Source organism: Aplidium turbinatum, chromosome 13, assembly GCF_918807975.1.
Source record: "Aplidium turbinatum chromosome 13, kaAplTurb1.1, whole genome shotgun sequence".
NCBI classification, from domain to species: domain Eukaryota; kingdom Metazoa; phylum Chordata; class Ascidiacea; order Aplousobranchia; family Polyclinidae; genus Aplidium; species Aplidium turbinatum.
In genome coordinates this window covers 16,077,912-16,222,090 of record NC_137484.1, presented here as the reverse complement: position 1 = coordinate 16,222,090, position 144,179 = coordinate 16,077,912, and the positions used below count along the sequence as shown (strand labels likewise).

Sequence of the window (144,179 nt, the reverse complement as noted above, 5' to 3'; positions counted from 1 at the left end):
GCTTGCCTTCAACAAAATACCTTAAATTGATTAAAAACCAACACTACTCTAATATGACCTATAAAAGCACGGTATTTTGTAAATCTGAAAAAAACGTAGCCTACATCTTCTACTGTAGTGTGACGGATAAGCCAAAAGCGGATGCAGTTTAGCATTCGTATGATCTAAAATTCCTACATACAGAGGTGAGCAGTAGCGCGCTATCTTTTATAGTACCTCTACTTTTTTGGAAGCGGTAGGAGTAGTGCCGATTTATAACGTTTCTTTATTAAATACAACACCCCACATTCCTTCCAGTGCTGCGGTGGAGAGGTTTGTTTCCATTAGAAAGAAAACTCTGAAGCCAAGCGGGAAGAACTTAGCAACTTGCATTTTTAAATGCTCGTATTTTTTAAAGATGCATAACAATAAATTTCACTTAGAACGTGTTGTCTATAACGACGTTTAAATGGCGGTGGAAAAAATGATGTCATTCGTTTTCAAGTTCATTTTGATGCCACAAAGTGCTTCCTGTGTCAGTTTAAGTTAAGACAAAAGTAGCGAGAGTAGTAGCGATAGCACGCGCTACTATAACCCGAGAAGCCATAGTGGGTAGCGCTCTACTTTTATCACTTGGTGGCGGTAGCATGCGCTACTTTAGCGCGAGTAGCGGCAGCGGGTAGCGCGCTACTTTTAAAGTAGCCGATGCCCACCACTGCCTTCATGCAACTTTTGTCCCTAATTGTATATTTGCATGGAATCAATTTCTTGCACAAATATACTCACATATAACCGCAATCAAATGTATTGCGAAAGTAATCGTTAGCACTGATTACTTCAGAATGAATTACAGTCAAACTTCGATACTATGCCACCGTTTGGGACCGAGAGAAAGTGGCATAGTAGCGAGAGTTTGTAAAAACAGCCTTGTGACGTGACATTGTAATGTCATGTTGTGTTGTACGATTATTGTACGAGGAAATCCAATCTGAGCCAGACGATGTTAATATGCTCGAGATCTGGAAACCGCTGCCTGCCGAGGAAAAGATGCACGAAAACGAAGAGATCGAGCTGTCTGACTTTCTTGAAGCTGATGAGCGGCTCGAGACTGGTGGGTATTTCACACTGGATGAGATTGCGAAGGAGATGTTGTGCAGCGAGGAGCCGATTGAAAGCGAAGATGATGAGATAACTGTTGAGGAGGAAATCGTTTCGTTCGAGGAAGCTCAGCGGCACGGAACACTGTCCGGAAGTTCATGCAGCAGAGAAGCGGGAAGCCCAGTGTGATGCAAGCATGCGATCGGCTAGACAACATGGTGCACGAAATCCGCCGAAAGAACATGCGCCAGCTAACGATTCCTCAGAGTTTTGGGCTGAGCTACAGCAGATAACTTGAAAGAACACATCACTAGGTACCCTTAAAATTAAATGGAGAGCAGTTCTTAAATGGGTTGCTCAAGCGCACACACTGAGAGCCGAACCAGCGTTGCTTATCTTGTTTGTTTCTTTATGCACAAAACCAGGTGTTTAATCAATTGAGCAACCGGATGGACAAACATACAAAACGACAAAGAGACGCGATTTTTTATTCAACTCAAGCGGAATCAGCACTGCCACGGAGAGAGACCTGAAAATATTATCCATTCACGTTAAGATTGCAAAGTTGATGCTTGATAAAGACTAACGTATACGGTGAAATGACGACTCTAACGAAGATGCTTTGGCAAGTCAAGCTTGAAGTGTAGACACTCTTTTACAAAAAAGACATTTTTCTAATTCTGAAGTTGAAAAAAGAAGCACGCACAAAAAAATTATCAATTTTGACAAGAGAACAGTTAGCTTATAACATCACCGAAAGAAAACCGAGTTTCAGTTGCTACACAAAAACTGTGCAACAGGTTCAGTTGTTGTCTCTTTACTGTTTACAGCAGGGGTGACGAACCTTTTTGCGGTTATGGGCCACTTTGTCAATTACACATGAGTTATCGGGCCACACAACTTTTTAATCGTAACCTACTATGAAATGTTTTAGAAGCGACTCAAGATATTATTCATGAAAAGTAACAAACGGCAGATGAAAGTAATAAAACCCACGCAGTTGAAGTTATCTTACGCAGAATCGAAACATACAACAGTAAAAAATATATAAAAATAAGTAAAAAGTAAAAACAAATCAACTTGAGCAAAAAGGATAGAGCAACAGTATATATTTGCACTGATAATGAAGACAGTTTAATTTTCGAAGCGTTTGCTTTCATATGAGTAGATTTCTTCTTAGTATGATTTCTTCATATAGTATGATTTCTTCTTTTTTTGGCTCTATCCTTTTTGCTCAAGTTGACTAAATGTTTCGACCATTGTGCTCCGAAACAACAAATCAGTTAATGAAATTTCTTTTTCAAACAACAAACAAAAGCCCATGTGAATCATACAGCTGAAGTTATCTAATGCAGCATTGAAGCATAAAATATTCAAAAATAACATTGAAGAATAGAATTTTTTTGCTTAGTGGGATTTTTGGGAATTTTTTTCTTGACTAAGCGTTCAATATTAGGTCGAACAGACGATGTGGCAACTCTCAACTGCATACTAAGATTTTCATCTATCAGCCTCGACCTGTAACAATTTTTTGTAAAGTGCATTTTAGAAAAGATCTGTTCGCATAGGTATGTGCTGCCTTTGAGCTTTGAGACGTCTTTTGTTATTAATGCATGAGCTATTGTCAAATTGTTTTGCGGGCCGCACAAAATTCTTGTACGGGCCGCAGGTTCGTCATCTCTGGTTTACAAGGATTCAAAATGATTTCTATCGGTTTTTAACCAGCAGTTGCTCAACTTTCTGCTAGCAATTTGTTTCAATAGTGATATAAATCTTGCGCGGAAATGTAGGCTACCTAATTTTCGCGATTGATATAAAAAATCAAATGTTTAATAATGCTTTGCTTCGTAAAAGCAGGAATCGACAAGATGTGTTATAAGTAGGGTCATTTTTATTTTGACCTAAAAAATTTTTTTTCGTTTTATTTTTTATCAAATTTTGACTTTATTTTGACCTAACAAAATTGCCTATTTGTAGAGGGCACAGTTCTTCCTTGAATTGTTACCAGTTACCCAAACATAATATTTTGTCGATTTCTGACCGAAACGTAATATTTTGTTGAAAAGTCAAGTTGTTCCATGGATTATAAAAAGTGCATCGTGTTTTTTGGCGATAGGAAAATTTCGACAAATCTATATCTAACTTTTGCTGAAGACGATTTTGCTTTGGCATTTTTGTATTGCAGAATGTCAGTAGGCTATTCCTAAAATCCAAACTGTTGATCTTCGAAAAGACCACATTTGTGAAAGAAGTGTTTCATAAAAATTATTTAGATACGTAACAATGAATGAACAATGGACAATTTGCGATAAAAGTTACTGCTGATCCAGTTTGGGCATTGCGACATATTTCCTGCTTTTATGGGTTAATATGGTTTAATTGTGTCTCAGATCCTGATTTACAATGCTTCCACGAGGATTTTGACAAAAATTATTCTGAAGAAACACAAAAAGTTTGTCAAAAGCCATAATTTGAGAAATTTTGACTTTATTGTCAATTTTGACTTTATTCTTACCTATAAATTTCTTAAAAACAGTTTCGAGGTGCTGAAAACAACTTTACTTTTTGATTCGTGGATAAACGAGGTCCTTAAAAAATTTTGACTTTATTGACTTTTGCGGACCCTAGTTATAAGAGATTGAAAAAAGCAAAACATAGTACTTGTCCAACACAAAAACATTTTTCTAAACTCAGCCAACAGCGACTTACGTCAGAACATGATTGGAAGATTTTCCGTCAGAAAATTACTGACATCGATCAAAGTCAGAAGTATCCAAATACAAGTTTTTAAGTGTCAATTGAAATAATAAATGCTTTGCATTAACAGATCTGTACAATGTGTTAAAAACTGAAAATTTCCAATAATGTTATTTATCAAGTCATTTAATTGTCCGGTATATTTCTGAAATTTTTCTAAGCATACAATTTATGCAACAGAAAGTGATGGAATTAAAGAGGCAAGTATAAGCTATGCTACAAATGATATGATTAATTATCAAACGTTTAGATATTTGTTAAACATTTGTAATATTAATTGAACATTAATGTTTTACAAAGTTTTTTTTGCTAGATTTTCGTGTAATAAACAGAGCTGTGGAGTCGGCGAAAAATATAGGGCGAAAAATAAATCCGACTCCAGTTTAAGTGTTGCCAGGTTTTTAAGAGTTGCTAGATTTTTCTACATTATTTGCTCTTTTCTTTAAAAGTTAATTTCGCTCAAGTTGTGATCAAAATTCAAACGGCGACTTTCATAACATCTGACAAAAGCAAACACTTTTATTTCCTGAAAAAAAAAAAAATAAGAGCGCAATATAGGTAGAACAAGAAATAATATTTTGAAAAAGATTGCAAACAAAAATTTTATTTTTCATCGTTTTGTATCAAGCCTTTTTTTTAACAACTCCGACTCCGCACACGGCAAAATCCCTCCGACTCCTCGACTCCGACTCCACAGCCCTAGTAAGCTAATAAATGCACAATGTGCATGGAATAGTGTACCTACAAGCTGCTGGTCAATGGTCAATCTGTTCCACCAAAAATTTAAAGTTTGAGTATGATTTCATTGCCACTCCTCACATTTAATTGTTACATGCCGTAAATATCCCAACTCTTTTTTACGATACAATGGCACAATGAAAAATAGCAGGCCTACAGTATCAGTCATTGCTTATCTTTGTTGCTTCGAAAAACTGAAATTAAATAATTTTCTAAGAATTGTGTTTGAACAATTGTTTACAAATTTACATCAATGAGCGCTAAACACGAGCAATTACTGTAATTGCAAAAAATAAAACAGCAAATCATTAAGACCTCAAATAATAATTGATCTACCAAGACACGCATAAATGTATCCCAAAATCCTTCCGTGAAGAAAGAATTGATATTCAATACGCTAAGGCCAATCCGAGTAAAATGGTGTACAGTACACCTGCAGGGAAACGATACTCCACAGAAAGTAATCTTCGTCTGCTTCTTGTTGTCACTCTTCTACAAACATCAAATATTAATATACTGAAGTTCCCCATCGGCTGATTTAAAAAGTGGCCCGGTGCTAGAAATTGGATGTTTTACTAGGCGAAAGCTTTATTTGATTATGAATTTGTGAGGCCTTTTATGGATATTTAAAAAAAAATCCAACCTAAAAAATTAATAAAAACTTATTTGAAAGAAGTAGGTTGTAAATTGGGAATTGGCGAAACATTAACCTGCAAAGAAAGGTCAGTGGTGCGAAAACTGAAAGGAGGGCAATTTGCTGTAGGTGCAAGCTTCCGCAATACCAAGACTAATTGGCATCTATTTGTGGTTCAAAGATAGGTGACCTTTCCTAAAAATAAAAATTGACAGCGCAAACGAGAACAGCGATGGAAATTGCGTGTAACTTGTAATCTATATTTAGTACCGTACCATTTACTTGTAACGGTGAAGGTTTCTACCAAGTTGGCACTTTGTAAAAAACTGCGATTTGCTAAAAAAAATCAAAAATTTATTAAATTTTGGTTTTTCCAAATATAGTCAGCAATTACCATCTACAATAAATTATCTCGATTTTCTTTTTGTAAGTATTTATTTCCTAATTTGGTACACAATTTTAATTAAACATTTTACCGATGCAGGCAAGTTCAAGTAGAACTGACGTCATCGTATGAAGATTGGATTGCGGTTCGAGAATGCTTTGTTCAAGCCTTTCATTGCTATCCATTATACGAGTACATAGTGCCCGATGAATCAAAGAGGGAAGCTTTTCTTCGAGGATACCTGGAAGCTAATTATGAAGTAACAGTGGGAAGCGGAAAAGGCGTTTTACTTGCTGTAAAAACTGCAGCAGAAGAAGAAAACCTTACCGAAGTCAAAGTGATTGGAGGGATAGTTTGTGTACTGCCTTCTACTGTGAGCGGTGGTTGGGCAATAGAAGGAGAAGCATTATTTTGGAAAGCATACAAAAAGCATGGACTCGATGGGATATCCAGAGAAGGGCTAAATCGAGTCTTCAGGTACGAGCTATTCAGCTATATTACCCATTTGATTAGTCTGGCAAAGTAACACTTACGGAATAACACAGTTACAGCATGCAGAGTGAACTTGCATGCTTAAGCTTGGCTTACGAGTTTGTTTTCCTTCACATCTTTAGCTTGACCATAAAAGCTCCATCCAAATCTGCGTGTTTTTGTGCTTGTCTATTACGTAATTCCATTATGTAACTTCAACAATTACTTACGTGACTGGCATTTGGCAGTTAACCGGTGACATAGCATTGTTGTCGTTTGCTTCAAATTTGCAATATTAATTTTGTCTTCCAACAATGCCACACAAGTGGTGGTGAATCCAAGGGGAGCGGTTAAGACGATCGCTCCCCAAACAAACAGAAGGGTAACTTTATTCATAATGTATTTGCAAGGATGGACCTACACGTCATCGCGTTTTGTTAAAATCGCCCCCCTCAGGCTATTGGATACGCTCCTGCACACAGCCATTGAGAAAACTATAGCCTACATGGCCTACTAAATAAGGTACCCTTCCCTAATAAGGCCCGCCTTTTTGATTTTGTCGCAAATTCATCATAAACTGGAAAAAGCGGGTACCAATGTGTGTTTTATTGTGTTTTAGCATCTTTAAAGCACCTCTTTAGAATAATTTTAATAACATATTGACCACGGTTTTAAAATTATAGTTGATTTGCTAATTACTTCTGAGTGGGCCTTAAAAGGGCACCATTGCCTTAATAAGGCCAGCCATCTAAACTCAATTTTTTGAACCATAAAGTGCGGAAAAAAAACAATACGCAAGATCAAAACCGCGAAAAATCCCAAAAACAATTTCGTTACCATAGTTTATTACAAAAAGAAATGTTAAACTTCACGTAATGAGTTCAAGTAAGTTCTTTTCCAATCAATCGTAAGTTCGTGCAAACAAGGTTTTTTTCAATCACAAGTTCAAATAAATTTCTTCAAAGAAATTCTTTTTTAACAATAAAACATTTACATATCACAATCAGGGCATGCAAATTCATCATCATCTTTTGTTAAACCAACGCAGTCTTCATGGTTGCCTACCACATTTTGCAACTTTCACGTTGCCTCATGTCGGAGACTGTATTTTCTAAACATACTGGGCAACACCAATTTCCTACACTTGGACGTCTTTTCATAATTACTGTTTTCCCCTTTCGTTTTGCCTTTTCTCTCCCTTTTCCATACGTGTCAAACAGAGACTTCGATACAGTTGTTGCGCGATAATTAATGCTCCTTTTTCTTTGCCCCCGCTTCTTGCTTAGAGTATTTTCTGACGGTGTAGCCATAATGCTATGACATGGTGTTGATATGGGGGGCTGTGTTGAGATCCCATGACTTGTTGATGGTTGAGGAGAGATCCCATGACTTGTTTATATTTGTGGAGACATCTCATGACTTGTTAATGGTTGTTGAGACATCTTATTACTTGTTGATATTTGTGGAGACATCTCATGACTTGTTAACGATTGTGGAGACATCCCATACCTTGTTGATATTTGTGGAGACAACTCATGACTTGTTGACGGTTGGGGAGACATCCCACAACTTGTTGGTGGCTATGAAAACTTTTCATGATTCGGTGATGGCAGCTGAGATTGGTCACCGACTGTATGGTCAATGTTGGTGACATCACTTGGAGCAAAGACATGGTCAGCAGTAGCCTTGTTAGCAAATGGAAAAATTCCAAATCCTAATAAAAGCGAAACCCAATTTTCGCAAAACTGGAAACAGGTAAGTTATTTTGTGCCCTAACCACATGGTGGTGGTGTTTTGATCTGAGGTTGTACTTGTTAGCTGCCAGTAAGGGAGTATCAACTGCACTGTCTTTCTCCTAACAGCCCTTACAAGCCCACAATTGAATGCCAGGGGTACCTACCCTAATAAGGCCCATGGCTGATTTGGATGGGCCTTGTTAGGGCAAGTCTTCACAATCAGTTTAACATGAACTACCTAAATACACTATCCAAGAAGGGTCAATATGTCAATACATGTTGAAACTTTAGACCCTTTAGAGTATCCTGAAACTCTAACAAAGGTAGAAAACAAACACCCCTTACGAAAAACGCCGATAGATTAAGAACTGAACAAAATTTTACTCCTGCAAGATAGCTTTCAGAAATTTACAACTAACTCTGCTGGCATGTGGTTTCTTCTAGGAAACCAAATTACTTTTCTGTTCATTCACATGATTATCGCAGCCAATTAGATTACAACAGATGTTCCGTGCTTGCTTTGGTTTTCCAGATATGAAAGGGTGGGCTTTATTTAGGCTCGGGCCTTATTTGGGCAGGGTACCATAAGTCAACAAAACTACTGAATTTCCTTATATTTGTAGCCTACTGTGTAGGCTATGTTATAGGTTACCAATAAGCAGCAAGATTTAATTTACGGTTTTTGTTTTCATAGATATGAAGAATGGGAAGACCAAAATGTTGGGAAAAAAGTTGTTACCGGTACAGCTGGAATTCCTGCATGGAGCGGTTTATTCTGTGGTATGCTCCCTGCTTATTCTTCGCAAGGCTTTGGTACAGCGGTCTACAAAGAAAGTATTCGAATTTTACAAAACGATTGGTTCAACAAGCATCACTTTGTCATACCCAACGGCATTGAAACTCCACCTAAAGCGAATGTAAGCAAGAAAACTTCGAACATTAAGAAAACTTGCTTGCATTCCTGTTTTGATCAACAGCCATTGAGTGACAAAAACAACTATACTGAAAGAAATGTTTGTGAATGCAAACCAGCAAAGTTTTGTAACTTTTCAAAAGATTCCGAAATGTTTTTAAATCGCAGTGAACCAGCTTTGCTTCGAAGTTTATCTTTTCACTCAAAGTTACCTGTTGTGGTAGCTATTAGCCACAGCGAAAAAGCTGCTCGTTTTCACCAATCAAACGGCTTTTTCCTCGTTTCGCGCATACCTTTCCATGATCACAAGCAGAAAGGCAACCAATTTTTTGTGTATGTATTAATATTTGATCCCTTTCAGTCAACAAGATATGAACAATTTACAATTGGACTGATGCAACATTACATGCACGAAAGGGAATTTTTTGTGTGATAATTCATCAACATCATAATTATGTCTCTGACTCGCGGGCAGAAGCGGAACTAGAAATCAAATTTTGGAGAAGGCACCAAGGTTCCAACAAAGCGAAATTTGTAAGACAAAATGAGCAATATAAAAGTTGAGAACCAAAAAAGAAAATAGTTTGGTAGGTGGTTGAGGAACTTAACTCCTGGAAATCTTTGACAAATTTAACTTTGCTTCAGCTAGTTTTGTGCATTGTTGACCCAATAATGATTTTTGACCAAATGCACCAAACTAAGCTCAGATTACGCAGAATTTTGACTTACATGTTCTTGTTTAATATTGAAACTAACTTTATATAGCCTACTTAGTAAAATTTCAAAATCTGTCAGATATGTCTCAATCTTTCATAATAACATAGTAGGCTTAAGCTATATGGGCTACAAGGCACATTTCATCTCAGACCTGTAACGTGTATTAATACAGAATAAGGTCAATTTAATTGTTAACTAGTGAAATGATCAATTATTTTACTTCGAAATATTGCATTATGTTCTAAGTTTTTGAAGAAAATGTAAAACTTTCTACCCTCATATCACTGTTGAAACCTTGTGTGGCCAATGCTATCGGTCAGGTTAATAAAATGAGATTGAGCGAGCAAACCAAACAAAAGAAAAATCAAAAAGTAACCATATATTTTTTTGATTTGTTTTTTCGGAGGGGATTGGGCATGTGACCAAGTGCCCCCTTTTGGATCAGCTGCCGCTCTCGGATTCTGTAAAGTTCCATGTGCAGAACCATTGCGAGAAGTCATTTTTCTCCAAGCTTTACCACCGCCGGCAGGTTTCTAAGCTTTGTTCATAATGGTGATGTAAACAGATACAAGATCTTCAGTATCTGTGGCAATCCACCAGGATGGCGAAACATTTAGCTTTCGTTTTCACCGCGCTTCAATTCAATTCAATTTATTTTTCTTTGTCGGAAAACAACAGCAATGATAAAGTTACAAATAGTGAACGGGAACAAAACCAACAAAAGGAAAAGGTGGCAAAACTACAAAAGTTTAAAACGTGCATGCGATGCAAATTTAAAGGTTACGTACACGAAAGTAAATTAAGCACGGCCACCAAACCTAACAGTTTAAAGTAGATGAATTAGTTGGAAGAACCAGTTGGCTCCACATACCTAAAGCAACTGGAGGTGTGCCAGTTGATGGATTGAATTCCTTCGGATTGGCTTCCTTCGGATTGAATTCAAAGACGGCATGCGTGTGGCGCAAAAAGGTTAATCACACATGGCATGAGACATGACCAAGCCAACGTATGCTCGTGATAATTAGAGGCTTGGAATTTATTTTGATAAACACTGTTGTATAACTTGTATTCTACGGTATTTATAATTAAGCATCAACACGATTCGTTTTGTGATGTAGGAAATAAAATGTTGTGAAAATGGCAAAGACATAATTGTTGTGATATGATTGTTTGGTCGTGGTTGACGCACTTTGTAAATCTTTTCCGAGAGACATGGCCTAATATTTTATTGATTTTTACCAAATTTGTTCTTTGTCTTTCAAGATTTTCAATTTACTCATTGTTGGTAAAGCTAGTAACATTTTCTTCGAGATAATGTGTGCACATGACATTATGGTAAAACACCATGGGGTTTTCATAACTTGCATTGTCAATGCATAAAGCTTTTGTCTTCTAATTATGGTCAAATATAGCAATAGCAGCAATTGCAGCCACTTATCAAGCCTCGTATGTAATTTCATGAACCGTCTTTTACTACGGTAAGCTTTGTATGTTAGCACCAATAAACCGAAATGCAATGATCGAATTCGACATTGGGTGACAAAGTCAAGGTTTTAGCTACTTGAGGAAGACTGGAGGTGTAATTGCATCTAAAAAACTTATATGTTTAAGAGTTACAACTTATTGTGATAGGACGCTACATTTTTTGTCTCTTCAAAATATTTGCCCTTTAGAAATTGCTTTTGCTTTCTTAAAGTTGTAGACCTGTGTCATGTGTGACTATACGTGATTGGTAGAAATGCCAAAATCTTGATTTTCAATATTAGTTCAAGCTGCAAGTCGGCCAAGACTTTTTCGGAATATAGATTTGAATCATTCAAAGCTTTTTGCAGTTATCTTGCTCATTCTGTGCTACGTTAATTTCTAAAGTTTCTGCTTATTTTAAAACCCAAAGCAGGTGTGGTGGCTTATAGGTTAAGTATCAGGGTACACACCACCATCAATTATCAACCAGTAGTAAATACGTTTCACCCATCTTGATCAGCTCGATCCTCACATAGAGCAAGCTGTGCTCAGAGCGTGGTAGGTGATGCAGTTGCTGTGATTATATTTTGTGCTTTTCAACACCACACTGACATCGCAATAAAATATCAAACCATGTTTTGTAAGTAATAGGCCTAGTATAAATCCTATAATTATGATATTCCAATGTGACTAAGAAGTAGGTTATCCAAACCTCAAAACTGTTTTGGCATAGGAATTCAAATGGAATGAGAACTTGCTGGATTGCGCACATGCATTGCAATAATTCTTTTTTTGCATGCAAATTGTTAGGATATGATTATTATCCAAGAAGCAAGGCACGATGGTAGATCATGTTCTTACATCTCTATGCCATGACCTTTCATTCACACAACATGTGCAAAAGCTTTTATGTGTTTTCATGAAGTATGAGTCCCATATTAATCTTTTCACTGTACGTGCTCTTAATCAAACACTTTTGATTTATCGGTATCAAACACTATATTTAGATTAAAACCACTGGCACATGCGAAACGAGGCATGTTTTGTCTTCAAATGGTAAATTATACCAATAAAACTTATTTGATTGACACCCTAATCAGTGCCGGTCTTTGGGGTGTGCAAACCGTGCGATCGCACAGGGCCCGCAAATTAGGGGGCCCGCAATTTACTCAGAAAATGCAGTAATTTTTGTCATTTCTAATGGAAAAAATTTAATTCGATTCACAAGCAAGTACCGGTATCCTTGAAGTCAGTTGCGGCTTTAGGGTGAGGCAAGTACTGAGATTGTCGCGTCGGGCCACCTTTACAAGCTTACATGCTTTTAGGCCACCCACGACATTTCACCATGTGCCAAATAGTTAACATTGCATTGTGACAACAGAATTTCATTTTGTGGCAATCACGTTTAAATAGAATACATGTTACTTTCAATACAAAACCATTGCTATTATGCCATATATAATTATATATGTAGTTTTAAAACTAAACATTTAAAGGGCCCGGATTTTTTAAACGCCATGTATCAAATTGCTTAATATTCTATCAATTCAGGAAACTTCACTCTTGTGAAAATTTAAATGCATGTTACTTCCAGTATTAAACTATCATTATTATGGGGTCTGCTACTATTCGGTGAGTCCGATTCGGTGAGTTCCTAACCTCTAACCCTAACCTCAAACAGCAATGATAATTAGGCTACAGTACCCAATAATTTAAAAAAAAAATTTAAAAAATCCCCCTTTAAGGGATCGGACTCACCGAATCGGACTCACCGAGTCGGACTCACCGAAACGGGCCATTCCGATTATTATGCCCATGGCCACCTAAAGATACGGCCTGATTTGTCACATTTTGCAGAAATTTCCAGGTTTTTCTAACTTTGGGCGAACGTTTAAATAAATTTTTCTAAAAATTAGATTTTTACGCTTTCTTTATTCTTTTCCCCAGATGACACAATAGGTTTTAACATTCTCACATGTTGAAAAACAAAGAAAATTTGATTTCGAAGATTTTAGTCAGACTGTTAATTTTCAATAACAGTCTGATTTTGCGTTTTTCAACTTACTTTTTCTCATTTTCTGCTTCTTCCCCAAGGCAACAAAAAAATTTTATGTCATTAGGAAACCGCAAAAGTAAAAATATCTCAAAAAATGTCAGTCAAGCACTGGCAGTAGCTGTAATCAAAATCTGCAAAATGTGACAAATCAGGCCGCATCTCCAGGTGGCCATGTTATGCCCTATGCATGTAATTTTTAAAATCTACTATTAAGGGGCCTAGTTTTTTTCAAAACGCCATGTACCAAATGTGTAACGTTGCTCAGTGACAACATAAACCAAAAATTTCAATCTTGTAGCAACTGTATTTAGACATATGTTACTTCCAGTACTGAAATGTCATTGTTATTCCATAGCTTCAAAAATAACATTTAAAGGGCCCGGATCTTTTCAAATTGTTTCAAGTTGATTACTCTGTAGTACCCAACCTAAACAATTTTTAAATCTTAATACACTTGTTATTGTACTTAGATACAGTTTGAACAGTAGGCTACATTTTACACTTATTCATTGTTTGGATTTTTTTCACTGAATAGTAGTATAATCCGTTGATTGATTGATGATATATCAATGTAATTTTTGTACCAGCAAAGGTTGTTGAGCTCAACAATAGAGTAATTTATCCATTAGCTATACCTAATCATTGTAAAAGTGGAGCAAAGAAAAAAAAAGATTTAAAATAAGAGTTGTTGAGCAATTATGCAAAGCATTCTTCAATTTCTAAGTTTTTAAAATATACTAGTTGCAGTAATGACACCAGTGAGTCTACTTGTTTGACAACATCTTAAATGATGTCACTACTGGTGGTAACAGATTAACTCTACTAAATTCTGAGGTCAGCTTTGCCTTATTCAAACTCCAGCTGCTTCTTATAATGATAAATCAATAGCAGAAATGCTTGATTTCCTCTAAGTGTGATGTGCTGGCTAATTTTTACCCAAATGACCTGAACGCCAAGTCTTTGCTCGAAGAGCTAGTGTGCTTACAAAATGTAACTTTAACTTATTGAGATATACATCTCAATGTACTTTTTCCTTGGATTGAGTAGCTGAATTTATTTTTCAATGTATAACATGAGGTATTTCACCGCAGAGTATTAAGATGCATGGTTTACGTACTTGATGCATGATGTCTTCAATAATAACACCTTCACTCGTCTTCAAAATTTCCCCTTGTTGCCTGTTGTGGCTTAGTTTCATGATATACGAATCCATTTCTAGCCTGCTTGGTTATGTTTTTAACTTGCATTTGCAGGAATGAGGCAAACAATTTAAATAAATGCTGCTCTGCCACTGTATTAAGTGTATTATATAGAAAATGACTCTGACAGAGAATATTGCCCATCTTCAGTTGCAGGGTTACTTTGAGTTTGACAGCCAGCAGTTGTAGTAAAAACTTTTTCTAAAGTGAACCTGCTGGACATTTTGCAAGCATTTTACAACTTCAATGTACCTACTTCTGAGTTCAGATAGATTCCGACAATTTAAGCATAATAAGGAGTCCTTGTTGCACAGGTACATTTGGTTGGGTTTGTTTCTTTTGCATTGTTATAGTTCATGCTTAAATATTCCCATAAGACAATATGCACACATTTCTTGGAAGTTTAGCATTGTGTTTTTGATGTATTTTCATGGCTGTGGCTATATTTACACTATATAGTGTAATAATAGCTTCAATAGTTTTGCCAGATAAGGAATTCTACCCTAATTTGAGAAAAGTTTAAAGCTGTTGAAAACAAAAACTTGTATTTTGGAATTTTTTTTAGTCCTGGGCAAAAATCTAAACCCTACTCTTATTCCTAACTCTAACCCTTACCTTAACCCTTCCTAACTTTAATCCTAACTCTGGTAACACCTGATTGTAACCATGGCATTAAGTGTGGAAAAATAGCCACTTCCTATTTTCATTCATGCTTTTGTTCCATACTTATGCAACCAAGTAAAAGTAAACCGATTTTCTTAAAACAAATTGGATTAGTACCGTAGCCAAGTGGGGGTTTGGGGGTTACAAAGTTTGCCTAATTTTAAACGAAAATACATTAAAAGAGGGAGTTTTGCCAATACCAAACATTTAAATATCTCAGCCAGGAATTAGCAACAAGAAAACATAGAGACTCAGCTTTATTTCTGAAAAATGCCAAAGAAAACATGATCTTATCCTTTTGCTATGCCACTGGACAGCACCATTTTACAGTAATATTCATACCCAAATTTTTGTGGAACATGCTCTCAGAAAGCATCAAAATCAAAGTAAGTTTTCAAAATTTTCTGGGGGAGATCCCCCCCCTCCGCTGGGTGTCGCCTTCGGCGAACACGCCGTCAGGCTTCGCCTGCCGGTTGTCAAAACCCCCTCTCCCCTTTCAAAATACCTATCTACGCTACTGAATTGGATCATTGTCATTGGGGCCCGCAAACCATATTCCGCACAGGGCCCGAAATACCCTAAGACCGGCACTGCCCTAATATTGTTGTCGTTTTTTGTGCCTAATTATCATTATACTGTAGGTGCAAAAACATAGTTAAAAAGTGTCAATGCAGCAGGGTATGCGGGGAATTGATCAGGGAAAGCACCTGTCTATGGTGTTCCAAGTGATGACGATTCGAAATTCATCCAGAACAGGATAAGTCTTGAGTTCTCTGACAAGACTCTTCATGGACTCCAAAATTATCTTTTCTGTCCAATACCTTCCTACTAACTTAATCTAAATAGCAAGCTTGGATATGTCAAGATAACACTGGTTAATTGCAAATTTTAAGAGATTCGATCAAGTGATCCTTGAAGGATTTTTGACGGTGCTTCCGAAAATGTCCTTATTTTTTTCCAGAACATCGTTTTTTGAGATATTTGAATTCTTGCTGTTTAAATTTAGACCAGCAGCAACGCAAATGCGACGCAATTTGACCTAATAGAGACAGTGATCTCAGGCTTGCACTAAACGGATTTCACAATGCATTGTCATTACCAGTTGCATTTTAGGAACGTATTTTTTATGATGAAATACGTAAAAATACCTAAAATATTAAAGTGCATATATTTTCATAACCTGATGTGCTAGAAAAAAAAACGAGCGCAGATTTGGAGTCAATGCAGAAAATTAGTCTACAAAGTTTTACTTGTAGCTCTGATTAAAAAACGTAGGTAAAATTTGTTGACTATAGTGGTAATAATAATAATTGATCTGCGACGTTGTGTGATTACAATAGGGCATTTTTGCTGCGTGACCGAGTGGTGCGAACCTACACGTGACGTTCAAAATGACGTCGGTTTGACGCCGCTTCTGAGCACGCGGCTGTGTCTACCTAAGACACTTGATAACACGCGAAACGAATGGGAGCAGCTGACTTGATGACTCTCTATGTACTTCGCTACTCTCTGTTGCATCTGCAATCGCAGTGCAGGCTACTGTATGTTGTTGCAATGAGCGCAAAATAAAACATGTTATTATTATAACAGAAATGGCGGAAAAGTATGGCAAAACATCGAAATTCACTTTATTCGTTGTAAAAATTCACTTTTTGGAAACGATTTGATTTAAAAGAAGACGAAAAAGGCATGCTTTAAAGCAGTATTCATCAGCACATAAGGCGATTTGTTTTGCAAAGCACAATCGCTCTGATAGAGACCAGTGATATATGTAAAAGACTCCTTTCGGCACAAGTTACATATTCTAATAATATTACTTTAAACATTGCAGATTTCTTATAGGTATAAATTGCAGTTTTAAAAAACAGAAGTTTATTATCCAAAAAAATTACATTGTACTGTATTGTCATTTGTCATATGCTTTTTAATTTATCATATAGGCTACGATTATAAATATAATTAGGCCTATAATTATTACTTTTTCATCATTTATTCAAAAAGAAAACATATGGTCTGTCATCACTGATCAGTTATTATCATTTAACATAGGCCTACCATACTTTCATCATCCAAAAAGAGAACATTTTTGGCAGCAAGTGAAGTCCTCCCAGATAGCTCAGTTGGTTAGCACTTGGCTTCGTGAACAAAGAAGCTTCAAAATCAAGCGACGCTGGTTCGACTCTCGGAGTGTGCACTTGAGCAACGCATTCCGACGGCTCTCCATTCAACGGCACCTTAATAGATGGATTAACTTCCCGACAACGACACTTCAACAATAGGAAACTTCACTCTGTCTATGTCGGTAACCGGCCCTACGTCAAAAACCTCTACAAACATGCGAAACTAACAGGAATGAATAACCTGTCAAGGCTTCATCAGTTCGAGAATAAAGATTCAAAACCAAACCAAAAGGTAGCGTTTAAAGACTGTTTTTATACCTTTTTTGGAGAACTAGGGACCTATGCAGCAAAAGCTACGGCTGAAAAACAAAAAACAAAACAAATTTATTCGACAGATTCAGCCCATGACGATTTTACAGTTTTTATCTTTGTTGTAATAAGGAATGCTCAGCTTCAACGAAATCATAAAATTACGACGATGTTACAACTCCACTCAATTAAAGGTTGTCCTTGTTCTGGCATCACTGTGACTGCATCAAGAACAAACAGCACAAATATATAGTAATTTTTCCGCAATAGGCGTGTATTTGTATTTCGCATCGCACATTATACTTTCGAGTAATCATAAATGGGTTTTCATTTTGATGGCATAGCTATGGTAGACTTATGCAGTAGGGTAATTTAAATTTGATCTTTAGGACAATTAAGCGAACATGAGTTTAAAAAAAAATAATTTTAAATAGTTTATAGAAAAAAAAACAACTTTTAAATAAGCTGGTTTAAACAACTAGCCTCAACAAGGTACACAATTTTTTTTTTAAATTTAGGAATCATCATCATTATGTTACATATTGGTAGCCCACAGCCAATTTTTGGAAATACTGAAAACACAAGCAATTGCCGAAAAGTCACATTAAAATGAAATTCAATTAAAAACATCAACAAGAAAATTCCAAATGCAAAAAAAGGAGGACATTTGACTATCTTTGACTATTTTCCTCGGAAGACACTTTATTTTTATTTTTTGAGAAAAGAGAATACATCCTTTTAAAAAAGGACATATGAGAATCCTTATTTAACATGACAATTGTCACACGCGATAAAATAATTATCTCTTTGTTTTGCACGATTTTGTAACTAAAATAACACGTTACGCTTTTAAGCCAGCAGGAATGTAGCAGCATGGCAATTTGACGTGACAAAGGACAATTCTGGCCCAAAATTTTAAGTCCTCAAGCATTAATTTTTCCTCATTTGATTGCACATGAATTATAGCATTCGTCTGCAAAATTCGTAAACAGCATGCATACGGATTACAGATTGTCAATACCATAATATTTGTTTTCAAAACGCATTGGCTACTAAGGCTGAGTAGGTTAAAAAAGTAACTACCAGGTAGAAACTGCAGCGTTGACAAGGGAGTTTGGGGGTACTTTAGAACCCAACCCAGGATGATTTTAGGGGCGCGTAACTTTTCCAGGTGGGATGGCGCAACGGATAAGGCGTTGGTTTTCCATCATGCAAACCTGGTTCGACTCCCGACTTCAACTGGTTGTTAAAAACACCGCTTACCCCTACCCAGGGTGTAATAAATTGGGTGAGCATAATTGCCGCAGGAAAGGCGGCCGAGAGAAAGGAACTGGCCACCCTACTCTCCTTAGTGCCGAAGGCTTAGTATAATGAGAACCTTATCTTTTCATACCCGACGCTTGAATCAAGTATAAGACCACCTTTACCTTTAATTTTTCCAAGGGGCCGAGAACTTGGAGAAACCACAGTATATTCTTTGGATATTGTTCTTTTTTTGGAAGTGTCTTGATTTGTACCCCAAGAATCTCATTGGTACCGGGCCCAAATTATCCCTTCAACAGCCCAGGCTAGAAATATAGCAGATTCTACTGAAGCTCTTTTGAATGCATGACATTGACATTCTCACCATGCATGCATTGCGTATGTTGCAACATTGCGTCTGAAAACGATATATTCAAACAAAATCTGCTTATAATCAAAGTGAGATACAATGCTGTTGATAACAATAAAAAAGATATTTTTAAACCGCTAGATGTCAGTAGAGATGAAGAAACTACGTTGTGTGTCTTTCAGCCAAAGAATGCTGGGTTACAGGGTTAGGAAAGAAATATCTATTTTTTCTACATTGTTAGCATTTTTCTTCATGTTAGCATACTAAAGCAAGTGCTTTAGTATGCTAACATGAAACTCCTTGTCTAGACTGATACTCTACACTCATTTATAACATCATTTTGTAGTTAAAATATACACTATAAAATAGGAATTGCGGCAACTTGATTATTGCATGCATCATGCTAACGAAAAACAATTTAATAGTTACAAAGGAAATGCTACCTATATTTTCTTCTAAAAATACAAAAAAAAAACTGCAATTTACTTCATCACTATAATAAGGAAGAAGAATAGTCACCTGCCTTCCTAAAGGTGGGTCTAGTTTTGTTTCAGTAAGCTAGGTGACTACAGTAACCTATGTTCAATCTGTACATAAACTCGGAACTGTAAAACGCGGTGCTATTTTATTCGTATTGTGTATACTTGTACCGTACTACTCTCGCAACAGACGGAATAAAAGTTTTCTCTCTCTGTGTGGCAAATTACAAGTCCTTTAAGTGCAATATAGATTTTTTTACAGTTAATAACATAAGCAAACAGGAATAGGTTACAAAAAAAAGAAATGATTTTAATCCAGTAGCCCACACATGATTTAACCTCCCTTTACAGGCATTTAGAAGACTGGTCTGTATTGCACTAAACAAGAAATGTTGAAGAATAAATTACGCCACAATACAAGTAAAGACAGAACATAACACATCACAATTTAAACGGAAGAACTCGCCAAGGGTAAGACTGTAGGACGTCACTTGGACATCTCTTCTTGAACATTTCCTGGTTTTCTGCAACGTAATTCAGTCTTTTCAATGCTTGAAGAGAGATAAATGATGTATGGTCGAAAATGTTGGAAGTTTTGTCTTTTGTAACGTGATGATTGCAGTGTTGTTGCATGACTTTGTTTACTGATATTTGAGCAAAGTGACCTCTCCAGCGAAGCGTTGTTTTATTGAAACACCATGATAGTGTTTTCGTCGATATGATTTTACAACAAGTTCAACCAGGGGCGGATTAGCAAACTGAACCGATGGGGAATTTAGAAACAAAAAAGGCCCACTTTATCAAACCAAATTTGGTAGATAATACAAGCTACAAACAATGCTCAATTGACAAACCATTCAGAAAAAACGTTTACAAGGGAATCATCATCATCATTCCTTCTCGTATTGAGGGTTGGAGGCAAATTGCCTTTGTTCACGATCATGAGCTTTTGTTACTGCACTGTCATAATCATAATTCAGTTTCGTCCAACTAGAAATGTTTGTTGTCCCAATCAATATAAGCAGTTTAGCCATATGGTGTGTCCTAAATATCAATGTTTTCTTCTTTTAACTACCGCATATGTAAGAGAATTTTGCTTGATTCCAATTTGGATAAAGTTTCATCGTTAATGATCTTTTGTTTTCATGAAGTTTTTTAACATTCGCTTGTAGCCTACGTCCTCAGATCGAAGGCATCAATCTGCTTTTCCATTTTTTGTGATATTGTCAAAATTTCAATATTGTATGAAAGGTTGTTTTTATTTTGTCGCAGGCATATCCAAGAGGCTTACGCCCGGTAGTTGAAAATTTAGATCAAATAGACGGAAAGGCAAGAAAGCTGTCTGTCTGTCAAGAAAACTGAATGTCCGTCAGGCGGACAGAACTTCACTAGACAGCCAATTAAAGACGTTGAATCAATGTAAAAATGACGGATTTTGCTTTCTGGGTAGTTGGTAGTCGATAACGCAAACAAAAAGGCGGCATGAGAAATAAACTATTCTGTTGTTCACATTTTAGTATAGTAGGCCTATAAATACGTAGCCATAGCCTATTGGCGTTATGGAGCATCAGGCAAAAACGTGTGCAACATGACCGAACAGTAACCTTCAGTGCAGCCAAATATGGCAAGAAATAAAACGTAATATGCTTGGAAACAACAATTTATAAACACAAAACGAAATTCCCTTTGCTAGAATCATCTGAGCAAATATCGAAAATGGGCATGTCGTTTATGTTTGCAAATGTAACATCGCATCGTATGATACAGGCTGTGTCATAATATGAAAGCAAAAATCAAACTGGCAATCGAAAGTGCCTCTGAGAACCACTGTGCCTCAAATAAAAGATGATATGATCATGAAAAATATTTACAAATATAATTGATTTTACAAGAAACGTATGAACGAAAAAGCTCATGTTTGTACAGGAAATTATTCCATGGTTTGAGTATTTCTCAAAAAGCAATGAAGGTAGTTTTTTTTTGAAGAGGATATTGACCCTACACGGTGTTTATGAAGTAGGCCAAACATAGGCTCCAAACGCAAGATAATTTAGTCTATTTCAAAAACCGACCTAAAAGCTTTGGTGCTTTTGGAGCCGAACAAATCCAAAGCAAGGACGTGAACGTTGAAAGGAGTTTCATCTTCTTCATCATCATGAAATAGAGTTTCCAAAACCGATTCAAAACCGTTATATTCATAAAAGTGAGAAGATTTTTTGCTATGACTTATTGCGACGACTATGGGAGAAGGTACCAAAAGTTGTTTCGTAACCTTTTCATTGTTCTTTATGTCCTTTATTTTAATTTTGTTTGAGCCAAACAAGTTTTCATTAGATTCTTGAGGAAATCGAACTACGTCAGCTTGGAGTGACATTACGTTTGGTGTCTTAGAACGTTTCATTGAAGCTTTTGCTTTCTTTTGAAGCTCTCTCGACTGCTGGCATAAAAACTCGATTCCTCGCTGATACACAGCTGATCCCAGGCCCATTGATGCATATTCGGGTAACACGGCGCAGAAAAGACCGTTCCACATCGGAATTCTGGTTTGTGATGCTTTTTGGGCCACCATCGAATTCTCCCAGGCTTCGTATCTAAAATTGAAAGTTTTATTTAAAAGACATCTTCATCTCCGAAACAACAGCACAATCTTGATCAAGCGTGTCCATGCGCTTAACATTTTAAAGCAAAACACACAAATGAATTTGCAGATATGGCATGCCTCATGATTCTTTCATGCAAAGAATGCGTTTTTTTTTTAGGGATCAGTTGCGCCACAAGCTCTGAAGGGTGGTAGGGTTCAATTACTTTAACGCAGGCGTGTGCAACCTTTAATACAGAAGGGCCAGATATTAATATCTGGGTGAAACCGCGGGCCGCACGTTTATTTAACATATGCTTTCTAGTAGTTGCAGGCACAAAAACTTAGTTTTTCTGTTATTCGTGGTATTCTTATGGCATTATTAGGGGACCTTATCTCTTTGAAGAAACAATAAGTTAAGACGCATAAATTTCTGAAGAAAACTGCTATTCAAATTTATTGTCACATTGACTTTAAACGGGTTCACTGAGAAATTTGCAGCTGGATTCTTTTCCGGACGACTTCTTCTGTTTTAGAAAAAAATTGTTCGCACAAATACGTTGAGCCAAAAAGAGCCATTTTTGAAGCCATGAATTTTTTCAAATATGGAATGTCATCTTGGTTGAGAAGTTTTCGGTAAGAATCGCCAAGATTCATTTTTAAATACTTTGCTTTCAAATCCGTTTTCTCTTGAAGATCAATCAGTTCGTTGGATATCAACTGGTGCTTTGTCAATGTCTGTGTTGAATGGCAAAGAGAATAAGATTTGAAGTCCTTGAAACGAGCCAAGAAATCATACAATAATTTTTCAAATTGGTCCGCAAGTTCAGTTTTCTCCTCAGGATGCATTCCATAGTCTCTCAAAGTTGGAAAGTGGAAAAGATTTCCTGTCTGTATATGGGCTTTCCAAAGTCGTAATTTGTTTATAAAGCCTTTTATGTGACCATACATTTGATTTGCATACACTGATTTTTTTTTCGCTGCAGTCTTGTATTGAGATCATTCAGGTGCGTAGTTATGTCAACTAAGAAAGCTAGATCGCATATCCACTTTTTGTCTTCCATTTCAGCTATTGGGTACCCTTTAAGTTTCAAAAAATTTACTACTTCTTTCCACAGTTTGTAAAATCGTCGCAGCATGCATCCCTTTCTTAACCAACGCAACTCGAAAAAGTACAGTAGCCTACATCTTTATGTGTCGTGTTGAGACCATGCAGAAACTTTTGAAACTGACGATGGTTGAGCTCTCGTGCTCGAATGAAATTACTGCCTTAACCGCGGGCTCAAGACGTGTTTGAACTTCAAGGATTTTGCGCACAATTTTTGCTGGTGAATAGTACAATGAAAAATAGCTATGTCATCATCGATTTTTCTCTCCTTCAAGGCAGACTTCAAGGGACCTATGAATCCAATGCCAGTTCCGGACATGGATCAAGCACCATTAGTTACGATTCCGCATAAGCTGGACAAGTCCAGTTCTAGCTTCTCAAAAGCATCAATTATTTCAGTAAAGATGTCAGCACCAGTTGTCGTACCCCTCATTGACTGTAGTGACAGAAGCTCTTCCGTTTCGTTCAAGTCTTTGAGCACTCCTTTTTACATACATGGCCATCTGTGTTGTGTCCTTCTGGTCCGTACTTTCATCGATCGCAAAACTCCATGAAACAAAGTTCTTCACCTTATCCCTGAGAGCGTCACTAATATCACAAGCAAGATCATCGATACGCCTCGCTATCGTCCACCGTGACAGACTTATTTTCTCGAACTCACTCTTCATTTTAGGGCACATTTCTTCTGCGACATCGATAAGACACTGCTTCACAAAATTACCGTCAGAATACGGTTTTATAGTTTGAGCTGTTCCCGGTGCAATTCTGTGCCTCTGATCTACTGACGTTCCAAATAATTAAATACAATCGGATTAGCGGTGGCTGGTGGGAGATTTCTAAAATGGTTAACAGAAGGTGCGAAATGTAACCTGCAATAATCCGCTCTAATGAATTGTTCGCAAGTAGACTACCAGACTAAACTAAATTATAAACACGTTTCGCGGGCCGCACACAATTCAAAATTGGCACATCTTCGCGGGCCGCACAAATTTTTTTCACGGGCCACATGTGGCTCGCGGGCCGCACGTTGCACACCCCTGCTTTAACGTTTCAGCAACAATCTTGTGAAAAGATTAAAATATGCTTTACGGTAATTTTAAAGCCAACAATTTTTAGTGTATGAGTAATTTTAACTCCATAAATACCTTGAAAGTCATAAAATACTGCATGAAATATTGAAAGTCATCTGTTGGCCTTTTTAACAATCAGTAATAAATATGTTGTTTTGCTATGTTTTAATAGCCTAAGCTATGGAACACATATCTTAATTTTTCCAATCAATTTGTGAAGTCAGTTTTGCAACTAATATTGAAAAAGGTGAAGTTAATTTGTGCATTACAAATCTCTACTTACACTGTCTATGTTATTTTTCGTTCATGTTTTTAAAAATCCCTCGTTCGATTGGTTTTAAGAATAATTGTCACATGCCGTCACCTTAACAAAGAGTGTCCGTTTTCTCTACCCTTTGAGTAAACAGATCTCTGACTAAAGGTACAATGCGTAAGCTAGCTACTGGAATTAAACTCTTTCAGACACATTTAAAAACTCATTTCAGCGTGACGAAAACAGTGAAAGACTTTAGAATGTGATTTAAAAACAACGCATACTATTTACTGAGATAGTGACGTAGATACTTGACGTATTTGTATAGATCCTTGACGTACTCTACTAAACGGCATTTTGCGCTTTCATTTTATTATGGCATAATTTCATAAACCGTATGAGTATTTATAATCTGCAAGTCACTGCAGCAACCGCGTGATATTGTGAGCGCTCTTCTCGAAACTTTCTGCTTTCAAGTAAATTAATTGAACATTTCAGGACATGCAGAGATTTGCATGGTTTGATCGGGAGTTGGGATGTAATCATTTTGATGACGTGGGACGTGGGTTCGATTCCCACCGGTGCCATTATTTCTTTTCTTTTTTAACTACCAAACAAAGTTCAAAGCAAGAATCAATTCTCTGTCTGAGTGCTAGAAGGGTCACAAGGACTGCAGTCAGCTGGTTTATAAGGAAAATTGTCGCATCTTTAAGGTGTCTACCGGTAAAAATGGGCTACTCCATTTGCTGCAGCAACCTGCAGATTACAAATATGCAAACTGTATTGCTGCAAAGTAACTAAAAGTGGCAAAACCACTTTGTGCTTTGATGTTGCCTCTGGTTGGTAGGATATTTACCCAGCTAGTGAAATTCGTCCATTTACATTGATTTAACGTCCGCTGACGATTAATAAATGCCAAAAGGATGATTTTGGCGAGATGGATATGGGTTACCTTGGCCAACACTCAACACAGGAAAAAGCTTTTCAAGCTTTTGTCGCTTTGTTGTGTCAATTGTCATCAGATAAAGTTTACAGCGTACATTAGCTGGTGTGGATATGTTAGAAATTATGCTGAGGGCAACGTTAACTTTTGTATTTTGTCGCTTCTACCTTTTCCAGACTTCTGCTGTGTTGAAATGCATTGTTTTTGCAATTACATAGTCAGAAAACTAAACAGTTAAACTGATGTATAACCTGGTTTCAATTTCAAAAAGGATTTTATCCCGCAGATGAATAGATAAATATCCTTTAGTAGGTTTACCTTAAAACTCGTTGAAATCCTTGCTCAGAGATTTCAGATAAGTTGTGAGCGTCATAAGCTTTCCAATATGGCTCGTCGTTGTCACACGACCATCCACTTCCTTTGGCAGATGGGGGAATTATCAAGATGCCTCCAATAATTTTCTTGGCCGTCGCTGTTTGACATCTGCAGTTATTGCTACTGTTTATATTGTCGTCAAACACCCACATCCCGAACAGTATGCCTTGTCCGCTTCCCACTGTTACTTCATAATTGGCTTCAAGATATGCCCGAAGAAAAGCCTCCCTCTTTGACTTATCCGGGACCATGTACTCGTATAGCGGGTAGCGATAAAACGATTTGACAAAGCATTCTCGAATCGCAATCCAGTCGTCGTAGGATGTTGTCACATCAAGTTTGCTTTTTCTGCCATTGAAATAAGAAGTGGTTGAAAAAAAGTAAAAATTTAGCGATAGCCAAACCGTAGGCCTAACATCAGGACGGGAACAATTTGCAAGTGTGAGGGAAACACTACAAACTGCAAGTAGAAACAAAGCACGAAAGTGGTGAAACAAAACCCATAGACAGCTTTGCGCACTCTTGTCTTCAAACTTGTTATTATTACTATCTAACAGAGTTTCATATAATTTATGGTCTTGTTTGTATCTATATCTGCATTCTTTTTGGAACAGGCACTTCGTTACAAAAGCACAAAAAAAATCGAAGAACAGCTTTTTGTTAAAAAAATACAATTGACATTAAACTCGTATAATGTAATTGTTGAAACTACTTTTGCGTAAATTCGAATGCAATCAATTCATTTGTTGCAAAATTGTTAGAAAAAAAAACTCAAATCATAAAAGTAGCTGCTCATATTATGATCGGAATATCATAAAATACGATGAATAGCACCACCACATCTTCCGAGACAGCAAGCCAGTCGCTTTTTACGTTGAATCAAGATTTGTAGACGTTGAATCAATGCAAAAAACGACTGATTTGCTGATTTGTCAATAAAAAAGATTTATCATCAGGTTTGTTTCATCGCGTCAGTGAAGATACTATAAGACACAAAAAATCCATTGTTTTTGCATTAATTCAACGTCTGCAGACGTTGAATCAATGTAAAAATGACGGATTTTGTTGTCTGGGCAATGACTTGCAAAACAAGAATTTACCCACCTGCTCATTCTTGAGATAAATGATGGAGTTTTCTACAAAGATATTAAATTCCGAAAAATATTATAAAGCGCAATTTGTAAGCAATATTACATACACAAGTAGACGATTTCTCATACAGGCAAAAATCATTTCAATAGCACGAGATCCTACTTTGCATCAGCTATTTAACACCTAATTATTTAAATAAAAGAAATTCAAAATGAATGTAGTAGATTTTTCTTATTGTGACTTCGGCTATGGTGACACTTCGCTTATCGTGACACTTTTACAGCAGTCCCTTCACATGTCACCATAGGCGAATTCTACTGTAACTGCTGTGTAACTGTATATTGACGAAAGCAGTGAAAAATAAATTTTAAACCTGATTTTTGTGAGAAAAAACTTTCGTCAGTAAAATAATTTCTGGCAACATGATTTTCTTTAAAACGGCAGCTTTGAAAAGTAGTGTTGCCAGATGGGAAATTTTGTCTTCAATTTGGAGAACTTCAAGATCGTCGCCCGACAAATATTTAGAATTGGGAAAATTTTTCTGGTTCTAGCAATTTGTTGCAAGTAGCGAGACCTGCATAGGATGTCAAGCAAGTCCAAATCAAGAAGTTAGTCAAGCAGAGTCTCAAAACGTGAGGACCTAATAGAACTCTTGGTCGGTTTGCTGTGAAAAAGGGATCTGGTGAAATGAAGATGCATTTGGAGAATTTGATTAGCAGCTGTGGAGATGTTTATTTTGGGGTTTCTGGAAACTTTGCTGAGAGATTATTTGGCAGTAGCTCTTACAAATTAATGAGACATCAGCTTCAAAGCATGAAACGTAATTTTAAGCTGAATTGAAGTAATTATTTTATGAAATAAATTTTTGAAACTGTTCTCTCGTCTATGGACCTAACTATTCTTTTTTATTTTTACTAACTACGGACCTAACTATTTTTACTCAAGTGTCTCTCAAAGGATTTCAACTAATACCTCGATACAAAATAGTTGAGTTGTATTTGAACCATGTCAAAGTTTTGGTTTTTTAACTTTTTTCCGGGGTTTTCCTCTTGTCCTAGTTGTTGCTTACTTCCGTCTTGGGAGTGCAAAAAGTGCCAAATTTCAGCCTTATAACTATTCATATAATCATCAACATTTTATAAATGTAGGCTATTTGAAATTATTACAAGAACATAATGAAGCTGTTGTTTTCGGTTCAAATTTTGTTGTGATGTAGTTAATTTCAGTGAAACGTCAAATACGATAGATCTAGCAAACACCATAAGCTTTTAAAAAGACAAAGCTAAGCTTTAAACAAGTAGGCTAATTGTAAATTTTATAGCCTATGAAATAAAAATCTTAATTTCGTTGCTTAGTGACTCCATGAAATAGTTTAGTAGCCTAATAATATGAACAAACGTGGATCCATAATACAGTATTTAAAAGATCTGCATTTACAGTAGAATGATAGTAAACAATAAAATATCCTAGCGTTATAGACTATGTTGCAGCCAAGAATCTTGTTACACAGATCTAGACTTACAACCTTCTCAACTTAATCAACCTTCTCATGGTTGATTTTATAGCTTGTATATTCTTTAGAATATTTTCAAATAAAAACTGGCCTGTTCTATCCTGAACAAAACTAACCCGATGCTTTTTCTTAACATTGCGTTTCTGTTTTCTTTCTATATGTTGTTTGTTTTTAAACTTATGATCCGTGCTTGGACTTCACCATTTGCGTAAAAAATATTGAAGTCTTCAGTTTAGAAATGAGATGATTTTCAATTCAAGCGGAAAACGAGAGCCACTTTAAATGCTTCTGCTTTGCCGTAAACGAAATCATAATCCCCTTTTCTGGGCATTTTTTCTTCAATGAGTGTCAGCAGCGAGCAGTTGCTCAAAGAAACAAAAGTTGTTTTTGGTGTCGTATTCAGTGATTGTGTTGTCAGAACACACACGTTTTCTCACTCAGTTTCTATTCAGAGTCACTGGAGCTCTAATTAAAAACAAATACATCAGTAATAGTTTACGTTGATTTTATGTTTTTTATCATCAAATGAAAACACGAAGAGAAAATATATATCTTCATGAAATAATTAAGTTACAATAAGTTATTGAATCAATCATTCTTTAAACTAAATGCCCTACAACAATCTAGTTTTACAAATCATTCTTTACCTGACCTAACTTACTTTATTTTCATGGAACCGAGTTGAACCTTGGTTGAACTAATTGCAAAGCTATTTTACCATGAAAACAACATCATTCTGTATATTTGTACGTGAGTAGGCTACTAAGTAGCCTACAAGCCAACTGTTTTTGACCTTCTCATAACTTTTGGTCAACAGTTTAGGAATTTTGCATCAAAAGATTGGAAATAAAGATTGCATTTAAAATAATTTGACAAAGACATATCTTCACATTTTAGGATGCTGGAACTATTGTGTCTGGCATGAACGCTAATTCTTGATGTCGCATATCTGCAGTCAGCCATTCAGAACGGTTATTATAGAGAAATGTGTCACCAGGCGCGGATCTAGAAGTTTTTTTTGGGGGGGGCCAGAAAATTTGAAAATGAATTAAAAAGTAAGAAAAAGATAAAACAGATAGCCTATGAACAATCAGTGGCGTAGCCAGGAATTTGGGGGGTTTTGACGGCGTGTTCGCCAAAGACGACACCCAGCGGCGGGGGGTCTGGGGGACCTCCCCCAGAAAATTTTGAAAAATTACTTTGAATTTGGTGCATTCTGAGAGCATTTTCAACAAAAATATGGGTATAAATATTCCTGTAAAATGGTGCTGTCCGGTGGCATAGCAAAAGGATAAGATCATGTTTTCTTCGGCATTTTTTCGGTAGTAAAGCTAAGCATCTATGTTTTCTTGTTGCTAATTCCTGGCTGAGATGTTTGAATGTTTGGTATTGGCAAAACTCGCTCTTGTAATGCAGTTTCGCTTAAAATTACGTACACTTTGTTTTAGAGACATGGAGACTGAAAGCATCATTCTCAATCTCGTGACGTCACACGCGTGCCAAAGGGGGGGTTGTAAGTCAGCTGTGGGACTAATATCAGCTGTTTAGAAGCATATCAAACCATTCAACAATTTCTCACAAAATTTCGGGGGGGGCCCGGGCCCCTTGGGCCCCCCCCATAAATCCGCGCCTGTGTGTCACACATGAAATTAAAAGCCGATAAGAATTTGCAGCAACACAGATCTTGAGCACACTGGGCAATACAGCCATACTCAGACACCAAAATTCGTCATTTTTACATTGATTCAACGTCTGCAGATGCTGGGCATGGCTTGTTTAGTTTGATTTGTTGAATAAGATTTTTAAAGTTTTTTTGACCTGTTTGAAACGCACTCATATTTTTTCAGCAAGCAAAAATTATCTTCCTTGCATCGTTTACTACGGTTGCTGACGTTGAAACGATATAGCATGGGTATTTTTTTCTGCTTGGGTTTGACGCAATAATCTATGTCAGTGTTTTTTAACCATTTTGGAGCCATCGAGCACTTTATGCGTTAAAATAACCTTGCGGAACACCAACAATTTTTTTATGATGATGCAAAAAAATAAACAACAATTTATTCATTTTCAGTTCTTCTCAGTGGGATCTCTCGGCCTGTTTGGATGAGCACAGAGTTGATATTCGGACACAAATTGCAGAAAAACAAACGCGAAGCTCTTGGGATTTTGATTATCGACAGGTGTTCCATGGGACACTAGTCAAACTAACAAACGTTTTGCGAAACACGTGACGATTTTTGGCGAAAGACTAGTGTTCCACACAACACCGGTTGAAAATCACAATCTATAAGTCACCAAAGGTCGAAGCGTGGACTTGCAACAAAGATTTTTTTTTTGCAACGCCGTGTTTTTGCCTAATGAGATGACATAACAAATTTAATCTATGCGATTTCTTAATGCTGTGTGCTTACTCTGCAGCTACAGGGGTTGTAGAGGCAAAGGATTAATATGGAATAGTTCAGATTAAGAACTTATTTTTCAATGTTTAATTATGTAAATTTTGAAGAGTTTTCAAGCACATAAGTGCAGACTCTGTCATTGAACTAGACAATTTAAAGAAAAAGCTAGAGCAACGGCAAAATATCTGTCAAAATTCCGTTTACCTAAATTGGCTAAATTTGTTTTGAAAGCACGTTTATTTTTAGCTTTTGACAAGATGTAAACCTAAATCTCTTGATACCATCAATTGTTTGTGGAGACAAGGAAAGAATCCAAAAACAAATTGTTGTTTCATTAAAACTTGGTTGTGGTAGACGCGGTTTGCTCTTTGGATAAGATAACAACGGATAGCCTACTCAAGGACAGGATTGGATGCACCCGGCATAGGAACTTTTAAACGGTCGATTAGATATATAATCAGTTGATTGCGCATCAGCTTGTCCGAAATTCATCAGTGGACCATCTTGTCGACGATTGCAATCAGAGGGCTTTGGTTGGTGCATAACAAAAAAGATTTTATTCGAAATAAGCTGCATAGTTGGTTGGTTTGCTTCATCGTTGGCTGATCCATTGTTGGTTAATCCAATTCCCTTGACATATCTTAATTTCCGATTATTACAATATAGGTGGCCATGTATCTTATCATTTGAAAAAACCTTAAAAATTTGGTTAAATGCTAAAATCTTATTGTTATTTTAATAAACTTTTACTCAACATATCAGATACAAATGCAATAACATTATCGCAAAAACTTATCAAATAATGGTGGCACCTGCTCGATGATATAGCCTATAATGACCCAAACAGACGTTGAATCAATGTAAAAATAAAGGATTTTGCTGTCTGGGAAAGAAGTTGGTTTGAATATACTACAAGCAGCAAGTTGCGCACAACCAATAACCTTGTAGTACAAATATTTTTCAAAGTTAGTTTCTTATTGCACCACACGCAGGGGCGCCGGAACGATTTTTGCCGGGGGGGAAGGTAGGATTATGAAAAAAGGGCACTTTTGTTGCTAAAAGGCCATTTTTTTAAATTTTACGATAAGATATAGATAACGATATTAAATAATGATACAAGTATCCGGTATACAAAGAAGAATGGCACGGTCGGGCATCATGTTAATTATGTTATAATGATGTAGCCTAACTTACTGTGATACAGAATTTTGTGTAGTGAAATCATTTTGAGGCAAAAATAAAATATTATAATTAGGCTAAAAGCGAATAGCAGAAATTGTTATATTTTCTGGCGCCGCTGACCACACCCGCATGGTTTACTTCTCAACGACTGAGCAAGCAGTTTTGTGCTGTCTCTTAGTTTCATAAGATGGAGTGGAAGAAGACAAAGTAGTCAACATGTTTTTGTTTTATATTTTCTTGGTTATATTATAACCACATCCGAATACGAAGGTTTGAAATGAGAAACTGATTGGAACTCACATGACCCTCTTACATAAACAATTTTTGTCTTTGTATTCACAAGTTGTGTAAATTGATGCGTATACCAATTAGGTGAACTCTCAAGCTAGCAAATCAGTCCATTTTTGCATTAAATCGACGTCAGAAACATTTGATTTTTGGGTGGGTCATAGTACACTTGTTAGCATTTGGTTTTTGTTTATAAGAATATTACCAGTGCTGTATTCGAGGGTATACGGCGGTATACGCAGTATACCCTCTGCTTTTTCGAGCAACTATAGTATACCCTCTGGATTTCCAAAAATAAACAATTTTGTACCTCTCGTCCAATTTTGATGTTGATAATTCATGTTATGGTAGAATAAAGATTAGTATTTCGCAAGTTGTGTATTATTTATCCTTTTAGCAAATCTGACAGTATACCCTGTGCTTTTTTTACAAATACAGCACTGAATATTACTTTTGGTCGTTGTTATATCTTAGAAAAGTGAATAGGATGGTTGTTGTTAAAAAAGCAGTGTTTTTTTTACTAACATTTGATCGGCAGACGCGCTATCACGTGTTCTTGTTGTTTGTCGTCAGAACGAATGACGTATCTTAGTGTTGTGATGATATTTCAAAACAAAATAATGTGTTTGTTATTTCGTACCCTACCCCCTTGTTGCATTGAAATGTACTCAACCAACAAAGTAAACATAGCAACACACGCGTAACTGAAAACATTTTCGGACAAATGTAGACAAATGGCTGATTTTGATTTCTGGTATTCCTTGACTTGACTGTATTCCTTGACTTGACTTGACGGTATTCGTTGACTGAGAGTTGTTATTTCTAACAAGGAACTTATAATGGAAAGCAATCTAGCCTACCCTGAACAAAGGTTATAAACACGAACCGAAAAAAAATGTAATTTCTCATTGAAAACACTAGCTTTTGCATATTCAACCTTGCTGGACAAATATTGACTAAGAGACGTTACTGACGTTATTGTATAGATATTGCAAAATAGACACGTATGTGCTGTCGCTGTGTAGACTTTTGCAAACCTACAGTATAAGCTATTACATGCCAGTTAGCTGTTGAACACCAAAACCATTGAAAGCAGCAAATGGTCGAAATAGCGATGCCATGATTGAAGAGTTTTCCATTCTTTGTAAGAGCCTTTCATCTATAAATAGATCGTTCGTTTAGGCCAGGGGCGTGCAACTGTTTATCGCAATGGGCCACAACGTCCAATTGTAATGATGCTGAGGGCCAGTCTATCGAATGACACATGAATTTATATGAAAAATTTATTTAATGGAAAAGTACACACAATCAATTTACACATTGAGTGAGTGATTAATGAGATGTCTGATATCTTCTCTGTCCAGAGATCTTGCCAATGTCAGCTTTGACGGAGGAAGTGGCAACTCGAAGTTGACTTGACAAGTGCTCATACTGCTCATCCGTAAGCTGATTCCTGCATTTCGTCTTGAACAGCTTCATTTTTGAAAAGAACTGCTTTCACAATGCAATGCTATTATGCTATAATAATTAGCAGAGTGTTTTGCACAGTAGCGTCGCTTGATATTGTACTCTTTCATTACCGCTGTAGTGTTTTGACAAATCAGGCAAACAACATCTTGATTGTGTTAAACAACGAATTAATTTATACACCACTCATTGTTGAACTTCCGCCTTTCATAATCAACCTTCCTTTTCTTACTTGTAGACATTTCTACTATGCTAAGCTTTTTATAGAATAAATATTAATATATTCACCACACTGCACCCATAAAGTAAGATTTATGTTACTGAATCATTGCCAGAAGAACAAGGCGGTTTTCTACAATGCGTACTAATGACGCAACAATAATGCTAATGATGTAATAATGCTAAAAGTCAATAAAGCTAATGATGATGTTACAACTAACAACATCCTCCGATCTAACAGCGAAAAGTATTTAAAAATAATGGACTACTTGATGAAGAATGTGCGGGCCACGTAAATGGGTACCGCGGGCCGTGCTCTGGCCCGCGGGCCGTATGTTGCACGCCTCTGGTTTAGGCCTACTTGCCAAACGAGCAAGGCAATGTTGTTTTGAAACCTCGTTGCAGGTGCAGACAATTCAAATGTTATTTGTTTATGAGATGAAGACATGTGTGAAAACCGACTCTCATGCAGATTTTGCAAGTTTAGCCGGAAAAATACAGGTTGATTTTAATTTCATCATCGAGACTATTTTTTAAATTTTTATAATTTTAAAATTAAAACATTTTCGTTTCAACTGTAGGCCTCCATTAAATACAAAGACACCATTATATAAACGTTAACCGAGTAGTTTCTGAAATAGGCTACTTGATCCTCTTTTACCGTCATCTTGCTTTTACAGTGTGTTACGGACTACGGTGCACACTCTACCGGAAGACCGAAACCAGCAGAAGGAGAAGGCGGAAATATTCTACATTTGGGCAATCACAATTAATTAGAACTATAACAAATAATGTACTTGTATATAAAGCGACATACATTGACGAAAGGGTTTGCTCAATCTGGAATCTGGGTTCCAGCCAGCTGTGCACAGTCTACACTTGAATGTTTAATAATACAATACAAACACTGATTGGGTATTAGGTTAGACTCAGCCCTGCAAAGACACTTGGAATGCAACATGCTGTGCCACCGACACCAGACTCCATGGTTTTATACCTCACCTAGTGACAATAAACAAACTGCTGAACCTGTAGTTCTTGAATGTCCCATTTACAAGGTGCCAAATGTCATGGCATAACAGAACTGGACAAAGCTACACCCACCCGGCTGTCTACCACCTGCCCTGAAGTCTGAACAATCCTGTATTCCTGTCTCACACGAAAGAAGAAGAAGAAGAAGAAGAAGCTAGAATCGATAATTGCAGCCCGCAGACCAAACTGCCTTTCTCAATGAAGTTCTTGAGCTCCACCAAGTGTATGTCATCATAAACGTAATGCTTCAACAATTCGTCAACAAGGCGAGAGAAATTCAACAACTATGTAAGGTCATTCAATGGAGCATTGTTTTTGAGTAGGCTATATGAAAATATGCTGAAGTTATACAATAAGCTAAATATTTATCTGTTTCTATACTTTCAAGAGTTTTACCCGAGATTTAGGACCGAAATAATCCACTAAGCCATGGCCACCTAAAGATACGGCCTGATTTGTCACATTTTGCAGAAATTTTCAGGTTTTTCTAACTTTGGGCAAACGTTTAAATAAACTTTTCTAAAAATTAGATTTTTACGCTTTCTTTATTCTTTTCCCCAGATGACACAATAGGTTTTAACATCCTCACATGTTGAAAAACAAAGAAAATTTGATTTCGTAGATTTTAGTCAGACTGTTAATTTTCAATAACAGTCTGATTTTGCGTTTTTCAACTTACTTTTTCTCATTTGCTACTGCTTCTCCAAGGCAACAAAAAAGTTTTTTGTCATTAGGAAACCGCAAAAAGTAAAAACATCTCAAAAAATGTCAGTCAAGCACAAGCAGTAGCTGTAATCAAAATCTACAAAATGTGACAAATCAGGCCGCATCTCCAGGTGGCCATGACTAAGCCTACATGATCCCCAGCACACGCGACTGGCAAAGTCTTTTCATGCGCCCCGAGAGATGATTCAACTAGACCAGGGGTTCTTAACCTTTTTTGTCTCATTTACCCCTTGCCGAATGAAAAAAGTAAAATTTACCCCCACCGTTTTGGTGGCCCCTTGTGATGTCATCGTGTCCAGTCAACCATGAGAAGAAATGAAAAAACCCTTTTTTGTCTGGATTTCCTTGGCAAATATCAAAAACAAGCTGTTTATTCGCCGAAGACACGATTGTTCTTGACGGGGTCATGTGAAAAAAATAATGTCTTGAAACAGTCGTTGAAAGAGCTACTCGCATGTCGTCTTTGAGAACTAAGCGAGATCGCTGTTTTGTTTCAATAGTCAACAATGAAGAGAACCCTGCTTCACATAGATAAGCAGTTGGAAAAGGTATAATAACTTCAAATGCACGCTTAGTCAGCGTAGGAAACTCTTCGACTAATCCACACCAAAACTTGGAAAAGTCACCATTGCACGATAAGAGTTTGGAACAAAGCGTTGTTGAACATTGAAGATCAATCAATTCATCTCTGCAAAGATCATCTTCAGCAATACTTTCTAACTTGGCTTCAAAGGGATGAGTTATCCAAAGAGCAGTAGCCTACTGTTAAAGCTTTCACCTTCGAAGTAACCGTCAAAGTTCTTTTTTAAGGCGGCATTAAGGTGCTGGCATATTTCGACTTCGAGGTCAGAAATCTTGTTGCGACTTCTACTGACTTTCCAATCATCAAATGTTGGAAAATTTGCGTAAATTCCTTTTTGAACTCTTCTATTCCACAGATCTAATTTTGTCTGAAAGCCTTAATTTATGATTCTGTAAATTTACCCCCTCGGTAGATGAAATTTACCCCCAGGGGGCAGGCGCGGATTTATGGGGGGCCCAGGGGGCCCGGCCCCCCCCGAAATTTTATGAAAAATTGTAGAAATTGTATGTTTTCGCATCATATGGTTTGATATGCTTCTAAACAGCTGATATTAGTCCCTCGGCATCACAATTGATGAAAATGGTCGTTTTAATGTCTATTTTATAGCGTATCGTATATGTCGTAGTATCATTGTTCATATCTGTTTAGCTTTTTCTTTCTTTTTAATTGATTTTCAAATTTTCTAGCCCCCCCCCCGAAAAAACTCTTAGATTCGCGCCTGCCAGGGGGTAAATTTACCCCCTCTTACCTCTTGGTTAAAAAACCCTGAACTAGGCCAATAGTTTTTCTTGTTGCAGCCGTTTTGTGCTGTTTTAATTGTGCATTTACCGGTTAGGCTACATAGTTTCTTGCTCACAAACTAAAACAAGGCAAAAAGTTTTGTTTAGCACATTTAGTTAAAACTTATTGTCATTTTTATACCGGTACAGAGTTTTATGCTACCGCATGACAGAAACTTAAAAGAGTTTAATCTGACCGAAACTATTCTAGCAATTCATTACTATGTCAAATAAGTTTCTCTTTTTTAACCAGTGAACCAGTTTAATCTATAGTTGTCATTTCCCAAAGATTCTGTAATTTTCCATGCAACTTGCTTCTGACATAAATAGAAAAAAATAGCAAAAAATAGAAGGTTTGCATTCAGCTTATGGACAAAGAGGGAGAGGCCGAAAAAAAAGTTAAAAAATCTTGTATTCTGCATGTTTATAATCGGACTTCTAAAGTGTACGGTATTAAATTATAGCACTATTTTTCTATAGACCTACAGTAATTCATAAATTAGACTAGCCTAGCGGTTCTCAACCAGTGGTTCATGCACCGGTGACCCCTATCGTTTAGAACAACGCAGGGCACTCTACCTTTGCGTGTCTCGGGCAAACCCAGCCCTCAGACACTGGTGGGGTGTTACGTGGCACGAAACAGCTTAATCAGCTTTCAGAATTTTGCTCTATTTCGGTACCACAAACCTAAGTTGTTTCTTGTAGAACACAAAGGTCGACTTGCCTTCGCTGAGCAGCCTCAGCAAGCTCCCACTTTCGCACGTAAGCAGTAATAAAAAAAGCAGTAAAAGCAGTAAAAGCAGTAAAAAAAAAACAAAAAAAAACACGTAAACAGGCCCGGATTTAGGAGGGGCAGTTGCCCCGGGCCCCCGACTTTTGAAGGGCCCCCTATGTGGAAAAAAATGTGATTTTGTGTTATTTTTTCCTTTTGGCCTTTAAAGTTTCTGCAAAATGCTGTGCAGTACTGGACTGAAGCTACTGTAGACGTACAGGTTGTTTTTCGCGCCGTAGGCTTGAAAAAAATTTTTGCACGGGGGCCCCCGATCTAAAAGTGCCCCGGGCCCCCCATCAGCTAAATTCGGCCCTGCACTTAAGGCAACGTCGACCACAGCAGTGGCGGCTCGTGCCAGCCCGGCCAGCCCACCTGAAAGAAAGAGAAGAGGGAAAATATGTTTTCCTCTATGTTTGTTCGACCCGGTTACTTTTTTCACTTAAAAATTGCAGATTGAAAATTAAAATATTAAAAGTTTCGTTTGGCAACACCGATTTTGGGCAAACTGCTTTGCAACGCGAGGGTAGCCACTTTAACAACCCGAGATTCTGGATTTCAAGCGCTCTGATTGTCTAAAAATTATCCTTGAAGCTCCACCTCTTTTGGTATTTTGCAGCATTTTTGAATCTGTTGGGGCTGCAATCATGGAATACAGCCCCACCTAACCAAATAACTTTACAGACTTTTTAAAGTTAGTTTTTATTTCGCAGAGTAGCGATGAGCCATGAATGTAAAAGTTTTAGCTGTAGAGTTAGGGTATTCAACAGGTTATAGAAAGTGCTAGGGCATCTCATCTCGTCTCTCTCTCAAAATCACTTGAACCTTATATGCAACGGCTAGGCTAGTCAAGACTAAGCTCAATACCAGTAAAGTTTGTCCTCAAAGCAATATAATAGCTGAAATTGTTATGTTGTATTGCAAAATGTGCAGTAGCTTACATGACCTTAAAAGAGCACCATTGCCAGTGTTGTACGCGTCATTGAAATAAATTGACGGCGTCAGCGTCAGCGCGAATTGCCTAAAAACTTTACGGCGTAAAGTACTGCGTAAGCTCTTAAAGAAATTGACGGCGTCAGCGTCAGCGCTAATTTCTAGCGCTATTTTTTGCCAGCGTCTCATAAAACGGAAATATTTCAACCAAGTTTAGGCTAACAATAGCTAAAAATAAAGAGCAGATATTATGTTTTGAGACTGTATTGTAATTAGCTGCTTAGCCTATTAGTTATTTCCTTACAGAAAAAGCAAGCATTTCAAAACGTTTGTCTGACAATTTGCTGCGTTTGGGACGCATAGCCTAGGCTATTGTCCTTTCCAAGTGAAAACATGCGTTCCACAGCAGCGCTGGTTGGTATTGGTGTGTTGTATTTCAAAAATAAATTGAAAACGTTTACTCGGAAAGGTATCACTGTTCCTAACGTGCTGTGATAGTTTAGCATGTATAAATCTTTTAACCAGGTTCACTGCACCAACATCGCTCTTTTCAGAGGCATAAAGCTCTTGAAATAAAGTATCTTCAACGTTCCGCGAAGCCGATCATGGATTTTTCGCTTTCTGTCTCTGATCTCTCGTTCTCAATACATGGGTGATCACTAGGGCCCGTAAAAGTCAATAAAGTCAAAATTTTTTAAGGACCTCGTCTATCCACGAATCCAAGAATAAAGTTATTTTTAGTACCTAGGAGACTGTTTCTAAGAAGTTTATAGGTCAAAATAAAGTCAAAATTGACAATAAAGTCAAAATTTTCAATAAAGTCAAAATTTGTCAAATTATGGCTTTTGACAAACTTTTTGTGTTTCTTGATAGTAATTGTTGTCAAAATCCTCGTGGAAGCATTGCAAATCAGGAACTGCGACACAATTAAACCATATTAACCCATGAAAGCAGGAAATATGTCACAATGCTGACGGATCAGCAGTACCTTTTATCGCAAATTGCCCATTGTTTATTCATTGTTACGTATTTAAATATTTTTTATAAAAAGCTCCATCTTCACAAACGTAGTCTTTTCGAAAATCAACAGTTTGGATTTTAGGAATAGCCAAGCTAAATCGTCTTCAGCAAAAGTTAGACAGATTTGTGGAGATTTTCCTATCGCCGAAAAACACGACGCACTTTTTATAATCCATAAAAACCTTGACTTTTCGACAAAATATTACGTTTGGGTCTGAAATCGACAAAATATTATGTTTGAGTAACTGGTATCAATTCAAGGAAGAAATGTGACCTTTACAAATAAGCAATTTCGTTAGGTCAAAATAAAGTCAAAATTTGATAAAAATAAAGTCAAAAATTTTTTTTTAGATCAAAATAAAAATGGCCCTAGACTGATCACCATTTGGCGAACTTCTTCCGCGTGTATTCCAGGGAGCCATTCCAACCAACGCAAAAGCCGGTAATTCGGATGAGTCGCGCTGGCCAGAATACATTGTGAAACCATAGGTGAAACTCTAATTGTGAAACGAGATTTTTCATTTTTTTTCCATGAAAATAAAAAATGACGCATAGCGCTTGACGCTTAAAATCGGCAAAATAGTTGACGGCGCTATCACTTCCGTCAACTGAAAAATAAATTGACGGCGCTAGCCTCAGCGTCAACAAAAAGTTGACGCCGTCAAATTGACGGCGTGGAGCTCCCACTCTCGCATGTAAGGCAACGTCGACCAACGGGTGTGAGGAGTAGCGACCCTCCCCCGCAATAGCTACTGAAAGGACTGTAGCCTACAATCAACGACTGGCATTCCCGAATGTAGGCTATATAAACTTGCTGCTATACTGTGGCATTATTCGGGTCCAGTAGTGCGGTTTGTGAGAGTGGTTTCCCGGTCTTATCTCGGATAGACAAGCTCGGGACTTATACTAAGTCCCGGAGACAAGTCTACACGCAGTTATATATGTTTCAGACGAGACAGGCAAACTTGGTTCTGTTGGGTTTTAAAAAGGAAATGACCGAGAAAATAGACCTGGACGTTTTTGTTAATAGATTCAGTGAAGTCCATCCACGCCTTTTGTTAACTCATCCATCCTATCTGGACCTAACCTATCTATGGCGAGGATATATTTGACTGATGTTGTGATACATGCTCACTATTATCATTAAAGCATTAAAGGATTGATCTGGAAGAGATGATTGTTGATTCTGCACCAGATAAAATGAGGTGCAATGTAAACATTGTAGGCTACAATATTACAAAACGATAAGTGACAGGTGCAGCGGCTGCAGCCCTATTTGATCATAGTTAAACACCTATTTTCTGAGTAGGCTACAGTATATAGGATGTGCGATTTATGAAGCGCATTAGAGGAAAATGTAAATAAACTAAAACAAACTCGAAGTCCACAAAAGAATCAACTACTAAATCATAAATTTCACTGCGGTTTCTATGCCAATTTTTAACCATTTTATCAATACATGATGGCCAGATGTTTCAAAAATGATTTTGCTTCTCAATTTGTATGCTGTCGTCATTATAACTGTTTAAGTTGCAGCATGTAATTGAGTCTATTAATGCCAGTTCACGCTGCTGTTTCTATATGATAATCTATGCTAATGTGAACGCTGTAATACGATTACTGTAATTTTTTTGCGTAAATATACCTACATTGTGTACAAACGTCGTTTTCGTACAAGATACGGAAGGTAAAAGTTGGGCCCCCTCTAGAATACTTATTGCCTCCCCTGATGATCCAAGCTAGTTACGGGCCTGCACGGTGGATGCACTGATTCCATGAAAACGAGTCGCAGACATCAATAAAAAATCATAAATAAACGAAACTTGGTTTTCTTAGTGGTTTGGTCATTTTAAGTCTACTTAAAATACGTAAATGCTTGGAATTCTTTTTGGGCTACTTTGCAAAAACTATGCCTTGTTTTTGCAATTTTTGGTTGGTTTGAAACATGTTTTGGCTGGAAAAAGTTGTAGGCTCTGGAAACTCTGGTTTAGTTGTTTGATGAAGTTGCAGGTTTGCCAGATTGGCCCTTTTGGGGCCACATTTGTGAAATTTGGCCCTTTTTAGAGGTAGTTGGTCCCCAAAAAAATTGTTTGGCCCCTCGGCCCTTTGTTTTCAATATTTGGCTCTTTTTGGAAGCAGTTGGCACATACTATCAAACTAGCTATTTAAATAAATGTCTTTCGAAAATTGAGACTGAAAAGTGTTATTACGACTTTTTAGACAATGTTCAGCTGATAATGTTTATGCCAATGCCAAAGATTCGAGTGGAAACACTGTAGAAAATGAAGATTTGGAATTGTTCTTGTAGAATGTGTTGTTGTAATGTAATGTTGTAACATTATTGAAGTTGTTAACGTTATTATGTTTTATTAGCAAGGTTATTAACATTATTGGGTGCTGGTTAAGCATCGGCCGCCTTGGTTAGTGACGTCATGAAAATGTATGACGTCATGCAAAAAAACGCAACTACTTTTAGGAAGGGTACAAAAACACGGAATAGAAGTAAAACCGGAAAGGCTATTGATTTTTAAATATTTGTAGTGAATAGTGCCTCCTAGCTTTCTCATTTCTGCTCGGATTTTAACAATTTTGCTATCGTTGGAAAGCATGATGCCTCATCTACCCGAATGAATTAATTACCAGTCTAAAGTAGGCATTACATTTATGTAGCGCTAACTTAAACTTTACTATTTTGTACCAATTCTCAGCAATTCATTTTTTACAATAAAAATACCAAACAAACACAAATTAAAAGAGTATGTCTTGGTTTATTCATATGTTAACTTTCACATTTATATCTAATCCACAAAACGAGCAATCGTTGTTCAAACGTAACCGCTCGACGAAGATTTTTTCCAATGCATTTTTCAAGGCGATTCGATCGTGGTTCAGTATAAGCCGCCCACAGTTTGCTGTGATCGATGAATACTGCCTCCACCAAATGTGTTGTAGCTTTCTCATTTCTGCTCGGATTTGAGAAATTTTATCATCGTTGGAAAGCACGATACTGCATCTATCCGATTTAATTGGTTGCAAGTTTAAAGTATGCATTATATTGACCTAGCGCTAACTTAAACTTTACTATTTTGTACCAATTCTCAGCAATTCAATTTTTACAATAAAAATACCAAACCAACACAAATTAAAAGAGTATGTCTTGCTTTATTAACCTAACAACTTTCACGTTTATATGTTATCTACAAAACGAGAAATCGTTGTTCAAACGTAACCGCTCGACGAAGCTTTTTTCCAATGCATTTTTCAAGGCGATTCGATCGTGGTTCAGTATGAGCCGCCCACAGTTTGATGTGATCGATGAATACTGCCTCCACCAAATATGCTGTAGCTTTCTCATTTCTGCTCGGATTTTACCAGTTTTACCATCGTTGGAAAGCACGATACTGCATCTATCCGAATTACTTGGTTACAAGTTTAAAGTATGCATTATATTGATCTAGCGTTAACTTAAACTTTACTATTTTGTACCAATTCTCAGCAATTCAATTTTTGCAATAAAAATATCAAACCAACACAAATTAAAAGAGTGTGTCTTGGTTTATTCATATGTTAACTTTCACATTTATATCTAATCCAAAAAACGAGCAATCGTTGTTCAAACGTAACCGCTCGACGAAGCTTTTTTCCAATGCATTTTTCAAGGCGATTCGATCGTGGTTCAGTATGAGCCGCCCACAGTTTGCTGTGATCGATGAATACTGCCTCCACCAAATATGCTGTAGCTTTCTCATTTCTGCTCGGATTCTAACAATTTTACTATCGTTGGATGGCATTATGCTTCATCTACCCGAATGGATTAATTGCCAATCTAAAGTAGGCATTATATTTACAGTATGTAGCGCTAACTTAAACTTTACTATTTTGTACCAATTCTCAGCAATTCAATTTTTTAAATAAAAATACCAAACCAACACAAATTAAAAGAGTATGTCTTGCTTTATTAACCTAACAACGTTCACGTTTATATGTTATCTACAAAACAAAAAATTGTTGTTCAAACGTAACCGCTCGACGAAGCTTTTTTCCAATGCATTTTTCAAGGCGATTCGATCGTGGTTCAGTATGAGCCGCCCACAGTTTGCTGTGATCGATGAATACTGCCTCCACCAAATATGCTGTAGCTTTCTCATTTCTGCTCGGATTTTACCAGTTTTACCATCGTTGGAAAGCACGATACTGCATCTATCCGAATCAATTGGTTGCATGTCCAAGGTATACAATACATTTATCTAACGCTAATGTAAACTTTACTATTATAACATCAATTACTCCAAAAGTGATATGACATTTGGACAACACCATGAACTCCAAACAGACTTAAGCAATGATATCCATAAGCAGACAATAGGCAAAAAGTGTTCACTAATTCCCTTTAACTGTGTCTTGCTTAAAAATTTTTAATTATTCCAGACATGTTGGATCAATGTGCTTGGCCTACGCAGTTTTTGAAGTCAAGATTCAGTTGGTCAAGCAAAAATAGTAGGCTACACATTTAGCCAAACGCAGCAGCACCACTTTTCAATATTAAACAATAGAAACCCTTTAATGATGCAAAAATCAGTAGTCTTAACAGCATCAAATTTTACGTCTTGAAGCAGTTTAACATCGCCTATCTTAATACGAGAAGTAGAATGGGTTGACTTTGGTCCAGTTATGAGACACCGCTTACTTTAATTTTGCAATGGTTCTGGGAGTCTTAGATATGTTGGCAAAACTCGCTCTTTTAATGCAGTTTCGTTTAAGATAAGGCAAGCTTTGTTTTAGAGACATAGAAACTGAAAGCATTATTCTCAATCTCGTGACGTCACACGCGTGCCAAAGGGAGGGTTGTAACTCTCACCCCCCCCCCCTCCCCCCTTGGCTACGCCACTGCGTTGTACATTGCAGGTAGGTCATCTATGCCAGTGGTTCTCAGCCGGGAATCCGCGGACCCCAAGGGGTCTTAGAGCGATTTCAGAGGGTGCGTGAAAGTTTCCGAGTTTGCAGCATGATTGATAAATTACGAAATTTAAAAGTACGATGTGCTTTATTTGTGTATTACCGTGATTCTCAAACTGTAGCCTAGCCTACCTCACGACGTTCTGGTGCGTCGTTTGAAATTTCAAACGACATCGTAAGAAGGTTTGGTTTCCTGACTATTCAAAAGCTTTTTTTAGGGCTACCAAAACAGCCCGTTTTAGGGCTACTCAACAATACAAAGAGTAGTCCATGTTGTGCGAATTTTACACTTAAAAACGACAAAGCTTTCACAGCCATAACAGAGAAATTGTTTCGTTTGTTTGGATAGGTATGCTATAGGCTACTCTCTAAACAATTCTGAGGAGAGAGAGTTTAAACTTGAATTGTGTTGCGTGTACTTTGAAGTGAAGAAGTTACCAAAAAGGCCAGCGTCTTGCTCTAGCTATGAGAAACATCAGTTTGTCCCATTACGACATTTATACTGTAACACTTTTGTCTTGAACGCGTTGCGACAACATAGCCCACTGTACAGACAATGACACATCACAGATGCAATACAACAAAAGCCGAGACATATAATCAGTACATTGACAAGGAGGTATATTTTTTGGACTCGGACCCGAGATGATTTGAGGGTCCCGCAACCCTTCCGAGAGGTCCGGGAAATTGAAGAAACTAAGTCATATATTTATACAAAGTGCGTTTTTGTTAGAAGTGCCTTGATTAGGGGCCCGCGAATCTCATGGGTACCGAGCAGGTGCTCCGAGAGGGGGAGGGAAGTCGGGCAACTTTCTTCCCTAGCAAAGCACTGTAAAGGAAAAACGAGTAGTTTTTCGTTTATTTAAGTTTGAAGGGGTCCCTTTTTAAGTCAATAAAGTCAATAAAGCTAAAAGTCAATAAAGCTAATGATGATGTTACAACTAACAACATCCTCCGATCTAACAGCGAAAAGTATTTAAAAATAATGGACTACTTGATGAAGAATGTGCGGGCCACGTAAATGGGTACCGCGGGCCGTGCTCTGGCCCGCGGGCCGTATGTTGCACGCCTCTGGTTTAGGCCTACTTGCCAAACGAGCAAGGCAATGTTGTTTTGAAACCTCGTTGCAGGTGCAGACAATTCAAATGTTATTTGTTTATGAGATGAAGACATGTGTGAAAACCGACTCTCATGCAGATTTTGCAAGTTTAGCCGGAAAAATACAGGTTGATTTCAATTTCATCATCGAGACTATTTTTTAAATTTTTATAATTTTAAAATTAAAACATTTTCGTTTCAACTGTAGGCCTCCATTAAATACAAAGACACCATTATATAAACGTTAACCGAGTAGTTTCTGAAATAGGCTACTTGATCCTCTTTTACCGTCATCTTGCTTTTACAGTGTGTTACGGACTACGGTGCACACTCTACCGGAAGACCGAAACCAGCAGAAGGAGAAGGCGGAAATATTCTACATTTGGGCAATCACAATTAATTAGAACTATAACAAATAATGTACTTGTATATAAAGCGACATACATTGACGAAAGGGTTTGCTCAATCTGGAATCTGGGTTCCAGCCAGCTGTGCACAGTCTACACTTGAATGTTTAATAATACAATACAAACACTGATTGGGTATTAGGTTAGACTCAGCCCTGCAAAGACACTTGGAATGCAACATGCTGTGCCACCGACACCAGACTCCATGGTTTTATACCTCACCTAGTGACAATAAACAAACTGCTGAACCTGTAGTTCTTGAATGTCCCATTTACAAGGTGCCAAATGTCATGGCATAACAGAACTGGACAAAGCTACACCCACCCGGCTGTCTACCACCTGCCCTGAAGTCTGAACAATCCTGTATTCCTGTCTCACACGAAAGAAGAAGAAGAAGAAGAAGAAGCTAGAATCGATAATTGCAGCCCGCAGACCAAACTGCCTTTCTCAATGAAGTTCTTGAGCTCCACCAAGTGTATGTCATCATAAACGTAATGCTTCAACAATTCGTCAACAAGGCGAGAGAAATTCAACAACTATGTAAGGTCATTCAATGGAGCATTGTTTTTGAGTAGGCTATATGAAAATATGCTGAAGTTATACAATAAGCTAAATATTTATCTGTTTCTATACTTTCAAGAGTTTTACCCGAGATTTAGGACCGAAATAATCCACTAAGCCATGGCCACCTAAAGATACGGCCTGATTTGTCACATTTTGCAGAAATTTTCAGGTTTTTCTAACTTTGGGCAAACGTTTAAATAAACTTTTCTAAAAATTAGATTTTTACGCTTTCTTTATTCTTTTCCCCAGATGACACAATAGGTTTTAACATCCTCACATGTTGAAAAACAAAGAAAATTTGATTTCGTAGATTTTAGTCAGACTGTTAATTTTCAATAACAGTCTGATTTTGCGTTTTTCAACTTACTTTTTCTCATTTGCTACTGCTTCTCCAAGGCAACAAAAAAGTTTTTTGTCATTAGGAAACCGCAAAAAGTAAAAACATCTCAAAAAATGTCAGTCAAGCACAAGCAGTAGCTGTAATCAAAATCTACAAAATGTGACAAATCAGGCCGCATCTCCAGGTGGCCATGACTAAGCCTACATGATCCCCAGCACACGCGACTGGCAAAGTCTTTTCATGCGCCCCGAGAGATGATTCAACTAGACCAGGGGTTCTTAACCTTTTTTGTCTCATTTACCCCTTGCCGAATGAAAAAAGTAAAATTTACCCCCACCGTTTTGGTGGCCCCTTGTGATGTCATCGTGTCCAGTCAACCATGAGAAGAAATGAAAAAACCCTTTTTTGTCTGGATTTCCTTGGCAAATATCAAAAACAAGCTGTTTATTCGCCGAAGACACGATTGTTCTTGACGGGGTCATGTGAAAAAAATAATGTCTTGAAACAGTCGTTGAAAGAGCTACTCGCATGTCGTCTTTGAGAACTAAGCGAGATCGCTGTTTTGTTTCAATAGTCAACAATGAAGAGAACCCTGCTTCACATAGATAAGCAGTTGGAAAAGGTATAATAACTTCAAATGCACGCTTAGTCAGCGTAGGAAACTCTTCGACTAATCCACACCAAAACTTGGAAAAGTCACCATTGCACGATAAGAGTTTGGAACAAAGCGTTGTTGAACATTGAAGATCAATCAATTCATCTCTGCAAAGATCATCTTCAGCAATACTTTCTAACTTGGCTTCAAAGGGATGAGTTATCCAAAGAGCAGTAGCCTACTGTTAAAGCTTTCACCTTCGAAGTAACCGTCAAAGTTCTTTTTTAAGGCGGCATTAAGGTGCTGGCATATTTCGACTTCGAGGTCAGAAATCTTGTTGCGACTTCTACTGACTTTCCAATCATCAAATGTTGGAAAATTTGCGTAAATTCCTTTTTGAACTCTTCTATTCCACAGATCTAATTTTGTCTGAAAGCCTTAATTTATGATTCTGTAAATTTACCCCCTCGGTAGATGAAATTTACCCCCAGGGGGGCAGGCGCGGATTTATGGGGGGCCCAGGGGGCCCGGCCCCCCCCCGAAATTTTATGAAAAATTGTAGAAATTGTATGTTTTCGCATCATATGGTTTGATATGCTTCTAAACAGCTGATATTAGTCCCTCGGCATCACAATTGATGAAAATGGTCGTTTTAATGTCTATTTTATAGCGTATCGTATATGTCGTAGTATCATTGTTCATATCTGTTTAGCTTTTTCTTTCTTTTTAATTGATTTTCAAATTTTCTAGCCCCCCCCCCGAAAAAACTCTTAGATTCGCGCCTGCCAGGGGGTAAATTTACCCCCTCTTACCTCTTGGTTAAAAAACCCTGAACTAGGCCAATAGTTTTTCTTGTTGCAGCCGTTTTGTGCTGTTTTAATTGTGCATTTACCGGTTAGGCTACATAGTTTCTTGCTCACAAACTAAAACAAGGCAAAAAGTTTTGTTTAGCACATTTAGTTAAAACTTATTGTCATTTTTATACCGGTACAGAGTTTTATGCTACCGCATGACAGAAACTTAAAAGAGTTTAATCTGACCGAAACTATTCTAGCAATTCATTACTATGTCAAATAAGTTTCTCTTTTTTAACCAGTGAACCAGTTTAATCTATAGTTGTCATTTCCCAAAGATTCTGTAATTTTCCATGCAACTTGCTTCTGACATAAATAGAAAAAAATAGCAAAAAATAGAAGGTTTGCATTCAGCTTATGGACAAAGAGGGAGAGGCCGAAAAAAAAGTTAAAAAATCTTGTATTCTGCATGTTTATAATCGGACTTCTAAAGTGTACGGTATTAAATTATAGCACTATTTTTCTATAGACCTACAGTAATTCATAAATTAGACTAGCCTAGCGGTTCTCAACCAGTGGTTCATGCACCGGTGACCCCTATCGTTTAGAACAACGCAGGGCACTCTACCTTTGCGTGTCTCGGGCAAACCCAGCCCTCAGACACTGGTGGGGTGTTACGTGGCACGAAACAGCTTAATCAGCTTTCAGAATTTTGCTCTATTTCGGTACCACAAACCTAAGTTGTTTCTTGTAGAACACAAAGGTCGACTTGCCTTCGCTGAGCAGCCTCAGCAAGCTCCCACTTTCGCACGTAAGCAGTAATAAAAAAAGCAGTAAAAGCAGTAAAAGCAGTAAAAAAAAAACAAAAAAAAACACGTAAACAGGCCCGGATTTAGGAGGGGCAGTTGCCCCGGGCCCCCGACTTTTGAAGGGCCCCCTATGTGGAAAAAAATGTGATTTTGTGTTATTTTTTCCTTTTGGCCTTTAAAGTTTCTGCAAAATGCTGTGCAGTACTGGACTGAAGCTACTGTAGACGTACAGGTTGTTTTTCGCGCCGTAGGCTTGAAAAAAATTTTTGCACGGGGGCCCCCGATCTAAAAGTGCCCCGGGCCCCCCATCAGCTAAATTCGGCCCTGCACTTAAGGCAACGTCGACCACAGCAGTGGCGGCTCGTGCCAGCCCGGCCAGCCCACCTGAAAGAAAGAGAAGAGGGAAAATATGTTTTCCTCTATGTTTGTTCGACCCGGTTACTTTTTTCACTTAAAAATTGCAGATTGAAAATTAAAATATTAAAAGTTTCGTTTGGCAACACCGATTTTGGGCAAACTGCTTTGCAACGCGAGGGTAGCCACTTTAACAACCCGAGATTCTGGATTTCAAGCGCTCTGATTGTCTAAAAATTATCCTTGAAGCTCCACCTCTTTTGGTATTTTGCAGCATTTTTGAATCTGTTGGGGCTGCAATCATGGAATACAGCCCCACCTAACCAAATAACTTTACAGACTTTTTAAAGTTAGTTTTTATTTCGCAGAGTAGCGATGAGCCATGAATGTAAAAGTTTTAGCTGTAGAGTTAGGGTATTCAACAGGTTATAGAAAGTGCTAGGGCATCTCATCTCGTCTCTCTCTCAAAATCACTTGAACCTTATATGCAACGGCTAGGCTAGTCAAGACTAAGCTCAATACCAGTAAAGTTTGTCCTCAAAGCAATATAATAGCTGAAATTGTTATGTTGTATTGCAAAATGTGCAGTAGCTTACATGACCTTAAAAGAGCACCATTGCCAGTGTTGTACGCGTCATTGAAATAAATTGACGGCGTCAGCGTCAGCGCGAATTGCCTAAAAACTTTACGGCGTAAAGTACTGCGTAAGCTCTTAAAGAAATTGACGGCGTCAGCGCTAATTTCTAGCGCTATTTTTTGCCAGCGTCTCATAAAACGGAAATATTTCAACCAAGTTTAGGCTAACAATAGCTAAAAATAAAGAGCAGATATTATGTTTTGAGACTGTATTGTAATTAGCTGCTTAGCCTATTAGTTATTTCCTTACAGAAAAAGCAAGCATTTCAAAACGTTTGTCTGACAATTTGCTGCGTTTGGGACGCATAGCCTAGGCTATTGTCCTTTCCAAGTGAAAACATGCGTTCCACAGCAGCGCTGGTTGGTATTGGTGTGTTGTATTTCAAAAATAAATTGAAAACGTTTACTCGGAAAGGTATCACTGTTCCTAACGTGTTGTGATAGTTTAGCATGTATAAATCTTTTAACCAGGTTCACTGCACCAACATCGCTCTTTTCAGAGGCATAAAGCTCTTGAAATAAAGTATCTTCAACGTTCCGCGAAGCCGATCATGGATTTTTCGCTTTCTGTCTCTGATCTCTCGTTCTCAATACATGGGTGATCACTAGGGCCCGTAAAAGTCAATAAAGTCAAAATTTTTTAAGGACCTCGTCTATCCACGAATCCAAGAATAAAGTTATTTTTAGTACCTAGGAGACTGTTTCTAAGAAGTTTATAGGTCAAAATAAAGTCAAAATTGACAATAAAGTCAAAATTTTCAATAAAGTCAAAATTTGTCAAATTATGGCTTTTGACAAACTTTTTGTGTTTCTTGATAGTAATTGTTGTCAAAATCCTCGTGGAAGCATTGCAAATCAGGAACTGCGACACAATTAAACCATATTAACCCATGAAAGCAGGAAATATGTCACAATGCTGACGGATCAGCAGTACCTTTTATCGCAAATTGCCCATTGTTTATTCATTGTTACGTATTTAAATATTTTTTATAAAAAGCTCCATCTTCACAAACGTAGTCTTTTCGAAAATCAACAGTTTGGATTTTAGGAATAGCCAAGCTAAATCGTCTTCAGCAAAAGTTAGACAGATTTGTGGAGATTTTCCTATCGCCGAAAAACACGACGCACTTTTTATAATCCATAAAAACCTTGACTTTTCGACAAAATATTACGTTTGGGTCTGAAATCGACAAAATATTATGTTTGAGTAACTGGTATCAATTCAAGGAAGAAATGTGACCTTTACAAATAAGCAATTTCGTTAGGTCAAAATAAAGTCAAAATTTGATAAAAATAAAGTCAAAAATTTTTTTTTAGATCAAAATAAAAATGGCCCTAGACTGATCACCATTTGGCGAACTTCTTCCGCGTGTATTCCAGGGAGCCATTCCAACCAACGCAAAAGCCGGTAATTCGGATGAGTCGCGCTGGCCAGAATACATTGTGAAACCATAGGTGAAACTCTAATTGTGAAACGAGATTTTTCATTTTTTTTCCATGAAAATAAAAAATGACGCATAGCGCTTGACGCTTAAAATCGGCAAAATAGTTGACGGCGCTATCACTTCCGTCAACTGAAAAATAAATTGACGGCGCTAGCCTCAGCGTCAACAAAAAGTTGACGCCGTCAAATTGACGGCGTGGAGCTCCCACTCTCGCATGTAAGGCAACGTCGACCAACGGGTGTGAGGAGTAGCGACCCTCCCCCGCAATAGCTACTGAAAGGACTGTAGCCTACAATCAACGACTGGCATTCCCGAATGTAGGCTATATAAACTTGCTGCTATACTGTGGCATTATTCGGGTCCAGTAGTGCGGTTTGTGAGAGTGGTTTCCCGGTCTTATCTCGGATAGACAAGCTCGGGACTTATACTAAGTCCCGGAGACAAGTCTACACGCAGTTATATATGTTTCAGACGAGACAGGCAAACTTGGTTCTGTTGGGTTTTAAAAAGGAAATGACCGAGAAAATAGACCTGGACGTTTTTGTTAATAGATTCAGTGAAGTCCATCCACGCCTTTTGTTAACTCATCCATCCTATCTGGACCTAACCTATCTATGGCGAGGATATATTTGACTGATGTTGTGATACATGCTCACTATTATCATTAAAGCATTAAAGGATTGATCTGGAAGAGATGATTGTTGATTCTGCACCAGATAAAATGAGGTGCAATGTAAACATTGTAGGCTACAATATTACAAAACGATAAGTGACAGGTGCAGCGGCTGCAGCCCTATTTGATCATAGTTAAACACCTATTTTCTGAGTAGGCTACAGTATATAGGATGTGCGATTTATGAAGCGCATTAGAGGAAAATGTAAATAAACTAAAACAAACTCGAAGTCCACAAAAGAATCAACTACTAAATCATAAATTTCACTGCGGTTTCTATGCCAATTTTTAACCATTTTATCAATACATGATGGCCAGATGTTTCAAAAATGATTTTGCTTCTCAATTTGTATGCTGTCGTCATTATAACTGTTTAAGTTGCAGCATGTAATTGAGTCTATTAATGCCAGTTCACGCTGCTGTTTCTATATGATAATCTATGCTAATGTGAACGCTGTAATACGATTACTGTAATTTTTTTGCGTAAATATACCTACATTGTGTACAAACGTCGTTTTCGTACAAGATACGGAAGGTAAAAGTTGGGCCCCCTCTAGAATACTTATTGCCTCCCCTGATGATCCAAGCTAGTTACGGGCCTGCACGGTGGATGCACTGATTCCATGAAAACGAGTCGCAGACATCAATAAAAAATCATAAATAAACGAAACTTGGTTTTCTTAGTGGTTTGGTCATTTTAAGTCTACTTAAAATACGTAAATGCTTGGAATTCTTTTTGGGCTACTTTGCAAAAACTATGCCTTGTTTTTGCAATTTTTGGTTGGTTTGAAACATGTTTTGGCTGGAAAAAGTTGTAGGCTCTGGAAACTCTGGTTTAGTTGTTTGATGAAGTTGCAGGTTTGCCAGATTGGCCCTTTTGGGGCCACATTTGTGAAATTTGGCCCTTTTTAGAGGTAGTTGGTCCCCAAAAAAATTGTTTGGCCCCTCGGCCCTTTGTTTTCAATATTTGGCTCTTTTTGGAAGCAGTTGGCACATACTATCAAACTAGCTATTTAAATAAATGTCTTTCGAAAATTGAGACTGAAAAGTGTTATTACGACTTTTTAGACAATGTTCAGCTGATAATGTTTATGCCAATGCCAAAGATTCGAGTGGAAACACTGTAGAAAATGAAGATTTGGAATTGTTCTTGTAGAATGTGTTGTTGTAATGTAATGTTGTAACATTATTGAAGTTGTTAACGTTATTATGTTTTATTAGCAAGGTTATTAACATTATTGGGTGCTGGTTAAGCATCGGCCGCCTTGGTTAGTGACGTCATGAAAATGTATGACGTCATGCAAAAAAACGCAACTACTTTTAGGAAGGGTACAAAAACACGGAATAGAAGTAAAACCGGAAAGGCTATTGATTTTTAAATATTTGTAGTGAATAGTGCCTCCTAGCTTTCTCATTTCTGCTCGGATTTTAACAATTTTGCTATCGTTGGAAAGCATGATGCCTCATCTACCCGAATGAATTAATTACCAGTCTAAAGTAGGCATTACATTTATGTAGCGCTAACTTAAACTTTACTATTTTGTACCAATTCTCAGCAATTCATTTTTTACAATAAAAATACCAAACAAACACAAATTAAAAGAGTATGTCTTGGTTTATTCATATGTTAACTTTCACATTTATATCTAATCCACAAAACGAGCAATCGTTGTTCAAACGTAACCGCTCGACGAAGATTTTTTCCAATGCATTTTTCAAGGCGATTCGATCGTGGTTCAGTATAAGCCGCCCACAGTTTGCTGTGATCGATGAATACTGCCTCCACCAAATGTGTTGTAGCTTTCTCATTTCTGCGCGGATTTGAGAAATTTTATCATCGTTGGAAAGCACGATACTGCATCTATCCGATTTAATTGGTTGCAAGTTTAAAGTATGCATTATATTGACCTAGCGCTAACTTAAACTTTACTATTTTGTACCAATTCTCAGCAATTCAATTTTTACAATAAAAATACCAAACCAACACAAATTAAAAGAGTATGTCTTGCTTTATTAACCTAACAACTTTCACGTTTATATGTTATCTACAAAACGAGAAATCGTTGTTCAAACGTAACCGCTCGACGAAGCTTTTTTCCAATGCATTTTTCAAGGCGATTCGATCGTGGTTCAGTATGAGCCGCCCACAGTTTGATGTGATCGATGAATACTGCCTCCACCAAATATGCTGTAGCTTTCTCATTTCTGCTCGGATTTTACCAGTTTTACCATCGTTGGAAAGCACGATACTGCATCTATCCGAATTACTTGGTTACAAGTTTAAAGTATGCATTATATTGATCTAGCGTTAACTTAAACTTTACTATTTTGTACCAATTCTCAGCAATTCAATTTTTGCAATAAAAATATCAAACCAACACAAATTAAAAGAGTGTGTCTTGGTTTATTCATATGTTAACTTTCACATTTATATCTAATCCAAAAAACGAGCAATCGTTGTTCAAACGTAACCGCTCGACGAAGCTTTTTTCCAATGCATTTTTCAAGGCGATTCGATCGTGGTTCAGTATGAGCCGCCCACAGTTTGCTGTGATCGATGAATACTGCCTCCACCAAATATGCTGTAGCTTTCTCATTTCTGCTCGGATTCTAACAATTTTACTATCGTTGGATGGCATTATGCTTCATCTACCCGAATGGATTAATTGCCAATCTAAAGTAGGCATTATATTTACAGTATGTAGCGCTAACTTAAACTTTACTATTTTGTACCAATTCTCAGCAATTCAATTTTTTAAATAAAAATACCAAACCAACACAAATTAAAAGAGTATGTCTTGCTTTATTAACCTAACAACGTTCACGTTTATATGTTATCTACAAAACAAAAAATTGTTGTTCAAACGTAACCGCTCGACGAAGCTTTTTTCCAATGCATTTTTCAAGGCGATTCGATCGTGGTTCAGTATGAGCCGCCCACAGTTTGCTGTGATCGATGAATACTGCCTCCACCAAATATGCTGTAGCTTTCTCATTTCTGCTCGGATTTTACCAGTTTTACCATCGTTGGAAAGCACGATACTGCATCTATCCGAATCAATTGGTTGCATGTCCAAGGTATACAATACATTTATCTAACGCTAATGTAAACTTTACTATTATAACATCAATTACTCCAAAAGTGATATGACATTTGGACAACACCATGAACTCCAAACAGACTTAAGCAATGATATCCATAAGCAGACAATAGGCAAAAAGTGTTCACTAATTCCCTTTAACTGTGTCTTGCTTAAAAATTTTTAATTATTCCAGACATGTTGGATCAATGTGCTTGGCCTACGCAGTTTTTGAAGTCAAGATTCAGTTGGTCAAGCAAAAATAGTAGGCTACACATTTAGCCAAACGCAGCAGCACCACTTTTCAATATTAAACAATAGAAACCCTTTAATGATGCAAAAATCAGTAGTCTTAACAGCATCAAATTTTACGTCTTGAAGCAGTTTAACATCGCCTATCTTAATACGAGAAGTAGAATGGGTTGACTTTGGTCCAGTTATGAGACACCGCTTACTTTAATTTTGCAATGGTTCTGGGAGTCTTAGATATGTTGGCAAAACTCGCTCTTTTAATGCAGTTTCGTTTAAGATAAGGCAAGCTTTGTTTTAGAGACATAGAAACTGAAAGCATTATTCTCAATCTCGTGACGTCACACGCGTGCCAAAGGGAGGGTTGTAACTCTCACCCCCCCCCCCTCCCCCCTTGGCTACGCCACTGCGTTGTACATTGCAGGTAGGTCATCTATGCCAGTGGTTCTCAGCCGGGAATCCGCGGACCCCAAGGGGTCTTAGAGCGATTTCAGAGGGTGCGTGAAAGTTTCCGAGTTTGCAGCATGATTGATAAATTACGAAATTTAAAAGTACGATGTGCTTTATTTGTGTATTACCGTGATTCTCAAACTGTAGCCTAGCCTACCTCACGACGTTCTGGTGCGTCGTTTGAAATTTCAAACGACATCGTAAGAAGGTTTGGTTTCCTGACTATTCAAAAGCTTTTTTTAGGGCTACCAAAACAGCCCGTTTTAGGGCTACTCAACAATACAAAGAGTAGTCCATGTTGTGCGAATTTTACACTTAAAAACGACAAAGCTTTCACAGCCATAACAGAGAAATTGTTTCGTTTGTTTGGATAGGTATGCTATAGGCTACTCTCTAAACAATTCTGAGGAGAGAGAGTTTAAACTTGAATTGTGTTGCGTGTACTTTGAAGTGAAGAAGTTACCAAAAAGGCCAGCGTCTTGCTCTAGCTATGAGAAACATCAGTTTGTCCCATTACGACATTTATACTGTAACACTTTTGTCTTGAACGCGTTGCGACAACATAGCCCACTGTACAGACAATGACACATCACAGATGCAATACAACAAAAGCCGAGACATATAATCAGTACATTGACAAGGAGGTATATTTTTTGGACTCGGACCCGAGATGATTTGAGGGTCCCGCAACCCTTCCGAGAGGTCCGGGAAATTGAAGAAACTAAGTCATATATTTATACAAAGTGCGTTTTTGTTAGAAGTGCCTTGATTAGGGGCCCGCGAATCTCATGGGTACCGAGCAGGTGCTCCGAGAGGGGGAGGGAAGTCGGGCAACTTTCTTCCCTAGCAAAGCACTGTAAAGGAAAAACGAGTAGTTTTTCGTTTATTTAAGTTTGAAGGGGTCCCTTTTTGCCACAAAAACAATAGTGTACCAACTTAAAAAATTAACAAATTTTTGGATGAAATAGGCAGTTCCAAACATTTTTCGATCATGGATAGATGCTACTTCAGATGTTTCTCATCAAGAACAAATCATTCCGTAAAATGGGTTGACATTGGCCATCAGGGGTGACTTTGTACCAAACAAAAAAAAGGTTACTGGTTAACTTGAGCAACTTAAAATATTTCTGCAATATTTTGGTCATTTGCATAGGTTTGTAAATATCCTCTTTTGTGTGTTTTCAGAATTTTTTAAGAAAAATGTGAATTCAGTTGTTCACTCTGGAGGATCCAATATGGCCGCCAAATAACACCAAAAAATAACTTTGCAAACTTTTACCTGGCACGCCAGTGTCTGACCATACTGGGTATGCCAAGCATTGACAGAAAGTAGGTCTTAGCTCTAGGTTCAGTATTAATTATGTAATTTGGCTGCTGGGCATTTGCTTCTTTCACCTAGGTGGCCATATAGTCACCCCTTGACATGTAGAAAATATGGTGTGACTTGGGCCACTTTTGTATGATGTTAATCCACTTTTTATCGTTTATTGCAGAATATTAGCTGTGTTAGTGATCCATTTTCTTCAATTTTGGCTTGATGGAGTGCAGATTAATATTTCAAAAATTGACATACCTATAGGAAATACAAACGGAAACCAGCTGCCAGGCCATATATTAGTGGTTCATTTTCGTTCGATTAACTTGATATTTGATACGTAATCACGAGTGCTGATTGTTGAAAGTATTTTAAAAACTCTGAAAGAGGCCAGTGACACCCCTTTTTGGGGTTGGCAATGAGCATGTCTTGAAAAAAGATTACTGCTTATAGTTTTTTTTAAAACACTGGAGTCTTCTTCTTCTTTCGTTTGAGACTAGATCAAATTTCAGGGCAGGTGGTGGAGAGCCAGGTGAGTGTAGCTTCGTCCAGCGTTGCTATACCATGCGTTCCATTTGGTGCCTTGTAGATGGGACATTCGAGAACGACATGGTCAGCAGTTTGTTCCTCCGCGCCGCATTCGCAGGCCGATGAGGGAGCCAGACCCCACTTGTGCATGTTGGAATGGAAGCGACCGACTCCGGTTCGGATTCTGTTGAGCTTGACCCAAGTCGGCCGAGGAAGGTCCATACCAGGGGGGCGCGCCACCGGGTGGGGCATAAAACCATGTAGTTTGGTGTCGGTGGCGCACCATGCTGCATTCCAAGTGTCTTCCATGAAGTGTGCTGCGCTGATGGCACGATCGCTGAATGGTTGTAGTAATTCAACAGCAGCTGGCACAAAGGGGTGTCTTGACTTTAGTTGCCGGGGAGATTCCTGAGGTGGGATGTTGAGTTTTGCATGAAGCAAGTGGTCAGGATCCCCCGCCCGGCGAGCCAGGTGTATAATGGCTCCCTTTCGGCGAAGCTCAGCAGGTTGGATGCCTGCAAGGATTGGTAAATACTCTGTTGGAGTTGGGCGCAGGCATCCAGTCACAATTCGCAATGCGTCGAACACTGGAGTGAAAACCACTTATAGTTTGTTTTTTTTTAAACTCTACGCATGGACCAAATGACTTCAAACTTGATAACATGTAAGGACTCTTGATAGCCCTCAATATGGGTAAATTAAAGTTTTCTCCCAGAACCATTGTAAAATTAAAGTAAGCGGTGTCTCATAACTGGACCAAAGTCACCCCATTCTACTTCTCGTAGTACGTAAATTACGTAAATTCCCAGACATTAAGAGCAGTTTACTATGCTCTAGTTCACTCCCATCTAATGTATGGTATTATCTGTTGGGGTCGTGCGTCTAAAACGGAACTGTATCCTTTAAATCTAGTACACAATCGCATCATTCGCTGTTTAAACTTCACCAAGATTAAGGACAGAATTCCCACCAAATCTCTTTTCAATAAAAGCAACTTGCTACAAATCGAAGACATGTTTTTAATAGAAGTATGCAAGTTTGTTTATAAAAGCAATAAAGGACATCTACCAGCAATTTTTTTTGAGTACTTTCGTCCTAGTAAGGAAACTCATAACTATAATACCAGAGGTGCTAAGAAAGATATGCTTTTCAAACCAAGAATGCGTACAAAGCTTGGTCAACGCTCAATTAAATTTCTTGGAACAAACACTTGGAACAAATTACCGGAACAGCTAAGAAAACTGCAAACAATTAGTATGTTTTCTAAAAAATTAAAACTGCACTTAATGTCTGAGTATAAGTAACTGATAGCCTATAGTACCATCAAACTGCTTCTACTTATTCTCACCGTATCTCGCTAATTACTGTATATTTGCTTTTGTCTTACCAGTATGCTGTGTTGTATGTATATTGTATATGCCATTTTGTATTTTTGCATCATTTCTAGTACTTCTGTTTTTTTTTTGTATATTGCACTGTTAAATTTCGTATGTGTATTGTTTTTTTATGTTGTATATAATATATATCTATCAATCAAATCAATCAATCAATCAATATTTGCGTTCAACTTCGACACCGTTCCATTTTAAATAAGCCATGACACCACACGGGTGTGGCAGACTCGATGACCAGTTTGGTCCTTCTGTCACTCCTATCGTCATCAGCAAACAACCTAGCTCACATTGTAATTTTGTATTGTTTTGTTTTTTCGCATGTGCTGATGATGCAAAATAAAAGAACTTCTTCTTCTTCTTCTCGTATTAAGATAGGCGATGTTAAACTGCTTCAAGACGTAAAATTTGATGCTTTTAAGACTACTGATTTCTGCATCATTAAAGGGTTTCTATTGTTCAATCTTGAAAAGTGGTGCTGCTGCGTTTGGCTAAATGTGTAGCCTACTATTTTTGCTTGACCAACTGAATCTTGACTTCAAAAACTGCGTAGGCCAAGCACATTGATCCAACATGTCTGGAATAATTAAAAATGTTCAAGCAAGATTCAATTAAAGGGAATTAGTAAACACTTTTTGCCTATTGTCTGCTTATGGATATCATTGCTTAAGTCTGTTTGGAGTTCATGGTGTTGTCCAAATGTCATATCACTTTTGGAGTAATAGATGTTTTAATAGTAAAGTTTAAATTAGCGTTAGATAAATGTACTGTATACCTTGGACATGCAACCAATTGATTCGGATAGATGCAGTATCGTGCTTTCCAACGTCAGTAAAATTGTCAAAAAAGCTTCATCGAGCGGCTACGTTTGAACAACGATTTCTCGTTTTGTAGATAATATATAAACGTGAAAGTTGTTAGGTTAATAAAGCAAGACATACTCTTTTAATTTGTGTTGGTTTGGTATATTTATTGTAAAAATTGAATTGCTAAGAATTGGTACAAAATAGTAAAGTTTAAGTTAGCGCTACATAAATATAATGCATACTTTAGACTGGCAACCAATCCATTCGGGTAGATGAGGCATCATGCCATCCAACAATGGTAAAATTGTTAAAGTCCGAGCAGAAATGAGAAAGCTACAGCATATTTGGTGGAGGCAGTATTCATCGATCACAGCAAACTGTGGGCGGCTCATACTGAACCACGATCGAATCGCCTTGAAAAATGCATTGGAAAAAATCTTCGTCGAGCGGTTACGTTTGAACAACGATTGATCGTTTTGTGGATTAGATATAAATGTGAAAGTTAACATATAAATAAACCAAGACATACTCTTTTAATTTGTGTTGGTTTGGTATTTTTATTGTAAAAAATGAATTGCGGAGAATTGGTACAAATAGTAAAGTTTAAGTTAGCGCTACATACTGTAAATATAATGCCTACTTTAGATTGGCAATTAATCCATTCGGGTAGATGAAGCATAATGCCATCCAACGATAGTAAAATTGTTAGAATCCGAGCAGAAATGAGAAAGCTACAGCATATTTGGTGGAGGCAATATTCATCGATCACAGCAAACTGTGGGCGGCTCATACTGAACCACGATCGAATCGCCTTGAAAAATGCATTGGAAAAAAGCTTCGTCGAGCGGTTACGTTTGAACAACGATTTCTCGTTTTGTAGATAACATATAAACGTGAAAGTTTCTAGGTTAATAAAGCAAGACACACTCTTTTAATTTGTGATGGTTTGGTATTTTTATTGTAAAAATTGAATTGCTGAGAATTGGTACAAAATAGTAAAGTTTAAGTTAGCGCTAGGTCAATATAATGCATACTTTAAACTTGTAACCAATTAAATCGGATAGATGCAGTATCGTGCTTTCCAACGATGATAAAATTTCTCAAATCCGCGCAGAAATGAGAAAGCTACAACACATTTGGTGGAGGCAGTATTCACCGATCACAGCAAACTGTGGGCGGCTTATACTGAACCACGATCGAATCGCCTTGAAGAGCGGTTACGTTTGAACAACGATTGCTCGTTTTGTGGATTAGATATAAATGTGAAAGTTAACATATGAATAAACCAAGACATACTCTTTTAATTTGTGTTGGTTTGGTATTTTTATTGTAAAAAATGAATTGCTGAGAATTGGTACAAAATAGTAAAGTTTAAGTTAGCGCTACATAAATGTAATGCCTACTTTAGATATTTATATTGTAAAAAATGAATTGCTGAGAATTGGTACAAAATAGTAAAGTTTAAGTTAGCGCTACATAAATGTAATGCCTACTTTAGACTGGTAATTAATTCATTCGGGTAGATGAGGCATCATGCTTTCCAACGATAGCAAAATTGTTAAAATCCGAGCAGAAATGAGAAAGCTAGGAGGCACTATTCACTACAAATATTTAAAAATCAGTAGCCTTTCCGGTTTTACTTCTATTCCGCGTTTTTGCACCCTTCCTAAAAGTAGTTGCGTTTTTTTGCATGACGTCACACATTTTCATGACGTCCCGATGCTTAACCAGCACCCATTATTGAACAATTTGGCTCTTTTTTACCCAGTTTGGCCCTTTTTTCGACATTGTTTGGCACTTTTTCTCAAAAGCTGTCTGACAACCCTGTGAAGTTGAGTTTTGACTTTTGAGTTGCTAGAGTCCAGCTAGGCTTACTGTGAATATATTGAATAGGCCTACTTTGTTTTTACTGCTTGGCGGTTAGAGGTTTGTTTTGTACCCTTTGCTTACTTCTAGACTGCACTGTTTCAAAAACAAAGGTATTAGAAATTCTTCTATTTCATAAAAATTATGGAAAGTGATGTACGTGAAGGGTTTTTATGCCCTATTTGTGTTCAAGATCTTGGAAGCTTTCATAAATTGCAAAATCATTTTGAAACTGCACACACCGCTGAGGATAAAGCTGTTTTTCAGCAAGTGAAAGGTATGATAGTTTAATCATTTTTGTGTATCAATTCAGGCACATGTTTATGTTAACTGATTTTAAATACACTGTCATGCACATGATGCACTAATGATTGTAAAATTATGATATATGGTACAGAACTTAGAAGATTACCATAGTACAGTGCTTTCCAACCAGTGGGTTACACAATACACAGGATGTATTTTCTCTCCTGCAAAGGCACAGTAAGGTACGAGTGCACCTTAGGGTGGAGTGAAAAAAGTTTTTTGTTTAAATCGAAAAAAACGGGGTTCTTAAATCCCGACAAATGACCTAAAACTTCATTAAAAATTGACTTTAGGGGGTTGCCCCCATTTTCCAGCCGGCAACCCCCCAATTTCTGCGCGCAAGGGGGTAAAATTGCCCATCTCGGCAACCACTGGTCGTAGAGTCATGATATATAGCTCAAAAGCTGTCAAAACATCATGTTTCTATCTGTCCTAAGAAGAAAGTTTGCTCTATTTACAATACAAAACGAGTTATAGCCAAAAAAACAAAATATACACACATTTTTGTTAAAATTCAGCATTTTTTCTGACAAATTGTGATCTGTCATAAGAAAATCTGATATGTTGCACAAGATATAGTATCACACTGATAATACCGAAGATTGGGCCCATAATACAAAAATATTCATAACACAATCCTTTTAACATCGGTTCAAAACATCACAATGAAGCACTCACATTAAGCATAATGTTAATTGCAGCAGTGCAAAAATATCACAAGTGTTTGGTGATGAACTTCAAAGAACTCATATTCATTTTGCAAAAAAAAGTTGCTTTGCCTGGTGTGACATGTTAGCGACATGGCCGAGCGGAACTGCTCGTGGTTTTCAATACTGCAGCGGCAAAGCACGAGTTTGATTACGGCTGGAGGCAGATTGTGTTTGACATATATTTGGGTGGCTGGAGACTCAAAGAGTGGTAAACTCATTTCCCAGTCGCTCCCAAACTTACGTTTTTTCATAATTTTGTTGATTTGCAATTCTTCAGTTGAAATATTTCAAGTGTGAGCTTTGCTAATCCTAAAAGACTCTGTTTTTAAAATGACAATTCAGGCCTCCTGATGGCACGATAATCACAAAAAAAATTGAATAGGTATGTCAATTTAATTAAAACGACTTATTTAACCCTGTGAAGGTTGGGGGAAGGCTGTCAATTCAACTTTTTTGTATCAACAGTTGTATCTCTAAAACCACTGAGGCTGCGACTACGAGATTTCTTGACTTTTCCTAACTTTTATTCACCTCTCTTGAGCTGAAATTTTGAGCAAATAAAGGTTATAAATTGAGAGATATAAGGCATTTCTCAGCACATCCTCTGAAATAGTTCATATTCTATTGTTCAAAATTTTCCCACCAGCTGGATAAAGTAATTACTTTGGCCCATGTCTCGTTAATCCTAACTGTATCACAGCGTGAAGGGAATTGGCTGTATGTAAAATTATGTAAAAAAAATTTAATCACAACATTGCAATGCATGTTCTTCATTACTCTACCAAAAAATCATGTGTACACTGAAGCTACAAATTGCTTTAATCGCAAAGTCATAAGTCACCTCAACATTTCAACGTATATGAGCAGTTCTAAAATTCACATAGTTTTAATTTTCGGATATGCTCAGCGACCAGCGTAAATAATTTTACAAAGTGAATCCCAAATTTTGAAACCGTGCCTTAAAAAAATAACAGAGATATCACTCCTAAAGCATAAGAAGAATCGACAGCCCCCCCAAACTGAGCAAGATTCCAGGAACCCAACCTTCCAAGGGTTAAAATGCAAAGTGATCAAACGAATCTGTTAAAAATAAAAACATTAACTTATCAATAACACATTAGCTTATTGAGAGTAAATAACTGCACTGTACCGGTATGTTGCAAGCTGTAGTGTATAACGCCAAAATTTGAAAAAAAATAGTAGTTTTATTGTTTTTTGGCTATAGTATAACTCGTTTTGTGTTCACAATAGAGAAAACTTTCTTCTTAGGACAGATAGAAACATGATGTTTTGGCAGCTTTTGAGCTATATATCATGACTCTACGATCAGTGGTTGCCGAGATGGGCAATTTTACCCCCTCGCGCGCAGAAATTGGGGGGTTGCCGGCTGGAAAATGGGGGCAACCCCCTAAAGTCAATTTTTAATGAAGTTTTAGGTCATTTGTCGGGATTTAAGAACCCCGTTTTTTTTCGATTTAAACAAAAAACTTTTTTCACTCCACCCTAGTGCGCCTGCAGGGGCGCCGGAACGATTTTTGACTGGGTGGGCAAGATTACGAAAAAAGGACACTTTTGTTTACTAAAAGGCCAATTTTTTTTCAAGTTTTAAGATAAGATATAACGACAATGCTCATCTATCAGCTCACTATTAAGTAATGATAGCCTACAAGTGTCCGGTATACAAAGAAGGGCATCATGCTATGTTATAATGATGTCACCTACTGTCAAGCCTTAAAGCAGCCTGCGGCCATGGCCACTAAGTAGCGCTTGAATGACCGCCGGTGCTACCTCCTCAATCGGCCAAGTTTGGCCGCCGGTCTCTTCTAGCCAATTCTTTAATTTCGCAATAGAATGATCGTGGATTAGCTGTCGAAAATATGTAGTATCAAAGAGTGACGCAAAATTAGGTCAGCGCGTCATAATCGCCACTGTTGCATTGTGCAGGAATATTTGTTATTGATGGAATATATCCATCTGCGATCACCAGCGCTGTAAGTCTTGTTTGTAATTCCCGACATTTATTTTAACAAAGTCTTAATCCGAACTGCTAATTTACATCGGCTGGCAATATTGTCGTTTTTATGTCGATTCGATGTTGTCGGACATTAAAAAGGAGAACTAGGTTAGTTAGAAAGGAGAACTAGGTTAGTTGACATCCGAGGAGAAAACATTTTTTGATCATATTTTGCAAAAATTATGCTTCTTTTAGTAATGTCCTTCACATCATTGAAATACTTATTTTATTTCCTTGCCGTCATCGTCAACACATGTCGAACGTTATTTTTCGTTGCTAAAGAGAATTCTAGGGGAGTGGCGAACTTCTTTAAAATTAGCCACATTGGAGACACTCATGCGAGTGTCGTTAGATAGTCCCGCTAGATAGTCCCGCTGTATTGGATTACAATCCCGATAAAGCAGTTATTGCGTAGTGCAACGATTCTATTGTAGGACGTCGCCCAGGCCCAGACTTCAACAACGCTAAGTGATCATTTTTGCATTGTTTCAAGTATAGTTCTATTTACTTGTGCTATCGTTATTTTTATTTTGGCCTCCAAGCACGCAGATTTGGCGCCGAGAAGGAGCTCCCGATAGGCTACGATAACTGCCGAAAAAAAACGAGTTTTAAGGCCTGTACTCTGTTGCAAAATTTTGTGCCGTATATATTATTTTGAGGCAAAAATGAATGATTATAATAAGGCTAAAAGCGAATAGCAGAAATTGTTATATTGCAAAATGTGCAGTAGCTTACACATGAATTTAAAAGGGCACCTTTGCCCCCCCTGCCCCTCCATCTGCAAAAAATTGAGGGCAGGGAGGGCGGCTGCCCCTCCTGCCCCCCTGCTTCCGGCGCCCCTGTTCGCCTGTACATTGCAAACTAAAAAGATTGTTTTTACGCTGATTAATTGTTATTAAACATAAAAATCCCTGTTGAAATTATCTTTTGTTGCCTGATAGGTTAGAGCAGTGAACCAGTGAGTTGCGAAGCTATTTCAGATAGGCCGCGAAGCTTTTCTAAATGGTTACAGTTTTCTATTAGATCAGAAAATTACTGCATTATCATTGAACGGTATGTAACAATTTCAAGTACGTATGCCCAAGTCACATTAACAATTTTAGTATGTATAATAAATATGCCCTTAGATGTTGGAAAGTGTAGGTAGGCTGCTATAGGCAAATTAGTAGTTTGTTGAATTCAGGTAAACAGTATCAAAGACGTTGGTTTAAGCAACTGTTACAGTAATCTTATGTCCGATTAGTTGCATTTTAAATAGGAAGTGGCTATTTTTCCACAATCAGGTGTTACCAGAGTTAGGAAGGGTTAAGGTAAGGGTTAGAGTTAGGAATAAGATGAGGGTTTTAATCTTCCCAGGACTAAAAAATTTCCAAAATACAAGTTTTTTGTTTTCAACAGCTTTAAATTTTGGAAGTGACTGCATTTACGGCGCCGTAAATACAGCCGTTCCATGCCTTTTTTTTAATCTTTACGTCACTTTTACTGCGCATGCGCGCTGTTGCTGGAAAAAAAGTGCATATATAACTTCTAAATTCAAATGTTTTTGCCAAGTAAATCAGAGGTGCGTGCGATATATATTTGTCTGGCTCGTACTCGCAAGGATATGAGTTCGATTCCACCGAAACATTTTTTTTTGAACTTAATTCTAACCCGAAGGGACTCAATCGTTAGGCTACGCATTTTTGTGGCCATTCAGTTTAGTTTGTTTTATGTTCTGACCATCACAACAAAAAAACAGTATATGACAAACATAACAGAGGTATAGAAAAAGGTAGAAGCGACAAAACGCGGACGTTATAGCGTGTATGATAGCAAAGCATGACAATCAGTTTAAAATATGTCACGGTCGTAACAACTAAAAATTTTATATTCCATGCCTTTTTAGAAAAAGGTAGAAGCGACAAAACGCGGAGGTTATAGTGTGCATGCAACAAAGCAGGACAATCAGTTTGAAATATGGCACGGTCGTAACCGTGGCGTCGTCGTAACACCTTAACAATTTTTTTAAAATTTAAAACAAAGAGAAAAAAAAACTAGTGAGTTTTTTTTAACAATTAAAATGAGTGAAAAAAAATTCTAAACTTATAAATTTTTTAGGTGTTACGACCGTGCCATATTTTAAACTGACTGTCATGCTTTGCTATCATACATGCTATAACGTCCACATTTTGTCGCTTCTACCTTTTTCTATACCTCTGTTATGTTTGTCATATACTGTTTTTCGTTGTGATGATCAGAACTAAAAACAAGCTAAACTGAACAGCCACAAAAATGCGTAGCCTAACGATTGAGTCACTTCGGGTTAGAATTGAGTTAAAAAAAAACCTTTCGGTGGAATCGAACTCACCTCCTTGCGAGTACGAGCCAGACAAAGATCGCACGCACCTTTGATTCACTTTGCAAAAACAGTTGAATTTAGAAGTTATATAAACACTTTTTCTCCAGCAACTGTGCGCATGCGCAGTAAAAGCGACGTAAAGATTAAAAAAAAGGCATGGAACAGCTGTATTTACGGCGCCGTAAATGCAGCCACTTCCTTAAATTTTTCTCAAATTAGGGCAGAATTCCTTATCTGGCAACACTATTAAGGCTATTATTACACTATATAGTGTAAATATAGCCACAGCCTTTTAACTAATGGCTAACCAAAGATTAATGAAATTTATTGAAACTCTTTAACTTTGTTTGATTCTTTTTATTGTCACAAAGTGGATAGTTTTTGAAAAAAATAATTAACAAAGTAAATGGAAGAGAAAGGAAATCTAGAAAAGTTGTAATGGGGAAATATGACTCTGATTACATCAAATATGGTTTCATTGAGGCAAGAAATGACTGAGCCAAAAGTACAATGTGTTGAGTGTGCAAAGATATTATCGAATGCGTCATTGTAACCATCAAAGCTTAAGAGGCACATGGACCAGTGTCCTCTGGACACACACCACCCAAAAAGTGCAATGAAAACAGTGCCTAAAAACGGACACTCTTAATGCTACGTTGCATGTGAGCTAATCTCCTATCAAGCCTCGACTTGATCAGACAATATCCAATATGCAAGCTCAAGTTTCGCATTAATAGTAAATTGCATGTGGAATGTGGTTACATTTTTTCTTTTCTCATTAATTCGTTTGGTCATATCTCATCGTGGGTCACATGAAAAAATCAATAAAAGTGGGTTGCGGACTTAAAATGGTTGGGAAACACTGCCGTAGTACATTATATCATTTCACCTAGCATGCTCATGTTACTATGTATATGTAGCCTAGTGTAGATATGAACTGTTTAAAGATTCAAACAACTGTTAAACATTTTCAGTGTTATGAATAAATTTTAAATTATCTTACTTTTAATTTGGATGACCACTTAAAGAACATAAATTACTAAAATATGTCTCTATAATTTTTAACATCAGTGTCAGAGTGACTCTATCAAGGTAGGCATGGTGAGCTTTAACCATCAATGTAATAGCAACAAAATACATTCTGCAAACACAACACATTCTGCAAATGTGACAGAACAAACGACAATCATAAACCATATGTTCATTGCATGCTTCCCATACCCTAAAAACATGTTCTTGGCCCGTTTTAAGTAACTTTGTGGTTCAGGTGGAATTCTGTTTTGCTTATATTGTCTTTTCATGGTAATGTTTTCCTTAAATTAGAACATTGACCATTGAACAATATGCTACGCTATTGTTGTTAAGCTAAAAGGCAAAACCAGGGTGTTATGTAGGGTGAGTTATAGTTAATTTTACAAAGTTTTGTAGGTTTATTCAATAAAGCAAAAGGTCGATTTCTAAAGCAAGGTGATGATACAAATGAACCATCCACGTCCCACACAGGCAATATTGAGACACAGGTTGTCAACAGATTTACATCATGGGATGCACAAGAGCCAGGTAAAGATTGTTGTGCTGGATTTACAAATAGAATTCAATAATTCATTATTTTTATTGTCATTATTTAGCAATCTTCCTTATTTTAAACAAAGCAGCTTGGCCGCCATGGTTGTGATCAAAATGTATTGTTTCGTGGCAGATGTTGCTAGGGTTAGGAAAACTAAGGTTTTCTTAATTGCCCAGAACTTCAAAATTTCCCAAATCACAAGTTTTTGTCTTCAATGACTTTGAACTTTTCTCAAATTAAGTCTGAGTTCCTTATCTTGGAACATTAGTGCAGGAACCATAGCTACGTTTTATTAAAAAGTGTGTGCTTCTTAATACCATTACTTCAAGTGACTATTTTCAATTGAATATTGAGACTGTTTGTTCTTAATTTGTTTAGGTGCTTCACGACATCATTTTGAAAGTTTTAAGAAAACACGTGATGCTAGAATAGACAGATTGGTGATTGAATCTAATAAGGTGCTAATTCGTTTAGATAAGGTAAGTTTAACATTCAAGTATTAACAAAAAAATTCACACTATTTCAATAAAATTGGTTTATAATTTTTGCATTCATACAATAATGCTAGTGTATCAATGTGTATTGTAGTTATATAGTTTCATTATGTCCATAACTGTTTAATTTTTTAAATCGAATGATTGTCTTAAGTATTAACCTTAATTAATACAAATTGCAGCTGTACAGTCATGTTAGATTAACTGGAAAAGAAAATAACAAAGGTATTATTTTCACCAGCTTGCATCTCGAAAATTTAAGTTTATGTCAACACTGTATTAAGTTTGCATCTTTATCATAGCCTGCATCTGCAGTATTCGTAAATTTGCATGCAAAACAATGGCTTGATTTTTTTTCTACTCACCTAATTTTTCTTTATCGCTTTGTAATTCATTCATTAACATTCTTTACCTTTCTCACAGTTGCATTATTTCCTCACGTTTTACAAAGCCAAGAGCAAAGGTACCGTAGCGGAAATGCATCTAACTTTGCATTGCATGTTTTCTTTGTTGCTTGGTCCATGAAAATACCATGTCTAAAGAGTTCATGCTAACTTCATGGATTTGTATTTACTAGAAAGTACGCTCGTTCAAGTACTTGGCAGCAAGCCATTTTGCTAGAATATTTCGTCTATGTTCCATGAAACAATAAACATCTGTGAATATCGTGTTGTTTTTTTTTTTCAGTGTAAAGACCAGTTTTAGAACAATACCTGTGCATGCTTTCTCACGATTATTTGTTTGTTGCAGAATTTGAGCAAGGTTTGGTTCCGTGGGTCAAAGATGCAGACGTCCCTTACTGTCCAACTTGCGGTGACCGGTTTAATCTGGCCCGCAGAAGACATCACTGTAGACTGTGTGGTGCTATTATGTGTACGCGATGTTCACTGTTTGTTTCGTTTGACTTGGCAGGTATTCTACGAATTTGGATTTTTGATTACGGATTACGAACTACACACGAATTCGGTTAAAATGTTGATTCACGTAAATATACTGTGTTTTTATATAGTGCTGAATTAATGGCAAATACTATTTGCAAAACAGACAGTTATTAGCGCAGCCAAATTGTGCATTATTCCCTGAATGTACTCCTTTGTTGAGTGATAAAAAGTAAGATTCAATACTATTTTTAAAGCGCATGTGTATGACCCGACAGGGTATTGAATCCATGTCTACTGATACTGCCTACTAGGCCACCACATTGAGTGTCACGTGATGCATTCTTTTCCAGATCAATTGGTGCAAAGTCTAAAGAAACTCCCATCCAACCGACGGCGGACCCAATCGGTGATTGATGTGTCACGACCTTCCGTACTTGATCAAGAGCTCAGCATAAGATCCTGTCGCGATTGCTACCTACTTCTGCTTAAGCGAAAGGACAGGATGGATTCACAAGCAAATCAGCCGTTGTTAGTTTTGCTCTACGAGGTAAAATAACTTGAGATACCCCAATCACTTTTGTGTGCAATACACAAGTTTTCTGATTCACTGTGCTGAGTTACAACTGCGATGAGAACTGTAGCTTCATTTTTGTCACTGTTGGCCCATGACCCCAAAGTTGCCACTTCATATTGCTTTAATGTCACCAGACGTCTATCGACAATTAATCGATATAAAATAGGAAACTTTTGATGCCAAGTTGCGATACTATCGTGTTCTTCATAAATCAATACTCACTTTGCAGAAATTACGAACTGCGATGGAAACTGCAGCAAAGCATTCACCAGAATACAAACGGATGGCCGATTCTCTTCAGTACGTCATGCGTTTAAAAATATTATCTGCGAAAAAGTACTAAAGGTAGACTTGGTGTGGCAGATCGCTAACATGCCTCCCTGTTCACAGCCAAGGTGAAGAAGACTGCGATTTGAACAAAGCGAACGAGATGAGGTTTAAACTGATGAAGTTGTACGAAACGATCGATGTGATCAGCAAAAAGATAGACGCTCTTGACACCAACGATACAGAACACCCCCCTTCCGCCAGTGCTCTGCGCTTGCAACGTTCCATTCGATTGGCTTCTCATTCATACTTACAGGTATGTGAACCGCATGACGACCCTTGTCCTTTTTACTACTATTTAAGTCAAAAACATTGGAATTGTTGTGAAACTTACAGGAAAACATGCTGACTTTGCAATCATTACCGTCTCTGCCGAAGTTGGAAATGTTACAGAAGGAAAAAAGAAAAGCGCAAGAAAGGAAATTACGCCAACAAATGCTGGAAGCTGAAAGAGAAAGGGAAGAGGCCTTGCGGGTTCGTGAACTCGAACGTGTCCAAAAAGAGCGGGAGGAAGCGAAAAGGTGAGATAATTATTGTGATTTTGATAGTACTGTATGTGTTTTTTCCTGCATTGCATCGGCATTAGCCTAATTTTATCAACTTTCCATTTCACAATTGTCTTGCTCTGCCTAAAAACCGTCATTCTTAAAGTATCTTTGTTTTTTTTTGTAGAAAAATGGATTCTCAATGGCAAAATAAAACCACCACGCGTTCTTTTGATAAACAAAACATTATTCTACAAGAAGGTTGGTCTTCAGAAGTAAGGCCAGTGGATGAGAGTTCAAGTCGACAGTACGCTGAGCAAGATCCCATCTTGGAGCAGATTGCTTATGTCAAGGAAATGATATCCCAAGCAGAGTCTGCTGGGAGAACCGAGGAAGTGAAAAGCCTTTCGCTAAACTTGCAAGAATTGAGCAAAGAATACTACCGGAAGCAATCTCCTCCTCAGATTCCTGCATCTGAATCTGCATCATCGAAAGTCTCCACAACCAACCCATTTCTGGATGAAGATGAAATTTTATCAGCATCCGAAAATCCGTTTTTGGCAGAAACTTCAAACAACGGAAATCCCTTTCTCAACGAACATTCAAATCACAATCCATTTTCTCAACTCGACATCACATCTGAATCTGACTCAGACCCCATGCTCCAACAGATCTGCTACATTTCCAAGTGCTTAGACGAAGCAACTCAGTTAGGAAAAAGAGATGAAATAATGATTCTGCAAGACAACCTCAGAGATCTCCAAGCTTTGTACAATGGTCGCTACACATAGTGCATTTTGTTTGCTATTTTTTCATGCAATGAAATTTCAAGAGATTCTATTGCTTTTTCTGCAGTATTTGTGTGCAATTGAATTTTATCTTTGCTTGGTGAGCTTGTTTTATCATTCGTCGTATACATCAGTGTTTTATCATTTTCCTTCAAAATTGTTTGCTAAAGTGAAATATGATTGAAAGAAATGTCTAGTCCGTTAGCCAGGAAATGATATCGCTTCGAAGATGTTCGCAAATCAGCTGCCGCTAACTATTGGCATCCCGCGAGGTTTACAAATGAGTATCTTGTGAACTCATCACCTAAAGCTGCTATAGTCTGATTTATGAAATAATGCAGTACGAGAGCCTTCAAAATCCAAGAGGACGTCTTCAAATAGGAAACACGAGAGCCTGACCATGGAATCAACATGAAAGTAAAGCATGAGCTGAAATACAAAAAGCGTGGGTTTCGAAAACTGGAAATTAAAGTTTCTTCCTTGTCAGTGTATGGTCAGGTTCTAGTATTTACCCTTCAAATAGGTTATCTAACGCTGGTGCGTTACGTTGGGAGGGGGGTTACTTGACAAAATTTTTCAAATTTAAATTATCAAGGTTTAGATTTTTGCTAAAAATTGTTAAAATTTCCGTGTGAAACCCCCCATCCTACTCTGGATATTATTTTTCAGAAAGACTGTATGTATCACATTGCCTCATGTTGTATTTACACCACTTTTTCTGACGTCATTTCAAGTTCATATATTACATGTTACTTCACAAAATCTCGCACAAGACAGTCGCATAAGTTACAGTTTTTCTAGTCCTGATATTACAGTCAAATACGATAAAGTTGTCATTACGATTTGTGCGCATGCGCAAAAGCATTACAAAAAGAGGACGACGGTCTTCACAGTGATGTTGGCCATGGCATGACCACAAATATTGGCATGGTTGAGCAAAGAAGAAATGACGCATTTAGTTACCGGTACATTGAACTATAATCTAAGCGTCTTTAGCATAATTCTGTCAACAACAAGACGACTTTTTATAATATTGACGATTCTGCCCAATTCTTTACATCAGTGGGACAGTCAGGGTATTTGGAAACTGCATCTTTGAGTTGGTTACGATTTACTAACAAAATCATGGGTCGATATTCTTTTTGAACTTTTGAAACGCTGTTCAAATGATTGTCTTTCGTTTTCAGCAGTTCTAGTTCTATGAGATTTTCATACGCTTTTAAAACCACTGGTTTAGTCGGGTTTTGCAGCACCAGGGAGTTTTTATGTGAAAACTTCAAAAATTCATTGTAGACCATTTGAAAATTAAAAGGTTCTCCTTCGTAAATGTTTGTCAAGTGATACATCGCTATAACTAAGCACAGTTCAAGCACCGATACTCCGCGCAATATGTTTGATCTTGAATCCATAAACATCCATTTAGCAGAGTCTGCAATGTCAGTTGGAGTTAAAACTGGGTGATCAGAACTTAGTTTACTGACAGGCAATAGCAACAGCCTCTGTAATCCTGTTATTTCTTTGCTAAGGTTGAATAATTTAGTCAGTGTATCTAAAACAGAGAGGTTCTTTGAAAGTTCAATAACACTAGCGTTCCATTTGGTGACAAAGGATTTCCACTTGAATGCGTTCTTTTGATTTTCATTTGTGAGCTTTAAGCAATCTACAAAACCAGAAACAAAATCTTCAAATTTCCATGAGTTGCAAATAAAAATTTTACGATGAGAAAATCGAGACTTAACACGCTTTTCAAGAAGTTCCATAACATCCATACGACTTGTAAGACCAACCACAGCCATTGGAGTCATGCCTGCTTGAGTAATATCAAACAGGTTATACAAGAGAGTTTGGTTTTTATGGTGGGCAAACAAGTCGAACTCTTCCAAAATAAATAATATTGGAAATGATTTTGACGAATTTCCACTTTGAAGAGCTTGAAGGAGAAAAGAAAGAGTCTCAGAGAATGAACCGAACACCTTGTCTCCCAACGTGTTTTCCAAATTAAGCTGCCTCGTGATTTCATCTAAAGCGATTCTGCAAAAAAGTAACCTATAAATGTACAGTTCTGCACGTTCACAAATGAAATATCTATAGGCTACTGTGGATACCACTGTCAATCAATTAAAAACTGTGACTTCATAAATAATAATCAAACTACAATTGTTGATAAACTACTCCAGGACGATGTAAGATGGCATCACTGGTCAATAGAAACATCATTAAAGCATCACATTATGACTAGAACAGGGGCACAACTAGGGAATATAGGCTATGTTTTATCATTCTGTATAACAATGGATAGAACATAACAATTTAAGTTGTTACATATATAAGTGACAAAAACTTAAGACCATGACTAGCTTACACCTACAGTACTTTACTAGACTTTCTTTTTATGTTTTGTACAAAATGAGGCATATAATCAGTAGGGTGGAGTGAAAAAAGAAAATTTTGATTTTTGCTCTGTAATAGCGATTAAAAGTTGTAGTGTGGCTTGACTATTAAGCTTTGAAAATTTCAGCGTTTTAAAATAAAGTTTTCGTCTGCCGCAAGCAAGTTCAAGATTACAAGGGATGTGCTGATTAAATATCACAATTTGCTTCAGATTTTTTTCCGCAACAAAACCATCGCATGTGACGTCATAGAGGATATTTCTTACGATTCAATTAGTCCATTTAAGCAACATAATCGGAAATATGCAATTCTTAAAAAGGGCCTGAAAAAGCCATTGCAGCGGTTTGTACGTCTGTTGCATTTTAATGAATTACCACTGAGACACTTGATGCATTATCTTGATGGAGTTACATCTGGTCCACTAAGTTTTTCTGGCTCCATTGGTAAAAAACTTGAAGACTGTGACAGTTTACCAGTCACAGAGTTTGAGGCTGTTGATATTCAACTGCCTTCAATTGACGTGAGCTTAAGCACAGACCAGCAGTAGCCTACTGTACTTGTATGGCATCTGTAAAGCAATTAGCTCAGGGCGTTGTGATGCCAAGCTTGCCTATTGTAATCCAAGAAAGATGAATCACTCCAGATGGCTGACAACAACCAATCGCATTTTGAAGCTTTATGTTTCACGAAACAATCCCTGTAAAATCTGAGAGCGTTGGTCTTCTTCATCGTGTATCACACGGCCGTAGCCCAGAGCATCACGCAGGCTCTTGCTCTATCGTTGAACTCGGCCAAATCCTGTGCAGAGCACCTTGCTTTTAGGTCAGGGCATTCGAGTAGAAGTTGCATCGTTTGCTCCTGTCCGCATTTGCAACTTGTGCTCCCCATGGAATACCCCCAGTGTCTCATCAAGATTTTACACCTGCCAATACCAGTTCTTAAGCGGTTGAGGCATCGCCAATACTTCCACGGTTCACGTTTTCTGGGAGGAAGGCTCTCCATGGGTGTGAGCTCCATATTGGCCAATGTCGGTCCGGCTGCCAGTCTCTCCTGCCATAGTTGAACCCGCACATTGGCGGCGACATCGTCATGACCTAATGGGACAACTGAAGCAAGGAAACTTTTGGTGGAGTAGCCTACATTGCCAAGTTATACGCTCCAACGTGGTTTGCAGTGAAAACGCAACCTTCCTGTACTACTTACTGTAAAGGAGCTAAACACTTTGTTTCACGTAGTTAAAAAGTCGCGCTGTCTTAGCGCTGAACTAAAAGCAATAGTTGTCCCTGGTATCAACCGAAATGCCTTTTTTGCTCACCAAGAGAACCTATTGCTGTGGATGTTGGTAGATGAACGTCTGTACAACAGAAAATTAGCACTGAGAAGGATACTTTCCAGAAAACAAGGTCATGGAGATTCCATTCGTCTCTTTAAAGTTCCACTCTTGATCTTTGAAGCAAACGAATACTTTGAACTGATTGATTGGCAGCATACAGAGAGATATGAACCACCACTAACTCGAGACATACCGGACAGTCAGTTAATGTCCTTCATTCAAGATGCTGCAGCTCCAGAGCTTGAATTTCCTAGCTATCCGTGTCACACGCAAGCCGTGGAAAGGTCCGTGCGCCTCGTTACTGAAGCAACATCTGCGGTGTGTGGGCAGAAACAACGGGACGGATTCATTCGAAGTAGACTGCAGTCAAAATTAGAAATGCCTGTATTCAATACAAAACGAGAGTTTTTGGCAAATGGAGTGCTTAATGAGATTTAAACTCATGGGAGTCGGCAGAGAGGGGCACTTGTCCCCCTGGATTTGGGTTTTATAAACATTTCTTTCCTTATGAAAACGATACTTTCAAAAATGTTTCTTACCTTTGGGCGATAATATCTTTTTCATCCAATTTTCTTCGAAGTAAACCAACATTTTTCCAGGACTATTTTTTCGCGCTTTCGGAAACTATCGCTAAGTATGCCTTGGAAATATCTTTAATTGTAACGTTTTCGCTCGTGCCGTCCAAATTTACGTTACATTTCATCAATACACTTAGCTACGTTGCACTCGTTGTAGCTCACAAGATGAAATTTGGCTTAAAAGATGTTTGCCCCCTCCCCCTGCAATATTTCTGCCAACGCCCATGTACTGTATAAGCTGATGATTTAAAAAGCGTTTACAATATTTATATGGGATCAAAAGTAAACAGGCAACCGAAATCTCAATATTGTCATATTAAGAAAAACACTTTTCTACTGTAGTTTGCTTTACCTTCATTGCACATACTTGCTTAAACTGTGGTGATGAACTTGTGAAAGGAACAGAAATTTGAAGAAAATAGCTTAAAATCCGTGTTTTTTCTTATCAGTTGATCATATACATGCAACAAGCGTTCTAAAAGATGTATTTTCCACTGCATTGCAACGATTTATGTGTAATTTACAACTCTGATATTGTTAGATAGAAGTACCGAAGGTAGAAGTTAGATAAAAGTGACGATCTGCTAATTGTGATGACGTCATAGCTCCAAAATACCAGTGAAAACTTCAATGGACTTGCGGCAGACGTAAACGTTGATCAAAATCAAAAATATTTCAGCATGTGAATACATTTACCACATCACAACTTTTAGTAACTATTACAGATTGATTCTATCAACTTTCATTTTTAACCTATGTTTCACTCCACCCTAATAATCAGCCTACAGTTGGCGAATTTCAAACATCAATTATGAAACTTCCACATCTTATTGTTTATAATGAAAAAAAATAAGCAATTTCTGTTAAATCAATATGTTTTATGAGTAGCACAGGAGGTGAATTTCGTAGATACTTCACGATGCCACATGTTTGAAAAGCGATTTAATATTGATTGAATCTTTCTTTATCCTCGGACTGGGAAAGCTTCTTGCAGAGCTTGATACGACTGGCAGTTTCACATACTTGTAGAGGCTTTGAATCACTGACGCAGGGCCAGTCACCGAGATTGACAGGAGTGAAGTTTCCAATTGTTGAAGTCTTATTGCCGGGGAATTATTCCATACATTCATCATCAGCCGGTCATGCCACTGCTGGCAAATGGCCTCCACACATGTTTCCACACCTTTCTGTCTTTTGCTGTTCTCATCCAGGTGATGCCAATCTTTTCTTCTATGTCATCTCGCCATCTTCTTTTTGGTCTCCCTCTAGTTCTTCTTGCATATCTTGGTGTCCATTCTTTACATTTATTTCCATTTTTTTCATTCCATACATTAGATGCCGCTAAATAGAGAGCAAAATGCGTCGCTCAAGTGCCACCCTGAGAGTCAAACTAGCGTCATTTGATCTTGAAGTTTCTTCATTCCAGAAGTCTCATGCTACCAACTGAGCTATCGGGGCGAATTAGTTAAGGAACATTAGTTAAAACAAATCATAGACATGGTGGCTTAGTAATCTGTATGCCGTTTTGGTAAGTTTGTTTAAAAAAATTGACCTACTAATTCATTAGTGGATACATAGCCTACCACAAAATTTCAAAATCTTTGTAAAAGAATAAATAGGCTAGGCTGTTTTCCTGTGTGTGGTTACAGGTGCAAAAAGGCTTAAAATAGTTTTGATATGAAAGTTTGAAAACAAGAAAAAAAACAAAAAAAATTTAAAACATAAATGAAACTTAACCCTATTATACTGATTTATAGCCTATGTAGTAATCTGCACCTGCCCTGTAACACTAAATATGCCAATGTTCAGTCGTTGCAGTCAGTGCAGAAGCTTGAATTGTTTCAGATAAATAAAATTATGAATTTTCATTTGGCTGAAAAAATTACCATTTTTTGTGGGAAACTCTGAAGCTGCTTCATGTTATTCAGTTTAAAACAAATCCAGGGTATGAATTTAAGGATAGTAGAAGTAGGGGATTGCTCACTTAAAAGGGAGGTGGACAACTGGAGGGTCATAGTATTATGACAAAATTTGGTGCAACTGCAGCTTAAGGTCTACCGCCATATGTCGCATACCCAGGTGCAGTGTATGTAATTTGCCTGCATGTGTACAAAGCGTGTATTGCCAAAATAAATGCATGAAAATATGTGATAGCATGTTTATGTAATGCCATACTAGTCATAATAATGCAGCAATAGATTTCACGCTGCAGTGGTAACAGTAGTTAGCCTCACACTGCAGTAGCAAGGTTCTGCCGATGTTTTAGCATCCTAAACCTCACGCAAAATATAACATTTCATTTGATAAAAATGGATTTACATAAAAGCAAAGAAAACTTTTTGCAGTTCTGCCAATTTTTAAATTTCTCAATGACCCTCCAGCTGTCCATATCGTATGAAAAATCAATAAAGCGAGTCATCCCGGTATTCCACTGTCCTTATATGAATTATATAGCTGTTATCCCAAGAGTGACTGATCTCAATGATCATAATATATTTTCATAGTTAAACGAGTAAGTTTGCTGGCAGTACAAATTACCCACACTCCATTCTAAAAAATTGCATGTTTTATAAAAGTGGCCTATACTTTTAATTCTTTGGTTCCACCATTTTTTTCATTTTATTTGTACCAAGTTTGTGTGTTTATAGTACTTTTGTGCAAACTTGCGATTCACATAATATATGCATTATTGTAATTTTAACATTTTGAGTAGCGTTAGGTAAGCATAGCCTTAGAAGCTATGGTTGGCGTATATTATACATACAGAATGTTACCATGTACAGAGATTGTTGTAGCCTACATGGTAACTATAGCCTTTACATTCAACCCTCACAATACGGGTAACAAAGGACATAAAACCGTGCACTAACTAACTAATTCTACCAAGTATTGTACTCACCGATCATTAGTTTGCATATAGCCATTCAATCGCACAATCAAAAAATTTGTCTCTGTTCTTTCGATATCTTCCAATGCTTTTCGTATCACTACGCTCTTTCCACTGCCTTTCATACCGACCAACAAGACCGAGTTGCTTTCACCAAATTCCACTGTTCTTTTCAATATTGCAGAAAGTTCATGAAGTGCAGACTGAACATCTGAACGACATTGCGTAGGAAGGGTATGACCACATAACCGCTTCTTTAATATGTTTCTAGCTTCCAATAGAATAGTTTCAGACATTGTGCAAAAACTTTAAGCCTGGCAACCAAAACGACTTGAAACTTTCCTCAAAACGCTCACGGCTCACAAATCAATTCACAAACCCAGTACCACACAGTGTTGTCAACAAATCAAAACTACTAGTGTTGCCAGATTACAAAGGAAACATTTAAATGTCAAAAAAATTTGCCGGACCTTAGTGACTCTGCTTATACCGTAGGCAGGGGCGCCGGAAGCGGGGGCAGTGCCGGTCTTTGGGGTGTGCAAACCATGCGATCGCACAGGGCCCGCAAATTAGGGGGCCCACAATTTACCCAGAAAATGCAGTAATTTTGTCATTTCCAATGGACAACAGAGCCGAAGTTACTGATCGGAGTTGCCGCAAACGTTTCAAAATTTCTCTCGATCTTTTCAGGGGACGAAATAGGTCGAAATTTGATTTTGTTACTCCGAGTTCAGGGTACGAAATCGGGGTACGAATTTTTCAGGGGAAGAAATATGTTGCATCCAGACTCAACAATCAACATAGAGACATAGCTTTATTTCCGAAAAATGCCAAAGAAAGCATGATCTTATCATTTTGCTATGCCACCGGACAGCACCATTTTACAATAATATTCATACGCAAGTTTTTGTTGAACATCCTCTCAGAATGCCCCAAATTCAAAATAATTTTTCAAAATTTTCCGGGGGAAGCCCCCCCAGAAAATCTTCTTGAAACCAGCTTGGAGGCCAAAATACAAAATAAAAATAACGATAGCACAAGTAAATAAAATTAAACTTGCAACAATGCTAAAATGATCACTTAGCGTTGTTGAAGTCTGGGCCTGGGCGACGTCCTACATTAGAATCGTTGCACCACGCAGTAACTGCTTTGTCCGGATTGTAATCCAGTAGTGAGGGACCATCTAACGACACTCGCACGAGTGTCTCCAATGTGGCTGATTTTAAAAAAGTTTGCCACTCCCCAAGAATTCTTTTTAGCAACGAAAAACAACGTTCGAAATGTGTTGACGATGACGGCAAGGTAATAAAATAAGTATTTCAATGATGTGAAGGACATTACTAAAAGAAGCATAATTTTTGCAAAATAACTTATGATCAAAAAATTTTACCCCTTGGATGTCAACTAATCTAGTTTTTTTTATTTTTTTTATTATTTTTTTTTATTATCTTTATCCTGCATTGCGGGATAAAGTTTTTTGTTTAAATCGAAAAAAACGGGGTTCTTAAATCCCGACAAATGACCTAAAACTTCATTAAAAATGGACTTTACGAGGTTGCCCCCATTTTCCAGCCGGCAACCCCCCAATTTATGCAAGCGAGGGGGTAAAATTGCCCATCTCGGCAACCACTGATCGTAGAGTCATGATATATAGCTCAAAAGCTGCCAAAACATCATGTTTCTATCTGTCCTAAGAAGAAAGTTTTCTCTATTTACAATACGGTACAAAACGAGTTAGGCTATAGCCAAAAAAACAAAATTTACACATATTTTTGTTAAAATTCAGCATGTTTTCTGACAAATTGTGATCTGTCATAAGTTTTTTGAAAACAAAATCTGATATGTTGCACAAGATATAGTAACACACTGATAATACCGAAGATTGGGCCCATAATACAAAAATATTCACAACACAGTCCTTTTAACATCGGTTCAAAACATCACAATGAAGCACTCACATTAAGCATAATGTTAATTGCAGCAGTGCAAAAATATCACAAGTGTTTGGTGATGAACTTCAAAGAACTCATACTCATTTTGCAGAAAAAGTTGCTTTGCCTGGTGTGACATGTTAACGACATGGCCGAGCGGAACTGCTCGTGGTTTTCAATACTGCAGCGGCAAAGCACGAGTTTGATTACGGCTGGAGGCAGATTGTGTTTGACATATATTTGGGTGGCTGGAGACTCGAAGAGTGGTAAACTCATTTCCCAGTCGCCCCCAAACTTACGTTTTTTCATAATTTCGTTGATTTGTAATTCCTCAGTTGAAATAGCCTACAGTATTTCAAGTGTGAGCTTTGCTAATCCTAAAAGGCTCTGTGTTTTAAAATGACAATTCAGGCCTTCTGATGGCACGATAATCACAAAAAAAAATTGAATAGGTATGTCAATTGAATTAAAAGGACTTATTTAACCCTTTGAAGGTGGGGGGGGGGCTGAACTTTTTTGTATCAACAGTTGTATCTCTAAAACCACTGAGGCTGCGACTACGAGATTTCTTGACTTTTCCTAACCTTTATTCACCTCTATTGAGCTGACATTATGAGCGAATAAAGGTTATAAATTGAGAGATATAAGGCATTTCTCAGCACATCCTCTGAAATAGTTCATATTCTATTGTTCAAAATTTTCCCACCAGCTGGATAAAGTAATTAACTTGGCCCACGTCTCGTTAATCTTAACTGTTTCACAGCGTGAAGGGAATTGGCTGAATGTAAAATTATGTAAAAAAAATTTAATCACAACATTGCAATGCACGTTCTTCATTACTCTACCAAAAAATCATGTGTAAACTCACGCTACAATTACAGTCATAAGTCACCTCAACATTTCAACGTATATGAGCAGTTCTAAAATTCACATAGTTTTAATTTTCGGATATGCTCAGCGTGAATAATTTTACAAAGTGAATCCCAAATTTTGAAATCGTTCCTTAAAAAATAACAGAGATATCACTCCTAAAGCATAAGAAGAATCGACAGCCCCCTCCCCCAAACTGAGCAAGACTCCAGGAACCCAACCTTCTAAGCCTAAGGGTTAAAATGCAAAGTGATCAAACAAATCTGTTAAAAATAAAAACATTAACTTATCAATAACACATTAGCTTATTGAGAGTAAATAACCGCACTGTAATGTATGTTGCAAGCTGTAGTGTATGACGCCAAAATTTGAAAAAAAAATAGTAGTTTTATTGTTTTTTGGCTATAACTCGTTTTGTGTTCATAATAGAGAAAACTTTCTTCTAAGACAGATAGAAACATGATGTTTTGGCAGCTTTTGAGCTATATATCATGACTCTATGACCAGTGGTTGCCGAGATGGGCAATTTTACCCCCTCGCTTGCATAAATTGGGGGGTTGCCGGCTGGAAAATGGGGGCAACTCCTAAAGTCAATTTTTAATGAAGTTTTAGGTCATTTGTCGGAATTTAAGAACCCCGTTTTTTTCGATTTAAACAAAAAACTTTTTTCACTCCACCCTTTCACTTATGACTTAAATTTGGTACTACCCATTACTCGAAATGGATCACTGGGTAGAGGCAATTATCGTAAAATTTCTTGCCCAGAGAAACAACAGCAAGTGCGGGTACTGGCTGTAGTCGAACATGCAGGCTCTCGACTGCGAGCCCAACGCGCTAACCACTCGGCCACAACAATTCAATGTTCGACAACATCGAATCGACATAAAAACGACAATATTGCCAGCCGATGTAAATTAGCACTTCCGATGAAGACTTTGTTAAAATAAACGTCGGGAATTACAAACAAGACTTACAGCGCTGATGATCGCAGATGGATATATTCCAATTCCATCAATAACAAATATTCCCGCACAATGCAACAGTGGCGATTATGACGCGCTGACCTAATTTTGCGTCACTCTTTGATACTACATATTTTCGACAGTTAATCCACGATCATTCTATTGCGAAATTAAATAATTGGTTAGAAGAGACCGGCGGCCAAACTTGGCCGATTAAGGAGGTAGCACCGGCGGTCATTCAAGCACTACTTAGCGGCCATGGCCGCAGGCTGCTTTAAGGCTTAACAGTAGGATTACATCATTATAACATGGCATGATGCCCTTTTTTGTATACCGGACACTTGTAGGCTATCATTACTCAATAGCCTACATAGTGAGCTGATAGATTAGCATTATCGCTATATCTTATCTTAAAACTTGAAAAAAAACTAACCTTTTAGTAAACAAAGTGCCCTTTTTTGTAATCTTGCCCCCCCCAGTCAAAAATCGTTCCGGCGCCCCTGACCGTAGGTTAGTAGCCTAGCTTACTTGAAAAAGTGTCCAGATCAAGTGGCGCTGGTTTAGCTTTCGGTGTGTGCCCTTTTGAGAAACTTTTTTCTATACCTCTGTGGCTCTGTTATGTTTGGCACGTATTGTTTTTTTGTTGTTGTGATGGTCAAAAATCAAAAGCTGAAAATAAAGTAAAAACAAACAGCAACACCTAGTGAATGTAACAATTTACAAACAACTAGGCCTATACGTCAACATTCAACAACAACAAGAAACTTCATTCTGTCAACCTCGGTAACCGGCCCTGTAGTTCGAATCCTCAGTAGTTCGAATCACACCAGTACGTTCAGTAGTTCGAATCCTCTGCAAGTATGCCAAACTGCCAGGAATAACTTATCAGAAGCTTTGTCAGTCCGACATTAAAAGTTCAAACCAACCAATCATCCCATATAGACCTATGAGGAAACTAAATAATTATTGCCGGATACAAAGTTTAAAAAACGTGCAAGGCCACCCAATTTGATAGACAATGCAGATGATGTCTAAACAAAAGTAGGGCTGGGGCTTACGGGCCTAAAGCGCGTTCAGAATTATAGCAGCATCGGCTACATTTTTAAGGAGGTCAAAAATACTGATATCTAGTGGGTGCAAGCGATGTGAGCAACACGGAGAAAGGATGAACAAAATGATCCTATTTTGTTTGGCAAAACCAATTAACTAAATAAGGGTGACCAAGCTGGGTTAGGGGAGACCGGGCTTACTGTGGGCATTGTTGGAACCATCATTATTTTGTAAGCAAAATAGCCTCCCAACCTAGTTAGGCCTAGAGAAATTCCAGCAAATTAATAAAACTTTATTTTACCTTTAGGCCTATAGATTGTATCACGTTTGCAATATCTCAATAAAAATTTTTGTTATGTGTAATTACACTTTTTGTAGTGTCAGAAAAGCTTTGCAACATGGCCGAAAAAGTTTTTACTTCCAATTAACTAGGCTTAGTTTTTACTATAGGCTATCTTATTCCTAGCCACTAATCTTAAACATTTCATTTTTCATGCCTACGAATTGCTACCCAAACAGAAAATCAGTCATTTTTAACATTGATTCAATATAGCCTACGATGAATCACCGTCAAAATAGGTGATTTGCTGTCTGGGTAGGCCATATGCAGCATCAACACATGACAAGAACAATTTATGATAGCCTAACGTAATTACAGAAAAACTGGATGTTGGTAGCCTACTGTGGGGGACTGGGAGCATAAGCATTGATGGAGATCTTCCCCACCCTGAAAATTTTCCCGTGAACCTCTGGGGGTTTGCGTACCCTTAGTTGAGAACCTCTGATGTAGGCCTAAGTTATAAGTGATAGAAATGAAAAGATATGCATTTATTTGAAAATGCGTCTGATTGGTTGGTTTTAAATCTGTATTCTCTGACTGACAAAGCCTTTGATAGGGTATTCTTAGTAGTTTCGTATAGTAGGGGAAGGTCTAGTTAGTTGAGCCAGAAATCGATGTTTTTGCAATAAAAATTTAACGATAAACTTTATCAAAAATCCGAATCCATCATGATAAACTTCAGTCTTTTGCGGTTCTTGTGAGCATGTTAGTGTTTGCGACTGACCTCGATTCATATCATTTATCGGCATAATGATATGAATCGGGGTCATGATATGAATCGGGGTCATAGTCAATCGGGTGATACGTAAGGACAATCGGCTCATAAACTACATGCCTTATGACAAAGACATGGCTCAACCGTGAACATTGCAAGTGGCTCAACTGTTAACATCGCCGCCATTTTCAAAATTTATGAAAAATTGCCAATAACCAACTGGCTAATCAAGCAACGAGAACTACTAAAACAAAGAATAAGTTACCCTTACCTATCCCAGAATTTCGATTAAGACAACGACGAAACATCGTAGGAAAAAATAACACATTTCTTATTTCTCTCAAAACTACTTTTACCTACCATTTTACATTTAACTGCTTCACAATTTTTCTGCTTGTAGAAAATCCCTAAAACTACTTGTGCTGATGGACTTCAAGTTTTTCCATATTTTCGTTATGAAACGGTTGACTAATCATGCACGACGTTGCGATAAAACCGGATGGATCAACCGTTACCCGGCTCAACTAACCAAACCTTTCCTTATAGTAGCCAACTTGTAGGCCTTAGAGGCTTTTAACGCAGGGCCGTTTACCGAGATTGGTAGAGTGAAATTTTTGATTGTTGAATGGAAATTATTTCATCCGCTAGGTGCTGCTGAATGGAAAGCAGTCCTAAAATGCGTACTCAAGCGCACACCCCGAAAGTCGAACTAGCGTCGCTTGATCTTGAATTGGGCGCTTAAACACTGAGCTAATGGAGTTACCTGGCTACCACATATCAAAAAAGCTTTCCTTGCAGCGTTGTTGCAACTTTTGATAAACTAAGTTTTCCATATCTACATGAAAAGTTTTCCCATGTGCTACAGCACGTTTTTTGGTTTCGCTTTTTTTTTGCATCACGGTAAACAGTGAGTCGCCAATTCTCCATGCACTGCAATAACAAGCAAGCCCTTCTAAACGTGCATTGACGAGAGAGACTTAAAATCAATGCCATTTTACTGATAGGGTAGCTAAAATTATGAAATAGTCCTATGGCTCAGCACCAGCCTTATTAAGTTGAAAAGAACGGAAATTATAGCTTAAGCTTCGTGCATTGAGATAAATCAGCTCAGAGGTGCTCTTTTTAGTCTAAGAACTTACCGGTTGAATGGAAGTTAGTTAGGTTGGAACATAAAAAATGAAGTAGACTAAGTTGACCATGCCATGGGTTAAGAAAAGCTACAATAAAACGTAAATTATCGTATGTGGCATTGTTTGCTGAATCAAAAACTTGCGTGGATAACCCATATGTATTCAAAAAAATAGACTATAGCCTCCCTAGCCTACTAAAATTACCAACTACTGTGAGACAGTCACAACAGACAATCAACAGGTCGGAGACGAAAGCCTTCTTATATTTTAAAGTTGAATTAGATAGGCTAATTTCTAATTGTTTTCTGCAATGATGAAGGCCATATAATATTCTGTAATCATCAAAAAAACATCAAAAAAAGTAGGCTACTCTATTAAAATATTTAGGGTATTTTTTTATCTCCAACAAAGCTTGGCTGGCTATGCAGTAAACTAAGCTTCCAGAATGCCAGTCCGAACGTAGTGCCTATCGTAGGCTTAGATTGATTTTGTTGTTGTTTACTGGGATAGTAAGCTAGTATCGCTAAATCCAACAAACTGCTTCCGAATGCAAATAAAAACTAAAACTGTTTTGAATTTATCAGAGTGTAGCTTGAAGGATTTCATACAACCGTTACAGTTTTTTAACTTTTTGAATGGCTGTTTTGATCAGTTTCTATTAAAATTGTGATGAGGTCTATGCCAAGCCAATATTCTCGTATTAAAGTAGCTTAACTTTAAAGGTAAGCGCTACTTTATCGCTGCACGAAAGGCTACGGCAGGTACAAAAAACAACATCGACATGTGAATTTGGCCTATGAGACATAATTTGATGATGCGTGCTGTAGCCTGATTATCTAGCTCGGCGGTTTTCAAATTTTTTTGGACTACGACGCAACAAAGAATTTCTAAATCTACCAAATCTGTTAACCAATGTAGGCTTTAACCGATAAGTAAAATCGTTTAGCCCACTTTTACTGCAATGAGAATAGTGGTGAAGGCTGTGTGAAATCGTTTATCCACGTAAATCCAGATTTCAAAGAATTTACGTTGTACTGCTGGGTAGCGGGATTTGGAAACACGGTTTTGAAAGCACTTCCTTTTCACATACATCTGCCTTTCGTCTATTATTATCCAACTATTTACTCACACTCGATAAGTTTTATCCTTTGTCGTATCCAGGCTTACGCCGGGTGGATTATTTAGGTTAAGATGACGGAAAGGCAAGGTCAAGGAAGCCAATCTTCATAACCACTTTCAGGTATGCCTGTGTACTGCTAAAGACACAGTCGCGTGCTCTTGAGCGGTGTCGACCCGGCGCCTTTTTGGGCGTCAGGTCAGGGCTCTCACCATTTTGTTAGTCAGCCAACATTTTTGGGTAAACAAGATTTTCATTGCTGATAAGTCTTGTTCATCGTATAACTGTCTAGTTGAACGAAAAACGTAAATAAATTATTTATTATTTTGATTTCATAGAATATTGTGAGAAGTTACGCAAAAACGTTTTTGACGCAGTTAAATGGTGGGAGTAGGCAGTGGTTTAATGATGAAGTCATTAAAGTTATCCCAATTGTCGGCAATTTATCCTAGCCTACTGTAACACGAAAGAAAATGCTCCCTTCCAAACTATTGTTCGACACTTTGCAGCTTTACGTTACGGTTGCAATATTCAAATCACCATAATTTCTCGCACACTTGCGACCATCTAGTTACAGTAGCACACAATTTAGGAAGCTCTGACTAGCTTAACGGCTGAGTCCATTTTTCTTCATTGTAATTAAGTTATTTGAATTGGTTGTTGGTGCACAATCGCAGATAGTTATTGCGCAGGTGATAGGTGAGTGAATAAGATGTTGGTGTGAATGAAATTGGCCATCAAAATATTTGGGTGTGGAAATCAACTGTTTTGGTCCAATTTCAACATCCATACCAAGGTATTCTTGACCCATGCTTAATGAAAACTTGGTTTTTGTGAAGCGTAAAAATGCACTAAAACACAAAGACGTTTCATTGGCTAAATGCAAACTATGACGCTTGATCGTAAAATGGCAAGAGTTCGTGCAATGGATTCAAACCCGTACGGAACGATGGCAAGACTAAACCAAACGTCAAGGTATCAAAGCATCACATCAATTAAATCTGTCAATAACCTTCTTTCAAACATGAAAACTAAAGACGGTGATGCAAATATTACAACTAAAGAAGAACGGAAGTATCTAAAGTAAGTGATTTGACATGGAGTGTGTAGCTAAATACAGTAAACCCTTCAGACGTGCTCACATCAGAAAAATAACACTGGTCTACAAATTTCAACTTTTTTTTTCAGGTTTGGGTTTTGACAACTGATTTTGGCTAATTTTGGGGCGCTGAATCCGAAAATGAACTCAGATTTTCTCTATCACATCAAGTTTTCTTTCTATCGTTGCCATTATTTTGTAAAATTGACCAATTTTTGCCCTTTTTAGTGCAGTAAAATGTCAAATATAATTATTTTCTGACAGCTATAAACTTTCAAACATAGAGATATTTTTACACTAAATTCATAAATTGGTTCAGATTTCCTCTAAAATAAAAAAAATTCCTGTTATGATAATCGTAATAGGACATAGTAGAGATTGGTAGCGTTGAGTTTTTCCATGCTGGCTTGAACTCCCTGTCTTGGCTTCTCAGGCGTTATCTGTGGGTCAGCTGCTATCTCTGTGCACTGTGCAGATGGAATATCGTAGGAAGACAGCTGGTGGGAGTAGATTTGACTTAGTAATAAATTCTTGCTTAGTAAGGAAGATTTATTTAGAAGTTTCATAAAGCACATGTACATTGTACAGACCAACATCAGAGTTCAAGGTAAAAAGTGGTTTGTAGAAGGAAAAGGTATTTTCATACTTTATAAGTTTGAGTTCAAGTCGGTTAGAGTTTTTGGTATAGTGGTGTTTCTGTGGAAAAACTTGCTCTTAGAAAACTACTAACAAAGAAAGGTTATATTTGATCTCAAGCTATGTCTGCTTCCAGCAAAAGAAGAAAATGTTGTAATGATCCGGATATATTTTGTTACATTTGTGGATACTTCATGTTGAAGTCTCAACAATGCAATATTACCACGTTTGTAAAAAGGGCATATCTTGCTTACTTTAAAGTCAAGTTGGGGGACCAGGACAAAAGCTGGGCTTCTTCGATCATAAAGTGTGCAAGACCTGAGTTGAATGTCTGAGAAGTTGGTCGCAAGGAAAAGGTTCACAAATGAAATTTGGAATACCCATGATTTGGCGAGAGCAACGAAATCATTTTGACGATTGTTATTTTTGTCTTGTTGGTGTGAAAGGGTATAACAAAAAGAGTAAACATCGTTTGAAATATCCAAATCTGGATTCGGCATTGCGCCCAGTTCCTCACAGTGATGAAAAGCCACTGCCAGTATTTACATCACTTCCAGAACTACACGAAGAGGCTATTTCTTCTTCATAAGCATCGTTTAGTGAAGGAGAAAGTGAAATTTTTCAACCAGCACCCGAGGATCTGTCAGACAAGCCTTCCCAGTTTAATCAGATGGAATTAAATGATTTAGTGAGAGATTTGTAGTTGCCTAAGCAATCTGCGGAGTTATTGGCATCAAGGCTACAGGAAAGGAAACTTCTCAAAGCTGGTACAAGCGTGACATTTTATCGCAAACGAGAAGAACTGGAGACAAAAATATCATACGTGATCAGTTAGTTGATATCAAAAAGATTCTCTTGCCTCCTCTTCACATCAAACTTGGTCTCATGAAACAATATGTAAAAGCTTTGGATCATGAAGGAGAGTGTTTTAAGTATATATGTTATGCTTTTCCTGGTCTCAGTGAAGAGAACAAAAGAGCTGGGATTTTCAATGGACCACAAATCAGGCAATTGTTAAAGGATAAAAATTTTGTGAAATCAATGTTGCCATTCGAGGCTAGAGCTTGGAATGCTTTCGGTGCTGTTGTGAGAAATTTTTTGGGAAACAGAAAAGCAGAAAATTATAAAGATCTCTTAAGGGAGCTACTGCTTAGTTTTGAAGATTTGAGATGCAGGATGAGCATCAAAGTTCACTATTTGAAGAGCCATGCGGATGAGTTTCCAGAAAACCTTGGGAAAGTTAGTGAAGAACAAGGTGAACGTTTCCACCAGGATATTAAAATTATGGAGGAACGTTATCAAGGTCGGTGGGATTGTCATATGATGGCCAACTATTGCTGGAGTTTTAAAAGAGAAATTCCAGATGCTGCTCATAAAAGAAAGTCTCTCAAAAGAGCATTTTTAAGCTTATAAGTGAAGAATTCATATTTTATGAAAGCTCTTTTTTGACTGTTTCTGAACTCGCCATGCCCAAGTCCCTTTATTTTGGCACTTTGCTATTTCTGTGTGTGTCTTCAGAATTTCTGCACTCCATTGGAATGTCTGTGTGCATATTGTGTGAACTGTAGGCTATAATTCAGACAATACCTTGTCACTGTCCTATCGACATGTTCGTCAGCATAATGTAGCGTTTGATGTTATTATGGTTGCTCTTTTGCATGCCTATTTTTTATTCCAAGGCATGAAATTTTAATAAAGACAACGCAAATTTGTGTGAATATAATATAGAATGCTTGTTTGCTAATTAAAGCTAGATTATTGCAGGTAAAACAGTGTTTATTGCATCAGAATTCCTTGTTTTGACAACAGAAGGGGGGCAAAAATTGATTTTTTTTCAAAAATTAGGGATATTTCATATCTCAAAAACGTGATGTGATAGAGAAAATCTGAGTTCATTTTCGGATTCAGCACCCCAAAATTAGCTAAAATGAGTTGTCAAAACCCAAACCTGAAATTTTGTGTAGACCAGTGTAATCATAGGCTACCTAATAGGGTGTACCATTTTTCAAAAAGTTTTTAGAAATTATTGCGGCTATGTATTACGGGTTTCCACTTTTGTTAAAAAGTATTTTGGTAGAGTTTCAGAATTTTCCCGCCAAAACTGTGGTTCTGCCGCCATTTTGAAAAAATGGCGTCCAGATAGGATATTATGAAAGTCTACAGCTTTAAACTGGCGCAATGTGATCATATAATATGTCGATTACGGGGTTTTTGGGGTCGCAGAACTCGAATTTGAAGTTAAAAACACTCTACGGCAACAATTTTGCAAAGTGAATTTTGACATAGGCTATAGATGTGACCACACTGTTTTGGACCGCAGATTTACATGAAAAGAGCATCTTATTGTCATTTTAACCTTGAAATGCATGTAGGCTATGCATAAACTTTTCTAGTCGGTGTGATTATATCAATCAGTATGAGGGAAAAATTAACATGTACTTTCTTGTGTACTTTCACATCCGATGAAAATCTACTAACTAGTCCACAGTATAGCCTATAGCCTGTACTTAGTTACTAACCTACCTGCTTATTAACTAATGGACGGCAACAGAGTACCCCATGGCAGACCAAAAAGTTCGAAAAAGCCGAAGTGAACTCTCCCAACTGGGTAAATGCTTTACTTCTACACGACGAAGATCATCATTAGCTCAGTGACTCGAAGAGTAGCTAGTGATCGTACGCAAGTTACAAGATTCCGATCAGTAATAAATGGCACTGAATGAGACGGCCGGTGAAGCACACCACTCACTGGCACAAAAACCAAAAAGAAAGTTCTTCCTCATTGGGAACACTAGCGAAAGACTAGGTGTTCCAAAGCTTCCTAAAAGCTCTGACGTTCTTGCTAGGCTGTTGTTCCTCAGAGACGAAAGTCACAGAACGATCAGCCAATCCATCGTGATTGCAAGGGAGGAAATTCCCCTGATATGGAAACATCATTTTGGCGTGGGTTAGGTATTTGGCAAGAAAAATGAGAAACAATCTGGAAAAGAGAAGTAATCGTGAAAGGTTATTGTTAAAAATGCGGATATAGACCGGCATCTGAAGAATTTGTATGAAACTTGGTATCTAGAACTTGATTCCAGGCGTGAGAGGAATAATAGTGATTCATTTACAAAAACGTTTGCGTGATATGGAAGAAAAGCTCAAGGATCCTCTGAATATATGTAAGACTACTTCGCGATCAATTCTCATGCATTCCGGTATTATTGACTGGGAGACAGATTTGGAACATCTGAAAAATCAGCTCCAGAGAGATCAAGTAGGCTAGGTTGCGCATTGGGAAGAGATGCTCTGTAGAAGAGACGGGACTGAGCTAGAGAAAAATGACACAGTGCATCTGGTGAAAGGAAACAGAAAGAGGATGTTGCTGACAATCTGAAAACCGTGAAGTTGGACTTAAGTGCAGATGAAGAAACAGAAAGTGACAGTGACAACTGGAAAACTCCTGAATGGAAAAGAAAATGGGTATTACGTCGCCTAGCCTATACCTTTAACATCTGATCGACTTGGATGAGCTATCGGCAAAGAACAATGTTCGCTATGTGGCTCAAGCGTCCGGCATGCAAGTCGAAGATACTAATATCAGTCACAGCAGCTCATAGACTGGCTAATAAGACTATAGGTCCTCTCACTCCCAAATTAATTATCAGAGATGAGTTCCAGGCCCCTGATTTGGCAATAATTCACTGGGCCGGTAAGATTCTGAAAATGAGAGGAAATGTTTCATCAGAACAGTGCTGTGTATATGTATCTGGCGTTAGTTTTGATGATGAAGGTAATGCAGAAATGAAAGCTTCTGGGGGTGCATGAGACCAGACGGCACCAGATCATCTCAGGAACAGGCCGTTATAAAATTGGTGGAAGACTGGAGAGAGAAAGGTGTCATTGATGGAGGTATTTGATACGACTGCCGTCAATTCAGGGAAGTGGCAAGGTACTTGTAGGCTACATTGCTGGAGGCAACAATTGGGAAAGCAATTTGGAACTTACTGATCAAGAGTGGCAACAAATGCCAGTATCAGAATGGAAAAATTTCAGTGATTATAAGAAACTAAGCAAATTCGTTTTGAACGTAAGGATGGTCAACGATATTGCGGAACGCGGGATTAAGCTAATCACTGATTTTTTGACAGGTGTTCTGACGAAAGCCACCGGCAAGCTCTCTTGCTTGCCATGCAAAGGCACAGTTCTCAAATTACAAAAAAGGTACCTTAGCCAAACTCAATTGTTAAAGAAATTCGTCAAAAATTCAGTGAATTGAGTGCTTGCATAACTCTGGTAGGCTATTGTGTTGATGAAATACTGGGAATTGAAATCAATCAGGACTGAAAGCATAAGGAATAGCATGCAGAAGAAACAGGGATGGATCGTGTTTGAGAGTGATTAACTCAATTTGTTTGTAGCCTAAATGAATCGTGTTGTTATTTCAACAGTTTGACAATATTTCAGGAATGCTCATTCTGGGGTGAGGTATTCTTGGTCAGGTTGTGTCCATGTCTGCAAAATTTCACCATAAATTTCAAGTGGTAAAATTTCACTTTGCAAAATTGTTGTCGTAGAGCACTTTTGACTTCAGATTCGTGTTCTGCGACCCCAAAGACCCCGTAATCGACATATTATATGATCACATTATGCCAGTTTAAGGCTGCAGATTTTCATAATATCTTATCTGGACGCCATTTTTTCAAAATGGCGGCAGAACCACAGTTTTGGCGGGAAAATTCTGAAACTCTACCAAAATACTTTTTAACAAAAGTGGAAACCCGTAATACATAGCCGCAATAATTTCTAAAAACTTTTTGCAAATTGGTACACCCTACTACCTAATTGCCTTCGTCCGACATTAGGATATAGCCTACATTACAATCGGCATAATTAGATATCTTTCTATTATAATTAAATAAATAGGAGCTGATGTCTCACAACCTCTATTCTGATTCCTCGATGTTATTGAGGATGAAAAGTTATAGGCTACAAGGATCCTTCATTTAGAATGCATCCGAACAATTTAACATAGCAATTCAACAAAATCAGTCAGGTTTGGAAACTTGTATAACTTATTGATAAAGATTTCCCCACCGTAAATGCGGCTTCTTCAGTGTCGCATTCAAATAGAATCTTATTCAATGATTCAATTACGGTGGCGGTGACGAAACCTTTATTAATAAATTGTACAAGTTTCAAAACCTGACTGATTTTGTCTACTTATTGTATTTATATTCGCTGACATCTTTGTTTCGTCTCCCGGGTTTCGTCCAATACTTTTGCTGACACCTGACAGCTTCATGACGTTCCAATTAACTTGGCTTAGTTTTTTTTTTGCTTTAAATAAAGTCGATTTTTTTTCTTGACGGAAACAAAGTACTGCTGAAAAATTATTGTTCTTTTGTTGTTTTGGTTTAATATTGTATAATTTGAATAATGCCATTCAAGCAATTTCTTTGTTGCCAATCGTCTGCAGATGATGTAGCCTAGCATAATTACCTCTTTCCCAAAATTGAAGCGGTACCGGATCCAGAAGGGAACAGGGCCGGATTTAGCTGATGGATGTCCGGGGCACTGTTAGATCGGGGGGCCTCCTTGGAAAAAATTTTTTCGCGCCGTTGGCACGAAAGACCACCTCTACGTCTACAGTAGCATTAATCCAGCACTGCACAGCATTTTGCAGACACTTCAAAGACTGAAAGAAAAAAAACACAAAATCGCATTTTTCCACGTCGGGGGGCCCTTCAAAAGGGGGGCCCGGAGCACCTGCACCCTCTGCCTCCCTAAATCCGGGCTTGGGTGGGAAGGGAGCAGTTGCCTTTCCCTAAAATACAGAAAAATAACTTTATTCACGGCGTGCTTGCAAGGTCGGATTAATGTAAACACAACATCTTTGTGTTTTGTTCAAACCGACTCCCATAAAGCTGCTTGCTGGATTCGTCCCTGCGTGGAGGTGTAGGCCTAATATCTAATCAACCAAGTTTTTCTCTTTTTTATAATAAATAAAGCCCCTCAAATTGTAAGATTTTTTTTTTTTCATTACCAATTGTTGATCTGCTCGTTCATTATTGACTTGAATTGACGTCACAGAGCTGTTGAAGCTGGAGATCTTATTCAAGTAGAAGACATTCTATCCACAGCTGCATCGAATTTTTTGTACAGTAATGAAATTATACAACATAGCAAGCAAAACCACGTACAAGATTTAGGAGAAGGATCTCATGGTTCAACATCACCAGGACACGATTCAAAATTTACGCCATGGAGAAAAGCATCAACCACTGCTTCACCTGCAGTGTCACTGACTGAAGAGTTTCCAGTGCCAAGTCCGGACCGCAATAAACACTCTCGGCATTTCGTTTCTACTAAGCCAAGATCAAAATTTAACAAAAACTGCCGAGACCAATGGAGAAGATCGGCTTTATTTATAGCAATGATTCATAATAACATGGAAATGATGGATTTGCTTTTACGCCACAAGGTAAACAAAAGATTTAACATGAAATTACAACAATCATTCTCGTTGTAACACAAGTTTAATTTTCCACTCCGTGCGTAATATGCCCAGGGAGCTATTGCCAACAGCATTCGCAACACACATTTTTGATATATTTGATATACCGTAGTCTACTTTTGCTGGTGCCTGATGACCCACATAAGGGGCCAAGAGTATATTTCCCTTGCGTCCTCCTAATTATTCTGAACTACAGTAATAAAGAGAAATCGAACTTAGCTCATTGTATTTGATCTAATACTTGTCTACTGAATATGAAAATTAACATTTTTAAAACCTATGGCGTCTTGATTTTACACAAAAGGGTTAGTCACCGGGTAGATTTGTGGGTAGGCTAATGTATGTTTACAACTTCATTTTCATAACTTTAAGCTGTTAAGGTTGATGTCAAGGAATGTTTATACCACGCCATTGACTTTGGCTATCACGCTGTTGTTGATTTATTCATGAAATATGATCTCGATACGTCACAAATGATTACAGAAGATGATTCTTTTTACTTCCCAGGTAAAATATTGCACGCATACAGTAGCTTGTATTTTTCGTAAGTAGTTAATCATTGGGAAAAAGAAGCACTTTTTTCTTTTCTACAACATATTTGCCTGCAGATGCCGGAAGGTTTGCATTTTCATCAGGATTAGGCTATTATTCATTTCTTCTGCCATCAAAAGTTGTGATGATCACATGTGATGAACGGCAATAAGTGAATGTAGTAAGCCAGGCTACACTTTAAATCGGTTGCTGATTAAGCAAAGTGAGCCCAACCTCCTCGTCTATAAGTTTATGGAATGTGATTGATTGAACGAGCAAAGCAAGCGAGACGGTTTCGTAAATAAGAAATAAGGTGTTTTTTCTCGTTTTGTTTTGGAGGCACACGAACGACCAAATGTCCTTCCTGAATCCGACACTTTGCGGCCACATAGCTAGATTTCCTGCCTGCAGTTAAACACCATTTTAATATGAAATGAAAAATTGGTGACAATTTGGTTGACAATCTTCCCTTTAAAAGTTTTGTCCAATTTGTCTCCAACCACACCTTAAAAATTCGAGTCAGCCAGTTTTAAATTTGGGCTTGTGGCACGTTTAGATTGTTTGCCAATATTAGCCTTATGACCTACAGGCAGGCGCGGATTTATGGGGCCGGGCCCCCCCCGAAATTTTGTGAAAAATTGTATGTTTCTGCGTCAAATGGTTTGATATGCTTCTAAACAGCTGATATTAGTCCCTCGGCATCACAATTGATGAAAATGGTTGTTTTAATGTCTATTTTCTAGCATATCGTATATGTCGTAGTATCATTGTTCATATCTGTTTAGCTTTTTCTTTCTTTTTAATTGATTTTCAAATTTTCTGGCCCCCCCCCCCGAAAAAAACTCTTAGATTCGCGCCTGCCTACAGGCTAAGTACAAGAAACTTGAAGTAGCTGAAAGCATTAATTAAATACTTTAACTGTGATAATAGCATCCTAAATAGAAGAGTCTCTTATTTTTGTCGCCTTTGGGCTTGATAATCAGGATGTGAAGTCATCAAGTGATGCAATGACTCAACGTTGAACGATGAAAATTTTGACAGCTGTTCAACCTGTTGCTAAGCTTTGCAAAACAAGGCTACAGATCACAGAACATTTACATTTAAAGCATACAGCTTCCCAGTTTGATTACTAACAAACAACCACAAGTAAACAAAGCTTGTCTACTGACATTACCACTTAGCCTATTATCAAATTTATTTGATAGGATTGCTATTATTATTCAACGATAGAGTGTCCAAAACATTTTTTGGCTATAGCCCCCTGTATTTTTTAGAACCCAGAACCCATTATAATAGGGCTCGTGATGTAGGCCCTAAACGAAAACACTTTTTGTTCATGTTCAGGAAAAGGTGTCTTTTCTTCTGAGAGAGCCACCTATCTATTTTAAATGTATTTTTTCAGATGCTTTTCAAAAAGGGTTGGATATTTGTTTTGTACTGGGCAAAACTTGTTCTTTCAATTGCCATGCATGTCATCCTCATGGCTTTACGTAAGAAAGAGCACAAGCAGTTAATTAATAACGTATTTGGTTTCACCCAGCTTTTGATTTAAATGAATCAAACGTCATGGATTTATGTAAGCTATTTTTTAAATGCAGGCTTGACTCCATTACAGTTGGCTGCCCACAAAAATGATTACGTGATGCTTAAAATTTTGTACGCCCACGGATTCAGGTGAGAGGAGTGATCACTTCTTTGATTCTTTGTTTTGTGTAAAATCTGTAATTTATATTAGTCCATGCGCCTGGTAGGACTACGTCTTAGTAGGCACCCACCTCTCGACTCAGGTAGCCCTTTTTTGGTTTCATTATTTTGCAGCAGCGAACACCATTCAGGCATTTGATACCCAATAAGTTCTGTCGCGAGAACAGGCTATACCACCAGACAAACAGCAGCTTTTGTTTTCTTGGAGAGGCCGCCAAACCTCCTCTGGGTTCTTTTCTTTCGCCGACTCCTTCAATGGTTCACTAACATGTGTAATAATACTTATATGTCCTCTCCCCGAAGTGTTTTGTTGGCTACACCCTGTATACTGTCTGAATAAGCCTATAAGTACACTATACATTCGGTGACGTCCAAAAATCCATTTGTTCCTAATAATGGTTCCCAGTATTGTTTCCTCTTATTAATGACCGATCAGGAGTTAGACTGAACTTCTACTGTCACCTTCTGAAGCGATTGTTTGTAGTCAATCCGGCGCATATTAATCAAAGTTTGTTTATCCTTTTATTCAAATAAGAATAGGCTACTGTAGTCTACTGAGGAAGCCACACTTGTATGGTGAAAGCTTTGTAATAAATTAATAACTTTGAATTTTCCAACTTAGTGTGATATTCTACTTTTTTCATTTATTGAGTTTACACTTTTTTTCCATCAAGAACAAGTCAAATTAATGTGATGGGTTAACACTTCCAGAATAATTGAATGACTTTCAATACCTGCTGGAATCAAATCTGAAGTAACTTACCAGATAGATATCCGATAGAAATTACCCTCTATTATCGATAAAAACGGCTTAGATATGTTTGCTTAGACGGAACAGGAAATTGATATTCGATTTGAAATATGTTTGCTTGCAGCCTGTGTGGAGATGGCCTTACCTTACAATAACCTACACTATAAATGAGCCACTGAATTCCAGCAGTGTAGGCCTAATGTACAACCTAAGGCATGAGTTTTCACATTTTTACCGCGCTAAACCTAACAATTAGTCAACGTTTTTCTGCTGTTACTATTTCACTAGAATTTCTTCCGAATGCATAAAGCGGGAAGTTTCAAAAGGCTTCAATTTCTTTAACGATGTTGGACTTTCAAACGTATCTCGTCATTTGCTTCTTGAACAAGTTTGGAGCCGATCAAGCCAGCAAATCTTACTTTACAAAGCAGTAGCAAGCCCAGCTTACCTTGTGATGACCTTTCTTGAAAATCTAGAAAGTAAGAAGTCCTGCATTGTTTTGACTTGTGGGTGGAAGATTTTTAAAAGTTTTTTTCGTCGTCTTCAACATATAATTTAGCGAGTTTCTACAGCATAGTTTACTATTTATATGCTTGTCAAGCAGGTTCAAGACTGGTGACATTTTTTTGCAAAGAGACAAAAAATCGATCCGTTTCAATTTACAACTTTTACCACTCAGGCTACGTGAATGTGTGTAAGAATACTCGAGCGAAAATATGCTTGAAAAGAATTGTACAAGCCCATTGTAAGACGTGTTACAAATCATTTCTGTAAAGACAGCAGCGATTAATGATGAGTTTTAAGGTTGGTTTTTGAGAGCGATCTCCAAAAACTTTAAATGTTTGGATTTGGGCGTGCCGTTTGAACATGGCTGGTTAGCCTACCTCGTGAGAAAACAAATTTCGAGATTTCTGTGAGATTGCCTTGAATTCTTGATCTTTTGATTGTAAGTGGCATGCGGCACAGTAGACTTTGCGTGGACCCAAAAGTTTATTTTGAATTCAATCAAATACATCATATTTTGCAGATGATGCGGAACACAATTGGGATTTCTTGGAAACTCTTTTTTGCTTGTATGAAAATTTGAAGAGGAAAGCCTCCGACGAGCCCACGATGCGATCCTTGTACATGCCACTGGCTGATCAAGTGAGCTTTTCTACATCTTATTTTTGTCAATAATGTGCACCAACCTGTGTAATTTAATAATATTTTATTACGAGTTTTCTTTATGTCAATATAACGCCGATAAGTGCATATCCTTGACGACAGTTAGTTTAATTGTTTTCTTTCCACAAAAGTAAAGATTCAATTGACTGACAAAAGCAGCGGTTAAGAACTATGTGGCATGAATTTGTGATGCGATACTGATTAGCCCATTTTCATGGGTGTAACACATGTCTATCGTTGTCAATTCTTGCTACACTCGACTACCGAGAAATACAATTTAACTCCTGTCGTGTTATGAATGTTTGCCGCTCGTCTGATGTACGTACCGCATAACGTTTTTAAAACTCATTTATATCGTTGATGGGGCTGCTTTATAAAGGTAGATTTTATAAAGCAGCTGAATAGGCTCCTTTTCAAAGGCAGCATGATTTTAACAAAGGTTTTACGTTTGAATTGAAAATGTTGGCTTTAAAAGTTGTCTGAAAGTTTTTCAAGTTACTTGCACATTTTTACTCTGTACTCCATCAACAGATAGAGGAGTTTGCTTGTGATCTCTTAAGTGAAGTCCGTTGCCCCACTGACCTTGCCGATTTGCTTCGATTTGATCCACCAGGACAACCGCGCTCGGTGAGATTAAGTTTGATCAGAAGTCAGTCAATTTTAAAATTTTCTTGCTGGTGACAAAGCTTCTTTGCAAATAAGTTTCTGAGTCACGATACAGTATAGATAAGTTTTCGTCTATCAAAGGTTTATAAAGTTTGTTTTTGCAGTGATAAAACTTCAACGTAGGCCTACACCACACAATAGTTTTAGGCTACTCACATAAACAGGTAGGTTTGGTTTGGGTTTTTAACGTAGCCTAAGTCATGATGTGGTTGGATGTTTTGTTTAAGTTGCATTATGAAAAAAACACAGCTCAAGAAGTAAGCTTGAAGTGTGACAACCAACTATAGAGCAATTCCTTTCACGTTTGGTATATGCAGATAAGTCAGCGCGCGCACCTCACTCCAGTCCAACGCGCTGTGCAGGTTCGAATGAAACGCTTTGTTGCACATCCTAACAGTCAACTCGCTATCTCTACCCTGCGACTTGGAACAATATTTCAATCTGAACACGGCTGGCACACATTGAAAACTCGAACACTTTTGGCATGCGTGTACCCATTTCTTTGCATCGCGTTTTGTATTGCTCCAGAATCAAAGTGAGTCTCTTTTCAAGCTTATAGTAAAACCGGTAGCCTACATTTTTGTGAATAGACTCCCACAAAAGAGTTTTATTGTACTCGGTTGAAGATTAATAACCTATACAAGTTTACGTTCAGTTGGAAAAGTTTTATTTTTTTTTTCTGAAAAAATTGTAAATAAAACATTGACTGACTAAGTCGAATAACCTATAATAATCTTATGCAAATTTTGAAGTTATCCAACACAAAGCCATGTCTTCGCAGGGCAGGCCGTCTTCTTCGAAATCCAATAGTTAACATAACTTGCCATGTGACTTCGAAACTCATTTTTCTTTTGCTTATGATACTGCGATTGATGCTACTCACTATGGTGTATGAATGCGACTGCCTCGGTATGCAAATAGACATCGTAGACTCCATTTTATTTTTATTTGTGATCGGTCGGATCTTACACGAGGTAAATGTGAAAACTATGTCTTGTTTATAAGTTAAACGCGTGATAGGCTATGTATTGGAGTAGGGTAGGCTATATGCTTTTAAGATTCTCACAACGCAACTTAGGCCACCGATGCAGCTACCTGATATATTGAGCCTTATGGATGATGGACGATTATGGTAAAGATAGTTGCTAAATATAGTTGACACTAGAAGCCCTGACCGGTGAGTTTTGGCGCTTCATCTTTTTGGCGTTCTTGCGATTTGCTTGGTCATACTCCTTGAGTTTTCTTAACTTTTGATAAAGTTTTAGTAGCTGTAATAATTTTTCACTAGAACTTTCGCAAACAGAGCATTTCACACATAAGCCCTGGCCCCTGGGTCAAAAATGACCGGTGCGTGATAAGAAGATTTCTAATGTTCGAACAAGGTTTGTTTCAATTCAATTCAATTCAATTCAATTCAATTTATTTTTCTTTGTCAGAATGCAAAAGAAATAATATTGTGAAAAAGAAATACAGTAACAAAACTAACAAAAGGAAAAGGTGGCAAAACCTTAATGGTTTAAGACGTGCATGAAAGGATCTAATATTGCGGTATATGCATCAATAAATATAGTTAAGCACGGCCACCAAACCTAATACTTTAAAATAAGTTGATGAATTAGTTAAGAATCAGTCGCCTCCTCGTTCCTGGAACAACTGGAGCGCCAATTCTTAAAGCAATGAGAACACGACTGAACCCAACATCACAAAAACAAACTAATATACACAGTTACACACACATATTGAAATTACGTAACGGACTATCAAAACAAGGACTATTTACAGATTTCATACAGATATAAAGTGTTCGCAGCAACGATATTAAGTAGCCTATATATTGCAGAACAAATACATAATATGGCAGCTCATTATCAAGATAAAATAGTTAAAAAAGCTTTGTTTTTTAAATTAATTTCCTGCGCATGTAAGAGCATAAGAAGCATGTATAACATGTTTGTATGTTTGTTTGTTTGTATGTTTAAGCATGTTTGTATAACTTGTACATCTTTGTATAGCTTTGTACGAATATCAATGTTTGAACTAAAATAAAGAAAAAACGGCAAAAAACACGTTTCATCTAGAAAACACGAAAAAATTATTGCCTGGTTGTTTCATATCAATGTTTGAACAAAAATAAAGAAAAAATGGTAAAAAACGCGTTTCTTACAACCGGTCAAAATTACCTCAATTGTCCTTATAGGTAGGGAAATATTTCAGGGCTTCTATTGTTAGTATTAATTATGTACTGTAGTTGGTATGTTGGGGTTTGTTTTAACATGGAATATTTAACATTATTTTGTGTTTGTTTGAAGGCCAAGTGACACAAAATGTAACCACAGTTTTCTTAAAACACGAAAACATTGTGTAGAAAAAGAACACAACTTAAACGTTTTCGATGTTTGTTGAGCTTTGATCTTGGTAATTTCTTTAAAAATCAAGACGAATTTAAAGGTAAATTTTCATCAGATTCTACTAAAAAGGCAAACTTGTCAAGCTGACCAGCACAGCAACTTTAGACAACAACATGTAAATAATTTAGGCTATTTGCATTCGGCCTGAAACCAATTCCATAACATATAAAAGACAACACAATCTTTGCTAAATTTTGTTAATTTTTTTTATGATTTTGACATTTATCATTGTTGTCTTAGGCGACTTCATTTATCCGCAATAATCAAACTTTACTGTGTTTAGGCCTATAAGTAATTTTGATTTTTTTTGTTTTTTGAACAGTCTAAACCAACGGTGGGCAATGATTTTGCAGCTCGCTGGTGTTTATGGTTTATCTGCAAGCGGCTCTTTCTTTGAACAACTGTGCCCACCCCTGGTCTAAACATTTTCTTCACACAATCTCAACAAATCTTCTCTTTCAAATATATTTTCATTACGTTTGACTGCTTGGTTTGGAATACATGTGTAGTTGTGTACCATATGCTATCAACCCTGTAGCGTACTATCTCAATTGATTGATAAGAAGTATTTCAACTAGGTTAAGAAGATTCGAGAGTCGTCTTTAAAGAAAGCTTTCTACAATGTGTGGATATTGAACGAAATAGCATCATCTGTTTTGTATATAATTGTCATAATATTAAAAATTTACGATCTTGCAAGATACAACCGCATATACACAGGAGAATGCACGAACAGAAACCATACCAATGATTACATGCTTAACGGAATTGTGAGTCTTGGTTTGACTTTTTAAATAACCAGGTAGAGTTAACGTGGAATGAGCACTATACACTATTTATGTTTGCTGACAATGCTTTGTATTTTATATTTATAGTAAGTAGGGTAAAACTTTCGTTACGTAAACCTTTTGTTGTTTTTTAACAACTCCATAAAAATCAGCTCACTATTAGGCCACTTTGCATATATGCAACATAGGACAATACTTTATTACTTTTAATAAATTTTTTTATTCCTGAAAAGAAACGCCTTCGTTATGTTGAAAGTACAATAAACGCAATAAAGTTCGATGTTGATCTAATTGAATTTCAGAACTGAAAGTTTTATATAACGCATTGCGCTTCTTGTAGGATTATCCTTTTGATCAATGTGATAGAGCGGGTTGGAAATACGCACAATCTCTTCCTGTCACCATATCAGAAGCTGCTTTGGCCATCATATACCTTCTTATACATGTTCGGGCTATGGAACTATTATACACTCACAGAACATTTGGTAATTTTTATATTGAATGTTTGGAGTTTAACTTTTGTACAATAATAAACAGTTTGTTTTTATATAGTGCTGTACCTATCACAGCTATGCATTGCTTCCAGCGCTGTAGGGCTACACAGCAGACAGCAACTTTTTTTTTATTCTGTTTTACCATTTCTACATAAAGTTGTCTTGTATTATAAGATACTGGACTGGCACATTATTGGAAAACGTCAAAAGTTTATTCAAACTTTTGAAACATATATCAGTACTCAGTAATACAGAGACAAATCTTGTACATGGGACGATAAAAGCGTAGCCTACCTTCACTGCTCCACTAAGCGCTAACGATTAGATGCTGGCTGCCAAATTTTGATTAATTATAACAGTTTTTAAACATCGGTCCCTTCACATCCGTGTAGGGGATCAAACCAGGGATATCTAGAAAAGGGGATATGAAGGCTTTTAATACGTCTGACAATAGAAGGGCTTCTGTTTATCGTAAATAATCTCTGTTTACCGTAAAATGACAATTACCACCGGTAGTAGTTCAATAACTCTTGTTATGTTAACCTGCATTGCGCTATTGGCATCAGGCCTGGATACTCACTGCATGCTCATGGTTGCTTGTTAATTCAACTACCCGTTTATTTGCTTTACATCTGGCCTACTGCAAAGACTTTGTTAGGAAAATCAGCTAACTGGTAACTTTTCAACTGTCTTTCCAAACAAGTGTTCTTTATATATGCTCTATGTAACATTTACTAACTGTCTTCTGTAGCTGACTGTACCAGCTACACAACAAAACTTTCTGCAATTGTGAAAAGAACTGCATGTTTTACGCTCTACGAACTACCGCCCTGGTAGTGTCATAAGAATAAGGCAATCGCTGTGAGCCTTCGCATCCCCTTCTTTAGATATCCCTGGATCAAACGCAGTAAAAAATATATTTAACTTCGAAGACATGCTTATTGCTTAATGATGCATTTGATGATACGTACAAAAGTTACATGCTGCGTATCTCTATTTAGTTGGCCACCTGACGCCTTGTGAAAATAAATTTTAAATAGGCCTACAGCCCAAAATTTTCGGGTCCAAGTTGCATTTGATCTATTTCTATCTGATGCTATGTGAAAACAAAAAAACAAAACAAATTGATGTACTTTATTTTTTAGGGCCTCTTCAACTTTCTGTTGACAGCATGTTTCTTGATACATTGCGATTTCTCACTATTTTTGCCGGGATATTCTTTGCATTTGCACTTGCGATGACTCAAGTTTACTGGGCATGGGGGCACGTGAGCAAAATCTTCTTATGTTGCATCATTGCTAAGTAACTTTTTTTTTTGTTTAATTAGTTGTTTATATGCCATTTTTTATTCTTAAGTTTCAAGTTCCCGTAGGGTTTAAGTTCCCGTAGGGTTAAAAGACGGACTTTACAATTGCATAGCCCTGCGCACTGCATATTCGAAAGAAATCCGTTCACACCAAGCTACGATTGAATAAAAGAATCGTCATTCTTGACATTACAACACAAATCTTTTAATCTTCACTGCTCCAGTGGCTATACCCTTAAAAAATGCACAAAAATATTTTTATGCTTGTCTGCTGCGCGGATGAATACATTGACGTTTTACCCACGCTTTGATTGCCCAGTTCAGAGTTTGGACGCCTTTTGTAAGCACGCGGCGGCAATTCAGCAATATTTGATTATTTGCTTGCCAGAAGGTAGCGACAAAGATTTACTTTCTCGCGTTTCATTTTGCTGATTAGAAATACGGTATCTATCATCCGAGAGCAACAAAGAATAATGTTATACGTAAACTTTCGCTCTTTCTGTAATGTCACGAATCAACTGATCTGCCACTGGAACTGCTTCATCTGCTGTACCATATTGTTAAAACGCGCGAAAAGAGATTGCTTTCCTAAAACAAATCTCAAAAACTGAGCTTCAAAAAATACCTAACATATATTTAATTTAATTTAACTATCTACATTTTTTATTGGTAGGCTACATTAATGCTGAAATTGCTATGACCATTTCCAGCCCAGGCGAATACAGACAGACAAAAATATCACTTTTTGTGAAGAAGAACAAAACGAGACCAACACCGACTGCTTACCTGTCTACTCTAGTATCTTCAATTCACTAATGGAGCAATACTGGACTTTGTATGGCTATGGCTGGAAAAAGGAACCACCGACAGCTACAGTGATACCGCCCGCAAACAAAAACATCACTGGTGGATATAAGGTTTGCTGTGATGTACAGTATGATAGGCTACTTTTTTAAGTGGAGTAGACACTGAGGCTTTTCAACACCTGTTTCGTTTCCTCGATGTTATTGAGAATAGAAAGTTTTACAAGGATTTTTTATTAAGAATGCAACCGAACGATTATAATTACTCTTCCTTTTAATGGAAAAAATGAGAAAACTTACATTTACATTGAAAATCCTTTTCTTAATATCGAGAAATGGGTATTGCTGCCAGCGTGTTTAATCTACACATGCCATGGGACACATGCAACTTTTGCCAGTAGTTTGGAACACCATTCGAAAATATTTACATAGTAATAAGTTTATGTGGGCGTAAGAATTTGTGCCATTCAACTTACTATGGATCTTTTGTGATTTTATTCGAACTTTTGTCTGAATTGCAGTAGCCTACGTTGTTTTGTGTCTTGATATGCAAGTCATGCAGTCAGATTTTTTGATAAATTAAAAAATGTAGATTTTACGGTTATAAATGGCTCTTTTACAGGGAGTCACAATGATCACTGGACACTTTCTGTCGATGATATTTCATGGATGGGCTGTTGTGGTCATGCTGAATGTTTTGGTGGCTATGATGTCACACTCTTTTGATCGCGTTCGGAATAATGCAGAGCTTGAATGGAAATTCCACAAGTCGGGATTGTGGCTGAAATTCATACGAAAAGAAATTTGTCTGAAACCACCTCCAATGAATCTGCTCCCGTCCACAAAAGACTTGCTAAATTTTTGGAAATTTCTCAAAGTAAATCGTTTAATCAATGAATCAGCTTTTTATAATTTTTAAATCAGCATGTAGGCAGTGGACACGAAGATTGGATTCTTTTCTTTCCCATTCGCTAATCAAAATTTTCAACCATTGGGCGTAACCCGACAGAACAAATGTTTCAAGCAGACAAATAGATTTTTAGTTTGCAAGAAAAAAAATGAAAACAACTAAAAAGGGTTTAGGCTAAAGTAAGCATGAATAGGTGTAGGGTGATTGCAAGAAACGCTTGATGAGATAAGACTTTGTATGAGCTAGTTGGTAAGTTAATATAGGCTACCTTGCAAAAGTTGGTAATCCAACAAAAACTGTTACAGAATGCAATAAGGAAACTTCGGTCTCCAACGCGTCATGACGTCAGTCAAAAACAAAAGTCAAAAGCGACCACCCTGGACTTGAAGTATCGACAAGCCATAACCAAAGTTACTCAAAAGTACATTACGCAGTTTACAACATTAGCTATTTCTACAGTATCGTATTTAATAGTTTTAAATTTGTTGCAATTCACGCCCAAGCAACACTGCTTTATTTAATCTTACTGTGCTTGTAAACTGAGAATCATTTATTCTTGTAGGTAACTGAATTGACAACGTACAAAGCTAAGCCAAAGTTGTGTTTTCGTTATTTTGTTTCTTCGTTTAAACCTCTCAATTTAACGATTCAGACGATTACTTTTTACATTTCCATCACCTGTATACAGTAGCCGAGTGGTGAGAACCTTTTTACAACTTACAAAAAGGTGCCGGTTCGACACCGCTCGAGCATAGAGCTATGTCTTCAGCAAGACGCATGACTGTATGCCTGAAGATGGACGCAAAGAATTGGCTTGCTTACTTTCTCGTCCATTTAATCTAAATATTCATCCACCGAGCGTAAGCCTGGATACGACCAAAAACCATCCCCAAACAATTTATATTGTTTCGTCACAGATACCTGCGCCGTCGTCTTCTTCCAGATTTTAACCACAGTGACATCATCCAGCCTGTGTTGGTTCGGTCTGACCTATCGCGACCAAGCAGCACTCTCGGATCAACTGAGGAAGCCGTGACTTGACCAAGCTTTTATGTTTCAGAAAACTTTATGCTGCCAAAAATAAAATGAAAACGGCATTTTCTCTAATGTAGAATCAAGAATTTCGTCTGTAGACGTTAAATTAATGTAGGCTACATCAGTAAAACGACTTATTTAAGATTGGGCAACGGGAAAAGCCTCAGTTTATTGACTTCCATTGTTCTTGTACCTGTATTAATTTATAGTAGATAGATAAACTTTGAAATTTAAATTCTAGTGGTTACTGAACCTTGTCGTGTATTTTCTGAAATAATCCTAACACGCTTTAAACAGCATCTTTTATGCAGCAACAGAACTCATCTTTTGAACCTCGTTACCATTTTTTTAGCACAGAATGTTATGTAGAAAGAAGTGTTTTTCCTGGCAATCAGCATAAAGCTGAGTACTGTATACCTACTTTCTGCACAGCAAACAATTGTTTTAGTGTTGTAGCCTAATAAAAAAAATCTGCATGATACATATTAGCATCCAAACAAGGAGTAGTAGCCTAAAATGAAACGGCATTGCCGCCTTCAGTCAATCATTGCCATATGAAGCCATATGCAGCTCCAGTTCCCATGGGCTACGTACAAGGCGGTTAGCTAATATAGTACGCAAGGTTTAGCTGTGTTTGGACCAGAAATCTCCAGAGTCATACCGGCAGCATTTTATCTATCCTGCCAGCTCAATTAGTTGAAAAAATTACGTCTATTAAAAACGTATGAAGACTATCAAGTTCCTTACAGTTACGTCATAAGTCTGCTATCAAGGAAGAGACAGACGAAGTGGTTCGACGTAAAATTAACCAACATAATGGACATTGGTCACTGTATAAACTTTCTAACTAAAAGTGAAATTAACTTATCACCCAACGTTAATATATCAACAGTCGTTGGTTTATTTGATCAAATTGCTAAGATACTTGGAACATGAGAGGCAGTTGCCCATACGATAGCAAGAAAGTTAGAATACTATAAAGTCGTGGAAACTGTCTTTCTCAACGGTTCAAAAACATTGCTTGCATTATTAGGCTTATGCGCAAATGTCCTCTCTTCATCTTTGTTGAAAAATTCCCGTAGCTCAGTAGGAGTGTTGCAAAATAAGAACGTAGCGATTTGCTACAATTTAAAATATTTTTACTTTTTCGAAATAGTTGAACAATTCAAAGAATCCAATAAGAAACTATTAGGAGGCCTTTCCTGATCTAATTGAAAAGCAAGAAAATGGTTTGTAGCCCAACTGCTTCAAACTTTGACAGAACATTTTTCCACAGCATTCCTTATTAAAAAAGGTTCAAAACATAGTAAGAATAAAAATGGAACTTATAGCCTTGGTGATTTTCCTGGACTTTAAAAAAGTTATAAAAGACCTAATTGATGTAACTACTCTATGACAGGTAGATGTATTAACAAAATCGACAGACTGCTTCTTAGTTTTATTGAACAATGGGTCAACGTCTACAGACGGTTAATTAGTGCTAAAAAAAAACTAATATAGCCTACTGGTTGGGGATGCGTTGTGATTGCGAGTTGCTTAATTTTCACACTTCATTATTTTACAACTTTGTCATCTTAATGAGAAAACATTTTTTTACAACATACTGCCATTTTATCTAATTTGGTCATTTCTGTCAGCTTTTAGCCATTTGTTAATCTTTGAGGCTATTTTTGTTTCAAAATGATCATTGTTATACTGCATTTGAATTAGTCACTTTTTAAATTTCAGATAACTTACACTACGTTTGAATTAAGAATAACTTTTTCAGATTTAAGCCTACAGAATCTGGATTAAGATTAGTTCTTTTGAATAGGAAACCCTATTTTGCAGTTGCTGTTCACATGTCACAGCAAATGGAATACGTCATTTTAAAGGAACATATCTAACTCACATGTGCAATAGCAATGCTTACAAATACTTCTCTTTAATTGCTCCGATGGAGAATCGGTTTCCTTATATGGGAACGAGTGCAGTGACAAGAGTACCGAAAGAGATTCCCTAATGATAGCAAGATAGGGACAGCCGTTAGAGCATATATAAATGATAGTAATTGGTCAAAATTATCTCAGTCAGCAACGACAGCTCCATAGCAACTTGTAGAAGAGTTCCCTGAACGACAAACAAGTAAGTCACTGGAGTTTAGGGAATGAGAAATTTTTATTTTATTAGGCCTAAATATAAAAAAATCAAGAGAAAATAAAAAATTACAAGTATTTTATAACCTCAGAAAATCAGTTGTCTTTAACGTTAAATTTTTACTTTTATGTTTTTTATTCATTTTTTTGGTACTGCGACTCACGGCAAAGAGTAAATGACAGTTACAACATTACCATCTACGTTTATCAAATTTTCAATTTCTTGAATAGGAAAAGGTAGGGCATATTTTGATATCATTATTAGACTACTACTGCACACGTTGCACGAAAGACTAGGCCAAAACAAAATAAACCGCATAAAATCAGACCTACTCTATAGAGGCCTATCTGCTTTTCTTTTACGCTGGATAAAATTTACAGGCTAGCGCATCATCACCAACGACAGAAACATTATTTGCACAATGAGGTGCGGAAATGATTGTAGTTTCCAGACGTAAATTTTATCACAAACTTATGTTTTCAATAACACTGAGTGAAACGGTATCTGATAGAGCGGTGATGGAGAATACACATTTGACTTGGCTTTTTGAAGTGACCTGTTGCGTACCCGAGAGTTATTGAAGAAATGCGACTGCGTAAAGCTCATTATTTTCGAAAAGATTGCTTAGTCAATCCGATTTGGGGAAAATTAATTGACGATTGCGAATTTTTAACTGAAGCATTTCTGGATAGTTTTTAAATTGCAAATTTGAAGCTAACGCCTTTGTTGATAAAATATACAAAAAATAATTAGGCGTATGCTTGGACTTATCTTTCACTCATTGCTTAATAAAAGAGTACGCTACTGAACAACATAACTATGACCAAATATGTTCAACCACACCATGAATGAGCATTGAGCATTGAGCATTGAGCAGCTGCCTCTATAGAATAAAGATATCGTTATCTGTTTGTTGTTTTTATCGCTCTACACACTTTGGTCGGCGTTTGAGATATTCCAGAGCTTATTCCCGAAAGAGACATCCGAGCAGCTGTTTTTATTATGACTTCATATGATTTGCGGTGCGGCCTGTCAAACTTCGTTCTGTTTTAGTACCACACCCTGAAGATGACTGCTGTACTGTATGTCTCAAAATGTGTGCGTAGCCTAATATGCGGAGTACAGTAAAAATTTTATTTTTAGAAATACCTATTCGTGTTGGAACGAATTTAAAAAATAGTACTAAAAAAGTGTATAGGCTACTCAATTCACAATGTCAAATTGTTACTTTGTGTTTTTGGACACCTGTCAAGAAAATCTTGAAAGCTAAAATTGAAGTGCCTTTGTGTGATTCTATAAACAAGAAAAACATTTGAAGAATTTGAAACCTATCTACTAAAGTAGTCTGCTGATTATAGGAAAGTGTAAAAATTTAAAATATAATAAAACAATAAAATGCATACCATCTTCTAAATACATTCTAGAAATTCAACAGATCGCAAGAAGGGTATAAAGGAAGTTCTAAACCTTTAAATCTATCTATGGACATTTAGATCACAAATAACCTAGATAACTTTTGCAAGCTAAACCGCTAAAGTTGCATAGGCTACATAACAGCGATAAATTAGTAACAAAAAGTAAACGTATTTTATAGAAAAAATTCCTTGTCATTGTAACCTTGTTTTATAGAAACACACAAAATGTCTGATGAAGAAGAAGAACAGACCGCGCTGGTATGCGACAACGGTTCAGGCCTTGTCAAGGCTGGCTTCGCTGGAGATGACGCGCCAAGAGCCGTTTTCCCATCAATTGTCGGTCGTCCCAGACATCAGGTCAGATCTCAAACTACTGGATTTCTATTTCGTAAATACTTGTTTTCTTCGTGTCGTATGCCATAAATTTTATTTTTTTAGTTTGGGCTTCTGACTTAAAATTTGACTTTGATTGAACAAAACAATGAACATGGAGTTTACAGAAGCTATTTTATTTAAAAACCGGTCATGTTTGGTTTTCAAAAATTACAAAATTATAAAAATATATTCTTCTTTAGGGTGTCATGGTCGGTATGGGCCAAAAAGATAGTTACGTAGGCGACGAAGCACAAAGCAAACGTGGTATCCTGACCCTTAAATACCCGATCGAACACGGTATCATCACTAACTGGGATGATATGGAGAAGATCTGGCATCACACCTTCTACAACGAGCTCCGAGTAGCTCCTGAAGAACATCCCGTCTTGTTGACAGAGGCTCCTCTTAACCCGAAAGCCAACCGAGAAAAGATGACGCAAATCATGTTTGAAACTTTCAATGTCCCAGCCATGTACGTTGCCATCCAAGCGGTGCTTTCTCTGTACGCTTCTGGTCGTACAACTGGTAAGATAATATCTCACAAAGAGCTGAGTTTTAATATATCACAAAAGTAGGTTAGATACAAACGACTTGTTTTAGGCTGAAACTAGTCGTTTATATCTGAAATTAAGATATAAACAACGCTCATGCTGCTAAAAGCGTAACTCCATTTATCATACTGCTTTAATACTTTGCTGAATGTATGAGGTAGTGAGTGTCAAATGAAAAAGGAACATTAAAATCACATAATTTTTCCAATAAAGCTATTGATGAAAAATTAAGACAATTTATCCATAATCTTACCTATCTGTAGGTATTGTGCTGGATTCCGGAGATGGTGTCTCACATAATGTTCCCATCTATGAGGGTTACGCACTCCCTCACGCCATCATGCGGTTGGATTTGGCTGGTCGAGATTTGACTGATTACTTGATGAAGATCCTCACTGAAAGAGGCTACTCTTTCGTCACCACAGGTTCGCCTCGTACTTTGAAAAGAAACAAAATTGAAAAAATGCCTATAAAATTACAGGATGACATTGAAATAATACGCAACGTGACTTGATTTGAAAAAAAGATGAAAACGTATGAAAAAAACTCTCTTTTCGCTGTATAGGCCTACTTGTGTTTCACACATGCAAAATAAAAACATTGTATTTTTTACCTCGATGTAATGCATCACACCTCTCCATTACAGCTGAACGAGAAATTGTTCGCGACATCAAAGAAAAGCTGTGCTACGTTGCTCTTGACTTCGAGCAGGAGATGGCCACCGCTGCCTCCAGCAGCTCCCTTGAAAAGAGCTACGAACTTCCTGACGGACAAGTCATCACAATCGGCAACGAAAGATTCCGTTGCCCGGAAACCATGTTCCAACCGTCCTTCATTGGTGAGAGATTTTTAGTCCAATTTTTCCAGGACACATCAATTGTTGAGAAAAAAAGTTTAACAAATATATAAGCCAAGAAAATAGACTTATGTTTAAACGCTAAAGTTTTGCAATATTGAACTTGACTGACTCTTTGTACTGTATTTTCTTTATTTTACTTTCATACTTTTAAATCTCAGGTATGGAATCCTCCGGTGTTCATGAGACTACTTACAACTCCATCATGAAGTGCGATATCGACATCCGTAAGGACTTGTACGCCAACAATGTCCTTTCTGGTGGTACCACCATGTATCCTGGAATTGCTGACAGGATGCAAAAAGAGATCACTGCTCTTGCTCCCAGCACTATGAAGATCAAGATTATTGCTCCTCCAGAAAGGAAATACTCTGTCTGGATCGGAGGTTCAATCCTTGCTTCTCTTTCCACTTTCCAACAGATGTGGATCACCAAACAAGAATACGACGAAGCCGGTCCATCCATTGTCCACAGAAAATGCTTTTAAAGTGTTTTTCGTTATATTTTTGCTCGAGTGCAGTCTTATATAGGGATATAATGAAAGTTTGCGTCAGTTGTGCAACTGTAGTGCTGTTGGTTCGGTTTAGATCATTTTGCTGGTAAGAAAGGTTGACATCTTGTTCTATTTATTTCACCTGCTTAAGGGTACAGTAAATGAACATGCATCATCGGTTGGGCGTAATAAAAAGATAATCGTGCACAGTCTGTAGTCCTGTTGGACATTCTTACATTTAAAAGCTATGCTTAACTGTAAGAAAAATTGGGATTTTATGTGGTGTAGTCAGATTTACCCTTTAGTAAAAACAAAAGCAAAGTTATCATAAGCTACATATTGTCAGTGGCAGATTAGGAAGTGAATCACAATGCAAATTTAGAAATAAAAGTGGCCAACGTTTGTCAAATCGAATTTGTTTAAAGACGACAAAGCTTTTTCACCTCTTTTAGGCGGAGAAAATGCTCATATTTTGGTTGGAAATACTCAGGTCTTCACGTCTATTGTAGCCTACAGGACAATAGTCGCCTGATTACTTTGTAATCTTTGTAATGTCTTTTCGTCAAGGTCATATTGATCGACCTTGATACACTTTAAAGAAATTTACATTTTATGCTCATAATTTATCTCTATATCAAGCTTATAACAATCTGATGCTATTCATAGAAGCATTTACATTCATTTGACATTAGTACACGTAACTGTTACTTTTTTTGGTTTAGAAGTAGGCTACACCAGGTTGGAACGTCGTTGGAGAATCTATGACCACCTTGGGTGCTTGCTAACCTCACAAGTTTACACAACAACAACGTAAATTGATTAAGCCACAGCTATCAACTATCTGATATTCTGTTAAATTTTTCTCAAGCTTAGTCTTTATAGAACATGTGTTTGTGAAGGTGAGAGCAATCAATTTTGCGGTTACTGTGTCGAATTTCAAAACATGAAGCCGATATTTTAGTGTAGCAGTTACGCCAAATATGATTGTATCTTCAGGGTTCATTTCAGAATGAGGAATAACAAGAAACTTAAAGTTAAAAGCACAACCTCAACAAAAGGGCCGATGTGGCGGACAAATTTCCTGTGACTGATTGTATCAAGTATCTGTCAGCCAATGCTAACGTGATAAAAAATAGCAGTAAAAGCACATCTATATATATGTTTTATAACGTCAGACCAGTGCTAGCAGGACCGTTAAGAGGATAACATGGACCCGGTACCAATGAGATCTTCGAGCCTCAAATCAAGACACTTCTAGAGAGGCACTGCGTCCAAACAATACGCGGAGGTTTCTTCAAGTTCCCGGAACTCTTGAATGGGCCCTTAAAATGACCCCAGGTCGGTTTCAAAAATACCTCCTGGACTCCCCTGTCAACGCTACTGGTTGTTAGTCTAATTGGTTTGACATTTAACTTAGAAAGGATCATCGTTTTGTCCACTTCATCCATCATACTATTTGTATTGAACACACCATGGCTAAACAAAATGGTGTTACCAGTTTTTGGTCATCATACTTTAGTCAGCTTTAATATTCTTTCACGCTACAACAAATAAAAGATAAATTTCAACCTAATATTTAAAAATGCATAGCCTACGATTTCTTCGTAGCCTAGATTTTTACAAACGATACACGATCTATCCAAAGTAGCCCTAGCTGTTGCAAAAAAATGGTGTCTCTACTAATGTAGGTTGAGTAAGCTAATCCTATGCTGGCTATTGGTGCTTGGAGCTTCATTGTGTCCAACCTTCGACGAGAGGAAGGAAATTAATGATCAAGATGCTTGCTTTTATTATCAAGCAAGCGTTAATTTGTTTTGTAGTGGTAATGACCCACCGTCAAGAAAATCCTGCATACATAACATCACTGTATAAGTTACGTGGGAACAAAACACAATTACAAAGCAAGAGAAATGGTCTAAGTAAAATAGGCTTTACACTAACCTTGATCTCAAACTCTGACCCTAAAACAATCATAAGCCAACAGCTTCTTGATTTTAATCTGTTTAGTGCAAAAGTCTTTATTTACAGTTGTCAGCGAGGGCCTTTACCATGGTATAAAAAAAACATAAAAACGTTCGTTTTGCTAAGAGTCAGCTTCTTTTTTCTAGTCACTGAACCAGAATAAAACCTCAAAATAAATTGTATAGCCCTCACATAAGTCAAAGCAGGTTAGATTTTAAAAACTAAAAACTATAAATTTGTCTAAGTAATAATCTTTCTAACTGCAAGTAGCCTAAAATTTGTGAGATGACACGCCATCGCTAGAGTACGATTGTCAGAAAGAAGAGGCAGAGCAATATGTTAGTCTTCGCTTATGGGTGACTCGGGGAATGCTGGAAGAGTTGAACTATCTCTTGCACACAACACGAGTGCTTAGTTATTGTTAAAAGAGGGTTTTTCTAAATAAAGTGATTCGTTTTGGGGCAAGTTTGTTTATCTTGATTTTAGTTCGTTTCTATCCAAATTACTGTAAGTTTCTTTGTCACAAACTACCTTTCCTTACGACCTACAGTTTTAAAAGAATATTTAACTTCATTTCTGAGACCTCATTTTTTGATTGTGTAGAACAGTGGTTCCCAAAGTGGGCGCTGGCTACAAAGTGGGCGATTGGGGGACGCTGAGAGTAAATCGGGGCAGTTACCAGAAGAGGATTGCAAAGCATTTTTTGTCTAGTTTCACTTCAAAGAAATACAAACGAAGATGGTGACTATAAGAGCTCTGTGGCAGGATATTATGGCAATTATGTTGGCAAGAACGTCGCTTCACAGTGCCTTGCAAGTTTGTTCAGGTTGTAACGCATACTTTGAAACACTGCGATTACGCAAAGCCGATCTTTTGAGCGCTTACTACTCCACACCGAAGTACGATGACTTTCCAAGGGAAATTGCCTTGCACGATTTTATTCGCTGTTTGAAACTGTCGTGGAATTTCTACAGAGTTGTGACCCTGACCTTGGGAATGACTTCCTGTTTGTGAGAAATGATATCTCCTGCTTGTCATACATATTTTCCAAATTTAATGAATGGAATTTATTCCTTCAGGGTAACGAAGTAAATCTAATATGCGGTGAAGGTGAAATCGCCATTGTCTGAGTTCAGCAATAAGCTCGTGTTGTATCAGCGAAATTTAGCTAGACGAGAATTTTTCCAATTCTCAAGCTTGCATCAACTTGATACCAGTGACAGAGGCATATTTGATGTTGATGTAGAGACGTACAGCAATCATTTCAAGAAGTACACAAAGACGTGGAAGTTCGATTCCAGGATGTGTTCCAGTTAGAAATCCCATTCTGTGATATTTCCGAACATGGAATTCTTGAGAAGGAACTGATAACTTTGCAAAGCGCTTTTGCACTCAAACCGAAGGTCAACATCTCATATCAATCGTTCTGGCTACAGAATCAAATCAAAGAGAAATACTCTCACGTGTGGAAAAGTTTTTTATCATAGCCGTGCTCAGCTCATACTTGGTGGAGCGTGCTTTCAGTGCCATGACAACGCTTCTGGATAACAAAAGAAACCGTCTTGACATAGTTAGACGGGGAGACTTAAGATTGTTCCTATTCAAACTGGAACTCGATATCAAGAGGCTGATGACATTGCACCAACCTCATCTGCCTCATTAGAGTTGGACTTTAAGTTGCAATGAATGGAAAATAACTTTGGTTTTACTTTTTTTGTCGAAGGGGGCTTTTGCTACTCTGTTCGTTGTCCAGGGGGCGCTATTAAAAAAATTTTGGGAAACACTGGTGTAGAATAATGTTTTAAACTGTTTTAACAAATTGGTTGGCAGATAATGCCAAGTTATTACAAAGTACGCTTAATACAAGTTACCTCCAAGAAGTAACCCATAGTATACCTTTTTAATTTTAAGAGCTCTTACAAAATGAAAAATCTTACAAGTCACATGAAAAATCACATTAATTTTTTGTCACTTTTTTGTTAAAGTTTTACTATTGGTGAAAATTGTGGAGAAAAGAAAATTATTGATCACTTTTTACAATCTATAGATTAATTTATTTGAATGTTAATACTTTTGATGACCGAAAAAAACTACCAACAAAGAAAATTGTAATGAGACACGATTAAGTACATTTGCATCATATTATTAATATTTGCTGTTTTTCTAATTTTTTTTATTATTATAGACATAAGTTAGTGTTTCTTTATACCAAAGTAACTAATTACATTATTCGCATACTGAAATAACTTGACACTACAACACATGTGCATTTTTGATTTTAATAAAGATTATCACAATGCATCAAGCTTTTTCTGACGAGAAAACGATGTTGTCTATGATTTTAGATCTTTGCATTTTGCCACACACGATAGCCTCTTAGTATTAAGTGATTCTGATGGCTCTTAACCTCTGTTGACTTCTCGATGTCAGGAGAATTACAGAGCATAAATTTTACTTGGATCCATGTATTGTACAATGCAACCAAGGAATATTTGGTAACAGAATCAGATTTAGGCTAGTGACTAAACCGACAAAATTGTAAAACTCTCGCAGCCACAAAGACAGCTTCATCAGAATTCTTATTCAAATAGAATCAAAGTAAATATTTGGTTGAAACTGAAACTTTGTATTTCATACCTGCAGTCTGCAAAACAAAGTCAAAAAGTTAGACTTCAGAAATTTTATGAAAATTCGTACTAGCCTGTACTGTATGCGACTTCATCTTGCTTTATTTCAGCTTTTCAAAAACTTAAGAGATTTATATTTGTTTCTATGCTTCATTTTGTCTTAAGAGTCTATACGTTTGCAGTTAACTTTAGGCTACTTAATAGTGAGTAATTTCCAAAAAGTAGATTATGAGTCAGGGCGACTTGGAATCCCTCAATAACTTAACCGTAGCACTCACTTCTCTTTGATGTAAAACACCTGTCCTTATATCGATTACTTTGAAGATAATTTTGAAATAATTATGTGTAAAAATTTTAAAGAAGAGAAACTATCCTGTTACACATTTGCTACATGCTTGCTTATGTTGATTAGCTGCAACGGAAACTTTAAGTTCGGTAAAATTACTTCCCTTTGTCCAGACCGTGAGACTAAACTTGCTCTTTAAACTTGTACCTGTGTCTTGCATTTTGCTTTACGCATTTTCTATGACATCATAATAGCTCGCTTCCTCGACAGCGGTGCGGCATTCCAATTCCAAATCTACGTGGACGTCCAAGTCACAAAGCTTATGCTCCCGTGTATGTTCTAGTTCACGTTGAAGTCTGAGTTGCAGATTTATGTTCAAGTAAAGTTGTCTCTTGGTGTATGGTATTTTAGTTGCAAGCATATTGACAAGGTCAAGGTGAACAGCCGCAAAGGCGATAGACGTCAAAGAGCCGCGCAACATTACACAGGAAAACTAGAGTATTTTCCTTGTTTTCGTCTTGGGAAAGCCGTTGTGGCGTTGTATACTTTTCGTACTTTTCACATCGCCTCAATTACAAATAAAGTATAGCCTGCATGTTTGTCACCTTTTTCATGAAAGAGCTTCGGTAGAGAGTTTGTCTTGTTGAACCATAGGCCGAGTAACGTGATCAAGTTTAACATCTTCAAGTTTATTACATAAGTTTATCATGAAACTTCACTACGATAAAAATCTTTCTCATATGTGCTTGTCTGCTTGGCTTCTTAATACATACCACCTTGCAACCTATAGAAATGGCCGCGCAAATATTAACTATAAAGGCACAAAAAGTGATCAAACTGTCATTCGTTTCCCATCGCTCTGACAATAGTTTAGCAAACACTGGGATGAAAACTGAAGTTGAATTGAGCTTCTTATTTGACCAAGCTCGATTTCTTGTAACTGTTTTCTCGATGTTCACAAGTCCTTTGATGTTTATTTTGCTTCGAACAAGCCATTGAGAAAAGCCTTCAAGTTTAAAACAAACCAGCTGAAGGAAACGGAAGTGGAATACCGGGACTAGCGGGTAGAAAATTAACAAATCATACTGCCTGATGTGCGTCGTAATACGTCACATAACAAATAATGAAGCAACTAAACATGATCATTATATTTATTTGTTAAGGCAAGTCAAGTACGTGATTCTATTTGCCGTTGTTATTGAACAGTTGAAATGGCACAAATGTGTTGAATTTCTAATAGTTTACAATTTTAACGTGAATGTGCTGTGGAAATTCAGTTGCATTTGTTAAGAGAAGAGAAAGCACAGCTTGTAATTTTTTTTTAACTTTAAATTGCAGCAAAAAATACTGCACTGTTGATAAAATTTATTGAGTGTTACTAATAAATTGATGCATTTTGCAGTTAGTGCTTCAAAACTTCATAGTTAAAAGTCGCGTCTTATAAAAAAAAATTTTATATAGGTCTACATTTTTTTGACATCATTTCTTTTTTTTAATGCTGGTGCATCAAAACTTACAGTAACAACACTTGGATATACGTCACTATGATAAGCAAAGATCTGCCACGATTTCTTTCAAGTTTTATGGTGGTATTGGCATGGCAATAACAAAACGTGAGAACAAAAATTAAACAGGTAATAAAATTACGAATTAAGTCAATATTTAAACTCGATGATCTATATTCGCAGTGTGAAAAGAGCCCATAAATTATTCAAACAAAGATCAGCATATAGCTTTCTACTTTGATACCTTGAAGTTGCAATAAAACAATAATTGGAAATATTGTCTATTCTTCTGTAATAAAACACCGGTCTGATTTAAAAGTGTGGGTTTCATTCATGTTGTGTTTGGAAACATTAGCCCTGTACAATGTACATCAACCTAAGTTTTATAAACAGAAATTTTGCCTACTTTGTGTGTTTGCATGCCAGTTCAGAGTGTGTTTCAAGATGGAATCTTTCAAGAACTTTAGATTTTTGTAGATTTAACGTCTGTAGACGTTGCATCTTGACTAAAGTCTAAACATGCAAAACGCATTGATTTGTCGTCACTCGTCAGGGTAGTAGCTTTTGAAATGCCAGTTATCATTGTTGGGTTATTTTACTACAAGAAAGTATTCTCACCTAAATATTGACTTTTTAGAGGTCAATATCACCATAGCTTGTTGAGGTATCGATCCACAGCATAGTTCCTGCTTCAGAAATAACAATGAACCACGTCACATGAAACGGACATAGCGCATTGATTACGTAAAAGAACCTCGTGTGTGTTAACCTGCGTTGCTTGCATTCCAATGACAACATAACAAAAAGATTTTTGTATGTTTATGTCTAAATTCTATCCTAGAACACAAAATCACCGGTAATAAGCAAATTACTATCAACAGAAGTGGTCTCAAAACACCTGATAACCTCACAAGAAGAAAAGCGCATGTTAAATTCTTTCATGATATTAGCTACACTTGTTCAAAGTTTGTAGACGTGTTTATTCTTGTTTGATTTAGCACGCCTCAGAGTTGCTGACCTCAGAGGCATTGGTTTTTTACTGGCCTGGTAAGCCAACACTTATTTGTACTCGGTAATCGTCATCGATGCAAAAAGTCAAAACAATCAGCTAAGTTACGACATGCACAAGAAAATCTGCATTCACAACTCCAACTGCATTTTTTTAAATCAGTGTTGTAAGTTCATAGATCAATAGATAGGCTAAATCCAGCTTTGCGTGTTACATTGTAATACGATGCCCTTTCCTCAATAAAAATACAATTCTTGTAAATGTTAAGCAAAGTATAGGCCAACTGCTTTATTTTTAAGTATCAATTTTATTGCTTTGTCTTTATTTGGCCTTAAGCCTTACAAATCAAGCACAATATTTGAAGTCGCTCTAGCGTTGACGTCATGGGACGGAGTCGTTGCGATGGAGTTGTGTGCGAGTTGCGTCACAATTATTTGTGTTATAGTTAGTTACGTCATCATGGCTAAACCAAAATCAGGAAATTAAATTTAGCCGCTCTTGAGTAACGTTCAAGTGGCCTGATTATTGACATAAACAGTGAAAGTGTACAAGCAAAAAATTTTCCAATGAGGTTTTTCCAGTGTTCACCTATCTTTCCTAGAACCACAAATAAAATAATTCTCAAATAGTGTAGTTTGAGATTAAAGCAAGCCTAAATTTGTTACACCCGTGACCCATACACAGAGAATTGATAACATAGAAATTGGGAACAATAACATTACGTGAACAAATATACAAAACTAATAAAGTATAGAAAAAATTTAAACGTTTTCGGCGCAGCCCTGCTGTGTCCTGGGCAAAAACAAGGAAAAAATAAATAATTAAATGTACAATACGATGACTTAAAAACTTCACACAAGTTAAGTATAGTTTCTATCTTGTCTACAAATACATAACAAAGCACATTTACTGTACATCACATTGTAAGAGTACTGCGCCTTTTGTTCAAGGAGTAGTATGGAACATGTAGGCTACGTGAGAAAGAACAGGTAATTCAATCGAAGACAATTTGTTACAAAACCTTTGTCTGTGATCATTTTGCATTAACGAAATTCTGGTACATCTCTAATATCAGTTGGTGTAATATCCCTATTGTCTGGGATTGACTTCAAGAGATAGCATCATAAAGGGGAAATGTGCTTGCCTTCAATAATGTATAAGGTGTTCGTATCACGCGTTGAAGAAAAAGCTTGGTCATTTAAGCTTGAATCAACCGCACAAGCCAAAAGCAGGGCTGTAGAATCAAACAAATAAAAATTATGAAACAAAGAAAAAGGATTTTGTTGATCAAACGATACAGTATTTACCTATTAGCTGTAAGTGATCTAAATTAAAATCTAGCAAAAGGAAAAGAAAAACGCATTTCAATGTAACAGCAATTAGAAATTCGATAGCTTAGATTAGAACAAATTACTTCTATAAAATTAGATAAAAGCGTGAAAAATTTATTATCACTTTGAAACGTTGTTTTTTACCCTTATTTTAAGAAATAAAGATAAGTATAAGTATGGTCATGATTCTTAAAGTGTAGCCTGCTTGAAAAGGATCTTCAGAGGTTAAATTGTATTGTGTTTAGGAGAAAGTCAGTGTTTTGGTTAGCATGAGTCCAAAAATTGCCACTCATTAAGCTAATTCCAAACATTAGGTATTTTTGCATGTAGTAAGTTGTCGATAATTTCCGTTCGGCTAGCAAAGGCATAGAAGTCTCCGAGCTTTTGCTGTTATAACCTCAAGTCAATCCTAATTAAAAGTGAGAAATAAAGCTGTGACTATTGGCTTATTTTCAGACGGTAATGGATCTTGTGTAATTTCCAATGCTAACCTCTTGATAATTATTTTAATCCGATTTTATTTGTAGTCACGTGGCAAAGAAGCAAATCTATACATAAGGCATGAAAGAGATGTTGGTCTGGCAGCCCAAAGTTGTCAAGAAAAAATTTAAAATGAAACAAATTTGAGCTCACATATTTTTGAAATTTAGTTTTGACTGTAACAACTGTTTCAACTCATAATTGTTACACCCATTTAACGCCATGTTTTGTGAAAAGCTTTTTTAAAAAAAACAAAAAAACCTGCAGCTTTTACCGTTATCTCAATGTCTATACCTCATGCCCGGAAGCGTTATATTTTCACAAAAAATAACCCCAAAAACTGAGCCCACAATACGATACTACCTATCTTTGCTGAGCAGTCTCGTAAGATTATAAAAGTCAACTGCCATATGAAGCCTATTCCAGCTGAGGAGAGTTTTCATATAGGCAGTAGAGAACTGCATTTTGAAATTACTTGCCAGTAATTCAATTAGTGGCGTATTTAAGAATGTTGAACCCTTAAGCTTTTAATCTAATTGGACTCATGGCAATGTTTGTTCCCTGAGCTGAAGATTTGTCAACCCAGGTTGATTAGTTCGATATACAACACTGTACCACTGAAGTAAAAAAGAAAAACATTGAGTAACCGTGTATACATTAAAAATGAAACAGATAATGATTTTAGTTAGAGGCAATTGTAGGTTGATACAGTTACTGTAATAAACTAAAATCTGAGAAGTTGAGAACAATGAGATGGTATGCAAAAATTGAAATGCAAAGTGTTAAATGAGAGCCAGGAAAAAGTCAACAACAAAAAACACAACCACTGATGAAGAGGGATGTTCTAAAGTTGGCAAACTTCTATAAACGTAACAGTGTATAATTGTTTGGCTTTGCTTTAGTATACCACAAATCTTCAATGATTTGCAGTGAATCGTCTTACAAGTTGAGAATTAAAAATTAGTGTTTTTTTGAAATGCTTAACGAAGCACATTTTACGAACTTTTGAAATTGATCTAACCATCTTTAGGCAGCCATGATTCAACAAACAAATCAATCTATTTTATTTTGCTCCAACGTCTGCAGGCATTGAAGCAATTTATAAACAGCTGATTTGTTTCTGGACAATTCACGAAAGGTTTAGATTTCATGAGCTCTTTCTCTGTCAAAACGCGACTGATCAAAACCGTCCTATATCTTTTCATTAACAGATGATTGAGAATGCACACTCGCTTTGTAAAGCTGGTGCGTTATTAAAAAAGGTAACTTCTTAGTTAGGTAACAATTTGTCTGAAAGCTCATATGTGTCACAAAGATTATGTGATAACCGCTATGTCTAAAAAGCAACTTACAAAGTCACAGGAAGAAGCTTTATGCTGCTGTTTGGCTGGTCCTAATTACTAAGGGGGCCATAAAAAAAGCTGCATAAATCGCATTATTTTTGTGTAAACGTCACGTTCTGCGAAACATTGAATTCGAAATTACTCTTTAAAACGAGTGTGGTGGTTAGCATACAAGAATAGCGACCCGGGGTGACGTCTCTGTTGAAATTCAGTAAAAACTAACATAAACGGGAAGAAGTTAGTGATTGAAGTGTAATTGTAATTTGCAAGACAATTTATGCGCTTTAAATGACAATAGAGCCAATTCCTTTTTTCCAAACTGTGATTGAAGTTTTCCTAAATGACCGCACAACTGAAATAAATCAATGTAAGTTGACTAATTTAGAGTTTTAAGTCAATTGCTTTCAAAAACTTAGACGCTAAATTTGTTTACATTTTCTATTTCACGCTATGAGTTTGTTGAAACTTTTACATACTACCAAAAACTAATGAAAAATACAGATAAATCTAATAGTCAGTAAATCGTCTTTCTCACAACGTTTCTGTGTAATTAGGCTTGCTTTTCCTTAACCGAAGAACAACACCGTGGTGACCTGTGGTTTAACCCTTTGCTTTTCAACGTTTTTTTGGAAGTTAACTGCTCAAGGGGGGGCCGTTTTTGGATCAAATTCAATCAGCTGTTACGAGTTATCCGCTGATGCTATTTCAACAGAAGTTGCACTGGTGTGAAAACAAATCATTTGTCTATAAGTTTGAAAACTCATTATTTTAAAATTTTATATGTTAAACTTGATATTTCAATTTTTGCAAAGGTACCCAAAAACGACAATTTTGATTTAACTCGCCGCTATTTAATTACCGTGCTAATCCGATTTCATGCAAACTTCTAAATAACAAAGAGCTCGATCGAACGCACGAAGTGTGTGTGCGGTGTGCCGAATCATTGCATTGATTAGAATTTACGACTTGCGAGCAAATCTTATTGTAAGCTACTCACTGATTCTAAAATAGTTACAATCAGAGTAATATTGTTACACGAATTTGAAAAAACAAAACTGCGTTTGTTGTCTTACATTTTTATCCTAAACTAATGCATTCCGAAACTCATGGCTAGCTTCTAGTTTTATGGAACCAAATTTCTCATAAGTAACACCTTAGCCTGCTTGAATAGCTGTTTACATCTTCGTTTGTGTATTTTAGGTCTACAATTGAGTTTGTAGAATGAATATTTTTAGTAGAAAGAAGACAATTGAACAAGTTGTTGAAATAATCTGAAATTTCTAAGTTCAAATTAGGTGCTTTTGAAATTGTGGATTTGTGTCAAGTCGCAACACAAATATCATGCAGGCCACATCATAAGTCATTTCGCTTACGGGTGTTTATAAACATGACTCATAAATTACATCCACAAAAAATACAGCATTTACATCAACAAAGCTAAGTTCGAAGCTCACTTTTTATTGAAGATTGTGTCAATCAATTTGAAAATACATTTTTAGTCAGCCAGCGTCGAAATAATGCAACAGCGAATTGAGGAACATGCGTAAACAAAGGAAATGTGAAATAACCCACAGTCAGCAAATCTACATAAATTTAACGTTTACAAATGTTGAATCAATGTAAAAGAACTGGATTGCTGACTGGGTCCTTATTGTTTGAAGCACTAAAAATACGCGTAAAAGTGACAACGTCAGCAAGGCAGTGATTATGTTTCTGGCCAAAAAAAAACATTTTACTGAGATACAATAAACATAATCATTTTGTGCCAGATTGTGAGAAGACTTCCTAGATTCTTTCCAACCATTTGCATGATTGCAAATTATTTTCTATAACTTTACATTGCTAAAAAATGTCTTCTTTGTTGAAACAACGTGGCTACAATTCTATAAAAAATTCTTAGGCCTACTACATTGAAGTAATGAAATTTTTTTTGTGATTTTGCTGATGACGTTTTACAATATCCGAGAAGTAAAAAATAATAATGATGAATTATTTTACAAAACCGTGGTTTGCAAGTGCTTCACAAAAAATTGTTGGGGGAAAATTTACTATTAGACGTAAAACGTTTGTAAAAGAAAATTGTCGGTTTACGTATTTATAATGTTTATTGCGCTGTTATCGAATTATAAACTGCCTGTAGGCTATTGTCTACCTTTGTGGTTGCCGGCCAGCTTAGAGCAGCATGCAAACTAAGCGTTTATGGTATTTGCATCGTGTTATGATTCTCGAAAATTTCCCACAAGGTCTTTATTTTTATCGTGATATTTTGTGCCTCTTCTGTCCTAAACTTGAAGTTATTGTGCAGCACTATCCACATCGGTTTTTAGACTCAGTCTTCATTGAAAATCTTTTGTGTGGTGCATCATTTCAAGTAGTGTCTTCCCCTAAACTGTTACACAAATCGCCTTGAACCAGGTTGATTATTATGTATCATGTGTGGAATTATTACTGTAGATGTCTGACTAAATTCATGCCAAAGTCGAGCAAATTCTGCTTTCGGGATCCTTGCCGTTATTTACTGTATTTTTTGTTGATAAGTTTAGGCAGCATTTTTCCAAGATAAATGAAGACATCGGTATTGTTCGTCACTTAGATTTAGTTTTCTCAGCATTATTTATTCATTCTTTGATCCACTAGTTTGTCCCACTTTTGGTATAATCGGATCGTTTATAAATGGCGGGTCTTCACAATAGCCGGCCTCTTATACATTGGCGCAACGTATTCAGATGTTGAATCAATGATGAAGAAAGCTGATTTGTTGTTTGTCTTATGTGACGCCTAAATTTATGCCTCGTCTACAGTACAAAATATTTTGTAATGTACATTGTGTACATTGTACATTTTGTTTGTAGGCCTACATTACAAAATATTTTGTAATGTAGATGAGGCATTATCATCTTTATTTTGCGCTCTTTGGAACAAAACACAGTGCACTGTGAAACAAAAATACAGGACATAACAACAAGTAGGCGACATAAAGCAGTGAAGGGACGCCATCGAGTTAGCTGCTACGTGTAAAGGGAGCCTATCTCATAATTTTGAGTGTATCTCACAATTACTGTTTGCAAAAACGCTATTTCTCCGGCTTCTCCCAAAAGCATTTGCAGTGATACATTTCCTCAATTGCAAGTTTTGTCAATGAGAGCATTTCCATAGAACGTTTATTTCGAAACCAGGTTTTCGTGTCTTTATCCAAGAGAAGATTTCTTATTGTAACGTTTTTTATTCGTCAATGAATATTATCTGCTTGAAACAACTGTTTTGAATAGTTTGTGGCCTCCATAGCCTACTATTTTGATCGTGGATTGCTATTCTTCTTTGTAGAGCTGATAACGCAAAAAAGCTTGCTATTATTGTTTCTAATTAACAGCTTTGCGATCACTGGCTTTTCTTTGTAGCATAAGAAATAACGCGCTTTGTATTATTGAGGTCAAACCAAACAAAAGAAAGCAAGAGGATGCTTCTCTCTGCTCGCGCATATCGATACACGAAGCAATTATGAGCTTATGGCTTGTCATCGCAATGTAATCCATTTCACGCTTTGCTGGAAGTTAGCTAGAAATAGTAAAAATTCACCAAAATCTTGAATTTACAAGAAAACTACACAACTTTTAGCATCAAATTTAATATCATCAGATCCGCCTGGCAATTTTAGGAAAAGTCAAGAAAAACCAAGTGCATGGCGTTACTGTGCTTCAAATAATTAAAGGAAATATGAGGGGGGGGCCAAATCTGGCCTCCCTTTGAGGAGCAAAGTGTTAACGTAGAAACTTTTACGTGAATAAATTTTGTAGTGACTAGTACGGTACAGTGGCGTAGGAGCATATGCTGCCGCCCCTGGCTTTCGTTGAAAATGCCGCCCTAAGTAGACTGCAGAAAATTTTGAAATAGTTTCATGTTCAAGCAATCTTTTCAATAAAAATAATTACAAATGATGTGCCGCGTCTCAGAAGTTCTATATTGCTTGAAAAAGAAGCCTCACTGTCTCAGCGTTAAGGCCAAAAATAGAATACAAAAAATGGACAACAAATGTATTAGGCAAATAAAAGATAAATAGCTGCCTCAAAATTGAACTTTTCGAGCTTTCGCCGAAGCAAAATCAGCGATAATACTTTCAAAATCAAGTTTTTGAACGTAGTCTCATTCTATAGAAAGAATCGATAGAGCTGATAGCCGATCATCATTCATGGTAGAACGTAAATACGACTTTATCATTTTGAGCTTTGAGAAACTCCTCTCACAGCTCGCAATTGAAACACCAATGGTAAGATAAAGTTTCAGACACAAGCATAAATATGGTGTCGAATCAAGTAGGTGTGATTTAGCTGTTCTATCCTTAAATTTTTTAAGGTGCGCTAGCTGTCTCTTTGTAAATCATTTTCTTGTTTTACTTTTTATTTATTTTTGCATTACTTCATTTCTCGTGCTGTGTGCACTGTGTAGCCTCATTTTGCCGCCCCCTTGCAGCCTGCCGCCCCTGGCGCAGAGCCACTGGCTGCTACGCCACCTTGGCTGCTAGGCCACTGCTGCCCAAGCTGGGATTCGATGCCAGGTTTTTTGCGAAATGGTCTCTTTTCATGACGTAAAAAGCATAAATTTCTGTCTTAAATGTAATAGTATCGAAATATCTTTCATTAAACATCAAAAGAAAAGAAAAGAAAAAAGCCTACAACACCTGGTATTCCCAGGCGGTCACCCATCCAAGTACTAACCAGGCTCGACGTTGCTTAACATCCCAGATCGGACGAGATGGGGTGTTCTCAACGTGATATGGTCGTAGGCGTCAGGGCAGTTTAAAACAACGCTTTTATCTTGCTTTTTGAACAAAGCTCTAAAAGCAAATTGAAGCAGTCTCGTTTCAAACGTAGCTGCCCAGCAGTGGCGTAGGAGCATTATGCTGCCGCCCCTGGCTTTCGTTGAAAATGCCGCCCTAAGCAGACTGCAGCTAATTTTGAAATAGTTTCATGTTCAAGCAATCTTTTCAATAAAAATAATTACAAATAATGTGCCGCGTCTCAGAAGTTCTATATTGCTTGAGAAAGAAGCCTCACTGTCTCAGCGTTAAGGCCAAAACTAGAAGACAAAAAATGGCCAACAAATGTATTAGGAAAATAAAAGATCAATAGCTGCCTCAAAATTGAACTTTTCGAGCTTTCGCCGAAGCAAAATCAGCGATAATCATGGGCTGTATCCAAGGGGGGTTGAGGGGAGTGATCACCTCCTACTTATTGGAGTGATTTGGAATGACTAAGACGATTTTAGCCCACTCTCTAAAAATCACCTCCCCCCCCGAATTCTAAACGTGGATAGAGCCCCTGGCGATAATAGTTTCAAAATCAAGTTTTTGAACGTAGTCTCATTCTATAGAAAGAATCGAGAGCTGATAGCCGATCATCATTCATGGTAGAACGTAAATACGACTTTATCATTTTGAGCTTTGAGAAACTCCTCTCACAGCTCGCAATTGAAACACCAATGGTAAGATAAAGTTTTAGGCACAAGCATAAATATGGTGTCGAATCAAGTAGGTGTGATTTAGCTGTTCTATCCTTAAATTTTTTAAGGTGCGCTAGCTGTCTCTTTGTAAATCATTTTCTTGTTTTACTTTTTATTTATTTTTGCATTACTTCATTTGTCGTGCTGTGCGCACTGTGCATCCTCATTTTGCCGCCCCCTTGCAGCCTGCCGCCCCTGGCGCAGAGCCAGAACCGCCAAGTGGCTGCTACGCCACTGGTACGGTAGCGTAACAATGAGAACCAGAAACCAATGACCAACCTTAATACCACTCAACAGTCAACGCCGTACCATAAAATATGTTGAAAATAATAATAGATATGCCATAATAACAATCATGCATAATTTGGCGTATTCAATGTATTTCATGTGTTGCTATGCTGAAAAAATTTGAATCTACTCAATACAAAGGGGGATCAGAACAGATGATTGCAGGCGGGACCGTTGAGAGAATAATTTGGGGCTGATGCCAATGAAATTCTCGGGCCACAAATTATGACAATTCTATGAAAAACGCACAATAACTAGGGCAACCAAAAGTCAATAAAGTCAAAATTTTTCTGCTCTGTTCAAAGTTTATAAAACGTCCACAAACTAAATTTCAGGCTGACACGAAGAGAGGTTTCAAAGTTATTAAGTAAAAAAAAAGTCAAAATTCATGGTTAGGTCAAAATTTTCTTTTAACGTAGTTTTTCTTCTCTCTATTGATATTTTATTAAAGCTACGCAGATACTGATTTTTTGTTGCAGTTTCTGCTGCTGTTCTGACGTAATAATCCATCTGTTGCAATTTCTGAGGTAATAATCTTGTTGGGGCCGCTACTGACGATTGAATATTAGCCAACCACCCTGCTGTTGATGAGTTGGTTGCCAGGGTTAAAGCAGTGACCATTAAAAACAGGTCAAGAAGAGCTAGTTTTACTTCCATTGGCCAACTTCCACAGCCAAATGTAACTAGATGGGCCTTTGGTTGAAAGCTGCTTTCTATTATTCAAGAAGTCTACTAAAAGTAAGAAATATTGTGGAAGGCTTCCATGATGGTGGTGTCTTGCTGCGGCGTGCTCAAGATGCTATAAAAGCTCCCAATTTAGCTACTCACCTTGTAGAATAGAGGAGCAGTACAGTGCACCGTTTGATTTAATTCAGAAGATGGAAGACAGCCGAAGCACCATTCAAGAAGCTTACCAGAAAATGAGGTTCCTTAACTTTGGTGTTGATGGCTGCCTAATTGGAAAATATATTCAAGCAAGAATCTCAAGAAATGACATCAAGTGCATTGTGAAAATGGGATGAGATGATATTTCACCGCATTTTTATAGCTTGTTGAGGAACTCCCTGGCAACTTCTGTATCAGTAGAGAGAAGCTTCTCTATTTTATGAAAATTTTTGGCGAGAGACAGGAACTTCAAAGGCGATAATGTGAAACATTACTTGATGTTGAAGTATAATACTGCAGAACCCTCTCAGTAATTTCGGGATATTTAAAGACACTCCATATTTAGTTTTTGCAGTTGTTCGAGTGACTTTCATTACCTGTTCGTTAGCTGTGGTGTCGTTGAGTCTTCCACATTTTTCTCATATTTCATTAGAAAAAGAAGATATCCTTACCTAACGGTTCGATTTCTTATATGCTTTGTATTTCGCATTCAGGTTGCAAACGCAGAAAGTTATTGGTCAAAATTCGGTCAAAATTTGTAAATTATAAAGTCAAAATTTCAAGTTTTTAGGTCAAAAAATTGGTTGCCCTAACAATAACCAAAGAATACTTTCTTCAAGTTTCCGAGGCTCTTGGAAAGGTTAATACCTTGTAAGATCAGTACCGGGTCTACAAGTAGGCCTACCTCCTGGACCTCCACACTAGCCTACTGGTTACACGTCAGAAAACCACATTAACAATTTAGCAAATACCAAATTTTCACCTTGGAATGCAAAGCATAAAGTCCTTTGTATTCGAAGCGACCTTTCACAATTAGGAAAGAAAATAAGTTCATTGACTTTTTGTGTGACGTCAAATCCAAGGTTCATTGGTGACGTTAACAAATGACGTATCGAACATCACGCCCATATCGAACACAAAGACATTTTAGTGATTCTTATCACTTCTTGACAGTGAGGAATTCCGCTACTAACATCATCAAGTGTGAATAAAAACCTATTTTCACAAATAAAAAATGTACTTTAACATTGTTCAAGCAACGATACTGTTCGTCCATACTACAAGCGAGATAACCAACAATAATTTTTATGATATGCAAACTGCTCTTTTTGTTTACTTTCCAGCGTGACCTTATGCACCAAATCTTGAGTTTTATTAAACTTCAAATAGATTAACAACCACCGTCTGTCTAATATAAGAAATCGGGCATTGTAATCTAATCTCATTAAAATTGCAAAAGAAACTCTTTGTTGACACAAGAAACGTTGTTTCAAAAATAGTAAACTTCCATTAGTCTTCTAAATGGCATTGGCTGAAAGCATTGAACTCTAGAAAAAGACTAAAGTTGGAGTTTAGATTTTTTTATTACAAATGCAGTTGATCAAGTAAATGTTGTACTTTATCACTTTACGCCCTTTCCATTTAGTATGGAATTTGCTCAAAAACGAAGTGATTGCTTGTAGAAATAATAAAATTAGCACAATACTTAGCTTTTCAATGAAATAACATTTGATTTGACAAAGCAAATAGAGTAGGTCAGCACAAAGGAATACTAAATAAACACTTTTATTTTATCCGTTGAGTTTTTTCATCAAACCATCGTCGGCTGACAGTTCTTGAACACATGCAGTGTCAATAGAGCAAGAGTTTCAGCCATTTTAACAAGGAAGACAAATTATCATGATAACAAAGTCTGATTTGATCCCAAACGTTGCGTTTGTGCTTTAGCTTTTGAACATAGGCTACTGCAACGAAGAAGATAGTTCTGTGAATTTGACAGTTTTGGAGCGATCGATGAGGACACAGAATAAAAGAAAATATTTTGTATCTATCAGTCTGTAATTTATTTTTGCTGCTTTTTTCTATACAACTGTGCTAACCACCCATAAGATTTCAGAATATTTTTTTACAGCGTAGTACTTGCTATCCGGTTACGAAGAACGTGGAGCTACTTGAGCCTGTGCATTAGCAAAAGACAAACAGTCTTTGTCTGTGTAAACACACAGCTGATATGTCTGCTAAGTAGTTTATGATAGTTGTCAGGTAGACCTAACATTGCTGCAGTTAGAATACTTGATTTATGGTGTGACAGCTAAATTGATCTGAATTGGTTCAACATTACCGTTTCTCTACTCTCTTTACAATACTTTTTTATTCGTGTAGAAATGCAACGATGCGCATAAGACTCGATGGTAACAATAAGATGCGCTTGATTATGAAGTGAACAGAAATATTAGTCAAGAATATAACAGAAACTGTTTTAGACTTGTCATCACTTTGAAATTATGTGAACAAAGAGGATATAGTTAAAAAAAATTCCACTGATGCGTTTGGCTTTAGGTAACTTGTGCGGTGAAGAATGTTGATGTGTTTGACTTTGTCGATGACATTGACTCGCAATGATGCGAAGCGTTCCTGCTAACTTTTTATTTGCTAACACCACAAAATTTAAAAGCATCTCCAGGATGTAGACTACTGTACGTGCAACGGTGAGCTTATGTGAGCTTAAAAGATGGATATCGGTAGCTTGTACATTGTTAGGTTAAGACGTTTTGCAAAAGCAGAAAAAGTATTTTAGAATGTCGTTTCTTCTGCATTCCGGCATAGAAAAATATTTCAAATTGAAGTGAACTAAGTTTGTAAATGCTGATTTGAAATTACAGAAAAATTCACATTATGTTTCATCATGATTATTTAAGTAGGCTATAGACTATTGCAAATTCATAAACTTCGCCTGTCTCTTATTCTTGATACGGTCTGGTTTTGTGCTTGGTTTATATTACAAGGACTGAACCGTATTCTTGATTAAAAGTTTTCAAATGAAGGGGTATTGCCTACGAGCATGAGACCCCTTAATTATAATTTTCTGCAAATTGTAGGCTGTTTCTTTGGCAGACATGCTTCCATGCACGCAAACTAATGTAAAAATTTGACTTGTTTTTACAAATTCGTGTTCTATGTTAAGAAACTGTTGTTGATGTGTCTGAGATGCATTCAAGCACTGAAAAAAAAATATTAAATTTACACCATAAATAGTAAATATTTAAATAATAATAGCTACCAGAAAATGCTACACTAATAACTACCCGAATTGTTATTGCCTGCTTGCAATGCAGTTTTTCGAAACCTACACATGGCGTGACCAATAGGCTACGTTTGTTCAACTATATTGTGATGCGAGATATGTCGTATTTTTATCCAATTCAGCATCTGCCTTTTATGAATATTCTACAACTTTTTGCCTACAATTCTGTTGTGTTTCATGCAGCAAAAAATCATAAATCTGATAAACTTATTTTTACGTCAAAGTGATTGAACATGTTGATTGTTTAGCTGGTGTTTTTAGTGTGTTATTTAAATTTATCTCAGACTGTGTATTTTACTGCAAGTCACATGCATAAGATGGCAGTACGTGTTTTGTCCGAGTTTTAAAAATCTAGAGCGTAACGTTGCTGAACTTGCCTTACTTTAAGTTAGAATTGTTAAATTGGCTATATTCCACAGAGGTTTGCTGTGTTTGAAGAGCGTGGTTGATTGCAAAATTACATATTTACAAAGCCATAAACTTGTCACTAAAGAAGCAAATAAAAAAATAATTTAAACTTTTCCCATCTTTGATAAATTGATGATGAGAAAACTCTGCCGACAAAATACAAACAAGAAATGTCTTCTGACAACAAGAAAGATAGCTTTCAAGCTTCAAGTTGTAAAAAAAAGTTACTCACAGATTGCATTGTGGTTGTGCTTTAAACCTTAGAATTAGGTACATATGTTTTCTACCAATAAAAGGTGACTTGTAGGCTACGGTGACGTGCAAAGTCTATGTGTTACAATTATAGCAGCAGTTGTTTTGCAGAATATATAAAATGCTTAACTTTATATTGTTGTTTCACCCGCCATTCTTCTTACCGCAGCCTATATCAATAAGAAAAGTTCACATATTGAGTTTGTCCTTGTGATTAGTGTTAATAAGCATGAGCATGAGCAAACCCCAAGCGAGACATTCTAAGTGAAGAAAGTCGTCTTGTGTCAAGTTGTTTGACGGAGAGCGCTTGCAGCTTCAAACTGAAAAAAAAAAAAAACGAGCTGAGCATTAGAGCAATCGCCAAGCTCACAAAAGTTTGCCACTTTTTGCAACTAAACTGCGGCGTTTTCTTGCCCGGCAGCTACTAGCACCGATGCTTCTGAATCAATCAGACACTTGCAAGACTTTTATTTTGAGGAAATTTCTGAGATAAAAAAGCTTAAAGCAGTGAAAGTGCAGGTGTTTGGTAGCATGAAGCAAATCAAGCATTTCACAAATTTTGTATAGATTAGCGTCAGGTGTCAGCTATTCCTAACCAAAAAAAAACAGTCTTTTTTACATTGTTTCAACGCTTGTAGACACTGAAACAATCTAAAAAAGGCTGGTTTTCTGACTGAGTTGGTGCAGGACAGTCAATCAAGCATTTATAAATCAAGACATCAAACATTACACTAGTTTTGATAATGATCAAATCTTTGTCACCTCAATACTGGCGTATGAATAGATTAGCGTTGGCTATTCCCGACCAGAATAATTTTATATTGTTTTAATGTAAAAAGGACCGATTTTCTATATGAGTTGGCACAGGACAGTTCGTAAATCATTTGCACTGTACAATCCATCAAGAAATCAAACGAATCATTCAAGACAAGAAATCGATTGTAATCCACTATATCAACAAAATTATTCTAATGTTAATCTAATAAATTATCACTTCCTTACGCAGCTAGCTTTTTTCAACCAAACCAACTGTTTTAACGAAGAGTGACGGTTTTCCAGAATGCAAGAACAACTTTTACTCAGCGTAACATTAAACTTGATAAAATTGTTCTTGTTCTCCAAGTATCTTCGACGCCAATGATAAATCACTATATTTATGTTTTTCTAATGTAGTTACTGACCAAGCGTTGCTTTAAGTAATGCAGTTTTGGCATTTTCTTGTGGTCCCTCATATTTGCTAACACCTTGAAGATGTTAGTGTAAATTTAATTACTTGATCTATGGTAAAGTAAACATGCAAACACACCACGAGCTTTAAGGCAGGTGTAGGATTTCGGAACTGAATATTACTCTATTTTTGTTGAACTACAATCAACCGACGGTGAATAAACGAAAAAAGCTTGTATTTGCTTTGAGTCGTTTGTCAAGATGAATCTGTGTGGTATTTCGAATGCAAAAGTAGCTTACTGGTAGAACTTAGTAGATGCTTTATAAGCTCATTAAATCTATTAATTTTATGTGTGACTTCTAAGCGATTAACGCTGTAGATTGATTAATTTTCTTAAATCAAAAAGGATAAGGGTTAAAAATGATGTTTTAGCTTATGTCGTTCTTTAGTACACTGCGTCTTAGGCAAGCCTTCTTATCTAATAAAGTTTATATTTCTTGGTCTTAGTTAAGGATTCGACAACATTGCTTACCAGATCACTGACGTAAAATAAAAAAAAACAGTACTTCTACTATTCTACACCAAAATGTTATCAATTTGTTTGCACAGGTACTTCAGTTTGACAAAGGATTGATTGACACAGCAGCTGAAGTCTGGCTTCAGTAGAGCAATTGAAAGGAAATGTCAAAACGAAATACAGCAGAGCGAAAAAAAAATAGTTACAGTTTTACACTACTGTATTGAACCTACACCGTGTATTTTTGAAAAATTGTTTTAGTTTCATTAAAATTTCCATATTTCTGTATTCAAAATGAATTGTGTTGGAATGTGTTGTAAACCGAATTGCTTTACTGACACCTTATTTTCGGTTGGCTGTCAGATAAAGATGCATTTCCTATTGAATAATATTATACACGACTTCCACATATCCTGCTAAGAGGCCTATAATATCAAGCAGTACGCTTCAAAATATGCTTCTGTAGTGTCGCTAAAAGTACACTTCAAAGGCTTTACAGCGCTCCAAAGTGTACTTTAGAGAATGTCGCTTGTAATAGTTACAATACTAAGTTTCTCTGTATTAAAATCATTTTGACAGCACTGTGGTAGGCCTATAACCAATGTAACAAAACTGAACTCACAAGTGGTCGACCTGGACCTGATGTTAAAAATGCTTTACAACAGTGGTCGGCAAAGTGTGAGACAAGTGTGACTTTTTAGTGCAGTATTTGGTAAACTTTTGTTTCGAAAATCGAAGCGTTGTCAATGTGTAACCAATGAGGCTCGAAGAATGTTTTAGAAACATTTGCAAAAAGTTTTTCTTTGAAAGTGGTGAAAGCGTACCAGAACTCAGTTGTGAATTGGAGGGAATTTTATACCTGAAAGCTTTTCCGCATCAAGTAGAGTTCTTACATCAGCAATTGAAGAGTGTAACTTTAAAAGTGCAACGATCTAAAATATCAATGTTGAGAAAAAAAGCTTCAAAGCTTCAGATTGCGAGTGGAATTGTGTTTTGTTTGTGATAGTGAAAAGTAAACCTTTTCTATCTTTTCTAAGTTGAAAATTTTGTTTTGCTGTAAAAAACTTCCGCTAACTCCAATTGATTAACATGAGACTTACAAGTTAGCTACTACCAAAAATTAAAAGATTAAAAAATAAAATTTCTGTTTACTGAAAAGTTGTTCGAAACTCGTTCAGGTGATGACATAATTTAGAAATTTAGAAAAAAGCTTTTCTAAAACGCTGATCGAAATAAAGCAATGAATGAACAGTGTTCGCAGTAATTTGGAAGTAAAGTTTTGCATTATGCATGTAATGGCTTTTAGAAAGGTGTCCGTCTTAATTTTCCATTTAAAATCCAACAAAGGCTGCATCATTGATCATATTTTAGTTTCGTTTCGGTTCAATAATGTTGTTTGCGCGGACAAAAAGACTTTAGTTTTGTCACCGCATTGCCTCCTAGCAAATCAACGGGTCAATGGTAATTGCTTTATCTCCACGCTGTATTTGATCGAATCACCGACGAAGATTATCTCAAAACCATTGCAACGTTTAACATGCTAGAAAAGCTTGATTTGCATTCAAAATTTACCTTTTCCTACCCATGGTGGAGAGATTTAAAAATCCAGTTTTCTTATTCATATATTTGAGTCATAGTCAGTGCAGGATTTATCGCTCGGCAGAAAAGGTTCAAGACAAGATTTCGCGGCCTCAGTCAAAGATGCACCAAGCCTATTTAAAAGCCTTTAACTATATCTTTGTAACAATTTTCACGCAGTAATATCGTGAAATTTTTCTGAAACGCAACCCTTTCTCAGAAAGTGAAAATTCATGAACAGATCGAAAATCAAATTTTTTGTGTCTTTATCTTTTACAAAAAAGTAAAAACACAAATTATAAGGTTATTTTCTTAACTGTTAACTTGCAAACGACTTAATTGTTAGGCTACTAGTCATTAAAGAAATGCTCTGTTAGTTTTTAACGAACTGTTACTTTTTGTACATCTCGACTAGTTGTAGACAAATTTGCGTGTTTTTATGAATCAAAGTTGTAAGTTTATAATACAATTTGGGTGGAGAGGTAACTTATTACCATAAATAGACATACCTCAGCAACAACACTACATTTAACATTATAAAAACAAAAACAATAAGCAAACGTTTTTGGTTGGTCATACAGCCCATTTCAAGCCTATAAGAAAACTATTTTTAAGAAATACTAAAGAATCATACATCAGATACATGGTCAAATCTAAACATTTGAGAAACTGCTTAACTAGCTCACACAAAATGATAACTGAAAAATTACGCAAATGTTTAGATTTAATGTTAAAATGTTAAAATGTTTGCTTAATTTCAACACTTGTGTGCATCTTTCTCCATCACTAATTCATTGTGGTATCAGTGGTTGTTTGTAGGCTATGTTTGAAATACTCGTCTTCAGCCCTATTAGGAAAGAGGTTGAAGCCTCAAAAGGGACAGCCTAGGGCTTCTCTATATCTAAATTATGCATGAGCTTAGTAGCCTATAGGCTAACCAGTGAATTGGAATAAAAAGTTGGTATAAAGTATAAACTGTAGATTTTTTTTATTTTGAACAAAAACAGGCTCTTCGAATCAAAGAATTTGTATTATAAATACGGTCAGGTCAGTAATCTAAATTGGTCCTTTCTAAAATTGCGGATTCATCAATTGTCATAACGTTGCTGATGGAGGTTTAACCGGGTGAATGCACTTTTGTTATATTCACCCAGACCAAAGAGTAAATGCAAACGAAAAAAACGCCCAAAAGGACTTAGTACTACACGGAGCTTTCATTGAGATGATCCCCAAGAAAATCGTTAGAAGTCGTGACTGCGCAAAACTTATTGGAATTTAATGCCACTTTGTGAACAGCTTATTTGGTGCGTCAAATTTTTCGCTTCATGTCCTCCACTAAAGAAAGTTAAGCTTGCTTTTGTAAAAAAAAATTTTGAAGGTCTTTTTCTTTCAAAGAATAAATGCTGTATAAATAGGCTATGCACAACTAATATGTCAAGGTTGTTAGATTACTTGTGGGATTATGTCACAGCTTCATGTCTTAAGTTTATGAGTCTGCGCTTTAAAATGGAGAACCCACTGTACGCCTGTTTGATATTACGATAGTAGCCTACCAGTTCTTTAACTCAGAGTAAAAATATTACAGTCCATCTAAGTTACAAAATATCTAAATTAAAAGTTACTTTGATAATAGTGATTCAATTTACTTGAATTAGCTCTGCTTAGTATTGCGCTTGGCATTGGGCGCTCTTTTGTAGTATTTATCGTACTAGCCTACAATAAAACGAAATTAGAAAGATGTGGTATGTAATTTATTAGACTAGGCCCTATGCAACTATTCTTAAAACTTTTTAAAAAAGATGTTCTATACAGTGTGCTGGAAATGTGTAAGTATTCTTAGCTAAGAATAATGTAGTAGTAGGCATCCTTCCATCTTTTCAGATGATGGTAGCACTCTGGGTACGGGAGCTTCTCATGTGGCTCTGAAGTCCAATCCTGGCGTGGCAGTCTCGTCCACAGTTTGGACATATGAAATCAGAGGAGTTCTGAGGCTGCTGTCTCTCTTTTCTTTTTTGTCTTCTTTGCTCTAGTTACTTCCTCCGCCTAGCCCTAGACTGACCCTTTGCTAGACCCGCACTGACTTCGTAGCGCCATCTGTTGCGGTTTGCTGCGATCAGTTCCCAGCTGGCAGGGTCTATGTCAGTAGCTTCAGGTCTCGTTTGCAAACGTCTCTGTAACGCAGTGCAGGTCGTCCTACTGGGCGTTTCCCTGTGGCAAGTTCACTGTACAGAATGTCCTTTGGAATGCGCCCATCCTTCATTCTGGATACATGCCCCAAACAGCGTAGACGTCGCTGGCAGAGGAGAAGGTGCATGCTCAAGGAGCAAGAACGTTCCAGAACAGGGGTGTTGGGTGTCCTTCCAGGAAATACCAAAAATGCGCCTCAAGCAACGAAGGTGAAAGTTTTCAAGGCGGTTTTCTTGTCTGACATAAGTGGTCCAGGACTCACTACCGTACAGCAGAGTAGCCTACTAACAACACACGCACGGTACACTTTGAGTTTTGTGTTAAGTGTCAAAAGATTATTGTCTCACACTCTCGCCCCGAGTTGAGTCATCACTCCTGCAGCCCTGGCTATCCGTCTGTCGATTTCCTTATCTAAGGACAGGTTGCTGGTGACCGTTGAACCAAGATAGGTGAAGTGGTCTGTCACTTCGAGCCCTTACCCAGAATAATGTACTCCGAGGAAAATAAGATTTTCGAAAATGAAATAGAATTTCATGTAAAAACAGTTTTGAGGCTAACAGAAGCAGGGCTGTGGAGTTAGAGTCGGAAGGATTTTGATGTGTCCAAAGTCGAAATCGTTAAAAAAAAGTACACAACAATGAACAATAAATTTTTGTTTGCAATCTTTTTCCTAAATATTGTTTCTTGTTCTCCGTATTGACCTCTACAACTTCATCACAAAGTAGAAATGTTGGTTCTTGTGAGTTTTTATGAAAGTCGCCGTTTCAATTTCAATCAAAATTTAAAGTGAAGTTAAATTTAAAAAAAGGAAAATGAACAACATTAAAAAAGAATTGGCAACTCTCCAAAATCTGGCAACACTAAAGCCGGAGTCGAATTCGGCCGGTTATAAATCGAGGAGTCGGAGTCATACATTTTTCGCTCGATTTCACAGCCCCGGACACAGGTTTTTATAGGTTCATGCCAGCATAACAGTAAAGCTACGTATATTGGAGGAACTGAAGGGATTTTGCATATTAAAATTTCTGCCGCCCGGCTATGGTTTGAATTATTCTGTTCGATATTTTTTGCTTACTTGACAACAAAGCTGTTCTTAAAGAACAAGAGCGTCTATGTGACAATGCATTGATATACTCGCCTCCTGTATCTTACAGATAATACCGTTTCGCAATTAATAGCTTACCGTACTGTAAAATAATACATTTTTTATGGTTTTTCACAGGCATTAATTTTAAGTAAGGCTGATTTTCTTTTTAGCTACGACTTGCCATTGGCATTTTCAGGAAAGAAAGTTGACACCAAAGATTGCAGTCGTGTGGAAATCTATCCATTGGTATGCAGCGTCTACATAAACAAGCCTTTCTGCAGCAAGCTCTGAAAGCTGAAAAACAAGAAGTAGACAACGTTTTGGCTTCAACAAAACGAAACGATAATGTTGTTCCAACAAATTTGCCTGGTTTGAGGATCACAAACATCTTTGCCTTGGCCGTAATGTTTGCTGTTCTAAGTCTAGTAGAAGGGCAAGAAAACTTTAAACCTTCAACATCATCTTTTCAAAGAGAAAATTTTTCTTCATCTAATATTTCGCTCCCTCAGATTGAAGTTGCAAATTCTCTAGGTTATATTCCTTTTGGAGGAATAGAGGACAACTCCACTAAAGAGGAAGCTGCTACTCCCAGCACAGGGTTGTCGTTTCTCATTGGATTTATTTGTCTTTTCACCATTCTCGGAAACTTGATTGTCATCGTATCGATAGCGATCTTTCGAAAACTGAGAAAAATTCCAAACATGTTCGTTGTTAGTCTTGCAACTGCTGACCTCACGATGGGTGGCATTGTCCTTCCATTAGGCTCCCATTATGTTGTCGGTTCAAAATGGCTTTTGGGAAACTTTGCGTGTGACTTTTGGACCTCAATTGACATTCTAAGCGTGACTGCAAGCATATGTACACTTTGTGCAATTTCACTGGATCGCTTTGTTGCTATCACAATGCCATTTCAATACTCAACCAAAATGACTAAGAATCGTGCACGCTTTATCATTGCTTTCATCTGGATCTTGTCTACAACGATTGCCTTTGTGCCCATCAACTTGGGCTGGTGGAAAACGGATAACCCAGAAGATATCAAGTGCTACAATAATCCACATTGTTGCGAGTTTAGGATTAACCGAACTTATGCCGTTGTCTCCTCTCTCATATCGTTCTATATTCCGCTCTGTATCATAATTTTTGCATACTCCATCGTGTTTAAAAGTAAGTGGCCTACTATATTTCAAGGCAAATCAATATCTCGATAAATTAATTGTAAAAAGTCCGATTTTTCAAGTAGCTTACATTTACTGCCTCAGCGGAACCGCCGGAACGTATGCCCAATATTGTTTCACTCAGTGGCGTAGCTAGGGAATGCTAGGAAATGTGCCGCCCGGAGCGGATTCAGATTTTGACGTCCCTTCAAGAAAAAGTATGTGAAAATGAAATGCGTTTTTTTTATCAGATTATAATCAAAATCAAAAATCGTAGTCTGAAAGTGCCGCCCCCCCCTCCCCCCCCCCCCCGCCCCTAGCTACGCCACTGGTTTCACTGGTCAAATACTTTGTATAATATATATGAAATCTAGTAGTAAAAGCACAAGTTTGAATTCATATACTCTTAAATATTTTTGCTGATCGAATATCTCAATTTGAAAGCGAGTGATAAGTATGATAAAGCTGCTTAAACAAGCGATTATTACAGTATGATTACAGTATGATTACAACAAGTATGATAAGTATGATAAGTATGATAAGTGATATACGATCAGTTATCATACTTATCACAGCAAAAACTTCATCACTGACAAGTGATGAAGTTTTTGCTGTTGTTGTAAACAAAACAAACTTCGCAATAGTGAGAAGTTGTTCACGGCAGAGAACTTTGCAACAATAGTGATTTTAAGCCTGTAACAATTATAGAGTGTTTTCAGTCTTATGTAACATCGAATGGTCTATTGAAAGCATTAGCCTGGACTGCAATTACTCTTCACGCCATTAGTTTCACTGGTTACCACGCTGCAGCATATCTATTTGTTTTTTTACAGTTGCAATTCAAAAGCGATCAAAAATACAAAACAGAGAAGGAGTATTTAGAAGAGCATCCATGCCTGGAAGTCGATCCTTGCTCTGGGGAAGAGGAGAGTATCGAGCGGTGTTCACCATGGGAATTATCATGGGGACATTTATAGCATGCTGGCTTCCATTTTTTATTGCAAATATAGTGCAGGTGATTTATTATTTAGAACTATTCCCTTTTATGCAGATTTTTGAAATAGAAATATGCAAATATTTATAAATCTTTGTATGCTACTTC

The 144,179-nt window shown here is 37.1% G+C and overlaps 6 protein-coding genes and 1 non-coding gene across 8 annotated transcripts in view; 4 read left to right on the top strand and 3 right to left on the bottom strand.

Annotated features, from left to right (window-relative positions):
* Positions 1-20,744: 20,744 nt before the first annotated feature.
* LOC145782170 (uncharacterized) lies at positions 20,745-26,931 on the bottom strand. The gene is made up of 3 exons (XM_082593935.1): positions 26,762-26,931; positions 25,601-26,005; positions 20,745-21,921 (listed from the first exon to the last, which is right to left on the bottom strand). The coding sequence occupies exons 1-3, from the start codon at positions 26,767-26,769 to the stop codon at positions 21,381-21,383; spliced, it is 954 nt and encodes a 317-aa protein (XP_082450061.1). The 5' UTR covers positions 26,770-26,931; the 3' UTR covers positions 20,745-21,380.
* Positions 26,932-62,112: 35,181 nt separating this feature from the next.
* LOC145781940 (rabenosyn-5-like) lies at positions 62,113-73,224 on the top strand. 2 transcript variants are annotated; one of them, XM_082593640.1, is made up of 10 exons: positions 62,113-62,292; positions 68,812-68,943; positions 69,329-69,429; positions 69,868-69,907; positions 70,195-70,356; positions 70,676-70,872; positions 71,129-71,199; positions 71,290-71,482; positions 71,563-71,747; positions 71,899-73,224. In XM_082593640.1, exons 1-10 carry the CDS (start codon positions 62,160-62,162, stop codon positions 72,500-72,502), a joined length of 1,818 nt encoding a protein of 605 aa, XP_082449766.1. In that variant the 5' UTR covers positions 62,113-62,159; the 3' UTR covers positions 72,503-73,224. The 2 variants fall into 2 exon arrangements, with proteins under 2 accessions (XP_082449766.1, XP_082449765.1); XM_082593639.1 differs by lacking the exon at positions 69,868-69,907 and adding an exon at positions 69,627-69,669.
* A 298-nt stretch (positions 73,225-73,522) lies between these two features.
* LOC145781941 (origin recognition complex subunit 4-like) lies at positions 73,523-80,030 on the bottom strand. Its single transcript, XM_082593641.1, has 2 exons — positions 79,701-80,030; positions 73,523-74,530 (listed from the first exon to the last, which is right to left on the bottom strand). The coding sequence occupies exons 1-2, from the start codon at positions 79,982-79,984 to the stop codon at positions 73,525-73,527; spliced, it is 1,290 nt and encodes a 429-aa protein (XP_082449767.1). The 5' UTR covers positions 79,985-80,030; the 3' UTR covers positions 73,523-73,524.
* Positions 80,031-88,710: 8,680 nt separating this feature from the next.
* LOC145781687 (short transient receptor potential channel 5-like) lies at positions 88,711-109,027 on the top strand. The gene is made up of 19 exons (XM_082593360.1): positions 88,711-88,886; positions 92,886-93,003; positions 93,461-93,744; positions 95,614-96,004; positions 96,418-96,544; positions 98,167-98,242; positions 99,312-99,502; positions 100,051-100,169; positions 100,722-100,817; positions 101,174-101,391; positions 101,638-101,830; positions 103,843-104,034; positions 104,393-104,537; positions 105,692-105,813; positions 106,578-106,758; positions 107,088-107,093; positions 107,282-107,532; positions 107,871-107,986; positions 108,483-109,027. Exons 1-19 carry the CDS (start codon positions 88,711-88,713, stop codon positions 108,604-108,606), a joined length of 3,126 nt encoding a protein of 1,041 aa, XP_082449486.1. The 3' UTR covers positions 108,607-109,027.
* Positions 109,028-110,648: 1,621 nt separating this feature from the next.
* LOC145781915 (actin, muscle-type) lies at positions 110,649-114,638 on the top strand. The gene is made up of 6 exons (XM_082593611.1): positions 110,649-110,724; positions 112,366-112,508; positions 112,727-113,051; positions 113,341-113,502; positions 113,724-113,915; positions 114,095-114,638. Exons 2-6 carry the CDS (start codon positions 112,377-112,379, stop codon positions 114,418-114,420), a joined length of 1,137 nt encoding a protein of 378 aa, XP_082449737.1. The 5' UTR covers positions 110,649-110,724; positions 112,366-112,376; the 3' UTR covers positions 114,421-114,638.
* A 14,994-nt stretch (positions 114,639-129,632) lies between these two features.
* LOC145782629 (5S ribosomal RNA) lies at positions 129,633-129,751 on the bottom strand. The gene has a single exon (XR_014290857.1). It is a non-coding gene; the product is annotated as a 5S ribosomal RNA (ribosomal RNA).
* Positions 129,752-142,063: 12,312 nt separating this feature from the next.
* LOC145781893 (uncharacterized) overlaps positions 142,064-144,179 on the top strand; it is a 4,561-nt gene continuing 2,445 nt past the window's right edge. Inside the window, exons 1-2 of the mRNA XM_082593579.1 lie at positions 142,064-143,087; positions 143,911-144,092. Coding sequence (XP_082449705.1) covers positions 142,169-143,087; positions 143,911-144,092 — 1,101 coding nt within the window. The 5' untranslated portion in view covers positions 142,064-142,168. The remainder of the gene's footprint in view (positions 143,088-143,910; positions 144,093-144,179) is intronic.

Coding starts and splice junctions, on each gene's coding strand:
- LOC145781941 (XM_082593641.1), bottom strand. CDS start 79,984: ATGTCTGAAACTATTCTATTGGAAGCTAGAAACATATTAAAGAAGCGG. Junction 74,531..79,700: donor TATATGCAAACTAATGATCG/GTGAGTACAATA, acceptor ACTTTTTTGCAG/AATCGCTTTAGATGAAATCA.
- LOC145782170 (XM_082593935.1), bottom strand. Junction 21,922..25,600: donor GGATTTCAACGAGTTTTAAG/GTAAACCTACTA, acceptor TTTCAATTTTAG/ATACGAAGCCTGGGAGAATT.
- LOC145781940 (XM_082593639.1), top strand. CDS start 62,160: ATGGAAAGTGATGTACGTGAAGGGTTTTTATGCCCTATTTGTGTTCAA. Junction 62,293..68,811: donor TGTTTTTCAGCAAGTGAAAG/GTATGATAGTTT, acceptor AAAGTTTTGTAG/GTTTATTCAATAAAGCAAAA. Junction 71,483..71,562: donor CTTCTCATTCATACTTACAG/GTATGTGAACCG, acceptor TGAAACTTACAG/GAAAACATGCTGACTTTGCA.
- LOC145781915 (XM_082593611.1), top strand. CDS start 112,377: ATGTCTGATGAAGAAGAAGAACAGACCGCGCTGGTATGCGACAACGGT. Junction 112,509..112,726: donor TCGGTCGTCCCAGACATCAG/GTCAGATCTCAA, acceptor ATTCTTCTTTAG/GGTGTCATGGTCGGTATGGG. Junction 113,503..113,723: donor CTACTCTTTCGTCACCACAG/GTTCGCCTCGTA, acceptor TCTCCATTACAG/CTGAACGAGAAATTGTTCGC.
- LOC145781687 (XM_082593360.1), top strand. CDS start 88,711: ATGGCAAGAGTTCGTGCAATGGATTCAAACCCGTACGGAACGATGGCA. Junction 101,392..101,637: donor TGTATTGCTCCAGAATCAAA/GTGAGTCTCTTT, acceptor ATGTCTTCGCAG/GGCAGGCCGTCTTCTTCGAA. Junction 104,035..104,392: donor ATTACATGCTTAACGGAATT/GTGAGTCTTGGT, acceptor CGCTTCTTGTAG/GATTATCCTTTTGATCAATG.